This window comes from Oncorhynchus tshawytscha, linkage group LG30 (genome assembly GCF_018296145.1).
Source record: "Oncorhynchus tshawytscha isolate Ot180627B linkage group LG30, Otsh_v2.0, whole genome shotgun sequence".
Lineage (NCBI taxonomy): Eukaryota > Metazoa > Chordata > Actinopteri > Salmoniformes > Salmonidae > Oncorhynchus > Oncorhynchus tshawytscha.
Window position 1 is genome coordinate 31,298,064 of NC_056458.1, and position 144,179 is coordinate 31,442,242.

A 144,179-nucleotide genomic window follows, 5' to 3' on the forward strand; every position below is an offset into this window, starting at 1 on the left:
AATAAGGTCTCACAGTTGACAGTGCATGCCACAGCAAAAACAAAGCCATGATGAGGTCGAAGGAATTGTCCGTGGAGCTCTGAGACAGGATTGTGTCGAGGCACAGATCTGGAAGGGTACCAAAAACTTTAACATCGAAAGTCCACAAACAGTGGCCTCCATCATTCTTAAATGGAATAAGTTTGGAACCACCAAGACTCTTCCTAGAGCTGGCTGCCCAGCCAAACTGAGCAATCGGGGAAGAAGGGCCTTGGTCAGGGATGTGACCAAGAACTCAATGGTCACTGACAGCACTCTAGAGTTCCTCTGCGGTGATGGGAGAACCTTCTAGAAGGACAACAATCTCTGCAGCACAACACCAATCAGGGCTTTCTGGTAGAGTGGCCAGACAGAAGCCACTCAGTAAAAGGCACATTAGGCAAACTCCGAATGGGCTGTCAAAGGCACCTAAAGGACTCTCAGACCATGAGAAATAAGATTATCTGGTTCGGATAAAACCCAGATTGAACTCTTTGGCCTGAATGCCAAGCGTCACGTCTGGAGGAAAATTGGCACCATCCCTACGGTGAAGCATCATGCTGTGTCGATATTTATCAGCGGCAAGGACTGGGGGACTAGTCAGGATCAAAGGAAAGATGAACAAAGCAAAGTACAGAGATCATTGATAACCTGCTCCAGAGAGCTCAGGACCTCAGAGAGGGGCAAAGATACAACTTCCAACGACCCTAAGCGCACAGCCAAGACAAGGCAGAAGTGACTTCGGGACAAGACTCAATGTCCTTGAGTGGCCTAGCCAGAGCCCATACTTGAACCCGATAGAACATCTCTGGAGAGACCTGAAAATAGCTGTGCAGCGACGCTCCCCAACAAGACTCGAGGCTGTAATCGCTGCCAAAAGTGCTTTGACAAAGAACAGAGTAAAGGGTGTGAATACTTATGTAAAATGTGATATCAGTTTAATACATTTGCCAACATGTCTAAATCTGTTTTTGCCATGTCATTATGGGGTATTGTGTGTAGATTGAGAGGGGAAACAATATTCAATTTTAGAATAAGGCTGTAAAGTAAAATGTGGGAAAAAAATAAAGGGATCGGAATGCACAATCGATTGCATCTCAAGTCCGAGTGTCCATTCCTTCACCTGCACTGTTGAACAGGAGGAGAGGTAAAAGCAAATGCCTGGTGGGCATACACCAGATTGTTTTCCCCTATAATAGCCTCTTTCAACACCAGTGCAGATGTAGGAAGAACTGTTTAGAATATTACAATTATCTGCCATTACTCTTCAGCACCTCATAGGGTTCTTTAGACATCACAGTTCCAAACTCTAGGTGCCAGCTTGTGCAGTCAAGGTACAGTAGCATGCCCTTTGATCTTGAACGCATCTAATTGGCCTGATCCCACCGACGAACTTCTTTGACACGTGGCATGAATTGTACAGTACCTTTAAAGTATTCTACCTAGCAAATCTGAGTAGATTAGTTCTGTGACTGTCAACTGAAGTGCTGATGGAGTCAGGAAGCATGGTGACATATTGAAGTAATGCTTTTTCTAGCTGCGGACTAGGGCACTTCACGGAATGAAGGATATAGCCTAGCAAAGGTCTCAAGTGGCAAATAGCCATTAGCTTGTTGATTGCCTATATAGCATGCAGTTATTCAAATACATGAGCGTAGAAACTTCTAGTCCCATCAGAGTACTGACGTACTACTATGGACGCCCAGAACAGGTGATGCCTTGAGCATTAAAAAAACTAAGCAGTCTTTGGTTCTGGAAACGGGTTCAACGAGCTAACTTAGGTTAGGTAAAAAAGCCATTTAGTTAACTAGAATACTATACACCTTAAATAAAAATCTCAACCAGCCTAGTAAGTTTATTTAAAATGAGGCTTTTAGGAAATAACCGCTAGTTAGTGCTTCAATTAACCTATGAACAACAGTATTTGCAGGTAGATAAAGAATGGAAAAACAATGACTTAGCTAGCTAGGCACATTTATGAGAGGAGTGACAGAGCAGACCCTTACCTTCTCGAGCCGGCAGCAGTTGAGTTTTTTTAAAGCAGGCTGATTTACACAAAGATATCGAAATGAGAGCACGACTTGCAACAAGCTAAAACTTCCAATCTCGTATTATTTGCGTTGTATGTTTCTTACTGTTGGCTATATGTATTGACTGAAAATCTCTTCATAGCCACACTAATAACGGTTTATTGATTTTCCATCACCGGCTTGTTCTCACCATAGGGCCCAGAACGCGGCGTGATCTCATTGGATCCAATCGAGTCGTTGTTCCGCTAGGAGAGCGCTGACACATAGAGCCTGCCTTCTACGTTCCAAGTACTGCAGAGTGATAGGTCCACGTGCAGTGATGGCTGGCGAGAAGAAATCTTTGTCGATGTGTGATTGGTCCACGTTCAATTGATGGGGGGTGGGGGGGGGAATTATATAACGACATTGTCTTAAGGTGACCTACTTTATCGGCGACTACTAGTAGTTGTAGTCAAAACACTGTTGTAGTCCATTTAATTGATTCCTGATTGATTGATTGATTGATTGATCTGACTATCCATGACTTATTGGTACATATGTTTCATTTTAATGAGTTCTTATCTTTATTTTATGCAAGTTTTAAAAAACGATGTAATGGGTGGTATGTCAAAACGAACATGACGAACACCAAACAACTTTATTTTCTGACCTTCACACTTACAGCCTGCCGCCTACATTGATATTCATATTATATCGTGTGTTGATTGAATTTTCATTTTATTTGTATAATTTACATTTATCGCTCTCATTCCTCTCTCTCACATGACTTGTGGGTGGGTATCACATGATTTAGTCACTGTGAGGATACAGTGCGAAGAGAATGGCTGCATTCTTACAGTGGAGACGATTTGTATTTTTTGATAGAGACAGTGAAGGACGTTGGAGATAATGGGAAAAACGTAGTTCTCCCCATCGGCATATCGGCTTGTGACTCGGGCCGGAGCCACATCATTCTTGGAGATATTCTTTCAGAGTTTTCCATGATGTGAACAGCCTAGCTAGCAGCCTAGCTCGCTAACTTGATGCACAGACACCCCTCCCTGCAAGCAGTCTGTCTAAGCAAGTGAGCTAATAATGCTTCCTAGCTAGTTCCAAGTAAGGAAATTATGAAAAATAGTTTAGCTAGTTAAATAGCAACATTTGAGTTGGCTAGTATGCTAGCTGACGTTAGCAAACAGCCAGGACATGAGCCTTTTTTAGTTAACTAGGTAAGAAGTTAGCCTAGGTGCCAGTCTGAGAAATTAGCTTGAAGGGAGTGAATCAAAAATATTAGACTGGCTTTCAAAGGCACAATCAACTGAATCAATGGCCCTGTTCAAATAGCCCCTTGAAAAGTACTGATGCACCAAGTCTGGAACCAACAGGACCCTGAATCTTCTACTCCCAAGCCATAAGACTGCTAAATAGTTAATTAAATAGTTTACCATAGCTACCTGGACTGTCTGCTTTGACCCTTTTTGCACAAATTATTTTGACTCATCACATATACTAGGGCTGTTCAACTATATTCTTAAGGGGCCAGATTTGAAAAAGGTTATTTACGGGGGGGGGGCAGACATTATTTAAATATTATATATACTGTATATATATATATATATATAGAACTTTTCTTTGGTGTGTGCTTTGTTATAATTAAAAAAATATTTTTTTTTTTACCCCTTTATCCCCAATTTTGTGGGATCCAATTGGTAGTTACAGTCTTGTCCCATTGCTGCAACTCCCGTACAGACTCGGGAGAGGCGAAGGTCGAGAGCCGTGCGTCCTCCGAAACACAACCCAGCCAAGCCGCACTGCTTCTTGACACAATGCCCACTTAACCCGGAAGCCAGCCACACCAATGTGTCGGAGGAAACACCGTACACCTGGCGACCATGTCAGCGTGCATTGCGCCCGGCCCATCACAGGAGTCGCTAGTGCACGATGGGACAAGGGCTACTGTTCAAACTCATAAAAGACACCCTCACTTACCCTCGCCTTATGCCCTTGTGGGAATCCCCATCGCCATCTTGGAGGGTGGTCCAAATGATTAGCCAAGCAAGGGAAGTTTGCAACATAAGCCCCTCAGCCCTCGTTTTTAGTTGAGTTTGTGAGTGTACAATTATGTTCACTCCGACTCCTGAAACTCCCCAAAATTACATTTGCGATGATTGTACATCTGCTAAGAAAAGTCTGCAAAAACTTAAAAACAACATCAATGGAGAAGTCAACATACAAGTGCAAATAAATTAGAAATTGTGCTCCTAATGCACATGACTGCACAAACATGTCTCGTAAAAAGTAAATATGTTTTTGTTTGCTTATCTTTTGGAAATTGTAGATTTGAAAACATTTTCCTTCATCAGAAGTTCCAGCTAAGCGGGCTAATGTTAGTTAGCTAATTCATTTGCTAGTTATCATACAGTAAGCTTATATTAATAATTATATATTTAATATAAGTAGACATGCACTCATAATTGACTGTAGCGCATATAATGTACCCATATGCTACTGGTGACAGGATGAACGAGTGATGAATTTCCGGCCAAGGGTGGTCCTCCCTTGCCCTGAAAGTGTATACTCGTCAGACTTCATGATACGTCATCAGAAGTGTCCACTTAATTTGAGGGCTGAGGGGATGTCTTTTAAGTATTTGGACCGCAACCAAGAACATCCCTGCCGGCCAAACCCTCCCCTAACCCAGACGATGCTGGGCCAATTGTGCACCGCCCCATGGGTCTCCCGGTCGCGACTGGTCTCGAACCAGGATCTCTAGTGGCACAGACCACTGTGCCACTCAGCAGGCCGGCCAGACATTTTCTACATGGGATTACTCTTCCTAGGACCGGTGTAAAAAACAATATAGAAACAATTATAATTTTATTAAGCATTTATTAAAATGAAATGTTAAAATTCATTTTATGTGCTTAAGATTAGCCTAATTCAGTGCATCAAATTGTTTCAATAATGTAACACATTTGTACTTTTAACCTGCATCACATTAAGGCATTTCTACTTTCCTGTCTGTTTTACATACATAGCTTGACAATTTAGTTTTTATTCACACATAGGAGACCTTTTATGCATGGCATATCTCAGTTGACCAGCATCACATTCAGCTCCATTTTCTATTTTTTTATCATTTCATTATTTTCTCTGTCTTGTTCTGATTTTTTTTACACATAGAAACCTTTTATGCAAGGCGTATCTCAGTTGACTATCTTTTGTGGAGAAGTCTCTCTCTTACGGGTCCCCATAACAAACTGCACCACCACTGTGGGGACTTAATCTCGTTGCGATGTTAACTTTCAGTTTATCTAAAAACTCAGGCATCATGGGAGAGATCTGTACTGATGATGACTGAATATAGTTGTGCAGCGTAGGGAAATTGACTGTTTTGTTTGGGCTCAAATCAGAGGAGAAAATAACACTCATTTTGAAAATATGTTTTTAAATCACGTCAATAATCGTTTTATCCCTCCCCTCAGTGTGCGAATTGCACTATGACATTCGGCGTGGTCTCTTGCGTTTTAGGGGACTGATAATAAAGATGTCATTTAAACTGTAAAAATTAATGACCTTTTAATGTGGCATGAAGACAACCAGACATAATATTTTAATCTAGTTGTCAAACAAATTACTTCAAAAAGTAGGCTGTGCATGTTCTTCCATTCCAAAATAAGCCCCGCATCCAAACTGCATGTATACTCTTGCCATTTGATGAATGGAAATGGGCATCTGTTACAAAACACTAAACCATGTGCCTAATGACATTCAGCCTGAAAAGTCGGGACACTGAAATGGGGCTGAAAGTGTCCTGGGAAAATGGGATGGTCACCCTAACACTCACGGTCAATTTACTAGACTAGGCCACAGTGTGTATTACCATGAACTTCAAATAGGCCTAGCGGTAGCCAGTCATGTAGTACTAAAAAATAGGTAGGTAACTCTGAAAAATGATCTTCAATGCATTTTTATGAAAAAGATGGGTAAAAGGCATTACCTTCCACTAGGCCTACACCATTGCCGGTAGTCAACCCTCTCAGCCGAGGCAATTTTACCCACATGACCACACGCAGAACATGTGGCCTACATTCAATGTAATACATGAGTTGAATCAAAACATGTTTTACACCCTAGTTCATGAGTTCTCCATAATTCATGAGTTAATGCTTGGTGTCTTCACAGATCCTGTGAAATAAAACACTACCTTTCTTTCCTTACATTAATTACATTTATGACAGTGTTAGGCTATTTATCATTGTTAAGCATTTAACAATTGAATTAGAACATTGAACTTAAACCCAGTAAGAATCCTGGATCGTGGAGTTCTCTGAAGATGCACTGTAAGTGCAACTATGCCTATGTAACAGTTCATGATGTTTCACTGTGGAAACAGTTCTCTTGGGCACACAAATCCAAAATAATGTAGGCCTATGCCATTCCAAAATCGAAAGCTTCTAACCGAATGTTAAGCTCTTCTAACTGAAATAGTCACCTTATAGACCTATTGTCATTTAATAATAAAGCAAAATAAATGGTTGACTACTTCTGGGCACAGAGAACACCAGTACCGGCGTGCAACTGAAAAGCAAAGCAATGAGCACCCTAAAACAGCTGACTGACTAAAGCAAAATGTCTGTCCTTGTCTGTCCTATTAATATTCTGTATTATTTCATGTTTTGTGTGGACCCCATGAAGAGTAGCTGCTGCTTTTGCAACAGCTAATGGGATCCTTAATCAAATACCCAATGGATAAGTGTAATGCGTTAGAATAAAGGCATATGCTATTTTTATCAAGGATGCATGGGATACAAATGGAGAAAATTAGGAAGTACAAAGCAACATCTATATGTAAAGGAGCTTAGCTGAGGCCTAAATTCAGCACTACTGAGTGGACAGTGCCGTCACAGAAATAAATGGTTTAAACAAGGGATGTCAAACTCATTCCATGGAGGGCCCAGTGTCTGCAAGTTTTTGATTTTTCCTTTCAATCAAGCCCTAGACAACCAGGTGTGTGAAGTTCCTTACTTATTAGTGACCTTAATTCATCAATCAAGTACAAAGGTGTAGCAAAAGCACGCAGCCACTCGGCCCTCTGTGGAATACGTTTGACACCTGTAGTTTAAACCATGACATAGATGTGGGTGTGTTTGTTTCATTAGGATGCTTTTATTTCCATATTTATCACGGTAAAACATATTTACCACTACATTTTAGACAAATAGGATAATTACTAAATTAGCATTATTTAAAGCTCCCCCGTCAAGTTGGAATGTTTTGGATTTAGGGGAGCTAACGTCTCATTCAGGGGATCTGAGTCCCCCCTGGCTCCCCCCATAATTCGCACCTTGCCTCCCATGTAGTCCCAAATTATTTAAAGTCCATTCAATTGATTGAAGATGTTACTAAATAACAAACATCTGAACTCCACAGCAAGCTTTTTCGCTAGATATGTTTTGTCTTTCTTGTCGCGGCAATTGCAGAGAAAAGCAACTATCTCCTCCCTACCTTTGCTTAGCCATTGAACGTCCTAATGTAAAAGTAGACTAGATTATGATGCTCAGCAGACTACGAAACAAGCGATGTTGCAGGCTAGATGATGATTGGATAAAGTTTATGAAATCCATAACTCCATGGTGTCAATTTACCGCTGAGTTAAGCGCAAAGCACACGGGTGTATCAGGCAGTGTAGTGATCTCATCTTCTTTAAAAGAGCTGATAGGAGGGTAGACATACCCTGTACCCCTTTAAACAACTCGGATTGGCTGTAACTGGGTGATATAGAGGGGATTCGATTAATCTTGCCCGAGCACCCGTATTGCGTGTGTTCCACTGGCTTAAAGTTGATTACATTCGTCGGCTCAAATCAAAAGTGACATAGGTTAGCACGTGGACTATGAGTAGGATTCCGTGTTTTTACATGAGAAAAGTGATTGCTTTTGATAATATGCCTTGGAAACTAGTTTGAAAATGTGAACATATATTTTATGAATACTGGATCATGCTGGCTTGTTGACAACATAACCAAGCGGCGCAGATTGCTGTTCAATTTGAGCAGGCCGCTCCTCCCTCAGCAACTTCGCCCAGTTACGTGACAGGACAGTTCAACCCGGACCAGTTTAATAGAAATCTACCATTGATTGACAGCACTTAATGGGTGTGACTACAGGAAAACCGATTATCCCATTGGAGAATATTGAATGAGGGCTCCTTTTGGCACTAAACGTCAGATTTTAAAAAATAAGTGGAAATTATATATACTGTTTTTTTACTGGCTTATACACAATACCCCATAATGTCAATGTGGAATTATGTTTTTAGAAATTGTTACAAATTAATTAAAAATCTGGAATGTCTTGAGTCAATAAGTACTCAACCCTTTGTTATGGCAAGCCAAAATAAGTTCAGGAGTAAACATTTACTTTGCAAGTCACACAATAAGTTGCATGGACTCACTCTTTGTGCAATAATAGATACATTTATCTGTAAGGTCCCTCAGTTGAACAGTGAATTTCAAACACAGATTCAACCACAGAGACCAGGGAGGTTTTCCAATGCCTCGCAAAGAAGGGCACCTATTGGTAGATGGGTAAAACAAAAAAATATCCGTTTGAGCATGGTGAAGTTATTAACTACACTTTGGATGGTGTATCAATACAACCAGTCACTACAAAGATCCACGTTTCCTTCTTAACTCAGTTGCCGGAGAGGAAGAAAACCACTCCGGGATTTCACCATGAAGCCAATGGTGACTTTAAAACAGTTACAGTTTAATAGCTGTAATGAATTCACCTTTCAGCAAGACAATAACTTAGAACACAAGGGCAAATCTACACTGGAGTTGCTTTCCAAAAAGACAGTGAATGTTCCTGAGGGGCCGAGTTACACTTCTGACTAAATCTGCTTGAAAATGTTTATTTATTTTATTTGATTTATTTCACCTTTATTTAACCAGGTAGGCAAGTTGAGAACAAGTTCTCTTTTACAATTGCGACCTGGCCAAGATAAAGCAAAGCAGTTCGACACATACAACGACAGTGTTACACATGGAGTAAAACAAACATACAGTCAATAATACAACAAAATCTATGGCAAGACTTTAAAATGGTTGTCTAGTAATGACTAACAACCAATTTGACAAAGCTTGAAAAGAATAATGGACAAATATTGTACAATCCAGATGTGCAAAGCTCTTAGAGACTTACCCAGAAAGACGCACAGCTGTAATTGCTGCCAAAGGTGATTCTAATATGTATTGACTCAGGAGTGTGAATACTTATGTAAATTGGATATTTCTGTATTTCATTATCAATACATTTGCAAACATTTCTCAAAACATATTTTCACTTTGTCATTATGGGGTATTGTGTGTAGGTAGATCGTTGAGAAAAAAACATATATTTAGACAATTTTGAATTCAGCCTGTAACAACAAAATGTGGAATAATACTTTCTGAAGGCACTGTATACAGTTGAAGTCAGAAGTTTACATACACCTCAGCCAAATACATTTAAACACAGTCTTCCTGACAGAGCTGGTGTAACGGAGTCAGGTTTGTATGCCTCCTTGCTAGCACACATTTTTTCAGTTCTGTCCACACATTTCTATAGGATTGAGGTCAGGGCTTTGTGATGGCCACTCCAATACTTGACTTTGTTGTCCTTAAGCCATTAAGCCATTTTGCCACAACTTTGGAAGTATTTGGAAGTATGCAAGCCTCCCCCTTTTTCCTCCAAGCATAACCATGGTCATTATGGCCAAACAGTTCTATTTTTGTTTCATCAGAACAGAGGACATTTCTCCCAAATGTACGATTTTTGTCCTCATGTTGGAGCAGTGGCCATTTGTCCCCATTTTGGAGCAGTGGCTTCTTCCTTGCTGAGCGGCCTTTCAAGTTATAGGACTCATTTTACGGTGGATATCGCTACTTTTGTACCTGTTTCCTCCAGCATCTTCAGAAGGTCCTTTGCTGTTGTTCTGGGATTGATTTGCACTTTTCGCACTAAAGTACGTTCATCTCTAGGAGACAGAACGCATCTCCTTTCTGAGTGGTATGACTTCTGCGTTGTCCCATGGTGTTTATACTTGCGTACTATTGTTTGTACAGATGAACGTGGTACCTTCACGCGTTTGGAAATTGCTCCCAGACTTGTGGGGGTCTACAATTTTTTTCTGAGGTCTTGGCTGATTTCTTTAGATTTTTCCATGATGTCAATCAAAGAGGCACTGAGTTTGAAGTTAGGCCTTGAAATACATCCACACGTACACCTCCAATTGACTCAAATGATGTCAATTAGCATATCAGCTTCTAAAGCCATGACATAATTTTCTGGAATTTTCCAAGCTGTTTAAAGGCACAGTCAACGTAATGTATGTAAACTTCTGACCCACTGGAATTGTGATAGTGAATTATAAGTGAAATAATCTGTCTGTAAACAATTGTTAGAAAAATTACTTGTGTCATGCACAAAGTAGATGTCCTAACCTCTTGCCAAAACTATAGTTTGTTAACAAGAAATTTGTGGAGTGGTTGAAAAACGAGTTTTAATGACTCGAACCTAAGTGTATGTAAACATCCGACTTCAACTGTATGTACATAGCTAACTCAATTAACTCGGGCCCCCGCTTATATAGCCAATTTATCGTTACTCATTGTGTATTCATTCCTTGTGTTATTATTTTTAAATTATTTATATATATATTTTCCTCTGCATTGTTGGGAAGGGCCTGTAAGTAAGCATTTCACTATTGGTCTACACCTGTTGTTTACAAAGTATGTGACAAATAACATTTAATTTGATGTACAGTAATGCCGTGGAAGGCTTGCTTACACCAGTCCAGTCATGTCATAATATATTATGTGCTAGCCATAAGACTAAGAAGAGTACGTATTTACATTGCTTGAACATTACTCTTCTTAGTCCTATGGCTAATGATATACATTTTGAGAGTATTCGAACAGGGTATTGCCTTTGTAATTGTCTCCTCTATCCCTAACTCCATGCAAATGGCCATTTGTCTCTCCTGATCTATATTGATGCTTCCTTGACCCAGAATAAATTACATATGGATGGTCAGATATGGTTTTTGACACGCTCACTACAGTTGTCCTCCTTTTAGGCTTACAAGCTGCGAGTGACCCACCTGTACCCGCTCAAGCAGCACAGCATTTTGGTCTCGGTTGGGCAGGACGTGCAAGGAGTTAACCCCCTTGTAAGAACATTTGTAGGATGTATTTAATACAGACTATCAAAAATAGAGTGTGTTAGTTTTCTTGGTTATTTGTGAACTGTTATTAAAACCTAGCTGTTTCCCAGGCGAAGGTATGGAATCTGGACAAGCGAGACAGCAGGAATCCTCTGTGTACCAGAATATTCCCAGCTATTCCTGGGAACAAGCCACCAGAGGTGTCCTGCCTCACTGTACACGAGAACCTCAACTTTATGGCCATTGGTAAGCGGCATTTCTGCGCTACCTGGGGCGGCAGGGTAGCCTAGTGGTTAGAGCATTGGACTAGTAACCGGAAGGTTAGCTCGGAACCCCCGAGGTGACAAGGTACAAATCTGTCGTTCTGCCCCTGAACAGGCAGTTAACCCACTGTTCCTAGGCCGTCATTGAAAATAAGAATTTGTTCTTAACTGACTTGCCTGGTAAAATAAAAAACGTTGGCTATAGTTTGGGTTTGACATTTGTTTTTGCTCCCTGTCATAAATCTATAATCCCCATGTCCTTGCAGGCTTCACAGATGGCAATATGGTGTTAACAAAGGGTGACATCACTCGGGACAGCCACAGTAAAACCCTGCCACTGCATGAGGGCACCTGTGTCACGGGATTCTTCTCTTGAAGGAAAGGTGGACCAAAACGCGGCGTGGTTTGTGTTCATCTTGATATTTAATTAAAGAAAGTACTGAACACTGAATACAAAAAACAAAAAACAAATAACGACCGTGAAGCTAAATGAGAACTGTGATGACATAAGCAATCAACATAGACAATCACCCACAAACAAACAGTGCAACCCAGGCTACCTAAGTATGATTCTCAATCAGAGACAACTAATGTCACCTGCCTCTGATTGAGAACCATACTAGGCCGAAACATACAAATCCCCAAATCATAGAAAAACAAACATAGACTGCCCACCCAACTCACTCCCTGACCATACTAAATAAATACAAAACAAAGGAAATAAAGGTCAGAACGTGACAACCTGTTCAATCACAGGCCTCGCTTTCCATCAGCAGGGCAAGGTCACTCACCTATTTGTTGACACTCTGGAAAAAGTCCATGTAAGTAATTAGTCTTCCAATGCCACTCTAAGTGAAGTCCTTACAATCGCTTTTGAGATCAATTTCAATTCAGGATATTAATGTAAATTACAATAAAGGTGCCACATATTTTTAGTCATGATTTGAATTGATAGATTGGAAATGGCATTGACCCCAAGCCTGCCACAATACTACTATTCCCTTGGAGCATACGCACTAACTTACTTCTGTTTCATTTGGTGTTGTCTTCCCCCCATGACTCGTGCTACACTTTGACGGTGAAAGAGTACCCTAAACTGGAGCTGTACACTCACGGTTGTGCGCTGCATTGCTCCGCGCTCACAGACCCCTACCAGGACTCCCAGTTCATCGTCGCGGGGGACGAGTGTGTGTACCTTTACCAGCCCGACGAACGGGGTTCCTGTTTCGCATTCGATGGGCACAAGCTGTTGGCCTACTGGCACCGGGGATATCTCCTGCTGCTCATCATGAACACCAAGTCTCCCAACAAGTAAGAACAACTCCCTCAGATGCTGGCACAGCAACCATTTCTATTGAGTGGGTCCCCTAAGGTTCAAATCAAATCAAATGTATTTATATAGCCCTTCGTACATCAGCTGATATCTCAAAGTGCTGTACAGAAACCCAGCCTAAAACCCCAAACAGCAAGAAATGCAGGTGTAGAAGCACGGTGGCTAGGAAAAAGACGGTGGCCAAAACCTAGGAAGAAACCTAGAGAGGAACCAGGCTATGTGGGGTGGCCAGTCCTCTTCTGGCTGTGCCGGGTGGAGATTATAACAGAACATGGCCAAGATGTTCAAATGTTCATAAATGACCAGCATGGTCAAATAATAATAATCACAGGCAGAACAGTTGAAACTGGAGCAGCAGCACGGCCAGGTGGACTGGGGACAGCAAGGAGTCATTATGTCAGGTAGTCCTGAGGCATGGTCCTAGGGCTCAGGTCCTCCGAGAGAGAGAAAGAAAGAGAGAAAGAGAGAATTAGAGAGAGCATACTTAAATTCACACAGGACACCAAATAGGACAGGAGAAGTACTCCAGATATTATACACTGACCCTAGCCCCCCGACACATAAACTACTGCAGCATAAATAGTGGAGGCTGAGACAGGAGGGGTCAGGAGACACTGTGGCCCCATCCGATAACACCCCCGGACAGGGCCAAACAGGAAGGATATAACCCCACCCACTTTGCCAAAGCACAGCCCCCACACCACTAGAGGGATATCTTCAACCACCAACTTACCAAGGCCGAGTATAGCCCACAAAGATCTCCGCCACGGCACAACCCAAGGGGGGGTGCCAACCCAGACAGGAAGATCACATCAGTGACTCAACCCACTCAGCGACGCACCCCTCCTAGGGACGGTATGAAAGAGCCCTAGTAAGCCAGTGACTCAGTTCAAGGCCAGGGTCAGTCTTTATTTATTGCAACAATGAAACACAATAATTCATTTTATTCTAAATCAATTTATATGGATGTGGACAAACGCAGAAGGTTGTATTTTCAACCAAACCATATATGCATATTTGCAGGTGATATAACTATATTAACTCCTATGACAATGCATTGAATGTAACTTCTGTACTCAGGTCTGAATTTGGGAGCAGAGATATGTCTCCGTCAGAGAAGCAAACCTTGACTATCTACGACCTGAACAACAAGTTCATCGCCTACAGCGCTTCCTTTGACGACATCATCGAAGTTCTGGCCAAATGGGGCTCCTTCTACATCCTGACTCGGGACAGAAAGATGTTTGTGATGCAGGAGAAAGACACTCAGACCAAGCTAGAGGTGAGGCCAAAGTGCACTGACTGACGTCATGCCTTCTTTTCGCCTCAAACGTATTATGTTAAACTCTGTATCGGATTGAACTGGAAACTGGAGGGCAACAGGTTTTAGATCCCAGGTATCGTTTACTACCGTTGTGCCATTGAGTAAGGCACTTAACTCTTCAATCTGTCTTTAGATGCTATTCAAGAAGAATCTGTTTGTGATGTCCATAAACTTAGCTAATAGTCAGCACTTAGACAGGGACGGGCTGTGTGAGATCTTCAGGTAGTACGGTGACCACCTCTACGTAAAGGGGGACCTTGATGGCACCATCCAACAGTACATCCGGTAATGCTCACCCAGGGGTCGATGTATCTAACTTCAACTTCATAATACATAGTTAATAATGATAAATAAGATTTATATGCAGGATTTAAGTCGCTTCAAGCTCATGTCATATATAGTTAATATAGTTGATATTAAACCTGGGATTTTACAGAAAAGTAATCCCATAGAGTTGGGATTGTATAACATCAATAAGGAAATGTATATTGTACAGATAATTACTAAAAATCCAAATAATTTCACAGATCTTCATTGTAAAGGGTTTAAACACTGTGTGTGAAGGTTTACTTTCCGGGCCTTCAGATAATCATGGTCCAGACTAAAGTCTGGGATTAGTTGAGTAGTTGAAGCAGGTGTGTTAGGGATTGCTTGGAACAAAAGCATACACACCCAGTTGCTTTTAAGGACTAGAATCATTGCCCATAGAAGGATTTTGGGTTAGAAACTGATGATAGTAATAATAATATATGCCATGTACGACATTATGCATGTATGGTCTCCTAGCGCTCGGACATAATTTAATTTCCCCTTCGACCCCCTTCAGAGCAGCGAGAGCGAGGTCCAGTTCGACGTAGAAATTGCCATCAAGGTGCTGCGCCAGGCAGGCTACCACAGTCACGCAGTCTTCCTGGCCGAGAGGCACCAGGACCACGAGTGGTACCTGAAGATCCAGCTGGAGGACCTGAAGGTAATAGAGATTAGAAAATAGTAGAGGATGTAGTACTGTTAAGATCACCCTTCTGGGTTAGATATATAGACATCAGGTCCCCCCTAGCTCACATGGCCTATCTGACAGATCTCTTAAGCTTGTCCCTGATAAAATATGCTAGGTGAGCTTTCAGACCGTTTTGAGACCGTCTCAGGCTGTTGGACAATGTTGAAATGAGCAGCAAAGGGGGCGGCAGGTAGCCTAGTGGTTAGAGCATTGGACTATTAACCGAAAGGTTGTAAGATCGAATCCCCGAGCGGACAAGGTAAACATCTGTCATTCTGTCCCTGAACAAGGCAGTTAACCCACTGTTCCTAGGCCATCATTGAAATAATCATTTGTTCTTAAAACTGACTTGCCTAGTTAAATTAAGGTAATTTGATGGTATATAGATAGGAATAAACAATAAATTATGTTGCAATGAATGAAGGCTTCCCCAGGATGTTGCATTATTGAAATTCAGAGTCAAAATCTACATTAAGCATAGTTTTAACATCCTTGAGCAGCAGGGTGTTGTGGTAGGCGTTGGCCAGAGACTTCCGGTGCAGAGCCTACAGGCTTTAGACACGCTGAGCATCCAGAAAGGGACGTATCTCGTAAGAGGGCTCGAGCTTCCCGATCGTGCTGAGGGAGAGAGGGCAGAGAAGTTGCGTTTTCAATGGACATATGATGGAAGACAACGGCACAGGCTTTTGGTGCTGCCTTTTGTCCACATTCAGTACATATTTTAGGCAGCTCCTCTACTTCCATTGTTGGATCACAAAACCCATTTTCAAATGACAATTTCTGATTATAATTGGACAAAGAGCCTCTTCCCCTACTCTTGGGTAAAGTCAATCCGATTTGAACAACCCTTTACCGAAATTCAAACCCCTTTGTCTTCCTCCTCTATGTTCCATACAGAACTACGAGGAGGCCTTGTGCTACATTGGGAGACTTCCCTTCGAGCAGTCAGAGAGCAACATGAAGCGCTACGGCAAGACCCTGATCCACCACGTCCCCGACGGCACCACGCTGCACCTCAAGGGCCTGTGTACCGACTACCAGCCCAGCTGGGACACCACGGACAGAGACAGCCTGGACAGAGGCTCGGTGGCAGCCAACAAGGTCAGCTGGTTAGCCGTTAGCTGTTAACAGCACTTTGGATTTGAGATCCTTTCCCTAATTAAAATGGCTTTACCAATTTAGTCTAAGACCAGTAATACAGCTTATATTGATAAGGATGGTACTATTTATAATGGTTATAATGATCAAGTTATGGTAAAATGCATATTTCATGGTAATAGTAATAACACTACTCATTGTAGTGGTCAGAACCTGGTGATACCAGGATGCAGGATGGGACATAAACCTAACAATTTCAATGATTAATTTCTCTGAACAGGGGAAATCATCACCAAATTCACTGAGAATACATTACAGAGGATGAAGACACAATACTCCGAGCCGCAGCTCTATACTGCGTGTCTGACACAAAGAACTGATATTGCATACTCGTTGCTGGTGTGAGGGGGTCCGTGGGTGGCTTATGACAATTTATTTAGATTCCTTACTCTTTGTTAGGAAAACGTTTGGTCCAAATCGGATGTTAGATACTATATTTATTGAATATGATATGAACCACACGCATTTCGTTACACTCACAATAACATCTGCTAACCATGTGTATGTGACCAATAAAATTGGATTTGAATCCTTTAAATTAAAATGGCCAATTTGGGTGCAATCAATTAGCTGAATTCTTTTGATCTAATTATATTTCAACAAAATAATGTTGCAGAAATGCTAATCTGATCAATTTCTAACTACAGAAATTATTTCAATCTGAGATGGTGGGTGTCATGGCTTGCTGAAATTACATGGAACTTGTACCTTTATCTCCCAGGCCAATTCAGAGGAGTTCATCCCTGTGTTTGCTAATAACCCGCAGGAGCTAAGGGCCTTCCTGGAGCACATCATCAAGGTGGAGCCCTTCTTCTCTCAGGGGGTGTACGACACGCTGCTAGTGCTACGGCTGCAGGACTGGGCACATGAACAAGACCCTGAGGTGATGGAAACACACACACACGTGTACTGTAAACCGCCATGTGTTCACGCAAACAACCTAAACTTGTATAGATATACAAAATGTGCAAATGTTACAAATGAAATATTAGATGATGTATCTGCAGCCTAAATTACTTTGAATTAAGATTTCAGGATAAACACATTTCCTCAACTTGTAGTGTCACCAGTTCATGTTAAACTATTTATGTGTTTTGTCTTGAGTATCAAACGTTTTATTTTTGTCCAGTCTGTCTGACTGTCTTTCTATTTTCGCTGGCAGAGGAAGAAGGTCCTGCAGGGGGCAGCACTGTCCTTGCTGAGGAGCGACAACACCGTATTTGACAAGGCCCTCGTCCTGTGCCAGATGCACAACTTCAAAGAAGGGGTACTGTACCTCTATGAGAAGGGCAAGCTGTGAGTCTTCCTGTCTCTAAACCTTTGCAGTCAGAAACACTTCAAATTCCAATATTTCTGCTTCTCTCTGAAGTGTGCATGCGTTGACTCCACCTCGTGGATTTAAAACCATGGGATTGGTGTAGCCGGATTGTCTACCATTTAACACCCAGATCCAATGCTTTAAAATCTGTGATGGAGAGTGAACAAGTGCAGACTATGGGGACTTCATTGGTATGTACTGATATAATTATCAATGATGTCATTTGAATGATGTCATTCTCTCTCTAGGTACCAGCAGATCATGCACTACCACATGCAGAATGAGGAGTACGGCAAAGTGGTGGAGGCCTGCTCCCAGCGCTACGGTGACCAGGAAGTGTGCCTGTGGGAGCAGACGCTGGGCTACTTTGCCCGCAAAGAGGAGAACTGCAAGGCCTACATCAGCCAAGTCCTGCAGCACATCGACCAGAACAATCTGCTGCCTCCCTTATTGGGTAAGCTGGTGGCCATTTTTCTCAGTTTTTCTCCTTCTCTGTAGATGATGACTCTGGGGCTTTCTGAAGGGATTTCCCTAGTAGTCACTGTCTGAATTCTTTCAGACCTCACCAACTTAAAAGAAACTCAAATGTTCTTTGCAGTTTTCTGCCCCCACTTCCTTCCTGTTATTGAATGTCTCACTAGCTAGAGTGTTTCTGTTCTGTTTGACTGCGTGGCTAACCTCAAATCAATATATGAAAAACGAGTGCAGATTTATTTCTGTCATATGCGTACATTCATGATAAACGTGCCAGTTGCTGGGTTAAGTAATGTATAGGGCTTTATAAGTTAATAGGAAAAGTAATCGGAGCATTATAACAGAGTTTGAGAATTTTATTGGGCACTGTTGCTAAGTTTTGTGTGTATGTATGTGCTTGTGTGCTTGTCTATGCGCGTGTTGGTCCACAGTGGTGCAGACGCTGGCACACAACTCCACGGCTACGCTGTCCTCATCAACAAGCTGCAGAGGGAGACACAGCAGATCGAGGATGACGAGCGCAAGATCCGCCAGTACCGTGAGGAGACGGCCCACCTCCGCACCGAGATCCAGGAACTCAGAAGCAGGTGAGGGAGTGGAAAATCATAGTCAAAGTCCAGTCCAAAAACAAACCCTATCCCCTAGAGCTGGGTCATGTTCACAACTGGAGTTTCCTCCATAGTCCATCCATCCAGTTCTTTGACATCTATGTGGAGTGAAGGCTAAGGGCAGTTTTAGTCCTCCGCACTAAGATACACAAGCACATTCTAAATTTGTTTGATGGCTGAACTTCAAAGCAAATTTAACTACATTCTGAATGTGTTTTTAGTATTGTATTTTTAAAGCTTGAATTAACCTCCCAAAGACCATTCATTGAAACTATACTGATTTCAAAGTATTTTTTTTGTTTCTCTCACCACCTCTTTTCTCACAAGTGCAAAGATTTTCCAGAAGCCCAAATGCAGCATGTGTAACAGCCCCCTCGAGCTGCCCTCTGTTCACTTCCTGTGCAGTCATTCTTTCAGTCATTCTTTCCACCACTGCTTTGAAAGCTATGCAGAGAGCAGGTAGAGTGTTCTACTTGCACACCGGAAAACCGCAAGGTCATGGAAATGCTGCATGCCCAGGACCAAAAGCGAGACCTACATGACCACTTCACCAGACAGGTGGAACACACACACATTTAAATACTTAAATGTTTAACTATTTAAATCACCAATCAAATTTACATTAAAAAAGATCCAAACATTTCAAAGGTCTCTGTATGCAGGGCACTCAAGGGTACAGAAAGCACCTCCTTCTCCAAACAGCTAGGCTGTCCACGACAGCTGAAACAGTACAGTACCTAGCCAACTGCTTTGCCGTAATCTGGAGGCCACGCACTGCAAGCCTGTGTACGTGGCCGAGACTGTCAAATATCAGCGGCACCAGCTTGCACCTACACCTGAGGTTGTCCAAGCAAGCCATGAGGGGCTGGTATTTAAGAAGCTTGTCGGCAAACGCCTGCTCCATGTTTTTGTATTTGGCACATAGGAAAAAACTTCATCAACAAAATCTAACCAGCGTCCTCTTACACAGGAATGTTTATGGATTTGTGCTGTTGGTGAGACTACCTGTCTCACCTCGCTGGCTATTAGGTTGACAAGGCGGTCATGTCTATCAATGTATGGACAGCAATCATTCACAACATGGGCAGTGGACTCCATTACATTTGACTTCTGTAGAAAACATGGTTTGCAGGGTCCCAGAGTGCTAGATTATACACTATGGTGGAAAATTGCAAGGTGATGTCATAATACCTTTATTGCATCAAATGGTTGTTTTTATGCAACAGATAGAGTATTCTTATAACTATTGTGTGTGTGTTCTACTGAGGATGGGCCTCTGGGAGATAACACTGACAGGAGATTTACGATGTCTTTTGGGTGATAAAACCTAGAGACCACATTCCAGAGTATGAGTTAATGTTTCTGTTCTATATGGTACCAGGGAGAGATGGCCCCAGGGCCAGACCCTGGTCTGTACACAAAGATGACTGTTTTTACAGCAGATACTGTCTGCTGTGAATTATATCAAATCAAAATGTATTTGTCACATGCGCTGAATACAACAGGTGTAGACATTACAGTGAAATGCTTACTTACAGGCTCCAACCAATGGTGCGGGGAAGAAAGGTATATGTGTGTGTGTGTGTGTGTGTGTAGGTAAGTAGGCCAAGGCTGCTGTGGAACGGGTAAGTGGTGTAGCTTCCCTCTGGGCAGGTGCCTATAGAGCGCACACCGAGCAGGAGGAAACAGGAGGAAACAAACACCCTCACGTCCTTGGCCAAGGTAGGCCACCAGTACTTCCCAACCAAACAGCGCACCTCCGGCCCCCCTTCAGCAGTGAGGTAATGGGAGCTGCTACCTGACCAAAACCCCAGATAAACCTCCGGTAGTAATTAACAAACCCTAGGAACCGCTGCACTTCCTTTACCGTGGTGGGAGTCGGCCAATTACGCATGGCTGAAATGCAGTCCCTCTCCATTTCCACCCCTGAAGTGGAAATGCGACACCCTAGGAAGGAGACGGACAGTTGGAAGAATAGGCATTTCTCAGCCTTGACGTACAGGTCATGCTCCAACAGGCGACCAAGCACTCTGCGCACCAGGGACACAAGCTCAGCGCGTGTAGCGGAGTATATCAAGATGTCATCAATATACACCACTACACCCTGCCCGTGCAGGTCCCTGAAAATCTTGTCTACAAAGGCTTGGAAGACAGATGGCGCATTCATCAACCTGTACGGCACGACGAGGTACTCATAATGCCCTGAGGTCGTACTGAACACCATCTTTCACTCGTCTCCCTCCCGGACACGCACCAGGTTGTAAGCACTCCTGAGATCTAGTTTGGTGAAGAAGCGCGCCCCGTGCATTGACTCAATCCCCGTGGCGATAAGAGGCAGCGGGTAACTACCTCACCGTGATCTGTTTTAGACCTTGGTAGTCAATACATGGGCACAGACCTCCCTCCTCCTTCTTCACAAAAAATAAACTTGATGAGGCGGGTGAAGTGGAGGACTGAATGTACCCCTGACGCAGGGATTCGGAGACATATGTTTCCATAGCCGCCATCTCCGCCTGTGAGAGGGGATACACGTGACTCCTGGGAAGTGCAGCGTCTACCAGGAGATTTATCGCACAATCGCCCCGTCGATGGGGTGGTAATTGAGTCTCCTTCTTTTTGGAAAAGGCGAGAGCCAAATTGGCATATTCAGCCCACGGTGGAGACCTGGTCTGGACTTTCCACCGTAGTAGCACTAACAGAAACCCCTAAACACCTCCCCGAGCACTCTCGTGACCACCCCGTGAGAGCCCTCCGTTGCCAAGAAACAATGGGGTCATGACAAGCTAACCAGGGTAGGCCTAGCACCACGGGAAACACAGGAGAGTCAATGGGGAAGAGACTGATTCTCTCCTTGTGACCCCCCTGATTTGGCCATACCCAGAGGAGTGGTGGCCTCCCTAATCATCCCTGACCCTAATGGTTGACTGTCTAAGGCGTGAATGGGGAAGGGCACAGCCACGGTAACAATGGGGATCCCTAAACTAAGGGCGAACGATCTGTCTATAAAATTCCCAGCCGTGCCTGAAACGACGAGCGCCTTATGCTGGGAATGCGGGGGAAACTCAGGAAATGTAACATACAAAAACATGTGTGCAACAGAGGGCTCTGGGTGAGAATGGTGCCGGCTCACCTGGGATGACGCCAGAGTGCGTCTGACTGCTGCCTCGATCCCCAGAGGAACCAACCCGGCACCGACCGGCAGTGTGACCTCTGCAGCCACAGATGGTGCACGAGCCGGAACCTCCTCCAGTCTCAATCCAGCCGAATTGACAGGACCACCAGCTGGTCGAATGTGAGGGTGTTGTCCCTGCAGGCCAACTCCCGACGGACGTCCTTGCGCAAACTGCAGCGATAGTGGTCGATCAGGGCCCTATCGTTTCATCCCGCGCCGGCGGCCAGGGTCCGAAAATCCATGGCGAACTCCTGGGCGCTCCTCTGCCCTGCCTCAGTTGGAAGAGATGTTCAAATCCTCGAAATGGTCCAGCGCTGCATCTCCTCCCCACACGGCTTTGGCCCACTCCACGGCTTTCCCAGAGAGGCACGATACGAGGGCGGAAACCTTCTCACGACCTGAAGGAGCAGGGTGGACGGTTGCCAGGTAGAGGTCGAGCTGCAACAGGAAACCCTGGTTAAAGAAGGAATTGAGACATGGATTGTGTGTGCCAGAGGGTGAATGGGATTTAAGTGCCTTTGAATGGGGTATGGTAGTAGGAAGTACCAAGCGCACCAGTTTGAGTGTGCCAAGAACTGCAACGCTGCTGGGTTTTTCACGCTCATCAGTTTCCCATGTGTATCAAGAATGGTCCACAAAGGACATCCAGCCAACAGCAGGCCAGTGGTCAAAACGGGTCATTGATGAAAGAGGACAAAGGAGGCTGACACACATTGTGCAGAGCAACAGACGGGCTACAGTTAATCAATTGACAGTCCAGTACAGCATTGGTGCCCAAAGACCTATAAAAGAATGCAGAACTCGTCATACCTTAACACAAATGGGGTTGCAGTGGACTATGGAACAAAAACACTGGACACTTGAGAATTGGAAAAACATTGCCTGGTCTGATGGTTCCTGCTATTTAACGCTGATGGGAGGACTAGGGTATGGAGAAAACCACATGAGTACATGTATCCATCAAGCCACATGTCAACATTGCAGGCTGGTGGTGTGGGTTGTGTTTTCATGGCACACATTGGGCCCAATTCTCCATCTAAGCTGCTCGCGTGCGCAGCTGCGCAGAAGAAATGACACGCTGCGCAGAGACGCAATAGATTGAATTGGTCACATACCCATGGTAAGCAGATGTTAATGTGAATGTAGTGAAATGCTTGTGCTTCTAGTTCTGACAGTGCCGTAATATCTAACAAGTAATCTAACAATTCCCCAACAACTACCTAATACACTCACATCTAAAGGGGTGAATATATAAGAATAAGTATATATACATATAAATATATGGATGAGCGATGGCCGAGCGTCATAGGCAAGGTGCAATAGATGGTATAAGGTACAGTATATACATATGAGATGGGTAGTGTAAGATATGTTAACATTATTAAAGTGGCATTGTTTAAAGTGACTAGTTATCCATTTATTAAAGTGGCCAGTGATTTGGGTCTCTATGTAGGCAGCAGCCTCTGAGTTGGTGATTGCTGTTTAGCAGTCTGATGGCCTTGAGATAGAAGCTGTTTTTCAGTCCCAGCTTTGCACCTTGTTGGGTTTGGCATTTTGAACATTGAGATATTAAATAAATGATAGAGAAGAAGCACAGAATCAAAGGATAAAGTTAAGGGTTCTCTGTAGAAAGCCAGAAGGCTTTGGAATATGTTTGATGGAGGAGAGGAGAGTGACATATTGATACAGGAAAGACAGATGGACATCTGTGTATTAGATGAAAGAGGGGTTGAGGTCAGGAGGTGAAACAGATTCTCTTAAAAGAGGAATAAATGTTTGGTATCCTGTTACCCTCTTTATTAGCCTCCTGTAAGAGCCATAAAATGTAGGATTGGAGAGAAGGATGAGTGTCTTAAGTGGGATATAAATATCTGGATGGGACAAATGTTGTGTTGTCTGAATACAGCTGTACAGAACCTTTGGGCAGAATTAAACTTGGTTAAAGCTTCTCTAGTGTCCGTGGGTTATTTAATCTGAAAAATAAGAACCTAACAACCTGTACGGACCTCGCCTTCTGGATGGTCACGGGGTGAACAGGCAGTGGCTCTGGTTGTCTTTGATGATCTTTATGGCCTTCCTGTGACATCGGGTGCTGTAGGTGTCATGGAGGGCAGATAGTTTGCAGAACATCTTTTTATAACAGACATACCCCTCCCCATCTTCACAACAACTTAGTCAATATGACTTGACCATGATAACTGACTATCCACTGTTATACCTAGGAGTTTAGCTTTTTCAACTTGTTCAATGGTCACACCCTTTATGCACAACTCCAGTTTAGGTTTAGGTCTTAGAGAATGTTTTGAACCAAATACAATGCTTTTAGTTTGAGATGTAGTTAAGTCCAGTTTATTATTAGTCACCCATTCTGATACTGACAGTAACTCCTTATTTAGAATTTCAGTGAGCTCACTGGCTCTGGGTGCTGACACGTTCAAAGAACAGCACCATAAACATAAACCATAAACAATATAATTATTTGTCCTTGTTTCAGCATTTCAAAGCCTTAGCGGAGGGTCAGAAGTCGGACACTCCGTCAGCGCCTCGCTCCTCCACTGGGGAGCCAGACACACTGGCTTTGACTGAGGACAGACAACTGACGCCTGTAGGGCCCCAAATATCCAAGTGACCTGACATTACCAAGGCTCCTCCATCCATGAAACTGTTAATGTGTGTCCCAAAAGGCACCATATTATAGGGTGCCATTTGGGATGCAGTGGAGCGTGTGTTCTAACAGACAAAGCTACCTGGAGCCTATGCTTACACTTTCCAGTAGTGTTAGATCAATGATAACTACTTTGTGGAAAAGGAGAAGGAAGGATTCATTTAGATGTATGTAAATGTTTGTAAATATTAAGTTATAAACAACTTTATACAACGTGCTTTTCTAAGATACTCTTAAGCTGAAAAAAATTGCATGGTTTCTATTTCAAGTAGTCTTTGGTGTGTTTAGTACTTCCTATTATAAAATGAATAAATATTTGTACATGATAGGATCTGCATGTATTATCTGTATTTATTATATGTGAATAATGTAGCATGTTTATAGTAGTTTTAACTTCAGGACTCCTTACTGGAATGTTTCTGTTTTTAAATGGGATGTAGAGTAGACTAGTGAGTGATACATGTCCATTGGTGAAAAATGTCAAAATAATCCAAGTGTACAGGACTGTTCAAGACTTTAAAATGTAGAGGTAAAGGTCAACTGAAACGTGTGTCCTGATAAACATGACTAAACTCATTTTCCATACTCAGTATCTCATAGGAGTATATTCATATCTCAGTGAGAGATATATAATACACTATATATACAAAAGTATGTGAACACCACTTCACCCGTTGCTGAAAGGTGTATAAAATCGAGCACACAGCCAACATTGGCAATAGAATGGCCTTACTAAGAGCTCAGTGACAATCAACGAGGCACTGTCATAGGATGCCACCTTTCCAACAAGTCAGTTCATCAACTTTCTGCCCTGCTAGAGCTTCCCCGGCCAACTGTAAGTCACATAAGCCCACAGAACGAGACCGCAGAGTGCTGAAAATGCCTCTGGAAGCAACGTCAGTACAATAACTGTTTGTCAGGATCTTCAGGAAATGGGTTTCCATGGCCAAGCAGCTGCACACAAGCCTAAGATCACCATGCACAATGCCAAGCTTCGGCTGGAATGGTGTAAAGCTCACCACCATTGGACTCTGGAGCAATGGAAACGCGTTCTCTGGCGTGCTGAATCACCATCTGGCAGTCTGACAGACACATCTGGGTTTGGCGAATGCCAGGAGGACGCTACCTACCCGAATGCATAGTTCAAACTGTAAAGTTTGGTGGAGGAGGAATAATGGTCTGGGGCTGATTTTCATGGTTCGGGCTAGGCCCCTTAGTTCCAGTGATGGGAAATATTAACGCTACAGCATACAATGACATTCTAGACAATTCTGTGCTTCCAACTTTGTGGCAACAGTTTGGGGAAGGCCCTTTCCTGTTTCAGCATGACAATGCCCCCATGCACAAACTGAGGGCCGTACAGATTTATCGAGATTGGTGTGGAAGAACTTAACTGGTCTGCATAGAGCCCTAACATCAACCCCATCGAAAAACTTTGGGATGAATTGGAACAGCAACTGCGAGCCAGGCCTAATTGCCCAACATCAGTGCCTTACCCCATTAATGCGCTTGTGGCTGAATGGAAGCATTCCCCGCAGCAATGTTCCAACAGCTAGTGGAAAGCCTTCCCAGAAGAGTGGAGGCTGTTTATAGCAGCAAAGGGGGACCAACTTCATATTAATGCCCATAATTTTGGAATTCATTGTAGGTTTTGGCAGAAAAAGTATTTCTGAAACAATGATATTTCTTTCCCAATATTGCAGGGCAAGAAAAAGTAGTCTGCTGCAAACTATTTATGGGTGACCGGGTGTTAAGAGTCATAAAACCGGCCCAACTTCCACCCTCTCCTCTCTTTTTATTTTTTATTTAACATGTATTTAATTAGGCAAGTCAGTTAAGAACAAATTTCTTATTTACAATGACCTACCAAAAGGCCTCCTACAGGATGGGGTATTAAAAATACAAATAAATTAAATAAAAATATTACACAGTACATAACGAGAGACCTAAGACAACAACATAGCATGGCAGCAACACATGACAACACAGCATGGTAGCAACATGACAACAACATAAAGACTCACAGCTGTAATTGATGCCAAATGTGTTTACGATAGTTAACTAATCAAGATATTATAGTGAATTCAGGGGGTAGTCCTGACCAAGACTCAAGTCATATCCAGTGACTGTCAAGTCAACACCTTAACTGTTACACCAAGGGGTCTGAACGACATGACAAGGTCATCAGAAAGAAAAGAGGACCAAGGTACTCTTAATATAATTAATTAAAATGCTTTTATTTGTATGGCATTGTTCAATGGAAACAAAGTGTTAAACTCTGACACGTTTCGGCTGCCTGGCATTCGTCAGGGAGTACAAAGATATGATAACACAATGTCTGCTTGACAAGGTCGCTACATTACCCCCTTACTTCGGGAGAGCGTGTCCCCACGCTTCTCTATACCAAGTCCCTAACGTGTACATGCCACTCCAATGGCCGCCCTTGCTCCATAACACTTCTGACACCAGTGTAACGAAATGGTCTTAACAATGGAACTCTAGTAGGCTCTTTGGTATCACTTGCACTTTTATTTATTTTTTATTTAACTAGGAAAGTCAGTTAATAACAAATTCTTATTTACAGTGATGGCCTACCCGGGCTAAACCCTAACCCGGATGATGCTGGGCCAAATGTGCGCCGCCCTGTGGGACTCCCAATCAAGGCCGTTTGTGATAAAGGCCAGGAATCGAACCAGGGTCTGTAGTGACGCCTCTAGCACTGCGATGCAGTGCCTTATGGTGTCAAAGAGGTTGCCTGATGTTTTACATGCCCGTATTCAATTGTGCCATTTGTTAATTTTTTTGCATGGTTTGTAACGTGTTTTAATACTTATTTTGTACATAATGTTGCTGCTACCATCCCTTATGACCACATTTTTTTTCTGGACATCAGAACTGGGATTACTCACCACGGACTGGAAGAAGCTTTTTCCTTTAACGAGTCGGACGAGAAAGATATACTACTCTCCCGAGAACAGGCCCAGATCCACGTCATTTGCGTGAAGAAAAGACGGAGGAAAAGAGGACGCAGATCAGGCTGCCTTTTAAGAGTCTGTAGGCGAGCGAATAAACTCCTACTGCCATCCGTTCTACTTGCTAACAAGCAATCATTGGAAAATAAAATGGATGACCTATGATTATCCTACCCCACAGGACATTAAGAACTGTAATATCCTATGGTTCACAGAGTCGTGGATGAACGATGACACGGACAATATAGAGCTGGAGGGATTTTCAATGCATCGGCAGAACAGTGAAGCTACACCTGATAAGACGAGGGGTGAGGAGTGTGTGTATTTTTGTCAATAATAGCTGGTGCGCGATGTCTAATATTAAAGAAGTCTTGAGGTATTGCTCGCCTGAGATAGAGTACCTTATGATAAGCTGTAGACCACACTATATAACAAGAGAGTTCTCATCTCTATTATTCGTAGCCATCTATTTACCACCACAGACTGATGCTGGCACTAAGACCGCACTCAACCAACACTAGAAAGGCCGTAAGCAAACAAGAAAATGCTCACCCAGAAACGGGGCCGGAAACCTAGTGGCCGGGGACTTTATTGCAGGCAAACTTAAATCAGTTTTACCACATTTTTACCAGCATGTCACATGTGCAACCAGAGGGGGAAAAACTCTAGACCACCTTTACTCCACACACAGAGATACATACAAAGCTCTCCCCCGCCCTCCATTTGGCAAATCTGACCATCATTCTATTCTCCTGAATCCTGCTTACAAGCAAAAACTAAAGCAGGAAGTACCAGTGACTCGCTCAATACGGAAGTGGTCACATGGCACGGACATTTTCAACCTCTCCCTGACTGAGTCTGTAATACCTACATGTTTCAAGCAGACCACCATAGTCCCTGTGCCCAAGGAAGCGAAGGTAACCTGCCTAAATTATTACTGCCCCGTAGCACTCACGTCGGTAGCCATGAAGTGCTTTCAAAGGCTGGTCTTGGCTCACATCAACAGCATCCTGCTGGATACCCTAGACCCACTCCAATTCGCATACTGCCCCAACAGATCCACAGATGACGCAATCTCAATCGCACTCCACACTGCCCTTTCTCACCTGGACTTAAGGAACACCTATGTGAGAATGCTGTTCATTGACTACAGCTCAGTGTTCAACACCATAGTGCCCACGAAGCTTATCACTAAGCTAAGGACCCTGGGACTAAACACCTCCCTCTGCAACTGGTCCTGGACTTCCTGACGGGCCACCCCCGGGTGGTAAGGGTAGGCAACAACACGTCTACCACGCTGATCCTCAACTCTGGGGCCCCTGAGGGATGTGTACTTAGTCCCCTCCTGTATTCCCTGTTCACCCATGACTGCGTGGCCAAACACGATTCCAACACCATCATTCAGTTTTCTTAACAGTGGTAGGCCTGATCACCGACAACGATGAGACAGCCTTTTGGGAGGAGGTCAGAGAACTGGCAATGTGGTGCCAGGACAATAACCTCTCTCTCAATGACAGCAAAACAAAGGAGTTGATTGCTGACAACAGGAAAAGGCGGGCCGAACAGACCCCCATTAACATCAATGGGGCTGCAGCGAAGCATGTCGAGAGTTTCAAGTTCCTTGGTGTCCACATCACCAACGATCTATCGTGGTCCTAACACACCAAGACCGTTATGAAGAGGGCACGACAAAACCTTTTCCCACTCTGGAGGCTGAAAAGATTTGGCATGGGTCCCTAGATCCTCAGAAATATACACAGCTACACATTCGAGAGCATCCTGACCGGTTGCATCCCTGCCTGGTATGGCAACTGCTCGTCATCTGACCATAAGGCGCTACAGAGGGTAGTGCGTACGACCCAGTACATCACTGGGGACAAGCTTCCTGCAATCCAGGACTTATATGAAGCCCATAAAATTGTCAGACTCCAGTCACCCATGTCCGCACGGCAAGCGATACCGAAGTGCCAAGTCTGAGACCAAAAGGCTCCTTAACAGCTTCTACCCCCAAGCCATAAGACTGCTGAACAATTAATCAAATGGCCACCGGACTATTACATTGACCCCCCCCATTTGTTTTGTACACTGCTGCTATTCACTGTTTATTATCTATGCATAGTCACTTCACCCCTACCTACATGTACCAATTACCTCTAACCTGTATCCCTGCACACTGACTCGGTACTGGTACCCCCATATAGCCTCCTTATTGTTATGTTATTGTGTTACTTCTTAATTCTTTTTTTTACTTTAGTTTATTTGGTAAATATTTTCTTTACTCGTCTTGAACTGCACTGTTGGTTAAGGGCTTGTAAGTAAGCATTTCACGGTAAGGTCTACACTTGTTCTATTCGGCGCATGTGACAAATAAAGTTTGATTTGATTTAGATCGCTGCGCAACTCGGGAGCCCCAACGTCTCATTATGTAAAAAAACAAAAACAAGCAAGTATAGTGTAGAGAATCATTGTACCATCTAAACCGCTGTGAAATATGTTTTACATAACCAAAAATATTGTATTTCTGCAAAAACCGAAAGGAATAGATGCAAAAACAAAACTGAAGAACGGGAAGCATAGAAATAGTGCACATGTAGGGGGGGGGATTGTTTTTGTGTACTGTTAGTTTGGGTTGCGTTTTTCGCTAGTTCTTGTTTTACAGGTGGTTTTTCCCTGGACTGTGTCTGAGTGGGTTTCATGACTACTGCTGTAGTCAGGTGTCCTGTGATTTTTGAACTGGTTTATTAAACGCCCTTTTCATTCTGAACTTGTTTCTCCTGCCCCTGACTCCACATCTCCTTGACAATCTACGGCTTCTTAGACTTGCTTTCAATGAGAATTAAATATCTATAACACCATTTCTATTTTAATTTGGTCAGGTCACCCAAAAAAATACATATTACAGTTACAGAGTATGACAACCAAGCAGAGCTAACCCAAGGCCACGCCTGCAACAAGCCACACCTCCAGATCCTCCAGTAGGCTGTCCCCGCTAAAATATGTTTGTTTTATTTTTCAATAATTTGTTGTTAGAGTTTTGCTTCCACTTTGAAATTAGAGTATTTTGTCTAGATTGTTGACCAAAAATTACAATGAAATCCATTTTAATCACACACAAAAGTTGAGGGGTGTATATACATTCTGTACACACTGTATCGATGCTTTAAAAAGTGTGATGCGTCTTGCTGTCTTCAGAAGCCAACTCCAATCTCTCTGTGGTTTGTGGGTGGAAGCACATCATGCATCTTTTTTGAGCTAGCTCTCATGTGTATGACAGTTTAACTTTTGATCGGTCTGGCAAGCTATGGCATGATGGTAAACTGGCTGATTTTTAAGAGAAATTCCACAGAAAAACTGTTATTCTCAAGATGTCCCCTCCAACTGGTTATTCTCCTATTGACCTTGAGCACCACAACACATTCAGGTAAGTTACTTTGCTTGAAAAAATTGGGCTGCGTCTAATTTGAAAATACAGAAGGCAGTGATTTTTGTTGATCAAATTGTTTTTTGTAGATTATTATAATGGGTAAATCTCAATCATCAGCATTTGGTCCTGTTTTTTCTGTCTTAAAACATTTGGCAACTCATCCTATCAGTCTGTCCGTTTATTGGGTATTGGTGAACATGTAATTCATTACATTGTATTTGCTTTTCTGTAATCCTTAAGCGTATTGACGATATAAGTAACATAAAATAAAAAATCTGCATCGAAATCCGTGAGTTTAAAGTAGAGGAAGGTGGAAGATGACCGAGCTACAGCAGTGTTTGTCAGACCATGAGAAATTCCGAAAATCAGTCTTCTCATGAAAACGTCTATGGCATCCGAATGGTTTGGCCAAGAAGTAATCGGGGTTAGCAATGTGTCCAAAAAAACCCACACATATTTCCTGAGCTTTCTTATATCTCCTAGATATAGGACAGACACTTCAGAACCTTATTCTTCATGATTCATTGTTTTACTGTCTCCTTTGCCATTTATGTGTTATTAAATACGTTTCTATAGTAGTAAAGGCCAAATTAAATATTTTATCAAATCATTTGAAATATTTTTTTTAAACCTAAAGGGGTTCAAAAATGTATAAATCAATACATCAAATTGCTAAATGGTATGACCATCTTAAAACAATTCCATATATTAGCTTCGTAGAACTTGCCCCACCCCTCAACGGCTTAGAATTTTAGAGGTTCTGCATATAAACTCTGATTCACTAGGTCTAGGATATGAGTTGAGGTTTAAACTAAATGGCACTGCATCGCTTCATACAGCATGGCAAAGTATATTGGCCATTTTTTTCATATATTTCAAGGGTTGTGTATTGTAGAGTTCAAAAGTTACTCATACTCCAAGCCATGAAAAATAAATAAACCAAGGAGGCCGAGATGCAAAAATTATTCATTTAATCCATGCTCGAAATAATGCAACAAGTGAAAGTGCAAAGTACATGGATTCAATTAATGATATTATTTTTGCATCTTGCCCTCCTTGGGTTATTTCTTTTCTATGGTTTTGAGTGTGAGTACCTTTTGAACTCTACAGATATTTTCTTTTCCACGCACCAGTCGCATTTCATTCTAGCCTGAGCGCTAACCCTCATACTGGCTTTCTAAGGATGGTGTAGCTACTACCATATTTTCTGTCTAACAAATAACCCCCCATTCCATTCATTAATTGTAGGACACTGTAAAAGACACAAAAAAAATCTAATTTTATCAGTCACATGCGCCGAATACAACAGGTGTAGACCTTACAGTGAAATACTTACTTACGAGCCTCTAACCAACAATGCAGTTCAAAAAAATACAGATAAGAATAAGAGATAAAAGTAATTAAAGAGCAGCAGTGAAATAACAATAGCGAGACTATATACAAGGGGGTACCGATACAGAGTCAATGTGCGGGGGGCACTGGTTATTTGAGGTAGTATGTACATGTAGGTTGAGTTATTAAAGTGACTATGCATAGATGACAACAGAGTAGCAGTGGTGTAAGGGGGGGGCACTGCATATAGTCTGGGTAGCCATTTGATTAGGTGTTCAGGAGTATTATGGCTTGGGGGAAGAAGCTGTTTGGAAGCCTCATGGACCTAGACTTGGCACTCCGGTACCGCTTGCCATGCGGTAGCAGAGAGAACAGTCTATGACTAGAGTGGCTGGACTCTCTGACCATTTTTAGGGCCTTCCTCTGACACCGCCTGGTATAGAGGTCCTGGATGGAAGAAAGCTTGGCCCCAGTGATGTACTGGGCCGTTCGCACTACCCTCTGTAGTGCCTTGCCGTCGGAGACCGAGCAATTGCCATACCAGGCAGTGATGCAACCAGTCAGGATGCTCTCAATGGTGCAGCTGTAGAGCCTTTTGAGGATCTGAAGACCCATGACAAATCTCTTCAGTCTCCTGAGGGGGAATAGGTTTTGTCGTGCCCTCTTCACGACTGTCTTGGTGTGGATGGACCATGTTAGTTTGTTGACGATGTGGACACCAAGGAACTTGAAGCTCTCAACCTGCTCCACTGCAGCCCTGTCGATGAGAATGGGGGTGTGCTCAGTCCTCTTTTTCCTGTAGTCCATAATCATCTCCTTTGTCTTGATCACATTGAGGTAGAGGTTGTAGTCCTGGCACCACACAGCCAGGTCTCTGACCTCCCAATAGGCTGTCTTGTCATTGTCTGTGATCAGGCCTACCACTGTTGTGTCACCGGCAAATTGAATGATGGTGTTGGAGTCGTGCCTGGCCGTGCAGTCATGAGTGAACAGGAAGTACAGGAGGGGACTGAGCATGCACCCCTGAGGGGCCCCTGTGTTGAGGATCAGCGTGGCGGATGTGTTGTTACCTACCCTTACTACCTGGGGGCGGCCCGTCAGGATCTTCAGGATCCAGTTGCAGAGAGAGGTGTTTAGTCCCAGGGTCTTTAGCTTATTGATGAGCTTTGAGGGCACTTTGGTGTTGAACGCTGAGCTGTAGTCAATGAATAGCTTTCTCACATAGGTGTTCCTTTTGTCCAGGTGGGAAAGGGCAGTGTGGAGTGCAATTGAGATTGTGTCATCTGTGGATCTGTTGGGGAGGAATGCAAATTGCTGTGGGTCTGGGGTTTCTTGGATGATGGTGTTGATGTGAGCCATGACCAGCCTTTCAAGGCACTTCATGGCTACAGACGTGAGTGCTACGGGTCGGTAAAAAAATACTTTTTTCCCTCACTGTATCGGCGGACGTAAGGTATTGCATGTCTTTATATGAGACCAGGTTGCTTGTTGTGCAGTAAGAAGGAAGGAACATTTTACATTGGCAGTTAGAATTAAAACGACAAAGGAGAACATCGTTCTGAGAGAAGCCTTACTTGACATACAGACTAGATCCATGAGAGAGAATCAGGTACTTACAGGTATCCAAGAGAAAGAAGGAGAGGTTCCTGACTCTGTAGTTAGAGAGTTCCTCCTTACAGCGCTTCAGATTCCAACTCGAAACTATCGACAAAATCCAACTCCAACGTGTACACTGCTTCATACAGAGAGGGCAGAGGTATGAACACCCAATCGTTGCAAAATGTGCTTTCCTTAAGATAAAATAATGGTTAAAAGCCTGGGTGAAAGACTTGCTTGCACGAAAATAGGCATGCATGACCAGTTTCCGAAGGAAATTCCAGAACGGTGTAAATTTTGTTTCCAACTGTCAAGGAAAGTAGATTCAATGGAAACGCGTAACTCTCGTCGCGGATAAACTGTATATTGATAACCAGTTGTTCAAAGACACAAAGACTACTCCATGGCTATTTTCAAAATTACAAAGTTCTCATAAAGGAGGCAAATAAGGAAACACACAATTCTAGCCCGGTTATGGATTGTAATAATACAACAAAAAATATAGCTTTTCTATCTATCTTCAAATATAACTAATTGGAACACTAAAGCACTAATTCAACATGGTGGAGATAAAAACTCAGTAAACAGAAGGCACAGTATGTATATATGGATGGTGTGGTGTGTGTTTTTTGGTGTTTGGGAAAGTGTGGCGTTGAGTGGGAAAGGAAATGGTTGCATTTCCCAGAACCAATGTATTGCTGTGAGCAGGGGTTGTGAGGGAGCTTTCAATGTTGTTCAGATGAGGGACATACATTTTATAATGAATTATACATCATATTTATTTATTGTCCTATCATGGTGGAACAGCGTTTTAAAATAAATTATACATATAATTTATTTATTGTCCTATCATGGGGATCCCGGTGGGCTGCCCGCACCCAGGCAGTGGCAGTGCTGGCAACACTAGCTCCAGTAACCCATTGGGGTTACACTCGGACATTCAGAGAGGGGGAATATTATTGTGGCCCTGGTGGCACAAAATCAAAGGTCTGACTGCACGGAGATGCTTGGGAATATGGTCAGTACGGGGGACCATGTTGTGGGTGTTTCATGTGAAGGGGGTATATCTGATCTCCATCATCTGGGACATGACAATGGTAAATCAAATGCCCATTTTTTTTGCACAGATTTACAGGCCTTCTCATACAGCTGCAACTGTATATGCGTTCGTAAATCAAGACCTTTCTTGAGTTGAGCTCTGGGATGGTGCAAATGTTGAGAATCTGAGTCTATGGTTATTGTGTGGGAAAGGGGTTGAGTGTGTGTGGGTGTGTGTGTGTATCCCACAACTGTTGCGAGGGAGTAAAAGATGTTAGGGACAATATAGGATGATTCAAAATAATTGTTTGCTAATATAATAATTGCTTGCCATAATGTAATTTTGGTAATGGCGAGACTGGTCAGAGGTAAAAATCCTTAGCATAAATTGCCAACATTACTACAAATATCAATAGCTAATTTTGGAAGATAAGAAACAGGATTTAAAAAATATATATACAGTTAAAGTCGGAAGTTTACATACACCTTAGCCAAATACATTTAAATTCAGTTTTTCACAATTCCTGACATTTAACCCTAGTAGAAATTCCCTGTCTTAGGTCTGTTAGGATCACCACTTTATTTTAAGAATGTGAAATGTCAGAATAATAGGAGTGTGATTTGTTTAAGCTTTTATTTTTTTCATCACATTCCCAGTGGGTCAGAAGTTTACATACACTAATTTGTATTTGGTAGCATTGCCTTTAAATTGTTGAACTTGGGTCAAACATTCTGGGTAGCCTTCCACAAGCTTCCTACAATAAGTTGGGTGAATTTTGTCCCATTCCTCCTGACAGAGCTGCTGTAACGGAGTCAGGTTTGCATGCCTCCTTGCTCACACTTGCTTTTTCTGTTCTGCCCACACATTTTCTATAGGATTGAGGTCAGGGCTTTGTGATGGCCACTCCAATACCTTGACTTTGTTATCCTTCAGCCATTTTGCCACAACTTTGGAAGTATGCTTGGGGTAATTGTCCATTTGGAAGACCCATTTGCGACCAAGCTTTAACTTCCTGAGTGATGTCTAGATGTTGCTTCAATATATCCACATAATTTTCCTACCTCATGATGCCATCTATTTTGTGAAGTGCACCAGTCCCTCCTGCAGCAAAGCACCCCCACAACATGATTCTGCCACCCCCGTGCTTCATGGTTGGGATGGCGTTCTTCAACTTGCAAGCCTCCCTCTTTTTTACTCTAAACATAACAATAGTCATTATGGCCAAACAGTTCTATTTTTGTTTCATCAGAGCAGAGGACATTTCTCCAAAAAGTACGATCTTTGTCCCCATGTGCAGTTGCAAACCGTAGTCTGGCTTTTTGATGGCGGTTTTGGAGCAGTGGCTTCTTCCTTGCTGAGCGGCCTTTCAGGTTATGTCGATATAGGACTCATTTTACTGAGGATATACAGTGGGGCAAAAAAGTATTTAGTCAGCCACCAATTGTGCAAGAGGCCTGTAATTTTCTTCATAGGTACACTTCAACTATGACAGACAAAATGAGGAAAATTCAAAAGTTTATCTCAATACTTTGTTATATACCCATTGTTGGCAATGACAGAGGTCAAACGTTTTCTGTAAGTCTTCACAAGGACTTTCAACTCCCTCCAAAGATTTTCTATGGGGTTGAGATGTGGAGACCGGCTAGGCCACTCCAGGACCTTGAAATGCTTCTTATGAAGCCACTCCTTCATTGCCCGGGTGGTGTGTTTGGGATCATGGTCATGCTGAAAGACCCAGCCACGTTTTATCTTCAATGCCCTTGCTGATGGAAGGAGGTTTTCACTCAAAATCTCACGATACATGGCCCCATTCATTCTTTCCTTTACACGGATCAGTCGTCCTGGTCCCTTTGCAGAAAAACAGCCCCAAATCATGATGTTTCCACCCTCATGCTTCACAGTAGGTATGGTGTTCTTTGGATGCAACTCAGCATTCTTTGTCCTCCAAACACGACGAGTTGAGTTTTTAAAGGCTGGGAAAACTCCAGGGCTTGATGGCATAGCAGTGGAAGTATACCAAACTTTTGATGTACTCAGAGGACCATTATTATCATGTTTTAGCCACTCCTATATAAATGATAGATTATTGGACACGCAACAAGAAGGTCTGATTTCAGTATTACTGAAACCGGATCCAAGTGGTACATATAAAGATCAAGTCCATTTAAAAAAATTGGAGGCCTCTTACACTTCAGTGTTGTGATGCAAAAATTCTAGCTAAATGCTTGGATCTGTCACGACTTCTGCCGAAATCAGCCCCTCTCCCTGTTCGGGCGGCGTTCGGCGATCGACGTCACCGGCTTTCTAGCCATCGCCGCTCCATTTTTCGTATATACATTTGTCTTGTTTCCATACACACCTGGTTTTCATTTCCCCAATTAAGATACTTGTATTTAACCCTCTGTTTCCCATCATGTTTTGTGTGTAATTGTTTTCATGTTAGGTGGTGTTAGTTTACGCTCTACTTTTATGTTCCGTTTTTTGAGCGCGTTTGTTTCATGTAGTCCTCTCGTTTCTTGGAACTATAATAAAAGTGCGCCTGTTCATTTTAATCTGCTCTCCTGCACTTGACTTCGTCTACAATACACCATCCTGACAGAATTACACACCTTCAATGGAGTCAGCAGGAGCAGGTACCCGGTTAGAGGAGTCGAGGAGTGCGTCCAGGAACATTCGGCCATGTTACAACATCTTGGCAGGAGCATATAATTAAAAAGGTGTTGTTAGATATTATTCAGGCTTTTTACACGGACGATACATTGGAGATAATATAAGACAAGTACTGGAAACAATAGAATACTATGAAATATCAGGGACACCAGGCCATGTTTTCATAGCTGATTTTGAAAAGGCTTTTGATAAAGTACGACTGGAGTTTATTTAATTTTGGAGAATCTCTTATACAATGGGTTCAAGTTATGCATAGGTCACCCTAGGTGTAAAATAGTAAGTAATGGCTACATCTCAGAAAGTTTTAAACTGTCAAGAGGAGTAAAACAAGGTTGTCCACTATTGGCATATCTATTTATTATTGCCATCGAAATGTTAGCTGTTAAAATTAGATCCAACAATAAGATTAAGGGATTCGAAATCCGTGGCTTAAAAACAGAGCTGTCATTTTACACTGATTCATGTTTTCTTTTTAAACCACAATTAGAATCCCTCCACAGCCTCATAGAGGATCTAGATACTTTTGCTAACCTCTCTGGATTAAAACCAAATTATGATACATCTAGTATATTATGTATTGGATCACAAAAAATGCCACTTTTACATTACCGTGTCGTTTGCCAATTAAATGTTCTGACGGGGATGTGGACATACTCTGTATACAAATCCCGAAAGAAAGAAATTATCTTACTCCAATATATTTTTAGAAAAAGTTAGCAAAAATAGATCTTGCTACCATGAAAAGGAAAATACCTGTCTATTTGTGGAAAAATCTCCCTGATCTTTAGTCATGTCACAGTTGACCAATTTGCTTATAGTTTTGCTTAAACCTAGTGACCTGCTTTTTAAACTATATGAACAAAAAATATTCAAATTTTATTTGGAATGGCAAGCCAGACAAAATTAAAAGGGCCTAATTATACACTGCTCAAAAAAATATAGGGAACACTTAAACAACACAATGTAACTCCAAGTCAATCACACTTCTGTGAAATCAAACTGTCCACTTAGGAAGCAACACTGATTGACAATACATTTCACATGCTGTTGTGCAAATGGAATAGACAACAGGTGGAAATTATAGGCAATTAGCAAGACACCCCCAATAAAGGAGTGGTTCTGCAGGTGGTGACCACAGACCACTTCTCAGTTCCTATGTTTCCTGGCTGATGTTTTGGTCACTTTTGAATGCTGGCGGTGCTTTCACTCTAGTGGTAGCATGAGACAGAGTCTACAACCCACACAAGTGGCTCAGGTAGTGCAGCTCATCCACGATGGCACATCAATGCGAGCTGTGGCAAGAAGGTTTGCTGTGTCTGTCGGTGTAGTGTCCAGAGCATGGAGGCGCTACCAGGAGACAGGCCAGTGCATCAGGAGACGTGGAGGAGGCCGTAGGAGGGCAACAACCCAGCAGCAGGACCGCTACCCCCGCCTTTGTGCAAGGAGGAGCAGGAGGAGCACTGCCAGAGCCCTGCAAAATGACCTCCAGCAGGCCACAAATGTGCATGTGTCTGCTCAAACGGTCAGAAATAGACTCCATGAGGGTGGTATGAGGTCCCGACGTCCACAGGTGGGGATTGTGCTTACAGCCCAACACCGTGCAGGATGTTTGGCATTTGCCAGAGAACACCAAGATTGGCAAATTCGCCACTGGTGCCCTGTGCTCTTCACAGATGAAAGCAGGTTCACACTGAGCACATGTGACAGACGTGACAGAGTCTGGAGACGCCGTGGAGAACGTTCTGCTGCCTGCAACATCCTCCAGCATGACCGGTTTGGCGGTGTGTCAGTCATGGTGTGGGGTGGCATTTCTTTGGGGGGCCGCACAGCCCTCCATGTGCTCGCCAGAGGTAGCCTGACTGCCTTTAGGTACCGAGATGAGATCCTCAGACCCTTTGTGAGACCATATTCTGGTGCGGTTGGCCCTGGGTTCCTCCTAATGCAAGACAATGCTAGACCTCATGTGGCTGGAGTGTGTCAGCAGTTCCTGCAAGAGGAAGGCATTGATACTATGGACTGGCCCGCCCGTTCCCCAGACCTGAATCCAATTGAGCACATCTGGGACATCATGTCTCGCTCCATCCACCAACGCCACGTTAAACCACAGATTGTCCAGGAGTTGGCGGATGCTTTAGTCCAGGTCTGGGAGGAGATCCCTCAGGAGACCATCCGCCACGTCATCAGGAGCATGCCCAGGCGTTGTAGGGAGGTCATACAGGCACGTGGAGGCCACACACACTACTGAGCCTCATTTTGACTTGTTTTAAGGACATTACATCAAAGTTGGATCAGCCTGTAGTGTGGTTTTCCACTTTAATTTTGAGTGTGACTCCAAATCCAGACCTCCATGGGTTGATAAATTTGATTCAAGAATGGCCCTTTTCCCTTTATTCAGATTACAACTGCTCACTTTCGGTTGTTTGAAAACAAAATAATCTCCAAAATATCGTTATTTTTTAAACAAGCTTTAGAAAGTTGGTTGCAATTTCAGTTTAATCCACCTGAAGAGACAGAACAAATAATACAACAAATATTGTGGTTAAACTCAAATATACTAATTAATTTAAAAAACAAACATTTTTTGATAACATTATAAGGAATATTTTGTAAATTAATTTAACACACCTGCTCCCCATTCACACCTGAGACCTTAACACTAACGAGTCACATGACACCGGGGAGGGAAAATGGCTAATTGGGCCCAATTTGTACATTTTCACTTAGGGGTGTACTCACTTTTGTGGCCAGTGGTTTAGACATTAATGGCTGTGTGTTGAGTTACTTTGAGGGGACAGCAAATTTACACTGTTATACAAGCTGTACACTCACTATTTTACATTGTAGCAAAGTGTCATTTCTTCAGTATTGTTACATGAAAAGATATACTCAAATATTTACAAAAATGTGAGGGGTGTACTCACTTTTGTGATATACTGTATATTTACCCCCGAAATATATGGGGGATTGGAAATGATGCAGACAATTACATTGATGGAAGCACCAATCTTTCCACAATATTAAAGTTGATCCACCCCTAAAAAACTTTTTTTTTTAAAGACAAAGGTTAGGTGAATTGAGTTAAGTTTAGAACAAGGGTTAGAGTTTGCAAAAATGCTACAGTTGTCCCCGACATGACCAGAACATGCACATTTTGGATTGCTAGACTATAGCGGATTACGCACTCCCATCCTTCCCGACAAACCTCCAAGGTTGTTTCTGTCTCAAGTAACTAGACCATTAGTAGGTATCATACTTCTTGGAGGTGCTCAGAAATATGTAAAGTAGATTTTGTATAGCTCTATAGCTAGGCTGTGCTAACATGGCCATGATGTAAGTCTCTCACTCTTCCTCTCTCTTACAGGCAGGCCTGAAGTCCCAGGAGAAGGTATATGGGCTATATTAAACAAACCCATACAGTTTTCTGGATCCAGTATACCTTTGAAACTAATCAAAACAGTGGAATGGCGTCACAAAAGTGGAAACTCCCAGACATTCTGTCTTCTCCATAAAATGGATGGGAACATCACCAACATATTTCCTGCATGCAATGGCACTGCACACTTCCTTTCCCACAATAAAACCTTTGTTCTATACTCAGTGAGGGCAGAGGATGAAGGTGTCTATGAAGAAAGAGTGATTTATAAGAATAACACTATGGTCTCATTAAATATATCACTGTCAATAATTTGTAAGTACAGCATATTACCCTAACCCATTTTTATCTGTCTGTCTTTCTACACAGTAATGCCAACTGTGCTTCAGATTCAGTGGAAATCCATACATAGATATATGGAAATCACTAATAGATAAATCCAAGATTGTATTCATGGGGAGCACATGTCCATATAATGGAAGTCACAAAAGTTTGCCAAGAGTAAAAAAAGTCAGACACGTTACCTATTGGATTCAAATTCAGATTCACAACTGATGAATGTTTTGGTCTCTTTAGCTCCTCCCTCCACCCTGCACATCAGCGTAAACTTCTCCCATGCGCTGCTAACAACGACCTGTGAGGTCAAGGGGTCAAACCTCTCCTATTGGTGGCTGAAGGATGACCAGCCCTTCCTCACGGATTCCAGATTGTTATTGGGTGAGAGAAACCAAACCTTACAGGTGAACAACCTGACCAAGGCTGACTGTGGGAAATACACCTGCTTGGTGGCCAACAAGGCAGGCCTGTCACGGGGCCACTTCCAACTCACAGGTGAGAGCAACATAAAAATATCCCCTAAACTTAACCTTTGCCTATGTCCATCATAGGAACATACTGACAGTGTTCCAAGCTGACCACGTTGCAGTCGCCTGCCAGATCTTACAATGCCTAGATAGGTGTTACACATGTCAGCCAACCACATTGTATGATATAGCAATCTGATGCCTGACTGCGAAGTCGATGGCAGTGCACGCAGCCATTGGTTGATACGTGCAACCCAACTGCAATATAGTCGGTCTGGAACATAACCTAAACATAACCCTAAACTGAAACCAAACCTCTGTCCAGCAAAGGAACAAAATTACACATACTAATAATTCATATTGTCATTACTAATTGTGGATGATCAGTATCCAAATGCCAGTTTGTTCTAAATGATCTGTTCTATTTGTGGGCAGATAACCAATCCTCTGTGTGTAAGGATGGAATTGTCCGAGCCACACTGCCGATAGGCCAGAGAGAAGTTCTAATCATGGTAATATTGGGCATCTGCATATTCGGCCTGCTCATCATCATTGCCTGCATCAGGAGATATCACCAGGGTAAATAGTGTCATTTACCGCAGTAATTAAAAGTCTGTTTAGTAATGGCTGTTATGGTGGTTTCATGAAATTAAAAACAATATTTCTGTTTTTTGGCAAGGTAGAAATACGGAAGCATCTGGCAGGTATGGTTTTAGCCCCTTTCTCAAGATCATTTGGTCACACTTTACTAAGCCTGCACATATAATCCTTTTATAATATGTAATATGAGCCATTATAATGTCATACAAATAGGCTTATAATGTGATGTCTATGTATCTATCTCAAATGGCTGTTTATTAATCAGGGTCATGCATTTTATGACAATGTATTGTACAATGTATTATACCTGAAAAGTGTTATCCATTGTTTTTATACTTCTATACACACATCTATGGATAAAAGACCATCCATTCTGTTATTTCATTTTCCTGTCATATTGTATTTGGACAGGACTTTGCAACAAGGAGCAGCATCCTGTCAGAAACAGGAGAGGTACAAACAGCATAACTTAAAGAAAGCATCTGTTTTATGAATGATCAAATATCATCACTATATTATACTACTATTGTAATAATGGCAAAATAAAAAATGCAGAATTAATTAAGGGCCTAATGTTAGATTAAAACCGATAAATTGTTTTTAGGAAGGAGAGACAGAGACACCCCTGTGTCCGAAAATCATGTGTATGATGAGATTGGAGATGAAGAGGTAAAAAAAAATACAATAACATTAACAAAGGGTTATTACTTGGTCACTCAATTAAGCAGTGTGGACCATTGATCAAATGCCTTAGCTCAGTGCATTCTTGCGTATGTGTGTCATCTCTAGGAGCAGCTTGAACAAGAGGTGGTGATCCCATTGCCATGCGTCTACACAGACTTCCTTCCAAACAGAAAACAAGCAGAGCCCCTAAAGGACTTTGGGTACTCCACCATTGGGCCAGCTAGCCTAAGCGGAGTCACAGTGATCGAGGCAAGCGAACAAGGTCTTGAATGTAGGTTCCAAGTGGAGACAGCGTAGCATACTAAAAATATCGAATAAAATTGTATTTGTCACATGCGCCGAATACAATAGGTGTAGACTTTACCATGGGATGCTTAGTTACGAGCCCTTTCCCAACAATGCAGAGTTAAAAACGTAAGAAAAATCTGCTAAAAAAAGTAAATAGTAACAAAATAAAGACTATATATTATTTATTTTTATTTCAACTTTATTTAACCAGGTAGGCTAGTTGAGAACAAGTTCTCATTTACAACTGCGACCTGTGACGACCCTCCCACTCTGTCTGCCGTATTCTCTCTTTGTTCTTGTTTCCTTATAAGGATGCTGGTGGGCGGAGTTGGGAGGGTCATCAGCTACATGGGAAACAACTGGGCCCGGTGTCTCCCAGGATAAATACACCACTTCCCCATTCATGGAAGAGACTCTCTCCATGCAGATACTTTGATAGTTTTTGTTGTGTTTCTAGCACCTTTCAACACCCTGCATTATCACATTCATGCATGCAAAACACTCACTTACACTACTGATTACTGATTACACACACGATTGTATATTTTCCTTAGTTGCTTTACTTAATAAATATATATTTTGTTACTCCTTATCTCCACGTTGTCTCCCTTTTGTTACGGGCTTTGAGCCAGTTCGTGACAGACCTGACCAAGATAAAGCATAGCAGTGTGAACAGACAACACCACAGAGTTACACATGGAGTAAACAATAAACAAGTCATTAACAGTAGAAAAAAGAGTCTATATACATTGTGTGCAAAAGGCATGAGGAGGTAGGCAAATAATTACAATTTAGCAGATTAACACTGGAGTGATAAATGATCAGATGGTAATGTGCAGGTAGATACTGGTGTGCAAAAGAGCAGAAAAGTAAATAAATAAAAACAGTATGGGGATGAGGTAGGTAAATTGGGTGGGCTATTTACCGATGGACTATGTACAGCTGCAGAGATCGGTTAGCTGCTCAGATAGCAGATGTTTAAAGTTGGTGAGGGAGATAAAAGTCTCACTTCAGCGATTTTTGCAATTCGTTCCAGTCACAGGCAGCAGAAAACTGGAAGGACAGGCAGCCAAAGAGGTGTTGGCTTTAGGGATGATCAGTGAGATACACCTGCTGGAGCGCGTCCTACGGGAGGTTGTTGCCATCGTGACCAGTGAACTGAGATAAGGCGGAGCTTTACCTAGCATAGACTTGTAGATGACCTGGAGCCAGTGGGTCTGGCGACGAATATGTAGCGAGGGCCAGCCGACTAGAGCATACAGGTCACAGTGGTGGGTGGTATAAGGTGCTTTAGTAACAAAACGGATGGCACTGTGATAAACTGCATCCAGTTTGCTGAGTAGAGTATTGGAAGCTATTTTGTAGATGACATCGCCAAAGTCGAGGATCGGTAGGATAGTCAGTTTTACTAGGGTAAGTTTGGTGGCGTGAGTGAAGGAGGCTTTGTTGCGAAATAGAAAGACGACTCTAGATTTGATTTTAGATTGGAGCTGTTGGACGAGGTTGGAGTAGCCAGGAGAAAGGCATGGCCAGCCATTGAGAAATGCTTGTTGAAGTTTTCGATTATCATGGTTTTATCAGTGGTGACTGTGTTACCTAGCCTCAGTGCAGTGGGCAGTTGGGAGGAGGTGCTCTTGTTCTCCATGGACTTTACAGTGTCCCAGAACTTTTGGGAGTTAGAGCTACAGGATGCAAATTTCTGCTTGAAAAAGCTGGCCTTTGCTTTCCTGACTGACTGCGTGTATTGGTTCCTGACTTCCCTGAACAGTTGCATATCGCGGGGACTATTCGATGCTATTGCAGTCCGCCACAGGATGTTTTTGTGCTGGTCGAGGGCAGTCAGTTCTGGAGTGAACCAAGGGCTATATCTGTTCTTAGTTCTGCATTTTTTTGAACGGAGCATGCTTATCTAAGATGGTGAGGAAGTTACTTTTAAAGAATGACCAGTCATCCTCATCTGATGGGATGAGGTCAATATCCTTCCAGGATACCTGGGCCAGGTCGATTAGTAAGGCCTGCTCGCAGAAGTGTTTTAAGGAGCATTTGACAGAGATGAGGCGTGGTCGTTTGACCGCAGACCCGTAGCGGATACAGGCAATGAGGCAGTGATCGCTGAGATCCTGATTGAAGACAGCGGAGGTGTATTTGGAGGGCAGTTGGTCAGGATAATGTCTGAGGTTGCCCTTGTTTACAGATTTAGGGTTGTACCTGGTGGGATCCTTGATGATTTGTGAGAGATTGAGGGCATCTAGCTTAGATTGTAGGACTGCCGGGGTGTTAAGCATATCCCAGTTTAGGTCACCTAACAGAACAAACTCTGAAGCTAGATGGGGGGCGATCAATTCACAAATGGTGTCCAGGGCACAGCTGGGAACTGAGGGGGGTCGGTAGCAGGCGGCAACAGTGAGAGACTTATTTATGGAGAGATTAATTTTTAAAATTAGTAGTTCGAACTGTTTGGGTATGGACCTGGATAGTATGACATTACTTTGCAGGCTATCTCTGCAGTAGACTGCAACTCCTCCCCCTTTGGCAGTTCTATCTTGACGGAAAATGTTATAGTTGGGGATGGAAATCTCTGAATATTTGGTGGCCTTCCTAAGCCAGGATTCAGACACGGCAAGGACATCAGGGTTGGCAGAGTGTGCTAAAGCAGTGAGTAAAACAAATTTAGGGAGGAGGCTTCTGATGTTGACATGCATGAAACCAAGGCTTTTTCGATCACAGAATCACAGATCACAGATCACAGTCAACAAAGGAGGGTGCCTGGGGACATGCAGGGCCTGGGTTTATCTCCACATCACCCACGGAACAGAGGAGGAGTAGGATGAGGGTGCGGCTAAAGGCTATCAAAACTGGTCGCCTAGAGCATTGGGGACAAAGAATAAAAAGGAGCAGATTTCTGGGCGTGGTAGAATATATTCAGGGCATAATGCGCAGACAGGGGTATGGTGGGGTGCGGGTGCAGCGGAGGTAAGCCCAGGCACTGGGTGATGATAAGAGAGATTGTATCTCTGGACATGCTGGTTGTAATGGGTGAGGTCACCGCATGTGTGGGAGGTGGGACAAAGGAGGTATCAGAGGTATGAAGAGTGGAACTAGGGGCTCCATTGTAAACTAAAACAATGGTAACTAACCTGAACAACAGTGTACAAGGCATATTGACATTTGGGAGAGACATACAGCGAGGCATAAAGTAATCGCAGGTGTTGATTGGGAGAGCTAGCTAAAACAACAGGTGAGACAACAACAGCTAATCAGCTAACACAACAACAGCAGGTAAAATGGCGATGACTAGGCAGAGAGGGTCGGATTAACTACACACAGAGCCTGAGTACGCGGCTGGGGCCGACAGATAAAAAATAAATCAACAGAATGGAGTACCGTGATTAATGGACAGTCCAGCAGGCATCAGCTATGTAGCCAAGTGATCATAGTGTCCAGGGGGCAGCAGTAGATGGAACAGGGGAGCCGCCACTATGCTAGCACGCGGGCGATACGGTGTTTAAAGTTAGTAGCCCGGGGCTAGTAGGAGCGTCTGCTCCAACGGAGGCCGGTTGAAGGCACAGCGGATGGAGTATTCGTCGGTGGTGGGGCGCCGTGTCGACAGAGAATCCAAGCCAGATGGCGAAAGAGGTATTGTAGAATTTAGGTTGCTAGCCGGGAGATGTGCCTGGCTCACGGCTAACTGGTGCTAGCTTCGTGGCAGTGGCGTTAGCCACTATAGCCAATCGGTAGCAGCGGTGATCCGGTGCCAAGGTCCAGAGTTTACAGCAAGGATCCGGTGGAGTATTGGGCTCTAGCCGTGTATGAGTGGGGTTTGGGTGAACAGCTGAGTAGGCCGGGAGGTGGGCCTCAGGGATAGCTTCGGTACTGGGTGCCACGATGAGTGCAAGATAGCACTGCAAGATAGATCAGAAGTAGTGGTCCAGGGATTACGGCAGAAATCCGGCGTTGTTGTGGAGAGACAGTCCGATACTGGTAGACTAGCGAGTATTATCCAGGCTAAAAACAGGGCTGGTATCTGTGCAGAAGGTAAAAGCCGCTAGCAGTGGCTAACAATGACTAAATAGCTTGTAGCTAATTAGCTGGTTAACTTCTGGAGGTTCTTGAATGTGTTCTAAAATTGAAAATAATAGCGATTCCGTATCACATTGGGTGAGGCAGGTTACCGGAAGGTATAATCTAATTAAAAATCGAGAAGAGATTGAAAATAAATTTAAATATATGTACAAAAATTACAAAAAAATACAAAAGTACACGAGAGGACAAACAAACACGTCTTCACTGCTACGCCATCTTGGTTATGAGCCAAGGAGTACCGGTACCGAGTCAATGTGTAAGGGTATGAGGTAGAGGTATTTGAGTTAATATGTACATGTAGGTAGAGGTAAAAGTGACTAGGCAATCAGGATAGATAATACACAGAGTAGTAGCAGCGTATGTGAAGATTGTGAAAGAGTGTCTGCTCAGGAAGCCTTAAGCTGCCTATCGATCATTGTTTTTAAAACCAGTGGACAGCCAAGGCAAGTCAGTTAAGAACAAATTCTTATTTACAATGACGGCCTAGGAACAGTGGGTTAACTTCCTTGTTCAGGAGCAGAACGGCAGATTTTGACCTTGTCAGCGGTTACTGGCCCAATGCTCTAACCACTAGGCTACCTGCCACCCCTAATGGACACATGCTCAAACTCGCACACTTTTGATTGCTCCTTTAAGTCTATCTGTAGTTGCTACATCCATTTTTGGATTATAAATCCATTGATTCTTGAAGAATATAAAACTTATACATGGAAAAGGCAGTGTGGAGTGTAATAGAGATTGCGTCATCTGTGGATCTGTTGGGGTGGTATGCAAATTGGAGTGGCTCCAGGGTGTCTGGGATGATGGTGTTGATGTGAGCTATGACCAGCTTTTCAAAGTATTTCATGGCTACAGATGTGAGTGCTACAAGGCGATAGTCATTTAGACAGGTTACTTTGGCATTCTTGGGCACCAGAACTATGATGATCTGCTATGTAGATATTACAGACTGGTTCAGGGAGGTTGAAAATGTCTGTGAAGACACTTGCCAGCTGGTCATGCTTTGAGTACGCGTCCTGGTAATACGTCTGGCCCTGCAGCCTGTTTTAAAGGTCTGACTCACATCGGCTAAGAAGAGCAGTCGTCCAGAACAGTTGGCTCTCTCATGCATGGTTCAGTGTTGCTAGCTTCAAAGCGAGTATAGAAGGCATTTAGCTCGTCTGGTAGGCTTGTGTCACTGGGCAGCTCACGGCTGGGTTTACAAGCCCTGCCACATCCGACGACAGTCAGCCGGTGTAGTAGGATTCAATCTTTGTCCTGTATTGACGCTTTGCCTGCTGGATGGTCCGTCGGAGGGCATAGTGGGATATTTTATAAGCGTCTGGATTAGTGTCCCGCTCCTTCAAAGTGGCAGCGCAGGCCTTTAGCTCAGTGAGGATGTTGCCTGTAATCCAGGTATTTGGGTTGGGATATGTACGTACGGTCACTGTGGGGATGACGTCATCGATGCTCTTATTAATGAAGCCAGTGACTGATGTGGTAAACTCCTCAATGCCATCGGATGAATCCAGGAACATATTCCAGTCTGTGCTAGTGGATCAGTCCTGTAGTTTAGAATTCATTGGACCACTTCTGTATTGAACACTACTTTGTTTGTATTTTTGCTTTTAATCAGGAGTCAGATTTGCCAGACAGTGCTGTGAAGTATTTGCCACTTTTCTGATTTTCTCTATTTTTGTATATTTTAGACACTGAATGTTATCAGCTCTTCAACCAAAACCTAGTATTAGATAAAGGGAACCAGAGTGAACAAGTAACACAACATATTCATACTTTTTTCAATGTATTTAATAAACAAAGTTTAACAAAGGCCCTTCTTTTTAAGGTATCTGTGACCAACAGATGCATATCTGTTTTCATAGTCATGTGAAATCCAGAATAGGGACGAATAAATGTATTTCAATTGACTGATTTCCTCATATGAACTGTAATTCAGTAAAATCTTTCAAATTGTTGCATTTATATTTTTGTTCAGTATAATAGCCCTTTTACGCTCAATAACTGGTTGTGCCACCTTTAGCTGCAATGACTGCAACAAATCACTTCCTGTAGTTGTGGAGGAGTCATATCCCTGTGGAGTGATTTTGGAACTGGCTTTAACTCAGCGGCATTTGTGGTCTTTCAGGTCCTGAGTTTAGGCCTGAACTGTGACTAGGCCATTCCAGAACTTTACATTTGTTGCCTTTCAGCCATTCGTGTGTGTTTTGGATCTTTGTCTTGCTGAATCTGTGATCTGTGCTTCAGCTCACAGACAGATGACCTGACATTCTCCTTTAGAATGATCTAAAACAGAGAATTATTCATGGTTCCTTCAATGAACCCTGCTAGGTAAAGTCCCCCTTATCTCAGCTCGCTGGTCACCATAGCATCTCCCACCTGTAGCACACACTCCAGCAGGTATATCTCTCTAGTCACCCCCAAAACCAATTCTTTGTTTGGCCGCCTCTCCTTCCAGTTCTCTGCTGCCAATGACTGGAACGAACTACAAAAATCTCTGAAACTGGAAACACTTATCTCCCTCACTAGCTTTAAGCACCAACTGTCAGAGCAGCTCACAGATTACTGCACCTGTACATAGCCCACCTATAATTTAGCCCAAACAACTACCTCTTTCCCAACTGTATTTAATGTATTAATTTATTTTGCTCCTTTGCACCCCATTATTTTTATTTCTACTTTGCACATTCTTCCATTGCAAAACTACCATTCCAGTGTTTTACTTGCTATATTGTATTTACTTTGCCACCATGGCCTTTTTTTGCCTTTGCCTCCCTTATCTCACCTCATTTGCTCACATCGTATATAGACTTGTTTATACTGTATTATTGACTGTATGTTTGTTTTACTCCATGTGTAACTCCGTGTCGTTGTATGTGTCGAACTGCTTTGCTTTATCTTGGCCAGGTCGCAATTGTAAATGAGAACTTGTTCTCAACTTGCCTACCTGGTTAATATAAAGGTGAAATAAAAAATAAAAATGATGGCAAGTGGCCCAAGTCTTGAGGCAGCAAAGCATCCCCAAACCATCACACTACCACCAACATGCTTGACTGTTGGTTTGAGGTACTTACTGTGGAATGCAGAGTTTGGTTTTCATCAGACCTAATAGGACCCATGTCTTCCAAAAAGTTCCCCTTTTCACTCATCTGTCCATAGAACATTCTTCCAAGAGTCTTGATGATCATCCAGGTGCTTTTTGGCAAACTTGAGTCAACTTTTTAGATGAATTGGGTCCCGATATGTCTGGCGAAAACCAAACACCTCATACCAACGGTCAAGCATGGTGATCGCTGAGGTAAAGCAGTTCTACATGAAAGTGGGCCAAAATTCCTCCACAGGGATGTGAGAGACTAACACAAAGGAAGTGTTTGGTTGCAGTCATTGAGTGTAAGGGGGAAATAACTTTTTCACACAGGAGCATTGGGTGTTGTATAACTTTGTTAATTAAATTAAGAATTATCAACATTGTGTTATGTTCCCTTTATCTAATATTAGGTTTTGATCTGAGAACATTCAGAGTCAGAAATATGCAAAAATAGAGAATCAGAAAGGGGGCAAATACTTATGGCACTGAGGTTAGAGATTACGCTATAGCAGGGGTAGGCAACCCTGTTCCTGGAGTGTCACAGCTACTACAGGACTTTGTCTCAACTAGGCACCACACTGAGCTACTTAGCCAATTGATCAGTTCAGTGATTGCTTAAATTCAACACACCTGGTCAAGTGCCTGCTGCACACCAGAACCAGGGTTGCCTGTGCTATAGGGTTCAAAGCTTTTTCAAATAGATGATTTGCGGTCCAATGCTTTTTCAAATAGATGATGCCGTGCTGCAATAGAATGCTTATGGTTACTTTAGGAATTGTTCAACAGAATCCAGTAATCACATGTTGAAGAGACTGCTGATGTACAAAAGGTTTAATACAGGTTACTTTAATAGGTGTTCAAGGAATAATAGTTGCGTCAGCAGACAGTGTTATGACATACGACTCAGTGGAAGGGGCTGAGGGCGATGGCTAAGGGATCCCTCACTAAGCAGGTGCTTCAGTAAGGCAAGGCTGCATTGAACAACTGGGCTGTAACAATCAAGTCCATACATGTCATGATACAGTACTATTGACATAAATAAGATCGAGCACACATTGTACAAACTATCAGAGGAAACATACTTTAGATCTGGCGTCACCTCTTCACAAGAACAAAAAGGGAAGCTGTGATCTACATTCCTGTAAAGGGAGAACATTTATATAGTCTTTTTTATCTGGGTGCATATTCAGTTTTTCTATTTTTGTAACTAAAGGAACAACTATAAAAAGGAAATTGTAATAAATAAACTTGAATACAGAGGATTTGGCAATTGTTCTTTGTAATTGCGTGAGTGTCCCTGGTTTCACCCTTTCCTGAAGTGAGAGCCTAATTGAACTGCAGAGAAGAAACAAAACCATCTGGGGTGACACTGTCCCTCACAATTATAAAAACAAACTCTCTCATATTACTAAAAGACATTTGCAGGTAAGTCAGAATTACTTACAACCAATGATGTACATATAATCTAGATGATTGACACGGGGAACTGTTTTGAAGCCACTGCGCCTCCATCATGGCACTCCCTCACCATTGTAAAAAATATTTTGGAAGCTAATGAAATGCATTTAATGTCTACATTCGTTTGACACGTTCATTCTATTCAGACACATGAATGCATACTTTTAAATTAAATTGTGAGAAACATCCTTAAAGTACAATTCTTTGAAAGTATTATTGTTACTGTTCCCACTACAACAAAAGGCCATGTAATTGTGTCCTTTAAATATTGTAGAATTCCATTAATTCCTATGGAGTACTGCTTTTCTGAGGAGTGCCAATATGGCTGACTGGTGGCTTCAAAACCTCTCATTGGCCAATCCATAACATCAACAATCCAGGGTTTATATACATGGTTGATTACACCTCCACAGAGTTCACAGCACAGCAGCTGACTCGTCATGAGGCCCATAGGTTGAAACAAACTATTCACCTGTGAAAACAGTCCACCATCGCATACATACACAGTAGAGTCAAGACTTGAATTGGAATTATAAAAATACAGGTACAAAATCGATTACATTCAGGAGACAGTACCAGCACAAAGGGGTATCATCTATATTTATTTTGATAACTAATCATATAGGAATTTTATAGAGGCATCTTCTAGATGTGGACCCCAGGGAAGAGTAGGTGCTGCTTTAGCAGTAGCTAATGGGAATCCTAATAAAATACTAAATACTAGTTAGAAAAGGCTGAGGGTGATACATAATGGCTGATTTTGAAGGGGTTTGTTTTCAACTTAGTTAAAGAATACTTCACTGCATAATTTCATAAGATAGACATGAATACCTGTGTAATCGTTTACATTTACCTCATGATATGGAGGAAGGCTAAAGACTCTTAAAAGGAGAATTATGTGAAATGGGGGATAAATTAAAATCTTAAGATCATCATGATATCATTTTGGTTTGGGTCATAAGGTGCAAATATTGTCTATTAAAAAGAGGCATTGAAAGGTATCAGTACAGTGTACATCATTCCCACGTGGGGTTTAAGTCTTAGGAAACCCATGAGATATATAGGATTAGTTGTGCTGATATAATACATTTGTTACCTGAAAATCTATACACCATGAAAATGCAGTGCAACTGCAACGCTAACCTTAGTTTTCAATAGAATTGTCATTAAAAGACAACTTTCCCCTTTCTTTGGCAAATGTCTGAAAACCACTTGTTATAAGCATGTACATCTCTGCTCTTTTTGGGGAAGGCAATGTCTTAATTTCTGTGAAATAACACCACTGATGTCCATCAGTGGAATAACTATGTGTAGTTTACTGCTTGGACGATTTTAGTCAGCCTTGAATTTATTCTCTCAAAACTGAAAAGTCTTACATTTTTTTTCCAAAGTTTGTTGAAGTTTCTTTTGAGCTCAAAAGTCATGTTTTAGGTCTGCTCGTTCACAGTCCGTTTGTCAGCTTTTAGGGAAGAATTAACAAATACAGCGAAGAGAGTCAGCATTGCGCATATCCCTCTACAAGTCAGCCCAATCCTGGAGGGATTTATTCCATATATTTTAAATGTATTCTACTTTGTGGCATTATAATCTCTTAGCCAAGACTAAATACCTCCATTGACAATAAGAGGGTAGAGCCTCTAAAGTTCATGCTGTGCCGACAGAACACATCATTCAGACATAGCCCAGAAATGGCAATGCAGTTGCTTTAAGAATACTAACTCAAAGAGGTAAAAACTACCTTTCTAGAAGTAGCGCACCTCATCTCAGTGCACATTTGTTTAACGGGTACAGTAAGCATAGATGCATCACTTTGTGTATGAGATTTTTCACAACAGTCTTAATCCAGTTAACTAGGCCTCAGGAAAGACCACTGAGGTTGGGAACACAAGATAAAGGAGAAATACAAAATCTAGTTCAACAGCATCATAATGCACACAACTCTTAAGTGAAGGAGAAGGCTCCAATGTAATAAGAGAAACTCGAAAAGAAAAAGACAAGGAGAGAAGTGTGATTTACTGCACAACCTAAGAAAATGAGCATTGGTCAACTTGGAAACAAAAGAGTAATAATAATATGGTAACTTCATGGAGGACATGCAATGTGAGTTCGTCATACACTACTTTCTCCATCTGATTAGCTTACACCCAGAGCATACGTCAAGAGTCCCCCACTACAGCTCACACACTGTAAGCAGAAGAACGGACACAAGGATCTGCTATCTGGATATGGAATGGATGCTAGCCTGTTCTACCTCGGTTAGAACATGCAATAAAACTTTTTTATTTTTTTTAAACAATGCGTTACAAGCAATGACCATTGTCTTGTTATTGAAATATGTTCAAAAGCTGATTGCCTAAGAGTGGACCATTACTTGGCATAAGAAAATATCAAAAGGCCAATAGGAAAAACAAAACGAGGGAAAACACATCACCCTACTAAGAAAAAGTTACATCTTAAAAGCGTCTCCTAAAATTTGTGCAGCGTCTGTTAAAAAACTCTTAGGAAACTAGTAGCACACATTTGGATTAGCCTTGAAGATGCTACGCAGACTGCAATAAGATCAAGTATTGACACAAAATGCATTTTTATCATTCAAGTATATTCAAACAGATGTAAGAATTGTGTGAATGGTTGCGTAGTGGATGGGATGGTCATCAGAAATAAAAAGCAGAGGTTGTGGTACGGTTAGGGTCGCGATGAGAGTGTTAAGGCCATGGAGAACCATTCATTCTGTTAGTAACTTTGCTTGTCATCACATTGAGCCCCACTGTAGAGGGTTGAACACCAGGTAAACAGGCAGATTAAGACTGAAAATATGCTAACCAAAGGCCTCCCATCTAAACTTAAACTCAAGCTTAAGTTTAAATGCAAGAGCCTCAATCTGTTGAGTTCAAACTGACCACCGTAGTAGCAGTTGCTAAGTTGTCGTGAAGGCTAGGGATAGATCAGTATTGAATACATGACGATGGCATCTTAATGGTTGACAGTGGTTACAACGTGCATGGGCGGCATGTAGCCTAGCGGTTAAGAGCTTTGGGCCAGTAACCGAAAGGTTGCTGGTTCAAATCCCCAAGCTGACTAGGTGAAAAATCGATGTGCCCTTGAGCAAGGCACTTAATCCCAATTGCTCTGGATAAGAGTGTCTGCTACATGGCTTAAAAGCTAATGGTCTGGAAGGTTAAGAGGTCTGCTGTATCTATAGACCACACTAAATAGTCAAATTAAAATTAAGGTACACAAGTAAGGTCTGTGTATCTTGGAACCCTTTCAGTCACGAGGACTATCTACTCAGGCTGTGTTAGTTTAAGTTCAAGCATGAAGGTGTGAGGGAAAACAATATCTTACTCATCCTACGTCGAGGTATGCTAGGTGGAATCTTTGCGAAACAGTGTGGTTGAAATGGAAGATGTTATCGTACGTGTGTAAATTTCCTTTCTTTTTTAAAATGCAATTTTTGTTAGCAAAACTTGACCTTTAAAATGGCGTAATATAAGACAAAGGTTACACGTTAACACAACTACCTCTAACGGAGAAGGAAGCCATGCTCTCAGGGACTGGTCTTCCTCTTCCACAGGGTCATCTAGGCAGGAGTGTCTGGGAATGAGGGGCGATATGACCTCCTACTGCCAAGGGAAGGGTTCAGGAGAACACTGAGAAGGTCAGTTCACCCACTCTTTCCCCCTCAGACCAGAGCTCTAGAGCTAGTTTCACCTCATAGGGGTCCATCAACGAGTCACATTCTGTCTCTTTCCTTCCTTCCAGGACAGGATGAGGAGTTGGAGGTTAAAAAGTTTAAACGAGCAAGCGAGCATCTATTTTGTTTTGCCGGAGGCAAGAGGCTCCTCCACTTCATTGGTCAGCGCAGGAGATGAGCAAAGGGGTCTTGGCCATGTCTTTCTTCTGGCTGTCACCAATCACATGCTGGCCTCTGAGATAGGAGGAAGAGAATAAGGTAAAGGTTAAAACTTCTTATGGCTTAGATATCGCTACCGGGATCGATATGACAACAGCCAGTGAAAGTGCAGGGTGCCAAATTCAAACAGAAATCTCTGATTCCTCAAACATACATGTATCAAGCATACAAGTATTTTACACCATTTTAAAGATAAACTTGTTGTTAATCCTACCGCAGTGTCCGATTTCAAAAAGGCTTTACGACGAAAGCACACCAAACGATTATGTTAGGTGAGTGCCTAGTCACAGAAAAACAAAGCCATTTTTCCAGCCAAAGAGAGAAAAGCAGAAATAGAGAAAATTAATCACTAACCTTTGATGATCTTCATCAGATGACACTCATAGGACTTCATGTTACGCAATACATGTATGTTTTGTTCGATAAAGTTCATATATACAGTGCCTTGCGAAAGTATTCGGCCCCCTTGAACTTTGCGACCTTTTGCCACATTTCAGGCTTCAAACATAAAGATATAAAACTGTATTTTTTTGTGAAGAATCAACAACAAGTGGGACACAATCATGAAGTGGAACGACATTTATTGGATATTTCAAACTTTTTTAACAAATCAAAAACTGAAAAATTGGGCGTGCAAAATTATTCAGCCCCTTTACTTTCAGTGCAGCAAACTCTCTCTCTCCAGAAGTTCAGTGAGGATCTCTGAATGATCCAATGTTGACCTAAATGACTAATGATGATAAATACAATCCACCTGTGTGTAATCAAGTCTCCGTATAAATGCACCTGCACTGTGATAGTCTCAGAGGTCCGTTAAAAGCGCAGAGAGCATCATGAAGAACAAGGAACACACCAGGCAGGTCCGAGATACTGTTGTGAAGAAGTTTAAAGCCGGATATGGATACAAAAAGATTTCCCAAGCTTTAAACATCCCAAGGAGCACTGTGCAAGCGATAATATTGAAATGGAAGGAGTATCAGACCACTGCAAATCTACCAAGACCTGGCCGTCCCTCTAACCTTTCAGCTCATACAAGGAGAAGACTGATCAGAGATGCAGCCAAGAGGCCCATGATCACTCTGGATGAACTGCAGAGATCTACAGCTGTGGTGGGAGAATCTGTCCATAGGACAACAATCAGTCGTATATTGCACAAATCTGGCCTATATGGAAGAGTGGCAGGAAGAAAGCCATTTCTTAAAGATATCCATAAAAAGTGTTGTTTAAAGTTTGCCACAAGCCACCTGGGAGACACACCAAACATGTGGAAGAAGGTGCTCTGGTCAGATGAAACCAAAATTGAACTTTTTGGCAACAATGCAAAACGTTATGTTTGGCGTAAAAGCAACACAGCTCATCACCCTGAACACACCATCCCCACTGTCAAACATGGTGGTGGCAGCATCATGGTTTGGGCCTGCTTTTCTTCAGCAGGGACAGGGAAGATGGTTAAAATTGATGGGAAGATGGATGGAGCCAAATACAGGACCATTCTGGAAGAAAACCTGATGGAGACTGCAAAAGACCTGAGACTGGGACGGAGATTTGTCTTCCAACAAGACAATGATCCAAAACACAAAGCAAAATCTACAATGGAATGGTTCAAAAATAAACATATCCAGGTGTTAGAATGGCCAAGTCAAAGTCCAGACCTGAATCTAATCGAGAATCTGTGGAAAGAACTGAAAACTGCTGTTCACAAATGCTCTCCATCCAACCTCACTGAGCTCGAGCTGTTTTGCAAAGAGGAATGGGAAAAAATTTCAGTCTCTCGATGTGCAAAACTGATAGAGACATACCCCAAGCGACTTACAGCTGTAATCGCAGCAAAAGGTGGCGCTACATAGTATTAACTTAAGGGGGCTGAATAATTTTGCACGCCCAATTTTTCAGTTTTTGATTTGTTAAAAAAGTTTGAAATATCCAATAAATGTCGTTCCACTTCATGATTGTGTCCCACTTGTTGTTGATTCTTCACAAAAAAAATGCAGTTTTATATCTTTATGTTTGAAGCCTGAAATGTGGCAAAAGGTCGCAAAGTTCAAGGGGGCCGAATACTTTCGCAAGGCACTGTACATCCGGTGATTTTGCAGAGAGCCACATCAATTTACAGAAATATTCATAATAAACATTAATAAAAGATAAGTGTTAATCATGGAACTATAGGTCCACTTCTCCTTAATGCAACCGCTGTGTCAGATTTAAAAACATGTTTACGGAAAAAGCTAACCATGCAATAATCTGAGTACAGCGCTCAGACACAAAAACAAGCCATACAAATATCCGCCATGTTGTGGAGTCAACAGAAGTCAGAAATAGCATTATAAATATTCACTTACCTTTGATGATCTTCATCAGAATGCACTCCCAGGAATCCCAGTGCCACAATAAATGTTTGTTTTGTTTGATAAAGTCCATAATTTATGTCCAAATACCTTTTTGTTGTTCACGCATTTAGTTCACAGATCCAAATTCATGAGGCGCGATCACTAGGTCCAGACGAAAAGGCAAAAAGTTCCGTTACAGTCCGTAGAAACATGTCAAATGATATATAGAATCAATCTTTGGGATGTTGTTAACATAAATCTTCAATAATGTTCCAACTGGAGAATTCCTTTATCTTCAGAAATGCAATGGAACGCAGGTCGCTCTCACAGGAGCGTGCGTGATCAGCTCATGCCAGACACCTGGTTGAAAGAGCTCTCATTCCCTCTTCCTTCATAGTAGAAGCCCGAAACAAGGTTCTAAAGACTATTGACATCTAGTGGAATTCTTAGGTAGTGCAATATAACCCCATAGACACTGTGTATTTGATAGGGAATGAGTTGAAAAACTACAAACCTCAGATTTCCCACTTCCTGGTGGATTTCTTCTCAGGTTTTTGCCTGCCATATGAGTTCTTTTATACTCACAGACTTCATTCAAACAGTTTTAGAGACTTCAGAGACTTTTCTATCCAAATATACTATAATTTGCGTATCTTAGCTTCTGGTCCTGAGTAGCAGGCAGTTTACTCTGGGCACCTTATTCATCCGAGCTACTCAATACTGCCCCCCAGCCATAAGACGTTTTAACAAATCAAGGTCTGTACTTTTTGTTCTTGGAAAAGACTTGTGGTGTGGCATTTGTGTTGGGCCAATGGTTTGTTGTCTGGTTAGTGAAGACATGTCAAACTCAATTCCTGGAGGCCCGTGTGTCTTCAGGCTTTGGCTCCTCCGTTGTACTTGATTGGTAAATTAAGGTAATTGATTAGTTAGGAACTCTGCACCTGATTATCTTGGTTACAATTGCACACAAATTGAAAGGTAATAATTGTATTTATTTAACCTTTATTTAACTAGGCAAGTCAGTTAAGAACAAATTCTTATTTACAATGATGGCCTACCCCGGCCAAATCCTAACCAGCGTCTGTAGTGGTGCCTCTAGCACTGAGATGCTGCGCTACTTGGCAGCCCTAATAAAACATGGCACATTCAAAGTGTACAGAGAAAATTTTAAACACAGGGGGTTTCAAAAAGTTTAAAAGCATAAGAACCTTGAAGCAAAGGTGCATCCCATGTCATATATTTAAGTCTTCCTACCTGTGAATGTTCTCCATGGCTGCCACCTCTGCAAGGGCAGCCAGGCTGAAGAAGGCAGGCAGGTCTTCAGGTGCACTGCTCCTGTCCGCTTCCTCTTGCTTGGATGCGTTGTAACACCCTGTTTCATTGCATAAAGTATCTTGGGATAATGGCTTGTCATCCTGCTCCGGGGTCAGGTCCCTGGCTTTGTCCTCTGTGTTAAAATGGACCAAAGAAGATAATTCAAAATGGTATGGACAGAACAACGCTCGTTGCTACCTGGTCTCTGTAATTTGTAATGGTTAAAAAAAACATTTGGCATTTTCTAGCTCACATATTTAAATCCAATATATTTGATAATGTGCAGAATAAACTATTAGGAAAGACCATTCACCTTCGGCTGGGGATACCCTGCCGTCGGCCGAGCGCACCAAGTGGGTGATCTTGCTCTTCCTGGCCTTCCTTTTCTGGCTGCCCACTGGCACACTAGGGCTAGTTCCCATGGCTTCTGGGTTCAGCGTGGCGGTGGCACTGGGGGCTGGGCTCGGCTTTGCCTTGGTGGCATAGGCAGCCGAGTCTAACATGGGGGAGTCACTACGCATCGCTATGTCTGAGAAGAGAGGGGAAACATGGGGCACAGTTCTTTTTTTAAAGAGCCATTCCTTTTCAATAAGGATTTCAGAATTCTTCCACTCAAATTCTAACTTGAGATCTGGGCACCAAACATCAAAGTAAATCATGAATTGACTGAAAAAATGGTTTTGTCTGAAACCCTGTTCTGCTAGATGGCATGCATAGGATATTACTTTTTCATTTACGCTAACAACTAAAGAGAGAATGTTTTAAATGTGTCTAAAATCAAAGTGTCTAGATTTACTGTGTCAAGTGATCTTTTAAAAATAATGGCTTTGGTATGAGGTAAGCATATGGTAGCAGGGGTCATAATGCAATATAAGCGTATGGTACTTACATGGTCCATTTTTACATTGAGTAATGTATCCATTGTCTCCAACTATATGTAAATATCATGCCAAGAACATTCACAACTGGATTAAATAGTGCACACACATATTACATTACATGATGCTCTAATTCACCTTTATCCAAAGTATTGGGCTTCTTCTTTTTCTCCTTGTAATTGCTAACAATCTTGTGGAATAAAGTATTTTTCTGAGATGGAGATTGACCTGATATAACAAAAAAGAAACAAAAAGTGACCAGAGAATGGCATGCAATGTTAAATGGTAACAAGGTCTTTTTTTTTGTCACGAGAGAGTGGTCAGGTTTCTGAAAGTGAGGAGCAAAATGAGCAGTATGGGGTATGGATGGGAATAGGGAGTTAAAACATATTGAAACCTTTGGTGAACATTCCGGTGACATTTTCTGCTCACCCTTGGCAGGTTTCGGAGGTTGTTCCTCCGGTGCGGTACTAATGTCAGTTTTCTTCTTGGTGACGACGGTGCTCTTTTTGTCGAATGTCAGAGGGCTGTACTGCGGCAGGCTGTTGAACTTCTTCTCAAACTCCTCCTCTAGTTTCCCCAAACTGCAAAGGTGATACATGTTGTTGATTAGATACAGGAGGAACATGCCCACAGCCATTTTCCCGGCCTTCATCATGCGGAAACACAGTGCCATTTGTTTGTCCCCGTTGATTTTTATATTTCTATAGAAATGCCAAAACAATAATAGCTTTTTTCCAAGTTCCCTCTTGCTGTTTCAAGAATGCTTTGATCAGATAAGTAAGCTCCACTGTTGCTATGTTTCAATTATTGAGTGGTGGGAACTTTTTTTTGTTGTCTACTTTTCTTAAACCGAAGAGGAAACAAAAACCGAAGATTGGTTCATCAGCCTAAGAACTGGCTCATTATCCAAGAAGGGCTTGAATTAAACATTCACTTTTGGGAACCCCTAAAACTATTAATGGGCTGAACAAATCTTAATATTCTTAATGCTTATAGAGGTGCCAAAATGAAAAACATCAAACACTTATGGGGTGCCCATAACTTAAACTGAGCGGCTATTTGCTCTCTCTTCAGGGGTTCCTCACAGGAAGATGTTAACTTGGACACAGAGGACTCCATCACACCACAAAGAAAGTGGAGCTAGTGATGAAATAGACACTTTTTATTTCAGTATTTGTCATCATCCAACAATTCACTAATAGAACAGACTTGCAGCGTAAATTCAATGAGCAACAAGCCACGAGTGCACATAGCCAATCTTCCGTCACTCACTTCAATAACAACAAACGTGAATCCTTGCCTGACGAATATGCCCCTTGAGAAATGGGATTATTGTCTGTTCACTATATTCTGCTCCCACTAGTGATCTTTCAGTGATAAGGGTAAATTAGGGTAAATTGGTCTTGGACAGACAACTCACCCTGGCGCGGTCTCGTCTTTGGATTTGGACTTCTTAAGCTTCTTGAAATTACTGGGTCCCATCTGTGAGAAAGCCCAGGTCTCGTCAATCCAGCCTCCTTCATCAGATGCACTTCGAAAAGAACCTCTTTTGCCTAATTAACACGCACACACATACACACACACACACTTACTTTAGAGTAGCCACCAGTAAAATTAAGTTAAAACCCTGGGTCTTGCTCGGAATGGGCATAAATCAGCAGCATATTAAGATAGTAATTGTGGATACAGGGCAGGGGGGGTTACTAATGCATACCTCTGTCCACGTTGGCCCTCAGTGAGGTCAGCATCCCTTCCGACACCAGGGTCTTGTACAGCGCCCCCTTGCAGCTTCTCTCAGACTTTCTGGAGCCACACCCCTCTGCGTTGGCCTCCAGTTCCCTCTCCCCGACTTTGTGCTTGATGTGCGGGGGGCTGGGAGGGGAGGTGGGCTCCTCCATGCTGCTGCTAATATTGGCCTCCATCTTGGGGCTTGCTGGATTCACCACCGTCTCCACTGTCAATGGAAGCTCTGTGCGTCCGTCGTCCTCTTTGTCCTTCACATTTCTCTCATCTTCCTTAGCCTTCAGGGGCCTCTTGGCTTTGGGCTTGGCCCTCTTTTTGGGTGAGCTGGACTCTACCAGAATGGTAACGGCGGCGGTGCGAGCCTTCTTCTTGGGCATATCCTCCTCGGCATCGCCCCAGGCCCCTTTAGCCACGGCTTCGATAGTGTAGAAGAGGCTCTCCAACTCCGACTCGGATGAAGGTCGCTTCTTGAGGGTCTTTTTGGGTGAGCCGGGACCAGGGCTCTTGTCTTTGTCCACCACTTTGGGCGGCTCTCTGGTGCTGGCGTCTTTCTTCCTTTTGATTATGGCTGCTTGGCCTCTGAGCAGCAGGAGACTAGCATCGGTCGGCATGGAGGAAGATGGGGGAAAGGAGAGAGGAAGATCAGGGGTGTTGTCCCCAGCCTCCTCTACCACAGTCTCAGTTTTGATGTGTGGGGTGCAGGTATCGTCCTGTGTCTCCATCTTCCCTGCCTCGGAGGCCAAGCACATCTACACAAAACAAAACAGTTCACATGCAATCTTTGGACAATAAAATCGACGAGTTGCGTGGAAGATTAAACTACCAACGGGATATTAAAAACGAACATCGTATGCTTCACGGAGTCGTGGCTGAACGACGACAGCATACAGCTGGCTGGTTATATGATGTACCGGCAGGATAGAACAGCGGTGTCTGGTAAGACAAGGGGCGACAGTCTATATATTTTTGTATACAACAGCTGGTGCATAATATCTAAGGAAGTCTTGAGCTATTGCTCGCCTGAGGTAGAGTATCTTATAATAAGCTGTAGACGACACTACGTACCGAGAGTTTTCATCTGTATTCTTTGTAGCTCTTTACATACCACCACAGTCAGAGGCTGGCACTAAGACAGATTTGAATGAGCTGTATTCTGCCATAAGCAAATAAGAAAACGCTCACCCAGGCGGCGCTCCTAGTAGCCAGGGACTTTAATACAGGGAAACTTAAATACGTTTTACCACATTTCTTTCCACACATCTAGCATGTTAAATGTGCAACCAGAGGGAAAATAACAAGATGCTTCTAAACGTCTTCTACCCCTAAACCATAAGACTCCTGAACATCTAGTCAAATGGCTACACAGACTATTTGCAGTGCACTCCCCCTTTACACCACTGCTACTCTGTTGTCATCTATGCATAGTCATTTTAATAACCCTACCTACATGTACATACTACCTCAAATAACCGGTGCCCTCGCACATTGATTCTGTATCAGTACACCCCTGTATATAGTATTGCTAATGTTATTTTACTGATGCTTTTTAATTACTTGTTACTTTAATTCATTATTCTTATCCGTATTTTTTAAAACTCCAGTTGGTTAGGGGCTCATGAAGTAAGCATTTCACTGTAAGGTGAAATTTTGCGCATTGTATTCGGCACATGTGACTAATAAAATTTTATATGAAACTAACATTTCAGTAGTCACATCGATGTGAAAGTGATGGAGCTACCTATGAATCATTTCGACTGTAGGGTATTTCAAGAGTTCAATAGTTTCAAAATGGACTTAAATGGAACCTTAATGAGGGAGGGCCTGCAGTACCTCAGCAAGCTGGAAGAGAGCGGACTGGCCACACTGCTTTCCCTCTGGTGCAGTCGACTGGCTCGAATCAGAGGAGATCTGCTTTGTGTACACAACAGAGGAGAATTAGACAATACATCATAAAAGACAATACAACAGCATTATAGAGTATGTAGTAGTATGGAGTGGCAGACTTGAGACAGTGTAATGACTATACCTCTGCCAGTTGAAAAAGAGGGGACTTGACATTGGCAGTGGGTACGTCAGGCTTTCCCTGCTGTGAGGTTCCAGACCACATCTGAGGAAAAAGGTGAATGAGAAAATGGATAAGATCCTGGGCTTATGCATGTTCATATTTGTGACTTGTATATTTGTACTAAACAGTATAGTATGGTTATTAGAGAGTAAATGCTTTCATTTGTGCCCTCCCTTAAGGCATACCCGCACTGGGAATAGCCAATAGTGTCAGTATTTTAATTTTGTTGTTGTGGATTTCAGTAAGCAGGAAGATATCCCACTCAGTTTAAAAACAAACTACTTAAGAGTGCATTACAATAGCATGTAGAATGATTAAAGTCCATATATATGCAAGTATGCTTAGCAGTTGGCAGATCGCCTATAAAAATGTTACAGGCCAATAACATTGAGCTAAATCATGTGTAGACAAGCCTTTCCCTGAGAATACCCACTTCAGCCTGGTCACCCCAACTCAAGGGCTTCCCTTTGCCCGCTGTGTCCATTAAACTCGGCTGACGCGTGCTGGAAGAGATCTGAAAAGGGACACAATTGAGGGTTGGCTGACCCATTTAAACAGGAATGAGCCTCACTTCCTTGTGCCACCATTTTAGGGAATGGTATAATTTTATGTGATGTTTTAGGTATTGTAAGAGCAAACCAAACCATTTATATGCAAATAGACAATACATCTAATGTAGGCTATTTTCGATACACATGCGCATATAGGCAAATCTATAAACTGTTGTATCAGAGGGTATTTGCCGTAACAGCCCTATGTAATAGTTACAAGAGGTTAAAGAGAAAACATTCCCATTTCAGGTGGTTTTACCTCAGCAAGTTGGAATAGGGAGGATTTATCAGGGTACTTAGTGACATCTGTGGCTCCAGATTGTGATGAGCTGGAGGAAATCTGTGGAGGTTCAATTCACACATTCAGCATAAACATTTGAATAATGTGATCTTCAAATTTGTATCTCACAGTGCTTTTACAACACATGTGAGAATTACTTAAGTGCCTCAGATATATTTCCACTAAAACTATGATTTCTAGATTAAAATTGTGCTATAACAACAAGGATAAACTCACTAGACTGGGCCTTTTCATAAATTGTCTCAAAGACCCTTAGATAACCCTCTGAAGTCCTCCGGTGGTTAATTTTTGCATTACAGTCCAGGATATAGTGGATATGACATGACATACCTCTCTGGCAGTAAGGGCATGCTCCCCAGCCAACAGTAGCATGCTTAGGCCACCCATCTTCGTGGGATCTGGGAAGGCACAAAATAAAATCTAGTTAGGATATATTTTTACAAATTTGACATTCATTTAGTGGCAGCTATGCCGAGACATGACATATTTTATTAGCCTTTTTACCAGAAATGGAAACTTGACGCACCTGCCATGGCGAAATTAAGCTGTGGTGTGCTGTCAGTCTTGGGCAGTTTCTTGGCAGTGGCACAGCCCTTAGGGGAGTTGGAAGGGAAGGACCACACTTTATTGCGGGTGTTGCTGACAGTGTGGCAGGGGCTCTTGACTGGCTTGTTGGTGGCAGGGCACCACTTGTAGCCCGGGTTAGCCTTCATGAAGGCATCCTTGTACTGGAAAACGACAACGCCAGAAAGGTTATCAGCAAAAGCACACAGGAAATAATACATACTATAGCAAAATGCAGCATTTACTGAAAAACACAGTGGAGGCTCAGAGGAGGATGGGGAGGACCTTCCTACACAGTGAATTTGATACAAATTGTGAAACATAGATTAAACTATAATAATAAATATGAAATAATATTATACATCAAACATACATACATGTATACATGTCACCAAATAATCAATGGAAAAAACACTGTTTTGCAATGAAGGTCTACAGTAGCCTTAACAGCACCTTCTAGGGTAGCCGGAGGGGATTTTCCATCCTCATCTGGGTACATTGAATCCAATACAAAACCTAGGAGGCTCATGGTTCTCACCCCCTCCCAAAGACTTACATTCCCCATGAAGCTGGTTGAGAGATTCCAAGAGTGTGCAAAGCTGTCATCAAGGCAAAGGGTGACTACTCTCTGTTCCAGACGTCCTAGACGACCAATTCTCATAGCTTTTAGCTGTACCCTTATCCTACTCGTCCTCTGTTCCTCTGGTGATGTAGAGGTGAATCCAGGCCCTGCAGTGCCTAGCTCCACTCCTATTCCCCAGGCGCTCTCTTTTGATGACTATTAACATTAGAAGCCTCCTCCCTAAGTTTGTTTTATTCACTGCTTTAGCGCACTCTGCCAACTCGAATGTCCTAGCCGTGTCTGAATCATGGCTTAGGAAGACCACCAAAAACTCTGAAAATCTCCATCCCTATCTACAACATTTTCAGACAAGATAGAACGACCAAAGGGGGCGGTGTTGCAATCTACTGCATCCGTAATGGGTCAGCGGTCAAACGACCTCCACTCATCACTGTCAAACGCTCCCTGAAACACTTCAGTGAGCAGGCCTTTCTAATCGACCTGGCCCGGGTATCCTGGAAGGATATTGACCTCATCCCGTCAGTAGAGAATGCCTGGTTATTTTTTTTAATGCCTTCCTCACCATCTTAAATAAATTTAGAAACACGAACAGATATAGCCCTTGGTTCTCTCCAGACCTGACTGCCCTTAACTTCTTCGATATAGGGGGCGCTCTTTTAATTTTTGGATAAAAAAACGTTCCCGTTTTAAACAAGATATTTTGTCACGAAAAGATGCTTGACTATGCATATAATTGACAGCTTTGGAAAGAAAACACTCTGACGTTTCCAAAACTGCAAAGATATTATCTGTGAGTGCCACAGAACTGATGCTACAGGCGAAACCAAGATTAAATTTCAAACAGGAAATGCCCCAGATTTTGAAGGCGCTGTGTTCCAATGTCTCCTTATATGGCTGTGAATGCGCAAGGAATGAGCCTACACTTTCTGTCGTTTCCCCGAGGTGTCTGCAGCATTGTGACGTATTTGTAGGCATATCATTGGAAGATTGACCATTTTACACTACATCTACCAGGTGCTCGCTTGGTGTCCTCCGTCGCAATTATTGCGTAATCTCCAGCTGCGTGTATTTTTCCATTTGCTTCAGAGGAGAAACCCAACTGCCACGAATTATTTATCATTGAATAGATATGTGAAAAACACCTTGAGGATTGATTCTAAACAACGTTTGCCATGTTTCTGTCGATATTATGGAGTTAATTTGGAAAAAAGTTTGGCGTTGTAATGACTGAATTTTCGTTTTTTTTCTTAGCTAAACGTGATGAACAAAACGGAGCGATTTCTCCTACACAAATAATCTTTTTGGAAAAACTGAACATTTTTATTTATTTTTTATTTTTATTTTACCTTTATTTAACCAGGCAAGTCAGTTAAGAACACATTCTTATTTTCAATGACGGCCTGGGAACAGTGGGTTAACTGCCTGTTCAGGGGCAGAATGACAGATTTGTACCTTGTCAGCTCGGGGGTTTGAACTCGCAACCTTCCGGTTACTAGTCCAACGCTCTAACCACTAGGCTACGCAGCTGCTATCTAACTGAGAGTCTCCTCATTGAAAACATCCGAAGTTCTTCAAAGGTAAATGATTTTATTTGAATGCTTTTCTTGTTTTTGCGAAAATGTTGCCTGCTGAATGCTAGGCTTAATGCTATGCTAGCTATCAATACTCTTACACAAATGCTTGTGTAGCTATGGTTGAAAAGCCTATTTTGAAAATCTGAGATGACAGTGTTGTTAACAAAAGGCTAAGCTTGTGAGTGAAAATATTTCTTTCATTTCATTTGCGATTTTCATTAATAGTTAACGTTGCGTTATGGTAATGAGCTTGAGGCTATGATTACGCTCCCGGATACGGGATTGCTCGACGCAAGAAGTTAACTTCTCTAGGGTAAGGGGCAGCATTCGGAATTTTGGATGAAAAGCATGCCCATATTAAACTGCCTTCTACTCGAGCCCAGAAGATATGATATATATAATTGGTAGATTTGGATAGAAAACACTAAAGTTTCCAAAACTGTTAAAATAGTGTCTGTGAGTATAACAGAACTGATTTGGCAACCTGAGAAAAATCCATTCAGGAAGTAGGTTTATTTTTGGTTTTGTATTTTCAATTCAATGCCATTACAGTATCCATTGACTTAGGACTCAAATTGCAGTTCCTATGCCTTCCACTAGATGTCAACAGTCTTTAGAAATTGTTTCAGGCTTGTATTCTGAAAAATGAGGGAGTAAGAGCAGTCGGAATGAGTGGACCCTGCCGTGTAAAAGAGCTTTTTCATGCGCGCGACCGAGACAGTGCCTTTCTTGTTTACCTTTTATATTGACGACGTTATTGTCCGGTTGAAATATTATCGATTATTTAGTCTAAAAACAACCTGAGGATTGAATATAAACATCGTTTGACATGTTTCTATGAACTTCACAGATACAATTAGAATTTTTTTGTCTGCCTGTTTTGACTGCGTTTGAGCCTGTGGATTACTGAAGAAAACACACAAACAAGAAGGAGGTTTTTGGATATAAAGAGACTATCGAACAAAAGGAACATTTATTGAGTAAATTAATGTCTTCTGAGTGCAACCATATGAAGATCATCAAAGGTAAGGAATTAATTTTATCTCTATTTCTGACTTGTGTAACTCTTTTACTTGGCTGGTTACTGTTTGTAATGATTTGTCTGCTGGGTTATGTTCTCAAATAATCGTAAGGTATGCTTTCGCCGTAAAGCATTTTTTAAATCTGACACCGTGGTTGGATTCACAAGAAGTTAATTTTTAAACCTATGTAAAATATGTTTTGTTTTATGAATTTTTACAATGAGTATTTCTGTATTTGAATTTGGCACTCTGCTAGCGTCCCACATACCCTAGAGAGGTTAACCAACACAAAAACATCCTATGGCGTTCTGCATTAGCATCAAACAGCCCCCATGATATGCAACTTTTCAGGGAAGTTAGAAACCAATATACACAGGCAGTTAGAAAAGCCAAGGCTAGCTTTTTCAAGCAGAAATTTGCTTCCTGCAACACAAACTCAAAAAAGTTCTGGGACACTGTAAAGTCCATGGAGAATAAGCACACCTCCTCCCGCTGCCCACTGCACTGAGGATAGGAAACCATCGATAAATCACCACCGATAAATCCACTATAATTGAGAATTTCAATTAGCATTTTTCTACGGCTGGCCATGCTTTCCACTTGGCTACCCCTACCCCGGTCAACAGCACTACACCCCCCACAGCAACTCGTCCAAGCCTTCCCCATTTCTCCTTCTCCCAAATCCTGTCAGCTGATGTTTTGAAAGAGCTGCAAAATCTGGACCCCTACAAATCAGCCGGGCTAGACAATCTGGACCCTTTCTTTCGAAAATTATCTGCAGAAATTGTTGCAACCCCTATTACTAGCCTGTTCAACCACTTTTGTGTCGTCTGAGATTCCAAAAGATTGGAAAGCTGCCGCAGTCATCCCCCTCTTCAAAGGGGGTGACACTCTAGACCCAAACTGCTACAGACCTATATCTATCCTACCCTGTCTTTCTAAAGTCTTCGAAAGCCAAGTTAACAAACAGATTACCCACCATTTTGAATCCCACCGTACCGTCTCCGCTATGCAATCTGGTTTCAGAGCTGGTCATGGGTGCACCTCAGCCACGCTCAAGGTCCTAAACGACATCCTAACCGCCATCGATAAGAGACATTACTGTGCAGCCGTATTCATTGACCTGGCCAAGGCTTTCGACTCTGTCAATCACCACATCCTCATTGGCAGACTCGATAGCCTTGGGTTCTCAAATGATTGCCTCGCCTGGTTCACCAACTACTTCTCTGATAGAGTTCAGTGTGTCAAATCGGAGGGCCTATAGTCTGGGCCTCTGGCAGTCTCTATGGGGGTGCCACAGGGTTCAATTCTTGGGCCGACTCTCTTCTCTGTATACATCAATGATGTCGCTCTTGCTACTGGTGAGTATCTGATCCACCTCTACGCAGATGACACCATTCTGTTTACTTCTGGCCCGTCTTTGGACACTGTGTTTATAACCCTCCAGGCAAGCTTCAATGCCCTTACAACTCTCTTTCCGTGGCCTCCAACTGCTCTTAAATACAACTAAAACTAAATGCATGCTTTGCAAGCGATCACTGCCTGCACCTGCCCGCCCGTCCAGCATCACTACTCTGGACGGTACAGACTTAGAATATGTGGACAACTACAAATACCTAGGTGTCTGGTTAGACTAAACTCTCCTTCCAGACTCACATCAAACATCTCCAATCCAAAGTTAAATCTAGAATTGGCTTCCTATTTCGCAACAAAGCATCCTTCACTCATGCTTCCAAACATACCCTTGTACAACTGACCATCCTACCGATCCTCGACTTCGGCGATGTCATTTACATAATAGCCTCCAATACCCTACTCAGTCATTTGGATGCAGTCTATCACAGTGCCATCCGTTGTCACCAAAGCCCCATATACTACCTACCACTGCGACCTGTACGCTCTCGTTGGCTGGCCCTCACTTCACACTCGTCGCCAAACCCAATGGCTCCAGGTCATCTACAAGACCCTGCTAGGTAATGTCCCCCCTTATCTCAGCTCGCTGGTCACCATAGCAGCACCCACCTGTAGCACACGCTCCAGCAGGTATATCTCTCTGGTCACCCCCAAAACCAATTCCTCCTTTGGCGCCTCTCCTTCCAGTTCTCTGCTGCCAATGACTGGATCGAATTACAAAAATCTCTGAAACTGGAAACACTTATCTCCCTCACTAGCTTTAAGCACCAGCTGTCAGAGCAGCTCACAGATTACTGCACCTGTACATAGCCCATCTATAATTTAGCCCAAACAACTACCTCCTCCCCTACTGTATTTATTTATTTTTCTCCTTTGCACCCCATTATTTCTACTTTGCATTCTTCCACTGCAAATCGACCATTTCAGTGTGTTACTTGCTATATTGCTTCCGGCGCCGACAGAGATGGCCGCCTCGCCTCGCTTCGCGTTCCTAGGAAACTATGCAGTTTTTTGTTTTTTTTACGTGTTATTTCTTACACTAGTACCCCAGGTCATCTTAGGTTTCTTTACATACAGCCGAGAAGAACTACTGAATATAAGATCAGCGTCAACTCACCATTAGTACGACCAAGAATATGTTTTTCGCGATGCGGATCCTGTGTTCTGCCTTACAACCAGTGTAACCGAGTGGATCACATGCAGCGACCAAAAAAAAAAAAAACGACTCAGAAAAAGAGGGAAACGAAGCGGTCTTCTGGTCAGACTCCGGAGACTGGCACATCGTGCACCACTCCCTAGCATTCTTCTTGCCAATGTCCAGTCTCTTGACAACAAGGTTGATGAAATCCGAGCAAGGGTAGCATTCCAGAGGGACATCAGAGACTGTAACGTTCTTTGCTTCACGGAAACATGGCTAACTGGAGAGACGCAATCCGAAGCGGTGCAGCCAGCGGGTTTCTCCACGCATCGCGCCGACAGAAACAAACATCTTTCTGGTAAGAAGACGGGCGGGGGCGTATGTCTTATGGCCAACGTGACATGGTGTGATGAAAGAAACATACAGGAACTCAAATCCTTCTGTTCACCTGATTTAGAATTCCTCACAATCAAATGTAGACCGCATTATCTACCAAGAGAATTCTCTTCGATTATAATCACAGCCGTATATATCCCCCAAGCAGACACATCGATGGCTCTGAACGAACTTTATTTAACTCTCTGCAAACTGGAAACGATTTATCCGGAGGCTGCATTCATTGTAGCTGGGGATTTTAACAAGGCTAATCTGAAAACAAGACTCCCTAAATTTTATCAGCATATCGATTGCGCAACCAGGGGTGGAAAGACCCTGGATCATTGTTACTCTAACTTCCGCGACGCATATAAGGCCCTGCCCCGCCCCCTTTCGGAAAAGCTGACCACGACTCCATTTTGTTGATCCCTGCCTACAGACAGAAACTAAAACAAGAAGCTCCCACGCTGAGGTCTGTCCAACGCTGGTCCGACCAAGCTGACTCCACACTCCAAGACTGCTTCCATCACGTGGACTGGGAGATGTTTCGTATTGCGTCAGACAACAACATTGACGAATACGCTGATACGGTGTGCGAGTTCATTAGACCGTGCGTTGAAGATGTCGTTCCCATAGCAACGATTAAAACATTCCCTAACCAGAAACCGTGGATTGATGGCAGCATTCGTGTGAAACTGAAGGCACGAACCACTGCTTTTAATCAGGGCAAGGTGTCTGGTAACATGACTGAATACAAACAGTGCAGCTATTCCCTCCGCAAGGCTATCAAACAAGCTAAGCGCCAGTACAGAGACAAAGTAGAATCTCAATTCAACGGCTCAGACACAAGAGGTATGTGGCAGGGTCTACAGTCAATCACGGACTACAGGAAGAAACCCAGCCCAGTCACGGACCAGGATGTCTTGCTCCCAGGCAGACTAAATAACTTTTTGCCCGCTTTGAGGACAATACAGTGCCACTGACACGGCCTGCAACGGAAACATGCGGTCTCTCCTTCACTGCAGCCGAAGTGAGTAAGACATTTAAACGTGTTAACCCTCGCAAGGCTGCAGGCCCAGACGGCATCCCCAGCCGCGCCCTCAGAGCATGCGCAGACCAGCTGGCCGGTGTGTTTACGGACATAATCAATCAATCCCTATACCAGTCTGCTGTTCCCACATGCTTCAAGAGGGCCACCATTGTTCCTGTTCCCAAGAAAGCTAAGGTAACTGAGCTAAACGACTACCGCCCGTAGCACTCACATCCGTCATCATGAAGTGCTTTGAGAGACTAGTCAAGGACCATATCACCTCCACCCTACCTGACACCCTTGACCCACTCCAATTTGCTTACCGCCCAAATAGGTCCACAGACGATGCAATCTCAACCACACTGCACACTGCCCTAACCCATCTGGACAAGAGGAATACCTATGTGAGAATGCTGTTCATCGACTACAGCTCGGCATTCAACACCATAGTACCCTCCAAGCTCGTCATCAAGCTCGAGACCCTGGGTCTCGACCCCGCCCTGTGCAACTGGGTACTGGACTTCCTGACGGGCCGCCCCCAGGTGGTGAGGGTAGGCAACAACATCTCCTCCCCGCTGATCCTCAACACTGGGGCCCCACAAGGGTGCGTTCTGAGCCCTCTCCTGTACTCCCTGTTCACCCACGACTGCGTGGCCATGCACGCCTCCAACTCAATCATCAAGTTTGCGGACGACACAACAGTGGTAGGCTTGATTACCAACAACGACGAGACGGCCTACAGGGAGGAGGTGAGGGCCCTCGGAGTGTGGTGTCAGGAAAATAACCTCACACTCAACGTCAACAAAACTAAGGAGATGATTGTGGACTTCAGGAAACAGCAGAGGGAACACCCCCATCCACATCGATGGAACAGTAGTGGAGAGGGTAGCAAGTTTTAAGTTCCTCGGCATACACATCACAGACAAACTGAATTGGTCCACTCACACAGACAGCATCGTGAGGAAGGCGCAGCAGCGCCTCTTCAACCTCAGGAGGCTGAAGAAATTCGGCTTGTCACCAAAAGCACTCACAAACTTCTACAGATGCACAATCGAGAGCATCCTGGCGGGCTGTATCACCGCCTGGTATGGCAACTGCACCGCCCTCAACCGTAAGGCTCTCCAGAGGGTAGTGAGGTCTGCACAACGCATCACCGGGGCAAACTACTTGCCCTCCAGGACACCTACACCACCCGATGCTACAGGAAGGCCATAAAGATCATCAAGGACATCAACCACCCGAGCCACTGCCTGTTCACCCCGCTGCCATCCAGAAGGCGAGGTCAGTACAGGTGCATCAAAGCTGGGACCGAGAGACTGAAAAACAGCTTCTATCTCAAGGCCATCAGACTGTTAAACAGCCACCACTAACATTGAGTGGCTACTGCCAACACACTGTCAATGACACTGACTCTACTCCAGCCACTTTAATCATGGGAATTGATGGGAAATGATGTAAATGTATCGCTAGCCACTTTAAACAATGCTACCTTATATAATGTTACTTACCCTACATTGTTCATCTCATATGCATACGTTGATACTGTACTCTATATCATCGACTGCATCCTTATGTAATACATGTATCACTAGCCACTTTAACTATGCCACTTGGTTTACATACTTATCTCATATGTATATACTGTACTCGATATCATCTACTGTATCTTGCCTATGCTGCTCTGTACCATCACTCATTCATATATCCTTATGTACATATTCTTTATCCCCTTACACTGTGTATGACAGTAGTTTTTTTTGGAATTGTTAGTTAGATTACTTGCTAGTTATTACTGCATTGTCGGAACTAGAAGCACAAGCATTTCGCTACACTCGCATTAACATCTGCTAACCATGTGTATGTGACAAATAAAATTTGATTGATTTGATTTGATTTATATTGTATTTACTTCGCCAACATGGCCTTTTTTTTGCCTTTACCTCCCTTATCTTACCTCACTTGCTCACATTGTAAATAGACTTATTTTTCTATTGTATTATTGACTGCATGTTTGTTTTACTCCATGTGTAACTCTGTGTTGTTGTATGTGTCGAACTGCTTTGCTTTATCTTGGCCAGGTCGCAAATGTAAATGAGAACTTGTTCTCAACCTGGCTACCTGGTTAAATAAAAAGTGAAATAAAAATAAAGAAATAACTTTGAAGAATCGTTTAACACTTTTTTGGTTCCTACATGATTCCATGTGTTATTTCATAGTTTTGATGTCTTCACTATTATTCTGCAATGTAGAAAATAGTAAAAAATAATGAAAAACCCTTGAATGAGTAGGTGTGTCCAAACTTTTGACTGGTACTATATGCACACAGTGGGGCAAAAATCACATTGTAGGATTTTTTATGAATTTACTTGCAAATTATGGTGGAAAATAAGTATTTGGTCAATAACAAAAGTTTATCTCAATACTTTGTTATATACACTTTGTTGGCAATGACAGAGGTCAAATGTTTTCTGTAAGTCTTCACAAGGTTTTCACACACTGTTGCTTGTATTTTGGCCCATTCCTCCATGCAGATCTCCTCTAGAGCAGTGATATTTTGGGGCTGTTGCTGGGCAACACGGACTTTCAACTCCCTCCAAAGATTTTCTATGGGGTTGAGATCTGGAGACTGGCTAGGCCACTCCAGGACCTTGAAATGCTTCTTACGAAGCCACTCCTTTGTTGCCCGGGCGGTGTGTTTGGGATCATTGTCATGCTGAAAGACCCAGCCACGTTTCATCTGCAATGCCCTTGCTGATGGAAGGAGGTTTTCACTCAAGGACAGAGGAGCCTCTTAAAGAAGAAGTTACAGGTCTGTGAGAGCCAGAAATCTTGCTTGTTTGTAGGTGACCAAATACTTATTTTCCACCATAATTTGCAAATAAATTCATTAAAAATCCTATAATGTGATTTTTGGGATTTTTTTCTTCTCTTTTTGTCTGTCGTAGTTGTAGTGTACCTATGATGAAAATTACAGGGCTCTCTCATATTTTTAACTGGGAGAACATGCACAATTGGTGGCTGACTAAATACTTTTTTGCCCCACTGTATGTCTCTTGTCTGAGCTGTTGAATAGCAACTCAATTTTTGCATAGAGACAACCCTGTATTGTCGTTTTGCCTCTTTGATTGCCTTACAGCGGTCATAGCTGGTCTGTACACGTCCATGTTCCCAGTCATATTGCCGTGACTAAACGTGGTGGTTCGGTAGTGGACTCAAAGAGAGAGAAAGACAATAATTGAAAAGTTTTGAATATATCCCTTCCTTCAAAATTTTTTGAAGCAGCTGAGAGAGAGCTAGCTAAATTTCATTGTATTTTTCTTCTTCATATTTTACCTTTAATTTACTGAGTTAAAGCAGCTAATTTAGCCTAATGTTACTCAACAACCTGACTCACACAGAGAGAAATTATATTTATGTTAGCTAGTTGGCTTAGACTGTCCAACACAGCAACTCTTCCAAGTCAAAGTAAGCTTTGGTTTTATGCATTTATTGCCACCAGGCCCGCCGGTGTAACTACTAAATGTACACTCACTGTACTGTGTGATCGTGCACATGGATTGGATGTTTACTAACACGATAGTTAAACTTTGTTGACTATAACGTTATGGTGACAAAAATGTAGGCTGTGTAGCGGTTATGGTATGAAGGTTTGGCTTGGGGAAGTTTTTGTGACTGGTCAGACAGCTGTTGTGTACTGAAGTCCACAAGCAATGGGAAAAGGTAAGAGAAGAGTGTATCATCTCTTTTCGCATCTATGCAATGAGCTAAGTGATGATGCTGTATGTGGCTGCTATGAAAGTGAACTGTGTGTGGAGGTGATCAGGGGTGTATTCATTCTAACGATTCTGTTGAAAAATATGGAAGCAAATGGAATGAAACGTGGAGGGACCTACCTGAATTTGTTTTAGTTCCAAAACGTAACTGGTTGGACTAACGATTACACCCCAGATCAGCCAAGAGTATCAAAGGTGGTATTAAATGTGTCACTGTCTGTCACGTTAATTACTCCCAATTTTTCTCTCGACTTGTGTACCTGTTATAAATGTTCCTTTGTAGGCTAGTTTGTAGCAACCTCATGACGTGTATAGGGCAAATTTGAGTATCATGTAGTAGCCTAAACCTATCGATGCTACATTGAGCTGGGAGAATGGAATATAAATGCCAGTCATCCAATATGCTGTAGTAGAAATAAGATCATGCTCATAAAAAAAAAACAATCGTCCTCCCTAATCTTAAAAGTCACCGACCGCCACTGCTGAAGAAGTGTTACATAACAGAACTTTCATATTTGGCTGGACTTCATTTGCATAGAGACAATCCAAAACAAGCTACGGTAGACTCATTCAGTAGTGTGCATACATTGTCGCTTTAGTTTCATGACCTATAAAAGGTACTAGAAAGATAGATAATGCATGTCTTACATGTCTTAGTATGGCTACGACACTCCAGTTACAAATGAGTTTGATTGTGATCCTGTGTTGTAACTCTTGATCAGCTTCAGGGTTAATTCTATCTGAATTCTAAATCAAATTATATTGTTTGCTTAGAGAAACAGTAAGGGGTGAACCCTAACATGCTGACCACACCGCTCGTGTCATGTGCACAGCAAAATAAATGTACACATATGCTTACACGTACAATCATTGCACCCACACTGCTTGCGCACATCACTGAGTGTCTGCGTAGACAGGCGCTAAAATAGAACTTGGTTCTATTTGTGACACTTCACAAGCTGCAAGTCCCGCCTCTCCCTTCTCCTCATTGGTTTTTAGGAGCATATACCCACGTGGGTGATTGAAAGATGAACTGAGGTCCACACTCCAGTTCAGTTGGTGGTGGTGGTGGTAATGCACCCAAAAGTTGGTTGCAGGGCTTCCCGAGTGGCGCAGTGCTCTAGCTGTGCCACTAGAGATTCTGGGTTCGAGTCCAGGCTCTGTCGCAGCCGGCCGCGACCGGGAGGCCCATGGGGCGGCGCACAATTGGCCCAGCGTCGTCCGGGTTAGGGAGATACACTTGTCTCATCGCGCACTAGCGACTCCTGTGGCGGGCCGTGCGTAGTGCACGCTGACACGGTCGCCAGGTATGACACATTGGTGCGGCTTGATTCTGGGTTGGATGGGAATTGTGTCAAGAAGCAGTGCGGCTTGGTTGGGTTGTGTTTCGGGAGGACGCATAGCTCACGACCTTCGCCTCTCCTGAGTCCGTACGGGAGTTGCAGCGATGAAACAAGACTGTAACTACTACCAATTGGACACCACAAAATTGGGGAGTAAAAAAGGGGTGAAAAATACATTTTATTTTTTATTTATTTTAATTGGTTGCCAACCGCCATATAAAGTCCAAAGAAGTAGAAGCCTGAAGGAGATATATCTAGAAACAAACTCTGTTTACCCTTTTATCTGTGGATTAATTGTCAGAGTGGAGGACCTTGTGCATTTCATGTAAGATAACAACCCAATGTTTAAATCCCAGGAAAAACTAGCTAGCAACAGCAAGCTAGCTAGCTAAATCGCCATAAATGTTTAATGATTTTCGACTTGTCTCCAACATTAATATAGTTGTGTGTCCTGATCGCATCTGGTATGGGTGGCCAACATCAACATATGCGCAATGGTGAGCGAGCGGTCTGGTCAGCATGCATATCTTAAGAAAATGTTCACTTAGTCATCATGCATTGATATCACGGGGAGACTAAGTGACCATTTTACTGAATTGGTTAGAATTCGCCCCTAAGAGAATAAGAGACGTTTGACAATTCCAGAACTGGATTTTGGTGATGCTCACCTCCTTGGCCATGTCAGTGTACTTCTGTTTCTCTCTGGGCTCCAGCACGGCCCACCAATCAGCCAAGATCTTGGTGGCACCGCGGTTGTCCAGTCGAGGGTGTTCCTGCCTCACCAGCGATCGGTGGCGCTTGCAGAAAAGCAGGAAGGCATTCATGGGTCGGCGGGCCCGCTGCTCTGAAGAGTCCTCTTCCCCCTCCGGGGGCCCCCCGCATGGCACCTTCGACCCCCGGGTCTCCCTAACCAACAATGACTCCTGTGGACAGATGCATCAGTGATAGATGTTTTAATCTACATCATCACTACCCCCACCACCATTATTATCATAACAATGGTTAGGCTCTATTTTATAGTGCTGATTCAGTTGATATCAATTTGGAAGTAATTCAGAAATGCATTTTATATTGAACAAAAATATAAAAACAATTTTTATTTTTCTGAGCTACAGTTCATATTAGTAAATCAGTCAATTAGATTAAGGCATATGGATTTCACATGACTGGGCAGGAGTGCAGCCATAGCTGGGCATAGGCCCACCCACTAGGGAGCCAGGCCCAGCTAATCGGAATTAGTTTTTTCCCCCACAAAAGGGCATCATTACAGACAGAAATACTCCTCAGCATCCCCCCAACCCCCCCTCAGACGATCCCACAGGTGAACAAGTCGGATGTGGAGGTCCTGGGCTGGCATGGTTACATGAGGTCTGCGGTGGCTAGGCCGGTTAGGTGTACTGCCAAATACTCTAAAACCACATTGGAGGCAGCTTATGATAGAGAAATTAACATTAAATTCTCTGGCAACAGCTCTGGTGGACATTTCTGCAGTCAGCATGCCAATTGCACGCTACCTCAAAACTTGAGACATCTGTGGCATTGTGTTGTGTGGCATACTCCACATTTTAAAGTGCATTGTCCCCACCACAAGGTGCACCTGTGTAATAAGCATGCGGTTTCAGCTTCTTGATATGCCATACCTGTCAGGGATGTAAACACATTTGTGCACAACATTTGAGAATTTTTTTGTTTGTGTATATGGAGCATTTCTTGGAGGTTTTATTTCAGCTCATGAAACATGGGACCAACACTTTACATGTTGTGTTTATATTTTTGTTCAGTGTATTTTTTTTATAGCATAGAAAATGAAAGTGAATACTTCTAGACTACATACTTAGTTATAAAAATGATGTGTGTTTTAGAAAATCATATTTTCGACATGGTATTTCTGCCCCCACAGCCAGGCAGGGAGAGATACTTCATAGAGGGGGTAAAGTGCCCTTGGCTGGTGGTTCTATACTGGAGTGAGAGGTCACCGCATAATATACAGTGAACTAACAATAGACTGTCGTAAATGTTTCATGGGGCAATAGGCAAGTGGGAATGCAGCAAGAGATGTCCAGAGTTATGTTCAGTAGATCCGAAACTATCCATCTGAACTTGCCCAATAGGAAATGCTCTTTCATTTCAAAACGTACATACTGAACGCAACACCTGCAAAAGAGGACAGTCACCTTCTCTAGTTCTTCTTCGTCCTCCTCTTCCTCCTCCGAAAAGTCCAGGGCCTTCTTGGAGAGTAGCGGGTGCCATTGTAGACACTTGCGCTTGGGCCGCTTGCAGCTCACCTCCACCGGAGGCTCCTTACCCCTTCCTCCACCTTTCATGGCGCTGCCGAGCCTGGAGAGGGGAGAAAGGGAATTCACTCAGAAACATCTAGACGCTGATCTTTTTTGCTTTCCCCCCACTAATAGGATTGGGTAAGCTGATCCTAGATCTTTACCTAGGGGAAACTTCTCAGGTCTTGTTGAGCACTATGATCAATGACTTTGTAAGTAAGCAGCACTATACAAATACATTGGATTGATTACTGACTGAATTCTTTAGTCTCTTGAGCAACTGTTGGTGGTAGGGATAGTGGTAGTGGAGAGTAAAGGTTAAAGGTCATGAAAAGTGATTAGAATACAAGATAGAAGCTAACCTCAAGTACTTCTACAGAAGCAGATGACTCACTGAAGTGTTGCATACCTAGTAGCACTGAAAACTCAGCAGCACTATTTTTAAATGACAAGGTAATTACTAAGAAAATATTGTTTCAGCAATAACCTAAGAATTACTAGTTGTTACACACAAACACACTAGTGATGCACACCCATAACCCACAGTCCATGTGGTTATACAGTGGGGCAAAAAAGTATTTACTCAGCCACCAATTGTGCAAGTTCTCCCAGTTATAAAGATGAGAGGCCTGTAATTTTCATCATAGGTACACTTCAACTATGACAGACAAAATGAGAAAAAAAATCCAGAAAAATCACATTGTAAGATTTTTTATGAATTTATTTGCAAATTATGGTGGAAAATAAGTATTTGGTCACCTACAAACAAGCAAGATTTCTGGCTCTCACAGACCTGTAACTTCTTCTTTAAGAGGCTCCTCTGTCCTCCACTCGTTACCTGTATTAATGGCACCTGTTTGAACTTGTTATCAGTATAAAAGACACCTGTCCACAACCTCAAACAGTCACTCTCCAAACTCCACTATGGCCAAAACCAAAGAACTGTCAAAGGACACCAGAAACAAAATTGTAGACCTTCACCAGGCTGGGAAGACTGAATCTGCAATAGGTAAGCAGCTTGGTTTGAAGAAATCAACTGTGGGAGCAATTATTAGGAAATGGAAGACATACAAGACCACTGATAATCTCCCTCGATCTGGGGCTCCACGCAAGATCTCACCCCGTGGGGTCAAAATGATCACAAGAACGTTGAGCAAAAATCCCAGAACCACACGGGGGGACCTAGTGAATGACCTGCAGAGAGCTGGGACCAAAGTAACAAAGCCTACCATCAGTAACACATTACGCTGCCAGGGACTCAAATCCTGCAGTGCCAAACGTGTCCCCCTGCTTAAGCCAGTACATGTCCAGGCCCGTCTGAAGTTTGCTAGAGAGCATTTGGATGATCCAGAAGAAGATTGGGAGAATGTCATATGGTCAGATGAAAACAAAATATAACTTTTTGGTAAAAACTCAACTTGTTGTGTTTGGAGGACAAAGAATGCTGAGTTGCATCCAAAGAACACCATACCTACTGTGAAGCATGGGGTTGGAAACTTCATGCTTTGGGGCTGTTTTTCTGCAAAGGGACCAGGACGACTGATCCGTGTAAAGGAAAGAATGAATGGGGCCATGTATCGTGAGATTTTGAGTGAAAACCTCCTTTCATCAGCAAGGGCATTGAAGATGAAACGTGGCTGGGTCTTTCAGCATGACAATGATCCCAAACACACCGCCCGGGCAACGAAGGAGTGGCTTCGTAAGAAGCATTTCAATGTCCTGGAGTGGCCTAGCCAGTCTCCAGATCTCAACCCCATAGAAAATCTTTGGAGGGAGTTGAAAGTCCGTGTTGCCCAGCAACAGCCCCAAAACATCACTGCTCTAGAGGAGATCTGCATGGAGGAATGGGCCAAAATAACAGCAACAGTGTGTGAAGACTTACAGAAAACATTGGACCTCTGTCATTGCCAACAAAAGGTATATAACAAAGTATTGAGATAAACTTTTGTTATTGACCAAATACTTATTTTCCACCATAATTTGCAAATAAATTAATTTAAAATCCTACAATGTAATTTTCTTTTCTCATTTCGTCTGTCATAGTTGAAGTGTACCTATGATGAAAATTACAGGCCTCTCTCATCTTTTTAAGTGGCAGAACTTGCACAATTGGTGGCTGACTAAATACTTTTTTGTCTCACTGTATACACACGGGTTGGGAAGGTTAAATAAAGAGGAAAACAATACATTTAAACAAATTCTTGTGCAATTTATATTGCTAGGCTAACATTGAGGTTTTTCTTTCATTATTTTTAGGCTGTCTGGCATTAGTGCGAAAGCTTTCTGTAAAGTCTAAACTTTACGCTGTCTGAGTTTAATTCAATAAGAAAATAGCTGCGAAATGGGAGAGTTGAAAATAAAGAGCCAGAAAAGTAATGTTTGGGAAAGAGTTGGTGGTGGCAAAAGAGGATGTTGGCAGTGCATATGTTATGTGTGATTGTGAGGTGCTATACAAATTCGACAGTCACCAGGCAATGACTTCAAATAAGCCTATGGCATGTCAAGGGTACTGTTGCATACTGTTCAGATGGGTTAAATGGAAACTGAAATCTGGACACTGACTGTAGGTCTATAACCTCTCACAGTCTTAATATTAACTCCTGCAGAATTAAGCATTTCTTGCAGTAAAATTCTACACCAAAATGTACATTTTGACTAGAGGAGTGGAGATTTGAGTTCTCCTTCAGGATCTTGAGATAATGTGAATGTGCAGTTAGATACTCTCTGTAGAGGTGCTATCTTTACCAGCATCATAAAAACTGATAGTAGCCTATTTCCACCACATCATCAATGCATGCAAGCCGAACTGACATCTTATCAGAATGTTGGGTCACAGCTTTCTATTTCTTTACAACCGGTCAAACTGATGTCATTTGGAAAATGTATGAAAAAAGTATGAAAATGTATGCACTCTCTACTGCAAGTCACTCTGGATAAGAGTGTGCTTAATGACTAAAATGCTCTACCAACTTAGCCACACGGGACTTCTTCTAGAGCATCATATGACAGAAGAGAAGCTGCATGTATATAATTATAGGAAATTGATAAACAAATATCCTACCAAAATGTTGGAAATAAGCAGAAACATACAGGACTGGTCGAGAGTTAGGACACCTACTCATTTTTCCATTGTAGAATAATAGTGAAGACATCAAAACTATGAAATAACATATGGGAACATGTAGTCACCAACAAATTGAAATATATTTTATATTTGAGATTCTTCATAGTAGCCACCCTTTGCCTTGATGACAGCTTTGCATTCTCTCAACCAGCTTCATAAGGGAGTCACCTGGAATGCATTTCAATTAACAGGTGGGCCTTGTTAAAAGTTAATTTGTAGAATTTCTTTCCTTAAATGTGTTCAAATAAGCAAAAGAGAAGAGAAACGACAGTCCATCATTACTTTAAGACATGAAGGTCAGTCAATCCGGAACATTTCAAGAACTTTGAGTTTCTTCAAATGTAGTCGCAAAACCCATCAAGCGTTATGACGAAACTGGCTCTCACGAGGACCGCCACAGGAAAGGAAGACCCAGAGTTATCTCTGCTGCAGAGGATAAGTTCATTAGAATTACCAGCCTCAGAAATCGGCAATTAACTGCAGCTCATAATGCTTAACAAAGATAAAGTAACAGATACATCTACATCAACTGTTCAGAGGAGACTGCGTGAATCAGGCCTTCATGGTCAAATTGCTGCAAAGAAACCACTAGGACAACAATAAGAATAAAGACTCACTTGGGCCAAGAAACATGAGCAATGGATATTAGAAGACTGTTGGAAATCTGTCTTTCGGTCTGATGAGTCCAAATTGGAGATTTTTGGTTCCAACCACCGTGTCTTTGTGAAGCAGAGTAGGTGAAAGGATGATCTCCGCATGTGCTGTTCCCACCGTGAAGAATGAAGGAGGTGGTGTGATGGTGCTTTGCTGGTGACACATTTATTTAGAATTCAAGGCACACAACCAGCATGGCTACTACAGCATTCTGCAGCAATGCTCCATCCCATCTGGTTTGCGGTTAGTGGGACTATCAATTGTTTTTCAACAGGACAAAGACCCAAAACATACCTCCAGGCTGTGTAGGGGCTATTTGACCAAGAAGGAGAGCGATGGGGTGCTGCATCAGATTACCTGGCCTCCACAATCACCCAACCTCAACCCAATTGAGGATGGTTTGGGATGAGTTGGACCGCAAAGTGAAGGAAAAGCAGCCAGCAAATGCTCAGAATATGTGGGAAGTCGTTCCAGGCTGCTGGAAAAGCAATCCAGGTGACTACCTCATGAAGCCGGTTGAGAGAATGCCAAGAGTGTGCAAAGCTGTCATCAAGGCGAAGGGTGGCTACGTTGAAGGATCTAAAATATGTTGATTTGGTAAACACTTTTTTGGTTACTACATGATTCCATCTATGACTGTAGCCTACAGTGCATGGTCTATATTGTCAGGTTAGGGTCAAGTGCTGGCCTCCGATTTTCACTTTATCACATATAGTCGGGTGGTTGCGGATGGGTTAATAGCAATTGCGGGCGGGTACCGGGTGAACAAACAGCTGACCGAACCACCACTGACGCACACACGCACTTCATTGCCAAGTGGCACTGTGAGAACTAAGACAGCAGTTTGTGTATCTGCTTGGTCGAAGGAAACCAATTACCTGAAACACCCATTTCAGACAGTATATGAAAACGGTAGCATTCTCATGGGAATCTAATTTTGGTTCACATTCTGTAGAAAAAAACTATACCTAAGCATGGAAATGTATTCACTAGAAGGTGCTATATTTAACAATTCCTCCTGCAGGTCTGTAGTAGTAGATGGATCAAACTTCATAAGTTAAAAAAAGTAGTGTTTTTGAATGATTGGTTTACATGCTCAGAGGTTGGAAACATTAATTATATAATACTACCTAATTAACCTGCAACAAAAAAAACATGGGGGGGGGGTTGATACTTTATCTTACTGTATCTTACTAAACTATTGCAGGTATGTGTAAGTCATAATCTTAAAAAACCAAGAGGAAATCAAAATTGTTACATGTGCAGTGCCTTCAGAAAGTATTCCTACCCCTCGACTTTTCCACATTTTGTTGTGTTACAGCCTGAACTTAAACATGATCAAATAGATATTTGTCGTCACTGGCCTACACACAATACCCCTAATGTCAAAGTGGAATTATGTTTTCAAATTTTGGGGGAATTCATTAAAAATTAAAAGAAGTCGAAATGTCAATAAATATTCAACCCCTTTGTTATTTTTTTTAACCTTTATTTAACTAGGCAAGTCAGTTAAGAACAAATTCTTATTTTCAATGACAGCCTAGGAACAGTGGGTTAACTGCCTGTTCAGGGGCAGAACGACAGATTTGTACCTTGTCAGCTCGGGGGTTTGAACTTGCAACCTTCCGGTTACTAGTCCAACGCTCTAACCACTAGGCTACCCTGCCACCCCGGTGACAAGCCTAAATTAGTTCAGGAGTAAAAAGGTGCTTAACAAGTGAAATAATTGGTTGTATGGTCTCACTCTGTGTGCAATAATAGTGTTTAACATGATTTTTGAATGACTACCTCATTCATCTCTGTACCCCACACATAATTATCTGTAAGATACCGGAGTCAGGCAGTGAATTTCAAACACAGATTCAACCACAAAGAACAGGGAAGTTTACCAATGCTTCGTCAAGAAAGGCACATGGGTAAAAAAAGCAAGCAGACATTGAATATCCTTTTGAGCATGGTAAAGTTATTATTAATGACATTTTATATCAATACACCCATTCACTACAAATATACAGGCGTCCATCCTAACTCAATTGCCGGAGAGGAAGGAAACCGCTCAGGGATTTCACCATGAGGCCAATGGTGACATTAAAACAGTTACAGTTTAATGGCTGTGATGGGAGATAACTGAGGGTGGATCAACAACATTGTAGTTACTCCACAAAACTAACCTTAATGACAGAGTGAAAAGAAGGAAGCCTTTACAGAATAAAAAATATTCCAAAACATGCTTCCTGTTTGCAATAAGGCACTAAGATAAAACTGCAAAAAGCGTACAAAGCATTGTGTGGCAAATAAAACATCACTAAGTATCACTTCATATTTTCAAAGATGGTGGTGGCTGGATCATGCAATGATGGATATGCTTGTCATCGGCAAGGACTGGGGAGTTTTTTAGGATAAAAATAAACTGAAAATCCTAGAGGAAAACCTGGTTCAGTCTGCTTTCCAACAGACAGTGGAAGGCAAACTCACCTTTCAGCAGGACAATAACCTAGAACACAAGGCCAAATATACACTGGAGTTGCTTACCAAGATGACATTGAATGTTCCTCAGTAGCCTAGTTACAGTTTTGACCTAATTAAGCTTGAAAAATCGATGGCAAGATTTGAAAATGTCTGTCTAGCAATGATCAACAACCACCTTGACAGAGCTGGAAGATGTTTTTAAAGAATAAATGAGCAAATATTGTACAATCCAGGTGTGCAAAGCTCTTAGAGATTTACCCAGAAACATAGAAATCAGAATGTTTCAGATTAAAATAACATACTGAACAATATGTGTTATTAAATGTACTAACTTCTGCTGCACTATACTACAATTGTGCAGATTCTAGTTTCCACCTTCATCCTTTGCCTATACTAACAGTATTGCAAACTTGTTTGGTTCCTAATGTTAACAAAAAGCTGTCTGTGTCATGAGATTTTTATGATGCTTTATTATAAATAACTACACAATTGGTGACTTATTTTTTAATATATGGTATTGTTGTCAGTTTTAATTTAGAAATGACCAGTGATCCATATTTCAGATTAAATAATTTACTACCAATTCTTAAACAAGGCTAACCCTCTTCTGCACTATGCATAATTCCTAAATATATGCCTAAATAACATAACCAAAATAAAAATAAATCCTGAACTATGTGGACTGTAGGAATAAATGTGGTACCTACGGAGAACAAGCATCTGTGAAACTGCAAATGTAGTGTCAAGACATTATGTGGGAATTCCTGAGTTCAACAGCAGATAAACCATAGAAGATAATACTCTGAAACAGTCTTTTGCCCATCCCCGGGCAGGCTTGTATAGAACAGGCATTTGTCCTTGTGTTTATTCCCTGTAAACAAAACAACTCAGAGGTTGCACTGCACCAAGAGCCCAGCGTCGAGCCTTCTTGTGAGCAAACTCATTTATAATGTCTTTAAAGTTTAATTTTCTAGCGAACTGATTTTCAATTGAAAGGATGGCAAGGCTGTTCAACCTGTCTTGGCACATTGTACATCTTAGATAGTAAGCTGAAACTTATAAAGAACTGAAGACACGTTCACCTCCATTAACTGTTACAGGCATTGTACAGAAGATTCGCAGTGTAATGCACACTTCTCCAAAAAATGCTCTGTAGCTGCATCTTGTGGATGGTATTTAGGAGCTCTACAGGAGAAAGACCATCTGAAAAAGTGGCACCATATAATGTCTTTAGATGTCACACTTCATTTTCAAATCCATCTGTGAGATATTTGGAGTACTTGTTTCTCAATTCGTGACAAGATACACATTTTCCTAAATGTAAGTATTGGTGAAACTCCTCGCATGTAGCTGCAATCGTGTGGAGCCGCATGTCCAAATTTCTGATTATATTATCCAGAGCCACATAAAACAGTGTGTTACGAAATGCAGTGTCTGACATCTGTTATTTGCTATGTCATCTTCAGTCTCATCAGGGAAACATAATTTTTTCTGGTGGTTCCTCTGTTCACTGTGAAACTGAGTAGATCCACCCATTTCATTTGCCACCATGGAGGCTTCTGCCAGAACAGTGTCCCATTGATTATGCAGAGCCTGTATTTCTTCCTGTAGTGCCTTAATGTGAGCTGCTTCAGTGTCCAGAGAAATATTTCCTGACTGAAGAATTAGGCTTCTATTCTCAATACACTGCAAAACTTTTACCCAGAAAGTGAGCAGGAAGATTGCCTTGAAAGACATGAAGTAGCTTTTCAGACCTTTTGCTTCGTTTGTCAGGCAGCAAGAAGCATGTCTAGGGCCTTGATGATCGACAGTAATGAGTTGCCACTAGTTGGACCACAGCAATATGCGCACTCCATTGCGTGTCTGAAAGGCGGTTAAGACAGCAGACAGTATTTTCCTTGAGAATGGCCCATCACTCTGGTCTGGCACTGAACAGATTGTGAAGATGATTCACAAAAGTTGATACTTCTGAGCACAACTGAGCTGCATGTACACCCACAAAAATAAGAGTATGGGAGGCACAAGGTGAGTATGTGGCCAATGGATTATTTTGCAGTATGTGTGCTTGAACTCCCTTCACTTTCCCTGACATATTTGCACAATTATCATAGCAGATTTCCATGGTCACGGCTGTCAATAACAGGCCCTTCCAATGCACTCAAAATCATTTCAGAAATTTCACTGCCTGTCTTTCTAGCAAAGTCTTCAAATTCAAGAAAACGCTCAATTATTTTCCATTTACCTGTTCCCTGAACTTTATCTTTGTGTACATGTCTCACCAATAATACATTTAGCTCAGTATGGGAAATGTCTGGAGTTGCATCACATATAACCGAGTAATAGTTTGCATCTTTTCTGACTAGATTTCTTTCTGCAGCTGACTGTCTATACCTCTAGCTGTTGTTACGGTATGCTGTGTTAAGACAGCAGACAGTATTTTCCTTGAGAATGGCCCATCACTCTGGTCTGGCACTGAACAGATTGTGAAGATGATTCACAAAAGTTGATACTTCTGGGCACGACTGAGCTGCATGTACACCCACAAGAATAAGAGTATGGGAAGGGCACAGGGCTATGGTGAAGCTCATATAATTAAATATGGACTTTATAATAACTCTGACTAGTGGTCAGAGGTTTGCTGTGGTTTGCTCTGTCATGATTTGGTAATACAGGAAATTTCCACGACAATATAAAGAGACTTTATCGAACAAAAGGAACATTTATTGAATAAATGAATGTCTTCTGAGTGCAACCATATGAAGATCATCAAAGGTCAGTGATGAATTTTCTCTCTATTTCTGACTTGTGTAACTCTTCTTCTTGGCTGGTTACTGTTTGTAATGATTTGTCTGATGGGCTATATTCTCAAATAATCGTAAGGTATGTTTTCACCGTAAAGCATTTTAAAAATCTGACACCGTGGTTGGATTCACAAGAAGTTAATCTTTAAACCTATGTAAAATAGTTGATTATTTTCTGAATTGTTATAATGAGTATTTATGTATTTGACTTTGGCGCTCTGCAATCTCACTGGATGTTGGCCAGGTGAGACGCAATTGTCCCACATACCCTAGAGAGGTTAACACTGATGTGAAAAAACGATGTCAAAGCTGACTTGCATACCTATATAAACGTAGGTACATGATGTAATGACACCACGTAAAATGTTGCACTACACGTGCAAAACAGCATTCCTAACCTAGAGCCCACAATGTCTGCTGTGTGGATTGAGCAGTCAACAAGTTGAGCAGTCATTTGAAAGAGTAAGAACAATTCAGCGTGACAACTCAAAGGCGAAATCCATTAACGCCAGGATAATGGAATTCATTGCCCTTGACAATCAACCGTTCTCTGTCGTGGGTGATGTTGGCTTTCGCGACTGTTCGAGCACTGGTACACACTAACTTTACCAAGTGCGCTATTGTTCAGATGTTGCCCTACCGGAGTTACACAGTAATAGCATCACTGCTATTAGCTCACAACATACTATGGAATGCTGTTCGGGTCTTTGCGTGTCAAAAAAGATACACGTCAAATAACACTTTCACAATAACACTATTTGACACGTTAAATAAACCTTTCATTTAACACATCAAATAACACAGTTCTATTATAGAATGTTGTGTGTTCTGAATTTGCACGTGCAAGCCAAGCGCCACCACTACTATCAGTAGCACTGTCAAAGCTGTACAAAAAACAAGCAAACACCGGCCACAAATGATGTGTTTACAATGCCGCAATGGTAATAAAGCATTCTTTGTTCGACCGCAACTTCTGGGGTAGCTAGCTAGCTTTATCTTGGTACCTAGCTAGCACCAATACAACCAGCCTGAAAACAATGACGTATAGTCAAGTATAAACTTCCCGATTCTTAACAATGATTTAGGAATCCTTGTGAGTAACTACACTGCTCAAAAAAATAAAGGGAACACTTAAACAACACAATGTAACTCCAAGTCAATCACACTTCTGTGAAATCAAACTGTCCACTTAGGAAGCAACACTGATTGACAATAAATTTCACATGCTGTTGTGCAAATGGAATAGACAACAGGTGGAAATTATAGGCAATTAGCGAGACACCCCCAATAAAGGAGTGGTTCTGCAGGTGGGGACCACAGACCACTTCTCAGTTCCTATGCTTCCTGGCTGATGTTTTGGTCACTTTTGAATGCTGGTGGTGCTTTCACTCTAGTGGTAGCATGAGACGGAGTCTACAACCCACACAAGTGGCTCAGGTAGTGCAGTTCATCCAGGATGGGACATCAATGCGAGCTGTGGCAAGAAGGTTTGCTGTGTCTGTCAGCGTAGTGTCCAGAGCATGGAGGCGCTACCAGGAGACAGGCCAGTACACCAGGAGACGTGGAGGAGGCCGTAGGAGGGCAACAACCCAGCAGCAGGACCGCTACCTCCGCCTTTGTGCAAGGAGGAGCACTGCCAGAGCCCTGCAAAATGACCTCCAGCAGGCCACAAATGTGCATGTGTCTGCTCAAACGGTCAGAAACAGACTCCATGAGGGTGGTATGAGGGCCCGACGTCCACAGGTGGGGGTTGTGCATACAGCCCAACACCGTGCAGGACGTTTTTCATTTGCCAGAGAACACCAAGATTGGCAAATTCGCCACTGGCGCCCTGTGCTCTTCACAGATAGCAGGTTCACACTGAGCACATGTGACAGACGTGACAGTCTGGAGACACCGTGGAGAACGTTCTGCTGCCTGCAACATCCTCCACCATGACCGGTTTGGTGGTGGGTCAGTCATGGTGTGTGGTGGCATTTCTTTGTGGGGCCGCACAGCCCTCCATGTGCTCGCCAGAGGTAGCCTGACTGCCATTAGGTACCGAGATGAGATCCTCAGACCCCTTGTGAGACCATATGCTGGTGCGGTTGGCCCTGGGTTCCTCCTAATGCAAGACAATGCTAGACCTCATGTGGCTGGAATGTGTCAGCAGTTCCTGCAAGAGGAAGGCATTGATGCTATGGACTGGCCTGCCCGTTCCCCAGACCTGAATCCAATTGAGCACATCTGGGACATCATGTCTCGCTCCATCCACCAACAGATGCACCACAGACTGTCCAGGAGTTGGCGGATGCTTTAGTCCAGGTCTGGGAGGAGATCCCTCAGGAGACCATCCGCCACCTCATCAGGAGCATGCCCAGGCGTTGTAGGGAAGTCATACAGGCACGTGAAGGCAACACACACTAATGAGCCTCATTTTGACTTGTTTTAAGGACATTACATCAAAGTTGGATCAGCCTGTAGTGTGGTTTTCCACTTTAATTTTGAGTGTGACTCTAAATCCAGACCTCCATGGGTTGATAAATTTGATTTCCATTGATAATTTTTGTGTGATTTTGTTGTCAGCACATTCAACTATGTAAAGAAAAAAGTATTTAATAAGAATATTTCATTCATTTAGATCTAGGATGTGTTATTTTAGTGTTCTCTTTATTTTTTTGAGCAGTGTATTAGCTAGGTAACTACTACTTGTTGTTCGCCTATTGAAATTGAACTTCAGTTCATGAAAATAAATAGCTAGCCAGCTACTTAACCCTGTTGCCCAAAGCTAACGTTATACGAAGCTAGCCACAATAGTGGCATTTGTGGTTAGCCTTCAAAATAAAAGCACCTATTTGAAAGTGATGCAGAAGGTTACAATTGGTGAAATCATGCCATATTTAGACTAGATAATGTTAAACAAGGTTGGAATGTGAAGTGAAATGGGGTATCAGTCTACTCGGTGACACACACAGACAGAACACAACTGTTTAGAGTTTATGCAAATATTAGCATTGTAGCTCTTATCGTGGGACTGTGACGGTGGAAAATCACCTCCACAGTCAGCCTATTGTATGTATTGGCATTCATATTGCTTTGTACAGCTTTACCTAAAGATTGGGGATCAATGAAATGTGGTATCAGTTTACTCAATACCCAAGATATTTTTTCCCAATGTCCTCAGAGTTATCAGACTCGAAAACATCCATGTAGTATTGTTTTTCCTTGGGAATAGTGTTCAATAAACATAGATTGACAATAAATGTAGCTTAATTCAGTTTTTCCAGTTTTGCAATAAGAGCTACGATGCTAATGTTCTCTGGGTGTCACTGAGTAGACTGATACCCCATGTCATTGATCCACAATCCATAGGTAAGGCTGTACAGTGAGATAATTGTGCCCCCAATGCAATTCTAAAGTATAATACATCCGGTGTGATTTCAACAGATTTTTCAAAAATTAATGATCTATTCTATTATGGCATAATTCTACTATTTGTATTCATTTGCATCACTGTCAATGACAAACTTTTATTTTGAAGGCTAACCGCAAAGTCCACTATTGTGACTAATCCTTATTGTGGCTAGTTTCACATAGATGGGTCCAACCACCATTAATCAAATAAGAAAGGTCTTATAAATTAGGGTCATTTTAGATGATGACACCTAGCTATATAGTTAGCTAGCTAACTATAGCTTCTGAAACAGATTGTCATTCTGCTATGTTTTTGGGAAAGAACAACCATAAGCTAGCTTGCTTTTTTTATGACCAGCACTGTAGGTACGGTGAGACAACTTTACCAGCATCATAGCATACGTATCAATTAATCGTTGTGACATATGAAATACGAGTGATAGTGTAATCAATGTCTAATAACTACATTAAAAAAATATGAACATGTTAAATTATGTGACGTGCAGTCATATTCAGGTCCTGATTGGTCAACAAGCTTATTTGACACGTCAAATAGTGTTATTTGATGCGCAAAAACCCAAACAGTGTTCCATAGTATGAGAAATCCTGGTTGAGAATGAAACGAATGAACGACGAAACAGCACAGTAAGTAAGTGAAAGAAATAGGTTTTGATGATGTTTTACTAGTAATGGGGACATGCGTGAATGCTAACAAAATAACTTTTTGGTCAGTGTGGTGTGTAACCTTTATTTAACTAGGCAAGTCAGTTAAGAACTTAAGAACAAATTCTTATTTACAATGACGGCCTACCCTGCACAATGCTGGGCCAATTGTGCGCCGCTCTAAGGGACACCCAATCACGGCCGGATGTGATACAGCCTGGATTCGAACCAGGGACTGTAGTGACGCATCTTGCACTGAGATGCAGTGCCTTAGACCGTTGCGTCCATGCGTGTGTGTTAACTATTTAACTGCACTAGAATGCTTAAAAGGCTGCTAAAATATCGGTTATTTTATTTTTTAACAAGGAAAATATTAGATATCGGCCAAAAATGTTATGTCGGTGCATCACTAGTTGAAACATTACCAGATTTTTTTCTAATTAGTGATTACCATTCTGTTACACATTCGAAACCCAACCCACGCTTAATCCACTAAAATAGGTCACTTTCAATTTAAAAAAGGTCTTAACGGGCCTGGTTAAGAGGAAAAGAGTCTATACATACCTTAAGAAATTAAAGGCTGATATTGTGTTCTTACAAGAAACACAACTTATAGCAAGTAAACATTAGAAATTAAAGAGGAAATGGGTGGGACAACTTTTTGCATCCTCTCAATTTTGATGAATAGACATCCTTTTGTATCAGCAGGTTTGTTTTGGTGCAGGAGCATATATATTTGGAGTCTTGGACCCAATTGAATATTTATGTTCCTAACTTCGATGACCATATGTTTATTCAGAACGTATTCCTTCAGATTGCTCAAGCACCACCAGGCTGGCTACTGGCTGAAGGAGATGTAAATGTTTGTTTAGATACAGTTCTTGATATGTACTCTGATAACCCCTCTCCTACAAAAGCCGCCAAGCTCACCCTGTCATTCATAAAGGATCTCAATTCACTAGACGTCTGGAGACAGATGCACCCACAGGATAGGGACTACTCTTTTCATTAACACCCACACATGCATATAAACTTTTTTTGCAATCAAAAACTTTTTCATAAAGATACCGATTACCTCCCCAGATTGCATAGTAACTATTCTCCTCTGGTATTATCAATCTCCATCCCTACCAAGGTAAATGGAGCATATAGATGGAAACTAAATTATTCTCTCCTGAAACAACCTGAATTTTGTACATTCAAAGAGCAGATCAATATTCTTACTTTGACAAACAAACCCTCTGCTCCTGACAGGTTCGTTCTTTGAGATGCATTGAAAGCCTATCTGAGGGGATAAAGCATTGCCTATACTAAAGGGTTGAAGAGAAAAGGGGCTGAACTAAAATGTCCTTGAATCTTAAAATGCTATACATTTTTTTTCTTCCACACAGGCTCTTGGTAAATAAAAAACTGAAATATAATACCTGGAACACGTATAAAGCTGAGAGGGTCATTACTAAATCAAAACAGCGTTGCTACAAACTTGGAGAAAGCACACAATACACAAGTATTGGCATAGCAACTGAAAGCGGAGGAAAGTAAGAGGACAATTAATGCTATGGAAACTCTTACTAAACTCTAATATCTTTCAACCTTACTGAAATTAATGAAACTTTTAAGAAATACTATGAGGACCTCTATACAGCCCAATCAAGCAATGATCTATCAGAGATGCCTTCCCCCCCAGAGTTCTATAAATTTAAAGGACCTGTTGGTACCCTACCTTATGGAAGTACTTTAAAAAAGCTGGGGAGGACAACTGCTTCCCAGAGTATCTCTCAAAAGCTGTGATTACAGTAATTCACAAGAAAGGGAAAAATGTGCTAAAGTGCACCTCCTATAGACCACTCTCTCTCCTTAATACAGACTGTAAACTGATCACCATGATGCTAACTAAAAGACTGGAGTCATTGCTCCCTCTGCTGGCCAACCCAGATCAGACTGGCTTCATAATTCATCTCAGAAGGTTCTTTGATATAATTCACCTTGCTAACAAAAACAAAATACCTAGTGTCGCCATCTCCCTCAATCCCAAAAATGCCTTTGATAGGGTTGAATGGCCATATCGCTTTCGCGTTTTGGAAAAGTTCGGTATAGGAGCCATGTTTGTAAACTTGATAAAAATCACTCTGCAAAATGTCCTGAAGCTAGGATTGCTACCAACAGGATTACTTCCTCCTCTCTATAGGGGGAACAGACAGGGTTGCCCTGTTAGCCTCCACCTCTTCGACCCTCGCCATCGAACCATTGACTGAAGCCATTAGAACATGCCCTTACACAAGTTCAACCCTGGTATCTCTTCCCTATGTTTTAGATGTGGCTCAGATGAAGTAACCTTCCTCATTTCCATTTGGCAGTGTTCAAACTACACAGTTTCTGGGAAGGGGTATCCGATACCATATCTTCAATTCATGGGGCTGCATTCCCTGTAGACCCCGGAGGTCTGTCTACTGGGTAACTTTACTAATTCCAATCTTAGGCAAAATCAATGCTATAAAGCCTACAGAAATGTTACTAGCGATTGCCAAGAAAATGATTGCCTTGAAATGGAAATCAGATTGCCACATTGCATTTAGCAGGGGGATAGCTGAAGTTAATAGTTGTATCCCGCTGGAGAAAATGACTTACTGCTTTAGGAGACATTTTACAGAATTTGGCAACCCTTTATTGATTATATGGGGAATCTCCCCTCACATCACATTGATTGAATCTCTGTATAATCTTCATGTATAATGTTTCACACTTATCCAATGTCTCATCTTTTTAAATTAATTTTAATTTGTCTGTTGTCTTGTAAGGTTAATATCACTTTGTTATATTGTTGTCTAATGTATATTTTTGGGTTTAGGAAAAAAAAGTGAAAAAGTATATAAAGAAACTGCATGATCAATTACACAGGCACACCTTCTGCTGGGGACAATACAAGTCCACTCAAATGTGCAGTTTTGTCACACAATACAATGCCAAAGATGTCTCAAGTTGAGGGAGCGTGCAATGGTCATGCTGACTGCAGGAATGTCCAGACCACAACCGCAGACCACGTGTAACCAAGCCAGCCCAGGACCTCCAAATCCAGCTTCTTCACCTGCGGGATTGTCTGAGACCAGCCACCTGGACAGCTGATGAAACTGTGGGTTTGCACAACTGAAGAATCTCTGCACAAACTGTCAGACAGTCTCAGGGAAGCTCATCTGCGTGCTCGTCATCCTAACCAGGATCTTGACCAGACTGCAGTTCGGCGTCGTAACTGACTTCAGTGGACAAATGCTCACCTTCGATGGCCTCTGGCACGCTGGAGAAGTGTGCTCATCACAGATGAATCCCGGTTTCAACTGTACTGGGCAGATGGCAAACAGCATGTATGGCTTTGTGTGGGCAAGCGGCTTGCTGATGTCAACGTTGTGAACAGAGCGCACCATGGTGGCGGTGGGGTTATGGTATGGGCAGGCATAAGCTACGGACAATGAACACAATTGCATTTTATCAATGGAAATTTAAATGCACAGAGATACTGTGACGAGATGCTGAGGCCCATTGTCGTGCCATTCATCCGCCACCATCACCTTATGTTTCAGCAAAATAATGCACGCCCCCTTGTCACAAGGATCTGTACATAATTCCTGGAAGCTGAAAATGTCCCAAGTCTTCTGTGGCCTGCATACTCACTAGACAATGTGCATGTTTGGGATGCTCTGGATTGATCTATACAACAGCGTGTTCCAGTTCCCGCAACTTTGCACAGCCATTGAAAAAGAGTGGGTCAGCATTCCACAGGCCACAATCAACAGCCTGATCAACTCTGTGAAGGAGATGTGTTGCACTGCATGATGCAAATTGTGGTCACACCAAATACTGTCTGGTTTTCTGATCCACTCCCCTACATTTTTCCTAAGAAATAAAACACGTTCCTTCTTCAGAAGTTCCAGCTAGGCAGGCTAACATTAGTTAGCTAATTAATTTTCTAGCTATCATACAGTAGGCGTATATTAATAATTATATAGTTAATATAAGTAGACATGCAATCATAATTGACTGTAGTACATATAAAAGCACCCACAAGCTAACGGTGAGTAAAAACACAATCATCGAGGGATAACGAATTTCCAGCCAAGGGCAGTCCGTTTAAAAATCGTTCCTTCCTCCCTCGCCCTGCAAGTGTATACTCGTCAGAAGTCATCAGAAGTGTCCACTTAATTTGAGGGCTGCGGGGAGAGGGTGTGTCTGTTAAGTGTTTGGAATGCAGCCAAAGTCTTCATTATATTCCTTAAACAATGCTTTGGTTCTATATTGCTCACATAATTTCTATTTGGCACAGAATTGAAAAACAATTTAACTGGGAATCAAAATGGCATGCCTTACAAACTGGAGGGTGACTTTTTGCATCCCCCAATTGTCGATATCATGGCCTGTAAGGGTTTGAGAAAATTCCAAAATTTGAAAGATCAAGTGCTTTCGGAAAGTATTCAGTCCCCTTCACTTTTTCCACAGTGTTATATTACAGCCATATTCTAAAATGTATTTAATTTTTTTTTTTAACCCCCCTCAATCTACACACAATACCACCAGAATGATGAAGCAAGAACAGTTTCTTTTTTAAGTTTGCAAATGTATTGAATATAAAACAGATATCACATTGATATCACATAAGTATTCAGATCCTTTGTTCAGTACTTTGTTGAAGCACCTTTTGCAGCGATTACAGCCTTGAGTCTTCTTGGGTATGACGCTACAGGCTTCTCCCATTCTTCTCTGCAGATCCTCTCAAGCTCTGTCAGGTTGGATGCCGAGGGTCGCTGCACAGCTATTTACAGGTCTCTCCAGAGATGTTCAAGTCCGGGCCCTGGCTGGGCCACTCAAGGACATTCAGACTTATTCCGAAGCCACTACTGCATTATCTTGCCCCAGTCCAAGGTCTTGAGCGCTCTGGAGCAGGTTACCATCAAGTATCTCTCAGTACTTTTCTCTGTTCATTTTTCCCTCGATCCCGATTATTCTCCCAGTCCCTGCCACTGAAAAACATCCCCACAGCATGATGCTGCCACCACCATGCTTTACGATAGGGATGGTGACAGGTTTCCTCCAGACATGACGCTTGGCATTCAGGCCTAAGTGTTCAATCTTGGTTTCATCAGACCAGAGAATCTTGTTCCTCATGGTCTGAGAGTCCTTTAGGTGCCTTTTGCAAACTTCAAGCAGACTGTCATGTGCCTTTTACTGAGGAGTGGCTTTCATCTGGCCACGAAGTCCTGATTGATGGAGTGCTGTAGAGATGGTTGTCCTTCTGGAAAGTTATCCTATCTTCACAGAGGAACTCAGGTGCTATGGCAGAGTGACCATCGGGTTTTTGGTCACCTCCATGACCAAGGCCCTTCTCCCCCGATTGCTCAGTTTGGCCAGGCTGCTAGCTCAAGGTTCCACACTTCTTCCATTTAAGAATGATGGAGGCCACTGTGTTCTTGTGGACCTTCAATGCTGCAGACATTTTTTGGTACCCTTCCCCAGATCTGTGCCTCGACACAATCCTCTCTTGGCGCTCTATGGACAATTCCTTCGACCTCATGGCTTGGTTTTTGCTGATATGCATGGTCAACTATGGGACCTTATATAGACAGGTGTGTGACTTTCAATCAATTGAATTTACCACAGGTGGACTCCAATCAAGTTGTAGAAACATCAAGGATGATCAATGGAAACAGAATGCACCTGAGCTCAATTTCATGTCTCATAGCAAAGGGACTGAATACTTTTTTTTCTCTCTTTAATACATTTGCAAACATTTCTAAAAACATTTTTTCGCCTTGCAATTATGGGGTATTGTGTGTAGATTGATGAGAAATGTTTTATTTAATACATTTTAGAATACATCTAACGTAACAAAATGTGGAGAAAGTGAAGTGTTCTGAATAGTTTCCGAATGCACTGTACATGCAACTCCTTTTATACTGTATTTTCTCACCGCCCTTACATATTTTATTAATCACATGTTCTTGTGTTAAACATTGTAATGTTCAAATACCTATCACATTATACATTTAGTAGTGACAGGATGCATTTGAAACTTCACGTGCAGTAAAACGTTCATATGACTGCAACTATTTTACCGATTTGAGTGGAAAAAAATTCACACAAAAAACAACGATACTAGTAATGAAAAAGAAAGCACTTCTAATAACCTAATTCACACCAGTCTGAAATTGCAGGATAACCTTTCTTTCACATTGATTTCGACAAAAAATGTAATGGATTGGTGCATTTCAGCATTGACTCAATGAAGATTTCGTTGTTCGCTGGGATATCCACCTGTGACTTGCACACAGTTACAAGCCTGGCTTGAGTTAGTAGCAGGTACAGGATCAATATTCACCTCCCTAAAATGGATGAAGCCTGAGTTGGAATGTGAAGCGAACTAAAGCTGGCTAGCTTTAGAAAATCCTGCATAGATTTAGCTAGCGTCATTGTATACCCCTCAAGTCTTTGATAGCACCTTGATTAATTTCTCGGACATCATGAACCATGATGTGAGTGGTGTAACATGGTGATAAAATAAACAAATAAATGACATTTGCCATTAAGAAAAATGATTTATTGAGCGCTAGTAAGCCAGACAGACAAAATTGTCTAAATGTGCAATATTATCCCCCATTATACTGTAATTGACATTTGTCTCTATTTGCAGGCGGAAAATGTGACATGTACCATCTTTAACTTTGTCAAGAAAAACTCAGAGCTCTATGGGGGGTGTGCTATGGGGAAGGCATGCATAGCGTGCACACACACCTGACACCGAGTCACAGTTTCCCAGTTGGTGAAACAGCTAGCTAGTGTGCACATGTTATGCAACTAGGAATCACTCAAATAAAGTAATTAATTCATTTTGAAACGTATCCTAATCATTTAAATTAAAAGGGTACATCTCAGTCACTGATACAAATATCTACATAAAACCATAGAAATGGTTATTGTGCTTTTGCTAGATGCTATCAAATCAGGGATGGCAATCAATTCTGTAATGTATGTATCATGAGAGCTATGCTTGTTAATGTAAGGATATAATAACATGGGGCTTCATGGCATGTCAATGAGTGGATACCATGGGCCATTAATAACAAAAATTGGTCAACAAAAGACAATAATCTTTGACTTTGAAAATATGGGATGGATTGCAGGCATACTTACTTAGGCACAGACTATGGAAATGTTGTATCTGAAAGATGAAGATGAATCTGTCAGTCAGGCTGTTTCATGCGATGATGACCTATAAAATACAAGACACTTCTCTCAGTCAAGCGATTCATTTGCAATGCTTGGTTAATGCACCAAACTACAGAGGCTAGCGTTCTAGTTTTAATTCTAGTTTTATTCTTCAGCAGGCATAGTAAACATGCGTATTAATCATCACTGTATTAATCATCACAATAACTTAAAACGTGTATATAGTCAAGTCTTCGATATGTGATAAAGCTTCAAGTCTTCGATATGTGATAAAACTATGGTGGGACATTATTTGTTGTTGATGAAGTAGTGTCGATCCTAAATTCGTGCAACCTATCGGACATAAATGCACTTCCAGCAACGTTGACAACTATGGAGTAATTAACGTTCAGTACACAATAAAATATGCAATATCTGGTAGATATAGATCAGTAGAGATTATATACTACAGTATTGCAGCGTTTGTTTTCAGGTAAAACCGGTGCTGCCTGCAAACCCGATTAAGCTGTCACGGAATCAATAAAAGTGTACCTACGGTAAACATTCTATGAACATCAGTTTATACTAATTATATTTTGTTGATCTAGCCCAACGTTCTTTATATTAAGCTCAAATGTGCATATTCGTGCAAAATGTCGATCTAAGGTCTGACATGACAGACAAGCGAATGAGAGTCCATCTTGCTTTGGTGAGAATGAAAATATCACTCCTGTCAAACTCATATGCATTCATTGAAAAAGGTATTCCACATGTACAAATCGTCACCTTCCATTACTTAAACTAGGGATTTTCCGTCCAGAAAATTGCGCCAAACCGTTTGATGTGCATGGTCTCCCATTTCCTACCAGTTATTAGGAATAAAAGTAGCTTGTTAGCTTGCTAGCTCTCAAACGCGAATGGCTTCAGTCCGTCCGCTGAATGTGTCATTATGCAAAACCTGCAATGGGTCCAAAAGCCCACGAGCCACTAAGTGACAAGCATCCATGGAATTGTAAGCAAACTTCATTCATTTGATGGTTTTCACGCATTCGAACACTGCCATAATTCGTTTAGTAACAATGTAGCCGTGCATTTCATGGGGGAAGTGCTCCAGCTTAGCCATGTCGTACATGTTGTCTCAGGCTTTTGCATAGTCGATTTTTTTTTTTTTTTTACAGAACAGTGACTTAAAATGTACACCAAACGCCTTCGATGAATGGAATTCACGATTAAAACAACAACTTTATAAATGAAATCCCCTATTTGACAAACAACAATTCACGAAAAACAAAAAAAAAGCACCACGCTGACCACTTCCAGAGCAGCGATAACCAGCACAGATCTCACACTGGATGACTGAGTCATTTTGGGGAAAACGACAGGGATATTTATAAGGGATAAAATACCAACACGTTCTCTGTCATAACGGCATATACATATTAAAACATACCTCTGATACCCAGCTCGAATACAAGGGCCCTCTCATCCCCATCAGCGTCCTTCTTAAAACTTATTGACACATAACAGTTCGGCACTGGCTGTACAATAACACACATAGGAACACTTCACCGGATGAACGCTACAGTCAGCGCGAGGCTCAACACAACAAATAAGATAAATTATCATTTACATTAGGTCGCAGTACTTTCGTTTTCCTCGGACAAATGTATACTCGTGTCTAATCTACCCTCCCCCGTTCGCAAAGTATTCTTGCGAAGCCTTGTGCAGTAGGCTATGATGTTCATAGCCAGTACTGACTGGCCTAGCCATTTCATCATAAACTATTCAGATTCTGGCCATACAGCACACATATTTTAAACAAACTTTGTTCTTGCAACATTTTTGAAACAGGTCACTGAAAAGATGTGACTGGAGAGAAACTGATGACTGTTTAAGCAAAAAGCCATGCCTGTGTCTCAGTCGTGTGTGACTACTTAATATTAGCTTCCTGGGTGTTGCGTTACTGTAGGGATCGGAGTGTTTGGAAAATAAAGTGTAACAGTAAAAGTATGCCAGCACTCACCCGCAACAGGCCACCCAGAATGTAAAGCAAGCTAAATAAGTAAATGGTGGTGCTCCAACTGAGCCGTTGTCCACCTCATTCACCCTCTCTTAGTGTGCTTCTTTGATCAGAACAGTTTTTGCAACACACAGTACTGTACATGCAGAGTGAAAATATCCTTACCATGTAAGGCTGGTCGTGATTGGACGATAGTTTGAACGACAGCCCAAAACAACCACACAGAGAGAACATTACAGTTGTGTATTGTTCTGAGACAGCAAGATTAATATAACGTCTTCATAATGTTCAGGACATGTACAGTTACACTGCATAACCAGGTACTGTAGAGCGATAAAAAAAAATGCACAGAAGGCCATACTTTTAAATGCAGATGTAATCAGATTGTAAATTAAATGTACACTGTATAAGCATGAATAACGGCACATACAAATTGACAGTACAGGCAGCTATTGTGTTTCATGGAATAAGCCTTTCAAGTCACATGTTTATTTGCAATCATTAATTTAATGAAAAAAGTCCAAGTTTCCCTTTCAGACATGAATTCTCCATGCAGTGCTTTCAGAAAGAATTCACACCCATTTACTTTTGACACATTTTGTATTACAAGATGGTCTTAACAAGGATTCAATTATATATTTTTTTGTCAACAATCTACACAAAATACTCTGTAATGTCTAAGTGGATGAAAAATTCTATCATTTGTAAAAAAAAAAAATGTAATGAAAAATAAAACACTATATCTTGATGAAATAAGTATTCAACCCCCGAGCCAATACATGTTAGAATGACCTTTGGTAGCGATTACAGCAGTGAGTCTTTCTGGGCAAGTCTCTGAGCTTTACAGACCTGGATTGTACGATATTTTCAAATTATTCTTTTGAAAAGTCTTCAAGCTCTGTCAAGTTGGTTGTTGATCATTGCTAGACAGCCATTTTCAAGTCTTGATTTTCAAGTCAATTTAAGTCAAAACTGTAACTAAGGCCACTCAGAACATTCCATTTTGTCTTGGTAGGCAACTCCAGTGTATATTTGGCCTTGTGTTTTAGATTATTGTCCTGCTACAAGGTGAATTTTTCTCTCAGTGTCTTTTGGAAAGCATATTGAAACAGGTTTTCCTTGAGGATTTTGCCTTTGCTTTGCTCTATTCTGTTTCTTTTTATCCTAAAAAAATCCCTAGTCCATGCCGATGACAAGCATACCCATAACATGATGCAGCCACCACCAATACAAATACAAAACCAGTTATTGAGTGTAAGGGGGCAATAACTTTTTCACACAGGGGCATTCAGTGTTGCATTACATTGTTAATTATATAAATTAAATAAGTATCAATATGTTGTGTTATTTGTTCACTCAGGTTCCCTTTATCTAAAATTAGGTTTGATTGAAGATCTGATAACATTTAGTGTCCAAAATATGCAAAAATAGAGTTAATCATGAAGGGGCAAATACTCACAGCACTGTACTGTATATACCCACTCACTCACACACACTACATTGACACTCACAGAAAACCCACACACATTCACATACACTGCATACACACACACACGCATACCAACACAACACAGACATAGGCGCGCACACTTTCACACTCATCATATGTTACTGCTACTGTTCTGTATTCTTACTCTTATTATCTTTCCTGATGCCTTGTCACTTTATCCTGCCTTTACGTACATATCTACCTCAAATAGCTCATACACATTGATCTGGTACTGGTACTCCCTGTATATAGTTAAATGATTTATTATGTCTATTATATGTATTTTATTCCTCTTGTTACTTATTATTATTTTTTTATACTGTATTGCTTGGAATGGCTCATAAGCAAGCATTTCATGGTAAAGTTTACACCCGTGCAGCATAAATACTGGAGGCTGAGACAGGAGGGGTCAGGAGACACTGTGACCCCATCTGATATGTGGCCCCATCCGATACGGCAGGCAAAAACCAGAGGAAAATCCATCCAGATTTTTTTTTTGAGGTCACAGGCATTGGAATATACAAATAAATCGGGCCCAGATTTAGATTTTTTGAACGTGAGGCAAGCAAGTAAATAAAAAATAAAATAGTTGACCCTTTTGTTTAAATACTGTAGCAACCTTAGTTCAACATCTAGCGACCAAATCAAGAGATGTTAGCCTCTCGGGAGGCTAAAAGAGGCATAGAGGAAGTTGTGTATCTCTTTACTGGAAACCTAAGAACATTATTTTTGCTATAATCGTGACATTTTTCCAGTAAAACTTTTTCAGATAAAATTTTTTGATTACATTTGTATGGCCTAACTAAACCTTGTCCAAGCCAGTATGGCCCAAAGGGCAGGATCTCCTGTTTCTGTAGTATGAGGCAGCTTGTTGTACAATTACACACCCTAGACAGGATGCTAGCTTGTCGCAGGGCATTAGTCTGTGGCAATACAGAGACTCATGAAAACAGATACATATTCATCATTGTCTGTCAAAAGTTGAACTATAGTCAACTTTTTTGGATGAGTTGCATACACAAAGGCCAATGGACAATTATTTCCAAAACCATTGTCTCAATCTCAAATTGTTTTACAAAAAAATCTCTGGCAGTAGCCAAGCAGAGAGGAAGTCATTGGTATTTCTCAACTGGGGATTGAACCCCCAACCTTCCAATCTCAGGGCAGACACTAGCCACACAGTCACTGAGATTCATAGACCCTATCTACCCTTGACAGTTACATGTGCTGAGACATCTGAGCACAGAGTTCGCTTTTAAATGACATAGTAGCTACCAAAATATTGGCTACTAAAAGCATATACAGTGGCTGACATCATCACCATTCTACCCACCTGTGCTTTGGGAGCGAGAGGCGCCTTTCCATGAGTTAAAGACATACGTCCTAATATGAGGAAAGTGTTTGCATGGCCTCAAAAATGCTAGCCAGCTAATATTTGAAGAACAACATTTTTGGGGGTTAAAAGGATGCAGATGGTTCTGCTAATCCATTGCATTTAGCTTTTCTAGCAGCCTTGCTGGCTAGCTACACTAGTTAGCCAACTAGTTACAGTAGTTAGCTACTGCAATAAGTTCTTGAGTCATCGTAATATTAGCTTTGCCACGGTTTCCAGAATGCTCACTGGCACATAAAAAAAGTGTATACACGCTGGTGCATTTGGAATTCCATGATCGGAATACAAGGACTGCATTAACTTTCACACACAGCCAGGGTTGGGTAGGTTACTTTCGAAATGTAATCCACTACAATTACTAGTTACATGTCCAAAATTATAATCAGTAACATAACTTTTGGATTACCCAAACTCAGTAACGTAATCTGATTACATTCCGTTACTTTTAGATTACTTTCTCCTTAAAACCTCTTTCGGCTGAGATCCCGCTAATGGGATCGATATGACAACTGCCAGTGAAAGTGCAGGGTGCCAAATTCAAAACAACAGAAATTCCAAAATTAAAATTGCTCAAACATACAAGTATTTAACACGATTTGAAAGACACACTTCTTGTTAATCCCACCACAGTGTCTGATTTCAAAAAGGCTTTACGACGAAAGCAAATCAAACGATTATGTTAGGTGAGTGCCTCATCACAGAAAAACACAGCCATTTTCCAGCCAAAGAGAGGAGTCACAAAAAGCAGAAATAGAGATAAATTAATCACTAACCTTTGATGATCTTCATCAGATGACACTCATAGGTCTTCATGTTACACAATACATGTATGTTTTGTTCAATAAAGTTCGTATTTATATATAAATCTCAGTATACATTGGCGTGTTATGTTCAGTAGTTCCAAAACATCCGGTGATTTTGCAAAGAGCCACATCAATTTACAGAAATACTCATAATAAACATTGATAAAAGATACAACTATTATGCATGAAATTATAGATCCACTTCTCCTTAATGCAACCGCTGTGTGAGATTTCAAAAAAGTTTTACCCCAAAAGCACCCCATGCAATAATCTGAGTACAGTGCTCAGAGACCAAAACAACCCAAACAGATATCTGCCATGTTGTGTTTAGTCCAGTAATCCAAATTCATGACACGCGATCACTAGGTGCAGACGAAGAGTCAAAAAGTTCCATTACAGTCCGTAGAAACACGTCAAACGATGTATAGAATCTTTAGGATGTTTTTAACATAAATCTTCAATAATTTTCCAACCGGAGAATTCCCATGTCTGTAGAATTGCAATGGAACGCAAGCTAACTATCACGTGAATGTGCGTGGTCAGCTCATGCCTCTCTGGCAGACCTCTGACTCATTCCCCTCTCATTCGCCCCCACCTCACAGTAGAAGCATCAAACAAGGTTCTAAAGACTGTTGACATCTAGTGGAAGCCTTAGTAAGTGCAATATGACCCCATAGACACTGTGTATTCGATAGGGAATGAGTTGAAAAATGACAAACCTCAGATTTCCCACTTCCTGGTTGGATTTCTTAACCGGTTTTTGCCTGCCATATGAGTTATGTTATACTCACATACATCATTCAAACAGTTTTAGAAACTTCAGTGTGTTTTCTATCCAAATCTACTAATAATATGCATATATTAGCAACTGGGCCTGAGTAGCAGACAGTTTACTCTGGGCACCTTATTCATCCAAGCTACTCAATACTGCCCCCAGCCATAACAAGTTTAAGAGGCAATTAGAAGAAGACAAAAATGTATGTTACCAATTGAACGACACCTATTGCAGGATAAATCAATGTTAAAGTTTACATAGCTAGCCATATATGGATGTAAAATTTTACTTTATTGGTTGATTGTGTAGGCTTCTTCTAACCCATTGCTTTTTACTATATATAATATAGTAGGACACAGCAGAGGGAGCATCCCCCTATCTGCATCGATGGGACAGCAGTGGAGAAGGTGGAAAGTTTTAAGTTCCTCTGGGTACACATCACGGACAAACTGAAATGGTCAACCCAAACAGACAGTGTGGTGAAGAAGGCGCAACAGCACCTCTTCAACCTCAGGAGGCTGAAGAAATTTGTCTTGTCACCTAAAACCCTTACAAACTTTTACAGATGCACAATTGAGAGCATGCTGTCGGGCTGTATCACCGCCTGGTATGGCAACTGCACTGCCCACAACCACAAGGCTCTCCAGAGGGTGGTGCCGTCTGCACAATGCATCACCGGGGGCAAACTACCTGACCTCCAGGACCTCTACAGCACCCGTTGTCACAGGAAGGACAAAAAGATAATCAAGGACAAAAAACAACCGAGCCATTGCCTGTTCACCCCGCTACAGTCCAGAAGGCAAGGTCAGTACAGGTGCATCAAAGCTGGGACCGAGAGACTGAAAAACAGCTTCTATCTCAAGGCCATCAAACTGTCAAACAGCCATCACTAACACAAAGAGGCTGCTGACTACATACAGACTCGAAATCATTGGCCACTTTAATAAATGGATCACTAGTCACTTTAATAATGTTTACATATCTTACATACTCATCTCATATGTCTATACTATATTTTATATTATCTATTGCATCTTGCCTATGCCGCTCGGTCATCGCTCAACCATATTATTTATATGTATATATTCTTATTCCATCCCTTTAGATTTGTGTATATTAGGTAGTTGTTGCCGGAATTGTTAGAGTACTTGTTAGATATTACTGCACTGTCGGAACTAGAGGCACAAGCATTTCGCCACGCTCGCATTAACGTCTGCTAACCATCTGTATTTGACCAATACAATATGATTTGATTTTGAATAATATGATTCAATTCTATCTTTACATTATAAACCAAAGTCTATCAGAAATCCAGACATTGCAATAAATGTTATAGCCCTTGGTCTTCAAGAATAGGACTTGGAAATATGGAAGTAGCGATTAGCCTAATTCTTTTACCTGAGCATGACCTCAAAACTAATGACTTATTAGCCACCCCTATACTGTTGTTTATGATTTTGTTGTCATGGAAAACTGACTGGGCTCATTTATTCGTAAAACAAGTTCATATTTGGGTTCTCATGGAGTGTGACAGTTGAACTAGAATCAATATATTTATATATAGATATATATCATTTATAAGTCTAAAAACTGATGTAGCAACTGGAGATTGCACCTTTTAAGTCTATCAAAAGTGTGCAAGTTTGTGTCCATTAGGCCTATGGATTTTATTTTATCAGCATGAATTAGATTGAGCAATTAAAGCCCCACTTTTATTCCATAGTCTGGGATCCGCACTATGCAGCTGTTGCAAGAGCGCATTTTTCACTGTATGTTCACAGGTTTCAAAAACAATGATTGATAGGCAGCTAAAATTTCTTGAATTCAACCAGTATTGGGTTGAAATACACATTTAGATTTGTGAGCAGCCAACCACAACAACTAACAATCCGTAAGGTGCAAATAACTAAATGAGAAAGCAGCAGCGTGATTCACATCAATGCGCTATGTAGATATCAATAATAAGTTATATTCGTATCGCCATAGACTACACCACTGCTGTCATCCTGACCTCAAGCGTTTATTCAAGTTGGATAATCTTTGCAAACATCCTTTCTGAATTTAAATGTAATCCTCAAAGTAATCATCTAGTTTTTCAAAAGTATCTGTCGTCTGAATACAATACTTTAGCTGGTAACGTAATGGATTACAGTTAACGTTTTTGTAATCCCTTACATGTAATGGATACAGCCATATAGGCTACTAGAAATATTTATATATTTCCATGTGTTGTAGCCTGGACTGGTCTACTTCTCTTGAATTAAAGTCTTTGTGTAGCCAATGTGGAAAAGGTAGCTAGTTAGCTGTGCTAGTAGCGTCCATAGGTGACATCTGAATACTTTCTGACTGCACCGTATATTTACCTCTACCACTAGGGGGAGACATTTGCAGCGCAACAACAAAAGGGGTTGTGAACTATCTTCCTCATACAAAGAAGCCATTCAAAAGCAGTTAAGTCTCAGTTGTCTTCATTTATTGTGTTTTCAGGTAGAATTATCATTGGTTATCCGTCTCTGGGTGGTAAAACGAAAGACGAGAAACAGGACATTTAGGTTCATTGTGTCATTTTGCCATACCTGTATACTGTAAGCCTGTACAGTGTACCCTCGCGAGCCAGCCTGATCTCGCGAACTTACATAAATGGTTCACTACCACAAACCATTCATGTTAGCACACAAGATCAGGCTGGCTCGTGAGGCTAATGCAATGGACCTTCATACAGTTTTCAAAGGCAGCAAGCATGTTTACACTCAGGGAGGAGGATATGGTGACCATTAAAATAGTCCGCATTGTTCAGTGTTTGTTATACATTTCTCTGTAGCTGACAATTCCTTATGCACATTGTAATCTTGATTTTTCCATTAAATCTGCTACCAAGACTACTGCTAGCAAGCTAGCTAGGCCATGGCCAAGTGTAATCATTTATAATTAAAACAGCTTGTTCAAAATCCACACTTCCTCCCTACCATGGACCAGCTTGCTCCTTATTGGTAACCACACACCACAGTCAACACCATCAACCAAATCAAAACCACCTAGAAAAAGGCAGGGCTATCCCTTTAAATGCCTCGCACCTGCACTCATGAGCTCTCTTCCCACCAACCCAAACCATTATTAACAGAATCCAACAGATGTGTTTATTGACTGTGAGTATTGTATGAGTGTGGTGTATGGCGGCCAAAAAAATGTAAATACAAAAAAATGTAATAATAAGAGACATTGGATGATATGATCACCTGCAGTAGGCTACATATTATACATTAAGTGTGAAACATTACATGAGGATTATACAGAGATGCAATCAATAAGATGTGAGAGGAGATTCCCCATATAATCAATAAAGTGTTGCCAAATTCTGTAAAAATCAAATCAAATCGAATCAAATCACATTTTATTTGTCACATACACATGGTTAGCAGATGTTAATGTGAGTGTAGCGAAATGCTTGTGCTTCTAGTTCCGACAATGCAGTAATAATCCAACAAGTCATCTAACTAACAATTCCAAAAAAAAACTACTGTCTTATACACAGTGTAAGGGGATAAAGAATATGTACATAAAGATATATGAATGAGTGATGGTACAGAGCAGCATAGGCAAGATACAGTAGATGGTATCGAGTACAGTATATACATATGAGATGAGTATGTAAACAAAGTGGCATAGTTAAAGTGGCTAGTGATACATGTACTACATAGGAATAATGTAGGGTATGTAAACATTATATTAGGTAGCATTGTTTAAAGTGGCTAGTGATATATTTTACATAATTTCCCATCAATTCCCATTATTAAAGTGGCTGGAGTTGAGTCAGTGTGTTGGCAGCAGCCACTCAATGTTAGTGGTGGCTGTTTAACAGTCTGATGGCCTTGAGAGAGAAGCTGTTTTTCATCTCTCGGTCCCAGCTTTGATGCACCTGTACTGACCTCACCTTCTGGATGATAGCGGGGTGAACAGGCAGTGGCTCGGGTGGTTGTTGTCCTTGATGATCTTTATGGCCTTCCTGTAACATCGGGTGGTGTAGGTGTCCTGGAGGGCAGGTAGTTTGCCCCCGGTGATGCGTTGTGCAGACCTCACTACCCTCTGGAGAGCCTTGCGGTTGTGGGCGGAGCAGTTGCCGTACCAGGCAGTGATACAGCCCGCCAGGATGCTCTCGATTGTGCATCTGTAGAAGTTTGTGAGTGCTTTTGGTGACAAGCCGAATTTCTTCAGCCTCCTGAGGTTGAAGAGGCGCTGCTGCGCCTTCTTCACGATGCTGTCTGTGTGAGTGGACCAATTCAGTTTGTCTGTGATGTGTATGCCGAGGAACTTAAAACTTACTACCCTCTCCACTACTGTTCCATCGATGTGGATAGGGGGGTGTTCCCTCTGCTGTTTCCTGAAGTCCACAATCATCTCCTTAGTATTGTTGATGTTGAGTGTGAGGTTATTTTCCTGACACCACACTCCGAGGGCCCTCACCTCCTCCCTGTAGGCCAGGGGTGTCAAACTCAAATACCCAGTGGGCCAAAATGTAAAACCTGAACAAAGTCACGGGCCAACATTGAACAAATTAACCTTTTAATATGGACCCAAACAAGTTTTGCTTTAACATTGAATATGGAACAAGCATCGCTTATTACCATACAATATATAATTTAATAGTGGAGACATGCAAAATCGAATTTCAAATGAAAAAACACATCAATGGCATTCATTTATTAAATAAATAAAATTTAAATAAAAATTGTATGCCTCTTTTCTATTTGCAGCCTTCTGATTTAAATACCAAAATAAACTTTTTCCACTGGCTAATAATTTTACAAATAAAATGATAATAAATCAATCAACCATTCAAGCCCATGCCTTGTAGCAAGAAAAAGTGCATAAAGAAAACGTTAATTATTGCACACTGGTCTAATCTGATGTGCCCAAGCCAGATACCTGGCATCTCTTCTGGATGCTAGTTCATCAATGTCTGGGCTCAAGCTCTGAGCTGAAGAAATCCTCAGTATCGAGCGAAGATGTTCATCAGTCAGACGTCTCCTGTGAGTTGTTTTGGTCATCTTCATCGAGGAGAAAAGTTGCTCGCATAGATAAGTGCTGCCGAACATGGAGAGCATCTGAGCAGCTTGGGTGCGGAGCTGAGGCATTGTGTCAGGGATGAACCGTGGAAACTGTGCGGCGCCCACAGCATCATACTTTGACTTCAGCGTGTCGTTGCACTGGAGTTCAATCAGCTCCATTTGGATGTTGGTTGGTGCATTTTCCACATCAACTGCGAAGGGATTACTAAGCAGTTCAAACTTGCATTTCTGGGCATCGAAGTCAGCAAATCGCCGGCTAAACTCAGCGGCGAGAACACTGAGTTTTTCAGCAAACCTTGCGCATGGGAACCCCGCGGTAGAGATCTGCGCTTTTATGGATTGGCAGCAGGGAAAATGGCAAGAGTTTCCTTGCAGCATCTGATTCTCCCACAGGCACAGTTTAGTTTTGAAGGCCCTCACTGCAGCGTACATGTCTGTGATGATGCGCCCCCGCCCCTGAAGCTGCAGGTTCAGCTCATCGAGATGGCTCGAGATGTCACAGAGAAAGGCCAGCTCACACAGGAACTTTTGCTCCCGGAGCTCTGCTGTATCCTTCCCTTTGGTTTCCAGGAATTGACATATTTCCTCACGCAGCTCGAAACATCTGTTCAGTACTTTTCCTCTGCTTAGCCATCTCACCTCTGTGTGATACGGCACGTCTGCGTATTCCGAACCACACTCCTCCAGAAAAGATTTAAACTGGCGGTGATTTCGACCTTTGGCTCTTATAAAGTTAACTACCTGTGTTACTGTGGTCATAACATGTTCCATCTTTAGGGCTTTGGCACACAGTGCTTCCTGATGTATGATGCAGTGGTAAACAGTTAGCTCACCTGCACGGTTCTCTTCCCGCATCTTCTCCCGAACCATGCCCACCAGTCCACTCTTTTTACCGCACATCGCTGGCGCACCATCTGTCGTTAATCCAACGAGTTTATCCCACGGCAGCTTTATTTCAGTTACACATTTGGAAACCTCCTCAAAGATTTCCTTTCCTGTGGTTGTGCCATGCATTGATTTGAATCCTAATAGCTCCTCCGTAACACACAGATTTGAGTCCACTCCATGGATGAAGACTGACAGCTGAGCAGTATCAGATGCGTCGCAGCTCTCATCCACAGCGAGGGAGAACGCAACAAAATCTTTTCCCTTTTCCATCAGCTGGTCATACAGATTGGTGGCAAGATCACATGTGCGATCAGCTACTGTGTTCCTGCTCAGGCTCACGTTTGAAAATGCTTGTTTTTTCTCTGGGCATACGAGGTCACAAACCTTCATCATGCACTTTTTCATGAACTCTCCCTCATTAAAGGGCCGGGCTGATTTTGCGATCTCTGCTGCCACTATATAACTAGCCTTTACAGCAGCCTCGCTTTGTGATGTGGCTTTTTTAAACATATTCTGTTGTGAAACCAAACTTCTTTTCATCTCCTCTACTTTCTGGCTCCTTTGAATCATGTCCAGGTCCTTGTATTTGTCATGGTGTTTCGTTTCATAGTGTCGTCTAATGTTGTACTCCTTACTTACAGCCACGTTGACTCCACAAACAAGACAAACAGGTTTGTCTTTTACATATGTAAACAGATATTCTGCCTCCCACTTGTCCAGAAAGCTCCTGTTTTCTGCCTTTCTTTTCACCATTTTTGGGAAGGGATTAGCTCGCTGACAGTTGTAGCGTCTATGTTGCTATGACTACTGTCACAGAGGAGAGAGCGTTTCTGGGTCCTGTCCTGATTGGCGCGCGAAAACAGCAGAGCATTATGGGATTCGTAGTATTAGTGGTGAATGCGCTGTATAATACCGGCAGGCCAGCTCTAGTAGTAATTTGGTATTGTCTCGCGGGCCAAATATAATTACCCCGCGGGCCAAATTTGGCCCACGGGCCAGAGTTTGACACCCATGCTGTAGGCCGTCTCGTCGTTGTTGGTGATCAAGCCTACCACTGTTGTGTCGTCCGCAAACTTGATGATTGAGTTGGAGGCGTGCGTGGCCACGCAGTCGTGGGTGAACAGGGAGTACAGGAGAGGGCTCAGAACGCACCCTTGTGGGGCCCCAGTGTTGAGGATCAGCACTGTTGTTGCCTACCCTCACCACCTGGGGGCGGCCCGTCAGGAAGTCCAGTACCCAGTTGCACAGGGCGGGGTCGAGAACCAGGGTCTCGAGCTTGATGACGAGCTTGGAGGGTACTATGGTGTTGAATGCCGAATGTAGTCGATGAACAGCATTCTCACATAGGTATTCCTCTTGTCCAGATGGGTTAGGGCAGTGTGCAGTGTGGTTGAGATTGCATCGTCTGTGGACCTATTTGGGCGGTAAGCAAATTGGAGTGGGTCTAGGGTGTCAGGTAGGGTGGAGGTGATATGGTCCTTGACTAGTCTCTCAAAGCACTTCATGATGATGGAAGTGAGTGCTACGGGGCGGTAGTCGTTTAGCTCAGTTACCTTAGCTTTCTTGGGAACAGGAACAATGGTGGCCCTCTTGAAGCATGTGGGAACAGCAGACTGGTATAGGGATTGATTGAATATGTCCGTGAACACACCGGCCAGCTGGTCTGCGCATGCTCTGAGGGCGTGGCTGGGGATGCCGTCTGGGCCTGCAGCCTTGCCAGGGTTAACACGTTTAAATGTTTTACTCACCTCGGCTGCAGTGAAGGAGAGTCCGCATGTTTTCGTTGCAGGCCGTGTCAGTGGCACTGTATTGTCCTCAAAGCGGGCAAAAAAGTTATTTAGTCTGCCTGGGAGCAAGACATCCTGGTCCGTGACTGGGCTGGTTTTCTTCTTGTAGTCCGTGATTGATTGTAGTCCCTGCCACATACCTCTTGTGTCTGAGCCGTTGAATTGAGACTCTACTTTGTCTCTATACTCTATACTGACGCTTAGCTTGTTTGATTGCCTTGCGGAGGGAATAGCTGCACTGTTTGTATTCGGTCATGTTACCAGTCACCTTGCCCTGATTAAAAGCAGTGGTTTGCGCTTTCAGTTTCATGCGAATGCTGCCATCAATCCACGGTTTCTGGTTAGGGAATGTTTTAATCGTTGCTATGGGAACGACATCTTCAACGCACGTTCTAATGAACTCGCACACCGAATCAGCGTATTCGTCAATGTTGTTATCTGACGCAATACGAAACATATCCCAGTCCACGTGATGGAAGCAGTCTTGGAGTGTGGAATCAGCTTGGTCGGACCAGCGTTGGACAGACCTCAGCGTGGGAGCTTCTTGTTTTAGTTTCTGTCTGTAGGCAGGGATCAGCAAAATGGAGTCGTGGTCAGCTTTTCCGAAAGGAGGGCGGGGCAGGGCCTTATATGCGTCGCGGAAGTTAGAGTAACAATGATCCAAGGTTTTTTCAGCCCTGGTTGCGCAATATGCTGATATGCTGATACAATTTAGGGAGTCTTGTTTTCAGATTAGCCTTGTTAAAATCCCCAGCTACAATGAATGCAGCCTCAGGATGTATGGATTCCAGTTTGCAAAGAGTTAAATAAAGTTCGTTCAGAGCCATCGATGTGTCTGCTAGGGGGGGAATATATACGGCTGTGATTATGATCGAAGAGAATTCTCTTGGTAGATAATGCGGTCGACATTTGATTGTGAGGAATTCTAAATGAGGTGAACAGAAGGATTTGACTTCCTGTATATTTCTGTGATCACACCACGTCTCGTTAGCCATAAGGCATACGCCCCCGCCCCTCTTCTTACCAGAAAGATGTTTGTTTCTGTCGGCGCGATGCGTGGAGAAACCCGCTGGCTGCACCGCCTCCGATAGCGTCTCTTCAGTGAGCCATGTTTCCGTGAAGCAAAGAACGTTACAGTCTCTGATGTCCCTCTGGAATGCTACCCTTGCTCGGATTTCATCAACCTTGTTGTCAAGAGACTGGACATTGGCGAGAAGAATGCTAGGGAGTGGTGCACGATGTGCCCGTCTCCGGAGTCTGACCAGAAGACCGCCTCGTTTCCCTCTTTTACAGAGTCGTTTTTTTGGGTCGCCGGCTGGGATCCATTCCGTAATCCTGGTTGAAAGGCAGAACACAGGATCCACTTCGTGAAAATCATATTCTTGGTCGTACTGATGGTAAGTTGACAGTGATCTTATATTCAGTAGTTCTTCTCGACTGTATGTAATGAAACCTAAGATGACCTGGGGTACTAATGTAAGAAATAACACGTAAAAAAAACAAAAAACTGCATAGTTTCCTAGGAACGCGAAGCGAGGCCATCTCTGTCGGCGCCGGAAGTACAGTGACTTCAGTGTGGCTTTTGACATTGTAGAATGTCTCTCACTTATTCCTCATGCAGTAAGTATTTTTCTCCAGTGGGATACAACTATTAACTTCAGATAGCCACATGGCAATTGGCAGGGGGTATCTGATTTTCATTTCAAGGCAATACATTTCTTTAAAATCGCTAGCTAGCAAAATTTCTGTTAGCTTTATAGTGTCTGTCTTTGCCGAAAATTGGAATTAGTAAAGTTACCCAGTAGACAGACCTCCGGGTCTACAGGGAATGCAGCCCCATGAATTGAGGATATGGTATTGCATACTCCTTGCCAGAAACGGTGTAGTTTTGAACACTGCCAAGTGGAATGTAGGAATGTTCCTTCATCTGAGCCACATCAGATGGCTCATTCATCACAAAACCAACTGATATTTCCAACTACTTTAATGATTTTTTCATTCGCAAGATTAGCAAATTTAGGCATGACATGCCAGCAACAAACGCTGACACTACACATCCAAGTATATTTGACCAAATTATGAAAGACAAGCATTCTAATTTTGAATTCCGTAAAGTGAGTGTGGAAGAAAAAAAATATTGTTGTCTATCAACAATGACAAGCCAACGGGGTCTGATAACTTGGATGGAAAATTACTGAGGATAATTGTGGATGATATTGCCACTCTTATTTGCCATATTTTCAATTTAAGCCTACTAGAATGTGCGTGTCCCCAGGCTTGGAGGGAAGCAAACGTCCCCTTTACTGGCTCAAATAGCCCACCAATCAGACTGTTACCAACCCATAGCACACTTTTGGAAAAAAATTGTGTTTGACCAGATACAAGGCTATTTTACAGTAAACAAATTGACAACAAACTTTCAGCATGCTTATAGGGAAGGACATCAACAAGCACAGCATTTACACAAATGACTGATGATTGGCTGAGAGAAATTTAAGATAAAAAGATTGTGGGGGCTGTTTTGTTAGACTTCAGTGTGGCTTTTGACATTATCGATCATAGTCTGCTGCTGGAAAAAGTAATGTGTTATTGCTTTACACCCCCTGCTATATTATGGATAAAGAGTTACTTGTCTAACAACCTGTCCATCTTTACTAATGACATAACATTGAGTAGAGCCAGAGTGTCTATGTATGTGGATGACTCAACACTATACATTTCAGCTACTACAGCGACTGAAATGACTGCAACACTTAACAAAGAGTTGCAGTTAGTTTTAGAGTGGGTGGCAAGGAATAAGTTAGTCCTAAATATTTCTAAAACTAAAAGCATTGTATTTGGGGCGTCAGGTAGGCTAGAGGTTAGAGTGTTGGACCAGTAACTGAAAGGTTGCAAGATTTAATCCCCGCGCTGACAAGGTAGAAATCTGTCATTCTGCCCCTGAACAAGGCAGTTGACCCATTGTTCCTAGGCCGTCATTGAAAATAAAATGTGTTCTTAACTGACATGCCGAGTTAAATAAAGGTAAAAAATAAATAAGATATTGTGGGTCACTCCATAGTTCCTCATCAAGACTAATACCTAAATATTTTCCCCATCTAACTCAGGCAGTGGTAATCCTGACATAAGAGCATCATAAATATGGGAAATGGTCTTGATTAGTGGTTGGTCTGCATGGCAGAGTTGTTCAATAGGTGACATTTTAGGAAGGTTTCATTGGCCCTTGAGATTCACCCTAATAAAATGTCGTAGTTGAAGGTAACTAAGGAAGTCCTTGTTAGACAAGTGGTATTTATTTTTCAGCTGTTCAACGGACATCAGCATTCCCTCCTCAAATCAATTTTTCCAGAAGAGTGATACCCTTGTCAGACCATGGTCTAAAGTTACCATTCTGTAAAAACATAGGAATCAATCTATTGTTCCATAAAGGGGTTTTAGGGAAAATAAATCCCTCTCATCTGAACAGCTCATGCAGTTTGCACCATGCCAGAACAGAATGTATAGTTAAAGGGTTGTCTGTGATGGTTTTTATAGATTTTCTAGATGTCCCATTTGTATAACAAATCTGCCCCAATTTCCTCATATACCTCAAACTTTTCAATGTTCAACCATGAGGGGGAAGGACCATTGTCAAACCAGGTTTAGGCCCCTTGACCAGTTTGTCCAAACTAACCCTAGGAGTTTTGCCGTGCCAGATAAACCGTCTGGTCAGCTTGTCGAGGGAGGAAAAGAATGCTGCGGGTACAGGGATGGGGAGAGATTGAAACAAATATAGAAATCTGGGCAGGACATTAATTTTAATAACATTAACCCGACCCAGTAGAGTGACAGGCAAGTCCATCCATTTACACAGGTCACCCTCTACCTTTTGCAACAAACCGGACAGATTGAGTTTATAAAGGTTCTTCAGGTTCTTCAGGTCATCTGCAAAAAGTGATAATTTAGGAGTATGGGGGCCCGTCTGAAAGCCATGTATGTCAGGGCACGTTCTAATGGCCTCAGCCAACGGTTTGATGATGAGGGCTAAGAGGTGGGGGCCAATATGGTAATGCGGTCTGTTCCCCCTATAGAGAGGGAAAGAGGAGTAAGTAATCCTGTTGGTAGCAATCCTAGCTTTAGGACATTTGTAGAGTGATTTTTGCAAGTTTACAAATACGGTGTCAAACTTTTCCAAAACGTGAAAGAGATATGGCCATTCGACCCTATCAAAGGCCTTTTCAGCATCAAGGGAGACTGTGATACTAGGTCATTTATTTTTGTTAACAGGGTGAATTATATCACAGAACTGTTTAAGATTATTGGAGGACAATCTATTAGTTATGAAGCTGGTCTGATCTGGGTTGACCAGCAGAGGGAGCAATGACTCCAGTCTTTTAGTTAGCATCATGGTGATCAGTTTACAGTCTGCATTAAGGAGAGAGAGTGGTCTATAGGAGGTGCACTTTAGCACATTTTTCCCTTTCTTGTGAATTACTGTAATCACAGCTTTTGAGAGATACTCTGGAAAGCAGTTGTCCTCCCCAGCTTTTTTAAAGTACTTCCATAAGGTAGGGTACCAACAGGTCCTTTAAATTCTTTATAGAACTCTGCGGGAGAAGGCATCCTTCTGAGGAGATTTATTAGAAGGTAAAGATTTAATGGCCTCCAACAATTCAGGGACTGAGAATTGTTTACTCCGGCGCTCTGTCTTCCTCTGACAGGCATGAGAGGTTGAGAGAGGAGAGAAAAGAGTCGATCTCTGATAGATCATTGCTTGATTGGGAAGTTTAGAGGTCCTCATAGTATTTCTTAAAAGAATCATTAATTTCAGTACAGTCGAAATATATCTCATAAGTAAGAGTTTCTATAGCATTAATTGTCCTCTTATTTTCCTCTGCTTTCAGTTACCATGCCAATACTTTGTGTGCTTTCTCTCCAAGTTTGTAAAAACACTGTTTTGATCTAGTAATGGCCCTCTCAGCTTGATAGAAAGCCTCTGGTAAGTTTTATCTAGCTCAAAGATGTCAGATTCAAGGACATTCAGTTCAGCACCGTGTGGGTGCATCTGTTTCCAGACGTCTAGTAAATTGAGATCCTTCATGAATGACATGGTGACCTTGGCGGCTTTGGTAAGAGGGGAGATTTTATCAGAGAACCTATCAAGAACTGTATCTAAACAGCCAATAGCCATCCTGGTGGTGCCTGAGCAACCTGAAGGAAGATATTATGAATAAACATACTGTATGGACATCGAAGTTAGGAGCATACATTTCAATACGGTCCAAGACTCCGAATACATATGCACCTGCACCAACAAACAAACCTGCCTGAGGGATCAGATATGGTGTTGCTGATAAAAAAGGAGTTGTGTCTATTTATCAAAATTGCAGTTCCTCTTGCATTGGAGTTCAAAGACAACGGAAAAAGTTTTCCCACCCATTCCCGCTTTAATTTCACTGGCTGTAAGATGTGTTTCTGGTACGAACACAATGTCAGCCTTTAATTTCTTAAGGTATGTATAGACTATTTTCCTCTGAACCGGGCTGTTTTAAAAATATATATATATTTCACCTTTATTTAACCAGGTAGGCTAAATGTCTTTAATGTTGAATGTGACATATTTTAGTGGATTAAGCATGGGTTCGGTTTCAAATATATAACCGAATGGTAATTACTCATATGTAAATAGTCAGTTAATGTTTCAACTTTAGTTTGGACACTGAAGTGACCTACTGTACAGTGCATTCTAAAAGTATTCAAATCCCTTAACTTTTTCCAAATTTTGTTACATAACAGCCTTATTCTAAAATTGATTAAACCATGAGAAACAAGATTCTCTGGTCTGATGAAACCAAGATTGAACTCTTTGGCCTGAATGCCAAGCATCACTTCTGGTGGAAACCTGGCACCATCCCTAAGGTGAGCATGGTGGTGGCAGCATCATGCTGTGGGGAGGTTTTCAGGGGCAGGGACTGGGAGACTAATCAGGATCGAGGGAAAGATGAACGGAGAAAGTAGAGAGATCCTTAATGAAAACCTGCTCCAGAGCGCTCAGGACCTCAGACTAGGGCGAAGGTTCACCTCCCAACAGAACAATGACCCTAAGCACACAGCTAAGACAACGCAGGAGTGGCTTTGGGACAAGTCTCTGAATGTCATCGAGTGGCCCAGCCAGAGACCGGACCTGAACTTGATTGAAAATCTCTGAAGAGACCTGAAAATAGCTGTGCAGTGACACTCCGTTAATGTATTTTTTTATCCTGTTTCTGCTTAGTCATTATGAGGTATTGTGTGTAGATTGATGAGGGATATTTGTTAAAATTCAATGTTAGAATAAGGCTGTAACGTTCCAAAATGTGTGTGTGTGGGGGGGGGGGTACTGTCATGCCCTGACCATAGAGAGCCTTTTTATTCTCTATTTTGGTTAGGTTGGGGTGTGACTAGGGTCGGTAATCTAGGGTGTTTATTTCTATGTTGGCCCGGTATGGTTCCCAATCAGAGGCAGCTGTTTATCGTTGTCTCGTTGTCTCTGATTGGGGATCATATTTAGGAAGCCATTCCCCCACTGTGTGTTGTGGGATCTTGTTTAAGTGTAGTTGCCTGTGAGCACTTCATTTTCTTCACATTTCGTTCGTTCTTTATTGTTTTTGTGCGTGTCACTCGAAAAACATGTCACGCTGCGCTTTGGTCCGAATGTTATTACGAAGATCGTGACAAGAAGAAAAAACATGAACCCCACCCACCCTGATTGTCAGACTAAAATCACAATCCCCAACAATCATACATGAAAACACTTGTAGAGACACATTGTTGCTGGCTTTCCATTTTGCTATTACTAGCTAAAGTTTGGAATAAACTAAAACCAAAACCTACAAAAAAAACAACTAAAATCTCTATATTGAAAACAAATGTTGTGAATAGACCTTTATGGCTGAACATTTTACTGTCAACAATAAGGGCTGCTTGAGTCTCTTTTCAGGAGAAGAAGAGAAACATAAATGTGGGGAAAAGCAATGGGCCTAGGCCTACTAATTTTCTTTGCCCAATGGATATTGTCAAAAACAAAACATACTCTCCTGTAAATGTAGTAGAACTCACCACAGGAAAAATAACTGTTAATTGAAAATGTCCAAATTATTTGTAGCGGTAAACAGATCCAAATTCCAAATGTTACCTTAGATTGTAAACTGTCATGGTCAAAACATATAGATTCAATGGTTGTAAAGATGGGGAGAGGTCTGTCTGTAATAACAAGAAGCTCTGATTTGTTGACACCACACTCCAAAAAGCAAATCCTGCAGAATATATTTTTGTCTTATATTGATTATTGTCCAGTCGTGTGGTCAGGTGCTGCAAGGAAAGACCTAGTTTAGCTGCAGCTGGCCCAGAACAGAGCTGCATGTCTTGCTCTTCGTTGTAATCAGAGGGCTGATATAAATAAGTGTTTAGGAGAAACCAACTGCATCACTTCTTATTTTTGTAAGAAACATTAATGTGTTGAAAATCCCAAATTGTTTGCATAGTCAACTTACTCACAGCTCTGACCCACACACTTACCCCACCAGACATGCCACCAAAACCCAGAGGAACCTGGTCAGGACGTCCCGTGGGGGCTTATCTGGTGTGGTTTTCGTGGTTAAGGTTCTGTGGGCATGTTCGATTTCCATTGGCTTTGTAAAGTTGGTTATGCCCAGAACATCAGGGATCCATTGAGTGAAGAAAAGGACGGGATCACCGCCCTCGCTGTCCTCTTTCAATCCGACCACACGCTTATTGCTACATCTGCTCTGGTTCTCCATCTGGTCCAACTTGTTTGTGAGATAGGCATTGTCTTTCTGCAGCTGTTTGATAACCTGGTCATGTCAGGTGATGGTATCTTCAACCGTGCTAAATCACAAGTCAGCCTCAGAGGTTCTCAAAAGGAAGGCATTCAGAGGGGATTTCAGGCCGTCAATGGAAGAATGTTCAACCAATTTCTTGTCAATTTCTTTGTTACCATCTTGAATCTCCCAGAGGAGAGTAGCAAGCATGCCAGAAGACTCGGAAGAGGCTGCTGAGAGGAACAGTGAGGCACTGTCATCTGAGTTATCAGGACTGATGCTAATCTTGCTAGCTGTGGAGTTATTATTATCTTGGGACTCAACTATGTTTTGGTCAACCTTCTTGCCTCTCGGCCGGAGGTCCATGGCTCTTTGAGAAGGTAAGTACTTAACAATTTATCAGCCGATGTTAGAATATTGTTTCAACATTTTTATTAAGGTAATAATAGGATAACTTTGAAGAGTTAATTTTGTTAAAACTTCTTATGGCTGCAGGGGCACTATTGAGTAGCTTGGATGAAAGGTGCCCAGAGGTTCCCAGAGTAAACGTTCTGCTTCTCAGTCTCAGTTGCTAATATATGCATATTATTATTAGTATTCGATAGAAAACACTCTGAAGTTTCTAAAACTGTTTGAATGATGTCTGTGAGTATAACATAACTCATATGGCAGGCAAAAACCTGAGAAGAAATCCAAACAGGAAGTGAGAAATCTGAGGTTGGTATATTTTCAACCCATTCTCTATTGAAATCAAATCAAATGTATTTATTTAGCCCTTCTTACATCAGCTGATATCTCAAAGTGCTGTAAAGAAACCCAGCCTAAAACCCCAAACAGCAAGCAATGCAGGTGTAGAAGCACAGCGGCTAGGAAAAACTCCCTAGAAAGGTCAAAACCTAGGAAGAAACCTAGAGAGGAACCAGGCTATGAGGGGTGGCCAGTCCTCTTCTGGCTGTGCCGGGTGGAGATTATAACAGAACATGGCCAAGATGTTCAAATGTTCATAAATGACCAGCATGGTCAAATAATAATAATCACAGTAGTTGTCAAGGGAGCAGCAAGTCAGCACCTCAGGAGTAAATGTCAGTTGGCATATCCCATTGGGATATGAATGAAGATTCACTTTCTAGGGCTTCCACTAGATGTCAACCGTCTATAGAAATTTGAATGAGGCTTCTACAGTGTTGTGGGACTGAACAAGAGGGGAATGAGTCAGACAACTGGCAGTCAGCCATTTCCCGCTCACGCACATACCACATGATATCTTCCTGCGTTCCGTTCCTCCTCAAGGCACAAAGGAACTCTCCGGTTGGAACTTTATTTAAGATTTATGATAAAAACATCCTAATGATTGATTCTGTACTTAGTTTGAAATGTTTCTTCGACCTGTAATATAACCTTTTGAAGTTTTTGTCCGACGATATGGTCGACCAGCACCAGCGTTTGGATAGGTGTACCAAACGCGCTAACAAAAGTAGCTAATTGGACATAAATAACAGACATTATCGAACAAATCAAGCATTTATTGTGGACCGGGGATTCCTGGGAGTGCATTCTGATGAAGATCATCAAAGGTAAGGGAATATTTATCATGTCATTTTTGGTTTCTGTTGACTCCAACATGGCGGCTAATTTGACTGTTGTTCTGAGCGCCGTCTCAGATTATTGCATGGTTTGCTTTTTTCCGTAAAGTTTTTTTGAAATCTGACACATTAAGGAGAAAGTATATCTATAATTCCATGTGTATAACTTGTATTATCATCTACATTTATGATGAGTATTTCTGTTGAATCGATGTGGCTATGTAAAATCACTGGATGTTTTTGGAACTAGTGAACGTAACGCGCCAATGTAAACTCAGATTTCTTTATATACATATGAACTTTATCAAACAAAACATACATGTATTGTGTAACATGAAGTCCTATGAGTGTCATCTGATGAAGATCATCAAAGGTTAGTGATTCATTTTTATCTCTTTGTGCTTTTTGTGACTCCTATCTTTGGCTGGAAAAATTGCTGTTTTTTTCTGTGGCTTGGTGGTGACCTAACATAATCGTTTGTGGTGCTTTCGCTGAAAAGCATATTTGAAATCGGACACTGTGGTGGGATTGATTGACAAGATTACCTTTAAAACGGTATAAGATACATGTATGTTTGATGTATTTCTGTTGTTTTGAATTTGGCGCCCTGCACTTTCACTGGCTGTTGTCATATCATCCTGTTAACGGGATTGCAGCCCAAAGAGGTTTAACGCCTGCTCAACTCCTTGGCATCTACATCCATGTTAGTGAGCATTTCTCCTGTGCCAAGATAATCCGAATAAACAGCGTTACACCGGTTCTTGTGCTGAGGACAATAAAGGGCCACTCTAAAATGTGCAGTTTTGTTACACAACACAATGCCACAGATGTCTCAAGTTTTGAGGGAGCGTGCAATTGGCATGCTGACTGCAGAGATGTCCATCAGAGAATTGAATGTTAATTTTTCTACCAAGGCCATTTTAGAGAATAGGTCAGTACGACCAATCGGCCTCTGAACCGCAGTCCACGTGTAACCACACCAGCCCAGAACCTCCACATCCGGCTTCTTCACCTGCGGGATCATCTGCGATCAGCCACCCGGAGAGCTGATGAAACTGAGGAGTATTTCAGTCTGCAGCAAAGCTCTTTTTGGGGTAAAAACTCATTCGGATTGCCTGGGCCTGGCTCCTCAGTGGCTGGCCCAGTTGTGAAATCCATAGATTAGGGCCTAATAAATTCATTTCAAATGACTGATTTCCTTATATGAACTGTAACTCAGTAAAGTCATAGAAATTGTTGCATGTTGCATTTATATTTTTGTTCAGTATAGATATACAGTATATAGTTCCCATGTAACTAAGATTGTTTATTCAATTTGTAATTAATAACATTTTAAGCCTGTGTGTATTGCAACCACCTCAGTGTTATTGGACATTCATGTTCTAGTTGGAAGTGGGAAAATTGTAACAATACAGAGGCGGATGCAAGATGCAAGCAACGATGGTTTAATAAATACAGTTTACAGCAGCAACAGGACAGACAGACTGTACTCAGACGGAATCCGACCCAGGGACTAGGGCGCATCTTCCTAAGATAGCGTGCTGAGAAATCCAGGGGAGTGTGTCCGGATGGGTAGTAGCCTCATGCTTACTACCGGGCCTGATCTTTTACCGGGCAGGAGTGGATAAAGTGGCCCGCTCTACCACAGTAGAGACAGAGTCCTTGGGATCTCCGCCTCTCCCTCTCTTCCCGGGAGAGCCGAGCTCTCCCCAGCTGCATGGGTTCGTGAGCGGATGCTGAACTGGCCGTGTTCCCGCCGCTGGCATGCCAGCCCTCCGTGTCGTTATACGGTCTGTTAGGGCATGCTCGGCGGCCAATACGACTCAGACGAGCGTCGACCCTCAAGGCTAGTTCCACTAGTCCATTTAAATTCCTGGGAAGGTCCAGAACATAAATCTCCTTCTGGATCCGGTCCTCCAGCCCATGCAGGAACATGTCCCACTGCGCCTCCTCGTTCCACTGACACTCTGCGGCCAGAGTGCGGAATTGGATGGAGTATTCCGATACTGAACGGTCTCCTTGGCGAAGGTCAGCGAGTAGTCTGGCCGCCTCCCTACCCGCCACGGCCCGATCGAAGACCCTTCTCATCTCCTCGGAGAGTGTCTGGAAAGAGGTGCAGCATGGGTCCTGGTTCGCCCACACCGCCGTTCCCCAAAGAGCCGCTTTGCCTGATAGCAGTGTGAGTACGAAGGCTACCTTAGACTGTTCACGGTTGAAGGTCCGTGGCTGCAACGAGAATTGCATGGAACATCTCGTAAGAAAAGCTCTGCAATAGTCAGGATCACCTGAATAACCCTCTGGTGTCGGTAGCCGTGGCTCTAGCTGGGAATCCAGTTCTGGCGGGGCGGGTTGAACTGCCGGTGTAGGTGGCGCATCGAGTCCCCTCAGATGTTGTAATTGTTGGGTCAGCTGGGATACCTGCGTCGCAAGGGCTTGTACTGCCCGACCTGTGCTGGAGATGTTCTCCTCTTGTTGATCCATTCTCATGATACTGCGGGAAATGAATTCGGTCAGACTCGTTGAACTCGCTGCATCCATGGTCTGGTCAGATCGTTCTGTAACAATACAGAGGCGGATGCAAGATGCAAGCAACGATGGTTTAATAAATACAGTTTACAGCAGCAACAGGACAGACAGACTGTACTCAGACGGAATCCGACCCAGGGACTAGGGCGCATCTTCCTAAGATAGCGTGCTGAGAAATCCAGGGAGTGTGTCCGGATGGGTAGGAGGAAGCACAGCAGATAATCCACACAAGGGCGGTGAGAGATGAGCACAGACACACGACACAACCTCAGAGAAGTAACAACGATCTGACAACAAGAAACACTGGTTACAGAGCATAAAAAGGGAAGATAAGTGATTCCAGCTGGCACAGACAATCAGGCCGAGATTGGGAACCACGCCCACACAAACACAGGAGAGAGAGAGAGAGAGAGAGAGAAAGAGAGAGGCAGTGGATTCATGAACCGTGACAAAAATTCCCAATAAGGAAGTTGCAAGTCCGACATGATTGTGTTCAAGTGCTTTTGAAGTCAGAGCAATTCTTCAACCAATGTGAGATTTTAGCTAGCTAGATAAGCTAGCTATGAATAATTCCCTGCTACCTTTAGATTCCAGCTCAGCACCGGAGTCAGCGGTCACATACAGATACTACTTTACATCTTAATACTCTTCTGGCTACCTTAGCAATAAAGTGTTAACAGTGAATCACCGGCTTGCAGTGTCTTTCTAACAGATGACACAGGGGCTAGATTTGTACTCCCAGCACATAATGCACATGCACTGGGAGTGCAATTCTAGCCCCTGTGTCTTCTCTCACTGGCTTGATGTATGACACAAAAATAGAGGTCCTTGGCCACACACACCAGCAGTGTGGGTTTGGCCTTCAAAGAACAATGCATATGTGTAAAAATAACTTGTCCCTACTGTAAAATATGGTGGTGGATCTTTGATGTTAAAGGCCTATTTTGCTTCCACTGGTCCTGGGCCCCTTGTTAAAGGTCAACAGCATAATAAACCTTACAAAGTACCAGGACATTTAAGCCAAAAACCTGGTTGCCTCTGCCAAGGAGGCTGAAACTTGGCCGCAAGTGACTCTTCCCACGAGACAATAACCCCAAGCACACATCAAAATCCACAAAGAAATGGTTAATTGACCAAAAAATGTACATTTTGCTATGGCCATCTCAGTCTCCCAATTGAAAACAAGTGGTTTGAATTGAAGAGGATATAAAGGATATCAAGGATCTAGAAAGATTCTGCATGAATTGTCTAAGATCCCTCCCATTGTGTTCTTCAATCTCATAAAACATTTTAGAAAAAGGCTGTGTTGTTATCATCGCAAGGGGAGGCTGCTGGAGTATTTAAAACCAGGGATACAATATATCTCTTTCTCTGAGCAATTGCATTAGTATAAATTAAGATGTATGAATTATTTGAGCGTACAATATAGCTTAGTATTTGTTTTAGTTGTTTATTTTTGCTCGTCTTCATCAAGGGAGCCAATAATTAATAATAATAATAATAATTCATTAATTAATAAATAATTAATAATAATGTTTTGTTGACATTGAGTGTGAGATTATTTTCCTGACACCACACTCCGAGGGCCCTCACCTCCTAACTGTAGGCCGGTCGTTGTTGGTAATCAAGCCTACCACTGCAGTGTCGTCTGCAAACTTGATGATTGAGTTGGAGGCGTGCATGGCCACGCAGTCATGGGTGAACGGGAAGTACAGGAGAGGGCTGAGAATGCACCCTTTTGGGTCCCCAGTGTTGAGGATCAGCGGGCTGGAGATGTTGTTTCCTACCCTCACCACCTGGGGGCGTCCCGGCAGGAAGTCCAGGACCCAGTTGCACAGGGCGGGGTCGAGACCCAGGGTCGTCTGTGGACCTATTGGGGTGGTAAGCAAATTGGAGTGGGTCAGGTAGGGTGGAGGTGGTATGGTCCTGGACTAGTCTCTCAAAGCACTTCATGATGACGGAAGTGAGTGCTACGGGGCAATAGTCATTTAGCTCAGTTACCTTAGCTTTCTTGGGAACAGGAACAATGGGGGCCCTCTTGAAGCATGTGGGAACAGCAGACTGGGAAAAGGATTGATTGAATATGTCCGTAAACACACCAGCCAGCTGGTCTGCGCATGCTCTGAGGATGCGGCTAGGGATGTCGTCTGGGCCGGAAGCCTTGTGAGGGTTAACATGTTTAAATGTTTTACTCACGTTGACTGCAGTGAAGGAGAGCCCGCAGGTTTTGGTAGCAGGTCAAGTCGGTGGCACTGTATTGTCTTCAAAGCGAGCAAAGAAGTTGTTTAGTTTGTCTGCGAGCAAGACATTGTGGTCCACGACGGGGCTGGTTTTCTTTTTGTAGTCCGTGATTGACTGTAGACCCTGCCATATACTTCTCGTGTCTGTGCCGTTGAATTGCGACTCAACTTTGTCTCTATACTGACGCTTAGCTTGTTTGATTGCCCTGCGAAGGGAATAGCTATACTGTTTCTGGTCGCCTTGCCCTGATTAAAAGCAGTGGTTCGCGCATTCAGTTTTGCGCAAATGCTGCCATCGATCCACACTCTCTGTTTGGGGAAGGTTTTAATTGTCGCTGTGGGTACAACATCACCAATGCTCTTGCTAATAAACTCGCTCACCGAATCAGCATATTCATCATTGTCCGATGCTATGCGGTGCATATCCCAGTCCACCTGATCAAAGCAATCTTGAAGCGTGGAATCCGATTGGTCGGACCAGCATTGAACAGACCTGAGCACAGACGTTTCCTGTTTTAGTTTCTGTCTATAGGCTGGGAGCAACAAAATGGAGTGGTCAGATTTTCCGAAAGGAGGGCGGGGGAGGGCTTTGTATGCGTCGCGGAAGTTAAAGTAACAATGATCCAGGGTTTTGTCAGCCCGAGTCGCGCATTCGATATGCTGATAAAATTTAGATATCCTTGTTTTCTGTAGCCATCGCTGTTCTGATGGTGATATTTGTCTGCCTTATCAAGAAGAAGTTGTCAGTGCCAAAACCTGAATCTATTGAAAATGGGCATGAAGAACAACACTGTGTTACGCTAGTACTTTTTTTATTGATTCACACAATTGATTTGATGTTGAAGCTACCCATAGTTTCAAGTAATGATTGTAGTTTTAATTACACTTGAAAATCAAATAAAACCAGTATGTGAATTTGATGAGAGTATTTGTCTCCCAGGAGACAGCAGCAAAGATGCAGGAGGATGGCATAATGGTTTCTGGCTCGGTACCTGTGTTGTCTGCGGTGAACTGACGGGAGAAGGCGTCAGGCTTGGTATTCTTAGATCTGGAGCGAGAAAGGTTATACAACCTGCTACTGGGGAGGGGAGCTCCAGGCTGAAGGTCAATAGCACAGTCGTATGAGGGAGGAGGCGGCAGAGATGGGGTGGAGTGCTTACTGAACACAGGAGCTAAACTGTGATACTCTGGAGGAACAGGTCTGGGGGTTCTGGAATGGACTGCGGTACAGACAAGGCAGGTGGAAAGACAGAATGTAGACAATTGGAATGACAGAATGTACTCCAAGTAGTAACCCTGCTGCTGGTCCAGTCAATCTGTGGGTTGTGTAGTTTTAACCATGGATGGCCCAGAACCAGAGGAGAATAGGGGGAACTGTCGATTATGTGGGAACTGATCTTTTCTTGGTGATTACCAGAGAGACGCAGGATGACTGGAACGGTTTTCTCACAGACACGGGAGAGAAGCTTACCGTTGAGAGCGTAGGCATTGAGAGGTGAATTAAGTGGAACAGTGTCCAGGCCCAACTGGTTGACAACACCTCGGTCCAAAAAGCTCTCGTTGGCACCTGAATCTGTAAGAGCAGCTAGAGGAAAAGCCTGACTCTGCCACACATGGTTGGCCTCAAACAGGGATCTGGGGGAAGATGGGCAGGCGATTTGACCCAATAGTATTTTCCCCATATCGCCCGAGCTTCTTACTGGACGCAGGGAACAAGTGGAAACCAGGTGACGAACCTGGCCACAGTATAGACAGCTCCTAGTATCGACACGTCGCTGCCTCTCCTCTGGAGATGAGCTGCATGGGTTGGGATTCAGAACATACCTGGGGTTGGGATACAATCTAAGGAAAATAACAATGCACTGAAGCAGATGTTAAGGAACTTGCAACCTACCCTCTCCCTCCGCCGCTCCCGGAGACGGTTGTCAATGCGGATAGTGAGAGAAATTAGTTCATCAAGATCATCAGGTTCCTTTCTGGACACCAACTCGTCCTTTAGTGTCTCAGTTAGTGCGTTCCGGAATGCTCCCTGAAGAGCCTCCTCATCCCAGCCTCTCTCTGCGACGAGGGAGCGGAACTCACATGCCAGTTCAGCAACACTCTGGGAGCCTTGATAGAGGGACAGGAGTCATTTAGCAGCGGCCTTTCTGCAAACCGGGTGGTCAAAAACCTTCCTCATCTCCACCGTGAATCTACTACAGGAGAAGCAAATGGGTGGCTGTCTCTCCCACACAGCAGTGGCTCAGGAAAGCGCTGCTCCACAGAGGCAACCAATCAAAAACTAAATCTTGGCTCATTCACTAGCATACGAGTAGGGCTGTTGCTCAAATACCAGTGAACATTGTACCAAAAAGGCTCTGCAGTTTCCGAGATTACCATCGTAGCGCTCTGGAGTCGGAACAAATGGCTCCCGGGCAGAGAGGAGGGACTTGGGACAGGTTGTGAGCTTTGGGCAAAGGTTTGACTCTGTAGGACAGACAGGTTCTGTGAAAACTCATTGATAGTCTCCAGAAGGGTTTTAAGAGCTTGGTCATGTTGATTGAGCAGGGAGCCTTGACCAATGAGCATTTGGTGGAAAGTATCCAAGGCTGCTGGGTTCATATATCTTGGCCAGATCGTACTGTCATGTGGAGCAGCACAGGGGAACCCAAGAGCAGACTCAGACAAGGAAACAGAGATGAATGAACGAAGGTATTTATTGTAACACAGGGAGATATATGGAGTGACAGCGACAAAAGGTGGAGACAGCTTGAACATCATTTCAGGGTCAGCTATGAGAAGTGGAAGTCTCTGGTAAAGGAGGCAAAACTGTCACTGACAGGCTGTTGCTCTGAAGACCTACTACAAGACCTCCTAAACAAGTTAAGCCATACCTCTACAGATCTAAACCTTTGCCTATGAAAATTTGCATCAAATCGACATTCATGGCAATGATATACGCCGCAGAGTTGATACTTGCGTCCATTATAAAGACTGTAAGGTGTCATTTAGAAAGCAGGGAAGAAGGTCAAAGTTACCAAATAGAAGCGCTGCACTTGAATGACAGAAATTCCTTGTGCATGTCCAAACTCTCAAATAAGTCAAGTTTCAACTATCAGCACTCAAGTGCTTCCTACCAGTCTCAAAGCAACTTAAAAGTCACCTCCAGATGCTCCAGCGTTTCATCTGTCAAGAGACAAGAGGCTGCGGCGGAAGTTGCTACTAACCAAGCAGCTTTAGAAGTAATGGTTAAGCAAGAATGCCAACTAGAAGAGCTTCAGAGACTCGAAGATGAAGATCAGAAGAGGACAGCGGAGCAAGAAGCTGAGGCTGTGAAACGCAGCTTAGAGAAGCTAGGCTGCAAGTCAAGTTAGAGGTTGAAAATGCTGCCAGACGAAGGACACTAGAAGACAAGCATAGAGATCTAGAGTGCCTAGAAGTGCTCAAGAAACTAAATGTTGCCAAGGCGTGGATGCAAGTGTATGAGCAAGATGAATACCCAGAGGATGAGAAGAGAGAACTACTCTTTAACTGCAAATCTGTGAAAAAGAAAGAAGTAATGCACAAAAAGTTGCTAATTTCACAGTCTCTCACCACAACATGTTGTGACAAGCACACAACAAGAAGATAGCACCAAGACCATGGTCAGGTTACTAGCGGAATCCATCAGTTTAAGCCGCCTCCCCATACCAGAACTAGTAACATTCATCGGAGAAGCACTCTCATTCACTGACTGGAAGGTCTCGTTTCAGACTCTGATAGACAGGAAGAACATACCAGCAACTGAGAAGATATACTACTTAATTTCTTCGGGCTAGGGGTAGTATTCGGAAGTTTGGATGAATGAGGTGCCCAAAGTAAACTGCCTGTTACTCAGGCCCAGAAGCTAGGATATGCATATAATATTATAGTATTGGATAGAAAACACTCTAAAGTTTCCAAAACTGTTAAAATAATGTCTGTGAGTATAACAGAACTGATATGGCAGGCAAACCTCCAAGACAGTCCATCCAGAATAAAAAACATTTAGCTCGCCTCTGATTACAATGGCTGGGAATGGGAATATAAAAGGAAGTCCTCCCAGATTGCAGTTCCTAGGGCTTCCACTAGATGTCAACAGTCTTTAGAAAGAGTTTCAGGCTTGTTTTTTGAAAAATTAGCTAGAACTTGTAGTTTTTCTAAGTGGCTCCCATTTTGGCTGTAGTGTTTGTAGCGCGTTCCGGTGAGTGCTCGTTACTTTGTTATTTTTCTCCGGTAATGGTCTCCTGTATTCTCTGTCTTAAATTGTATTGGTTATTTACATAATAGGGTACCTGAGGATTGATTAGGAACGTTGTTTGACTTGTTTAGAAGAAGTTTATTGGTAATTTACGGGATTAATTTTGTATGCGTTTTGAACAAGGGAAACTGGTGGATTACTGAGTCAAGCGCGCCATTGAAACATACTTTTTTGGGATATAAAGAAGGACTTTATAGAACAAAAGGACACTTTGTTATATAGCTGGGACCCTTGTGATTGCAACCAGATGAAGATGTTCAAAAGGTAAGTGATTTATTTTATCGCTATTTCTGACTTTGTGACGCATCTGCTTGGTTGGAAAATGTATGTAATGCTTTTGTGGGCGGGCCGCTGTCCTCAGATAATCACATGGTGTGCTTTCACCATAAAGTATTTTTGAAATCTGACAAAGCATCTGGATTAACAAGAAGGTAAGCGTTTAAATGATGTATGACACTTGTATTTTCATGAATGTTTAATATTACGATTTCTGTCATTTGAATTTGGCGCTCTGCAATTTCACCGAATGTTGGCCAGGTGGGATGGTAGCATCCCAATGATCCGCAAGAAGTTGAGAAAATATGTTGGTGGCCTCCCAAGAAGGCCATCAAAAGTTACTTTCTGTTAGGAACAGAGTCAGCCTACCATGCTGCATGGACCATTCTTGAAGAAAGGTATGAAAAAATTCCTCATCGCCAAGTCCTTCAGAGATAAGCTCAACGCATGGCCTAAGATAGGATCCGAGGACAGTCTTGAATTTAGAGACCTTGTAGATATTCTTCGCAGCTGTGAGGCTGCAATGTCACAGAAGAAGGGCCTTAAGGTGCTTAATGACTGTAACGAAAACCAAAGATCCTCGCTAAACTTCCAGATTGGCTAACTTTGAAGATGGAATAGAAAAGTCATAGACATCTTAGAAGAAACTGAGACCTTTCCTAGCTTCAGTCAGTTTGTGAAGTTTCTCACGAGAGAAGCCAAGATCGCTTGCAATCCTGTAACATCCCTGCACGCTTTGAAACCAAGTGAAGATGGGAAACCTAAGACGCCAATGATTCAAAAAGCCCTGGAGGAAGGATATTAGCAACTAACTCTCATGAGAAAGGTACTGTTACTAGTTGTGTCTTCTGTGAGAAGTCAAGTCACAGTCTTCACAGTATTCACAAATGTTGGAAGTTCCTGGATAAGCCCAAAGCAGAGCGACAAAATTTTGTCCAAGAAAATAATTTGTGCTTCGGCTGGTTAAGGCTTGGGCATCGTTCGAAAGATTGTGATAACAGGAACCACTATGACACGTGTCAGAGGAGGCATCCATTCTGCCTGCCTGCATGACGATCGTACTAAAGAAAGGTCAAGGGATAGGAAGACAGAGACCCACAAGATAAGGGGACAAGGGCATCAAGTGAGGCCATATCTAACAGAGTTGTAAGGGACATTAACAACACATTAACAACACTCACACTTCCACAGGGCTGGTAAAACCTTATATCATTGCTATTCTAACTTCCGTGACACATATAAAGCCCTCCCCTGCCCTCCTTTCGGAATTTTTTTGTTGTTGCTCCCTGCCTACAGACAGAAACTAAAACAAGAAGCTCCCGCGCTCAGGTCTGTTCAACGCTGGTCAGGTCAATCTGATTCCACGCTTCAAGACTGCTTCGATCACGCGGACTGGGATATGTTCCGCATTGCTTCCAACAACAACATTGACGAATACGCTGATTCGGTGAGCGAGTTAATTAGAAAGTGCATTTATGATGTCGTTCTCATAGCAATGATTAAAACATTCCCAAACCAGAAACCGTGGATTGATGGCAGCATTCGCATGAAACTGAAAGCGCAAACCACTGCTTTTAACCAGGGAAAGGTGACCGGAAACATGACCGAATAAAAACAATGTAGCTATTCCCTCCGAAAGGCAATCAAACAAGCTAAGCGTCAGTATAGAGACAAAGTAGAGTCACAATTCAACGGCTCAGACACAAGAGGTATGTGGCAGGGTCTACAGTCAATCACGGATTACAAAAAGAAAACCAGCCCCGTCACGGACCAGGATGTCTTGCTCCCAGGCAGACTAAATAACTTTTTTGCCCGCTTTGAGGACAATACATTGCCACTGACACGGCCCGCAACCAAAACCTGTGGACTCTCCTTCACTGCAGCCGACTTGAGGAAAACATTTAAACGTGTTAACCCTCGCAAGGCTGCAGGACCAGACGGCATCCCCAGCCGCGTCCTCAGAGCATGCGCAGACCAGCTGGCTGATGTGTTTACGGACATATTCAATCAATCCTTATCCCAGTCTGCTGTTCCCACATGCTTCAAGAGGGCCACCATTGTCCCTGTTCCCAAGAAAGCTAAGGTAACTGAGCTAAACGACTACCGCCCCGTAGCACTCACTTCCGTCATCATGAAGTGCTTTGAGAGACTAGTCAAGGACCATATCATAGGTCCACAGACGATGCAATCTCAATCACACTGCACACTGCCCTAACCCATCTGGACAAGAGGAATACCTATGTGAGAATGCTGTTCATCGACTACAGCTCAGCATTTAATACCATAGTACCCTCCAAACTCGTCATCAAGCTCGAGACCCTGGGTCTCGACCCCACCCTGTGCAACTGGGTACTGGACTTCCTGACGGGCCGCCCCCAGGTGGTGAGGGTAGGTAACAACAACATCTCCACCCCGCTGATCATCAACACTGGGGCCCCACAAGGGTGCGTTCTGAGCCCTGTACTGCCTGTTCACCCATGACTGCGTGGCCATGCACGCCTCCAACTCAATCATCAAGTTTGTGGACGACACTAGAGTGGTAGGCTTGATTACCAACAACGACGAGATGGCCTACAGGGAGGAGGTGAGGGCCCTCGGAGTGTGGTGTCAGGAAAATAACCTCACACTCAACGTCAACAAAACAAAGGAGATGATTGTGGACTTCAGGAAACAGCAGAGGGAGCACCCCCCTATCCACATCGATGGGACAGTAGTGGAGAGGGTAGTACGTTTTAAGTTCCTCTGTGTACACATCACGGACAAACTGAATTGGTCCACCCACACAAACAGCGTTGTGAAGAAGGTGCAGCAGCGCCTCTTCAACCTCAGGAGGCTGAAGAAATTTGGCTTGTCACCAAAAACACTCACAAACTTCTACAGATGCACAATCGAGAGCATCCTGTCGGGCTGTATCACCGCCTGGTACGGCAACTGCTCCTTCCACAACCGTAAGGCTCTCCAGAGGGTAGTGAGGTCTGCACAACGCATCACCGGGGGCAAACTACCTGCCCTCCAGGACACCTACACCACCCGATGTCACAGGAAGGCCATAAAGATCATCAAGGACAACAACCACCCGAGCCACTGCCAGTTCACCCCGCTATCATCCAGAAGGCGAGGTCAGTACAGGTGCATCAAAGCAGGGACCCGAGAGACTGAAAAACAGCTTCTATCTCAAGGCCATCAGACTGTTAAACTGCCACCACTAACATTGAGTGGCTGCTGCCAACACACTGACTCAATTCCAGCCGCTTTAATAATGGGAATTGATGGAAATTGATGGAAAATATATCACTAGCCACTTTAAACAATGCTACTTAATATAATGTTTACATACCCTACATTACTCATGTTAAATGTATATGTATATACTGTACCCTATATCATCTACTGCATCTTTATGTAATACATGTATCACTAGCCACTTTAAACTATGCCACTTTGTTTACATACCCTACATTACTCATCTCATTTGTATATACTGTACTTGATACCATCTACTGCATCTTGCCTATGCCGTTCTGTACCATCACTCATTCATATATCTTTATGTACATATTATTTATCCCTTTACACTTGTGTGTATAAGGTAGTAGTTTTGGAATTGTTAGGTTAGATTACTCGTTGGTTATTACTGCATTGTCGGAACTAGAAGCACAAGCATTTCGCTACACTCGCATTAACATATGCTAACCATGTGTATGTGACAAATAAATTTGATCTGATTTGATTTGACAATCATTCCAGTATGGGTGTCAACCACAAGTGAGCCAGATCATGTTCTCGTGTATGCACTTCTTGACACCCAGAGCAAGACCACCACCTACAATGGCTTCAAGGAATACAATCGTGCCCTGCCAGAAGCTGTCTGGTTTGCAGGTTAGAGGGTTTTACTTGGAGAAGAAAATCTCTCTGCCAATGACCTACTCGGGAGAGTGTATTCCTGCAAACAGAGATCAAATCAAATCAAATCAAATTTTATTTGTCACACATACACATGGTTAGCAGATGTTAATGCGAGTGTAGCGAAATGCTTGTGCTTCTAGTTCCGACAATGCAGTAATAACGGGCAAGTAATCTAACTAACAATTCCCAAAAAAAACTACTGTCATACACAGTCTAAGGGGATAAAGAATATGTACATAAGGATATATGAATGAGTGATGGTACAGAGCAGCATAGGCAAGATACAGTAGATGATATCGAGTACAGTATATACATATGAGATAAGTATGTAAACCAAGTGGCATAGTTAAAGTGGCAAGTGATACATGTATTACATAAGGATGCAGTCGATGATATAGAGTACAGTATCAACGTATGCATATGAGATGAACAATGTAGGGTAAGTAACATTATATAAGGTAGCATTGTTTAAAGTGGCTAGTGATATATTTACATCATTTCCCATCAATTCCCATGATTAAAGTGGCTGGAGTAGAGTCAGTGTCATTGACAGTGTGTTGGCAGTAGCCACTCAATGTTAGTGGTGGCTGTTTAACAGTCTGATGGCCTTGAGATAGAAGCTGTTTTTCAGTCTCTCGGTCCCAGCTTTGATGCACCTGTACTGACCTCGCCTTCTGGATGGCAGCGGGGTGAACAGGCAGTGGCTCGGGTGGTTGATGTCCTTGGTGATCTTTATGGCCTTCCTGTAGCATCGGGTGGTGTAGGTGTCCTGGAGGGCAGGTAGTTTGCCCCGGTGATGCGTTGTGCAGACCTCACTACCCTCTGGAGAGCCTTACGGTTGAGGGCGGTGCAGTTGCCATACCAGGCGGTGATACAGCCCGCCAGGATGCTCTCGATTGTGCATCTGTAGAAGTTTGTGAGTGCTTTTGGTGACAAGCCGAATTTCTTCAGCCTCCTGAGGTTGAAGAGGCGCTGCTGCGCCTTCCTCACGATGCTGTCTGTGTGAGTGGACCAATTCAGTTTGTCTGTGATGTGTATGCCGAGGAACTTAAAACTTGCTACCTTGCTAACTTGCTAACTTGATCCCACTCCAGAGACTGCAAGAGCATGGTCTCATCTTGAACACATTGCAGAGGAGATTTCTCCTCAACAGAGCTGTGATGTCGGCCTCTTAATTGGTTACAACTACTTCCAGGCTCTCCTCCCAAGAGAAATTGTGTCTGGTAAGGGAAGTCAGCCATTTGCTCAGTGAACTGACCTTGGCTGGAGCATAGTTTGCTATGGGAACCCATGTATCGACAATGGCAACGCTATTGGAGTGAGCCATCGGGTTATCATTAGACAGGTGATGCCAAGTTTTCAATCCTCTTCCAACCTCACAAATCAAGTACACTATTTTTGTAGAACACACGTAAGAGAGGTAATCACAGCACTGGACATTATCAAGACGCTTGAATCCGACTTCAACGAGAGAGCCGCAGAAGAGGACCTCATATCTCAAGAGGATATCCGGTTCCTGAAAAAAATGAAAGCAGGCATCAGACGCAAGGACGATGGACATTATGAGATGCAGCTGCCATTTAACCTCTTTCAGCTACGGAACACTTTTTTATTTTTGGAAAAATAATGTTCCCAATGTAAACGGCCGATTTCTCAGGCCCATATGCTAGAATATGCATATAATTGACAGATTCGGATAGAAAACACTCTAAAGTTTCCAAAACTGTCAAAATATTGTCTGTGAGTATAACAGAACTGATATTGCAGGTGAAACCTGAGGAAAATCAAACCAGGAAGTGGCTTATATTTTGAAAGCTCCATGTTCCATAGTCTGCCTTCGCACCATTTAAAGGGATATCAACCAGATTCCTTTTCCTATCGCTTCCTCAGGGTGTCAACAGTCTTTAGACATAGTTTCAGGCTTTTATTTTGAAAAATGAGCGAGAAAGATAGCGAGAAAGATAGCGAGAAAGATAACATTGCGTCGGGTGTTCGCATGAGTTTTACTTCCGTAACACAGTGGGGCAGCCATTGACTCTCGCTCTCCTACTGAAAAAGAGACAGTGGCGGTTGATATATTATCGATTATATATTTAAAAACAACCTGAGGATTGATAATAAAAAAAACGTTTGACATGTTTCTGTGGACATTACGGATACTATTTGGAATTTTCGTCTGCATTGTCGTGACTGCTCGAGCCTGTGGATTTCTGAACATAATGTGCCAAACAAACGGAGGTATTTTGGATATAAAAATAATCTTTATGGAACAAAAGGAACATTTATTGTGAAACTGGGAGTCTCGTGAGTGAAAACATCCGAAGATCATCAAAGGATCATCAAAAGATCATTTATTGCTTTTCTGATTTTCGTGACCAAGCTACTTTGATGCTAGGTGTTCATAATGTTTTGTCTAGTGATCGATAAACTTACACAAACGCTTGGATTGCTTTCACTGTAAAGCATATTTTCAAAATCTGACACGACAGGTGGATTACCTAAATGCTAAGCTGTGTTTTGCTATATTGCACTTGTGATTTCATGAATATAAATATTTTTTGTAATATTATTTGAATGTGTGAATCTATGCAATTCAGCAGTTGTTGATGACAATTATCCCGCAAAAGGGATGGGTAGCGTCAAGAAGTTAAGGAAGAAAGATCCAACCTATTGAACAATAAGAACAATAAGAGATGTGCAGTTCACTGTCTCAAGTGCCTAGAAAGGAGGCTAAGGAGAGATAAGCAGTACTACAAGGACTACACAGCCTTCATGGAAGAGACCATAGCTTGTGGAGATGCTGAAAAGGTCTCAGAGGAGGAAATGAACAAGCATCCAGCATGGTACATCCCATACCATGGGGTTTATCACCCACAAAAGCCTGGGAAGATACGAATTGTCTTTGACTGCTCAGTGAAGTTTTGAGAGACGTCCTTGAATGACCATGTCCTTACCGGTCCAGAGTTGACAAACACATTGCTGGGTGTCCTTTGCCGTTTCCGTAAGGGTCCAGTCGCAATCTTTTGTGACGTAGAGCGCATGTTCCACCAGTTTCAAGTGAAAGCAGAAGACCAAGATTATCTGCAGTTCCTTTCAAAAAATAATAATAATTTTAAAAAATGGTGGGAGAACGGAGATCTAGAGTCTCAACCCTCAGTGTATTGTATGAAGGTCTACTTGTTTGGTGCAGCTTCATCTCCTGGTTGCGCCAACTATGGTCTCAAACATCTTGCTGCCGAACGACGACGAAGCGACGACGAAGCTTCAGCAAGGAGTCTATCCAGTTCATAGAAAGGAACTTTTATGTTGATGATGGGTTGATGAGCGTATCGTCTGAAGCTGAAGCAGCCCAGCTGGTGAAAGAAGCAAGGGAGCTTTGCATTGGCAAACTTCGGTTTATCTCCAACAGCTAGGAAGTTATTGCCACAATTCCCAAGGAAGATTGTGCCGAGGGTGCCAAAGAAGACAAAAAAAATACATCAAGACCAGAAAGACATCAAGACCAAAGATAAAGCAAGCAAGTTGCATAAATTGAGTCAATTTCTGGGTGAGCAAGGTATCCTCAGGGTGGGAGGTCACTTGGCTCATGCAACTCTTCATTCCCATGTGAAGCATCCTACAATCATGCCAAGAAATAGCTACTTGTCAGTGCTGCTCATCAAGCACTATCATGAAAGAGTACGACACCAAGAACGTGGAATGACGACCAATGAGCTGCGATCCAACCGTATATGGATCCTAGGATTCAGCAATGCAGTCTCCTCTCACATCTACAAATGTGTAAAATGCAGGAAATTTAGAAGATGTTTTCACAGGCCGGCTCATAGCCTGTGGCAAAAATGAGGGGACGCAAACAACAGGTATTGGCCAATTAAAAAATATTCTTTATTGTAAACAAAACTATTAACTTTAAACTAAGAAAAAGGAATGAGTTGTGGAAGTATCATAATGTAAGCTGTATGTAAAGTGCATGGATGCGTGAATCTGTGTGTGTGAATGACTGAGTGAAAACTATGCAAAACTACAAAAGAACAGACAAAACAGGTTCATACCTGGAGGAGCGGAGAGAGAGAGAGAGAGAGAGAGAGAGGTGATTAGTGACAGTTTAAATACTTTGAGCCCAGGTGACTCCAATCACTAACGACCCTCCTCTGCCTGCAGGAGGAACCGCCCCTGCACTGATGAGGAGGAGCCGTGACAATGTACAGAAGAGCAAAGGATGGCAGATCTTCCAAAGAAACGCATGGAGACCACGCCTCCCTTCACATACTGCGGGATGGACTGCTTTGGACCTTTCTATGCCAAGGACGGAAGAAGAGAGTTAAAGCGTTATGGGCTCCTACTCACTTGCATGGGCTCTCGAGCAGTTCACATTGAAATGTTTGACTTAGCCACTGATGCCTTTTATCAATGCCCTGCGTTCATTCATTGCCATACGTGGTAATGTTCGTCAAATCAGATGTGATCAAGGCAGAAACTTCATTGGCGGATCAAGTATGACTGAAGGAACTTGGATGCGAGTTTATCATGAACACCCCATCTTGAAGTCACACTTCTACGAAGTGTCTTAACGTCCATTCTTGATCAGTCAGGTGGAAGACTCGACAGAGCTTCTCTGCATACTTTTCTCTATGAAGTCATGGCGATTATAATTTGTAGGCCCCTAACTTCTGAAATATCTGAATGATCCATTAGGTCCAGAACCTCTCACACCAAATCACATCTTGATAATGAAGTCCAGAATTATCCTACCACCACTTGGACAGTTCATCAAGGAAGATCTTTATCTCCGCAAGAGATGGCGCAGAGTACAATTCTTGGCCAACGAATTCTGGACAAGGTGGACCTCCTAAACCTCCAACACAGACAGAAATGGAATAAAGAAAGAAGCAACGCAAGTGTTAATGACATTGTCATTTTGCAAGATGATACTGCACCATGCTGGCAAAGATTACAGAACTGTACCCGGGACAGGATGGCCGGGTGAGAAGATTCAAGTTACTGATCAGCAACTCAACCCTGGATGAGAGAAGTAAACACATCACCAAACCCACCTATCTGGAGACGCCCATCCATAAGACAGTCACCCTCCTGGAAGCCGATCAAGAAAACTGCAGACCTCCTTCATAGAAATCACAGGTGATTGGTGGGAGTGTAACTGACAATTAACCTGTCAGTGGCTAAGAACTGTTGTAACGGGGATTATTATCATAGCAACACACTTTTGGAGGGAAGGCAGTCCCACGCTGTGTTAGCTAGGTTTTTCGTGTCTTCGGGTGTAGTTCGTAATGGTTGAAAGGTGTATGTTAGGATGGTAACGTTATAATAATTAAGGATGAAGCGTGAATTCATGCTAGAAATAAGAAGTGTGAAGTTTTGGATTTCCTCCCTTCTGTAATAAGCAGCCAATGAGGTATTTTTCCTTTATTCATGTGTTTAATCTGATACTGTTTTATCTCCGGCTAAAGTGTTTTATATACAGTTGAAGTCGGAAGTTTACATACACCTTAGCTAAATACATTTCAACTCAGTTTTTACAATTCCTGACATTTAATCTGAATAAAAATTCCCTGTTTAGGCCAGTTAGGATCACCACTTTATTTTAAGAATGTGAAATGTCAGAATAATAGTAGAGAGAATGATTTATTTCAGCTTTTATTTCTTTCATCACATTCCCAGTGGGTCAGAACTTTACATACACTCAATTAGTATTTGGTAGCAGTGCCTTTAATTTGTTTCATTTGGCTCAAACGTTTCGGGTAGCCTTCCACAAGCTTCCCACAATAAGTTGGGTGAATTTTGCCCATTCCACCTGACAGAGCTGGTGTAACTGAGTCAGGTTTGCATGCACACACATTTTCAGTTCTGCCCACAAAAGTTCTATAGGATTGAGGTCAGGGCTTTGTGATGGCCACTCCAATACCTTGACTTTGTGGTCCATAGGCCATTTTGCCACAACTTTGGAAGTATGCTTGGGGTCATTGTCTATTTGGAAGACCCATTTGCGACCAAGCTTTAACTTCCTGACTGATGTCTTGAGATGTTGCTTCAATATATCCAGTCCCTCTTGCAGCAAAGCAACCCCACAACATGATGCTGCCACCCCCGTGCTTCACGGTTGGGATGGTGTTCTTCGGCTTGCAAGCCTCCCCCTTTTTCCTCCAAAAATAACGATGGTCATTATGGCCAAACAGTTCTATTTTTGTTTCTTCAGACCAGTGGACATTTCTCTAAAAAGTACGATCTTTGTCCAGATGTGCAGTTGCAAAGCTTAGTCCGGCTGTTTTATATCGGTTTTGGAGCAGTGGCTTCTTTCTTGCTGAACAGCCTGATACAGTGAATTATAAGTGAAATAATCTGTCTGTAAACAATTGTTGGAAAAATAACTTGTGTCATGCATTAACCGACTTGCCAAAACGTTAGTTTGTCAACAAGACATTTTTGGAGTCATGGAAAATGAGTTTTAATGACTCCAACCTAAGAGTATGTAAACTTCCGACTTCAACTGTATGTAAAAGTTATATCAACCTAATAAGTCACTCATAAGACAAGAAAGTTGTAAGAATGTGCTTAACTGTATTTTCATTAACTTTACTGTATTTTCATTTATTTTCATTTACTGAGCCGTGTAGGCCCTGGTCAAAAGTTGTCCAGTAGGGGAATAGGGTGCCATTTGGGATTTAGCCTAACAGGGTGTGCCCTTTTGTTTAGTTTGCTGGATACATTGTAAGAATAACCTCTATTGCAGACCCAACTCCTATTGTTGAGACCCAGGGTGCCTATGCTCTTCACCAAGAAATCCAAACATGATGGTAGTCGAGGTACAGCTGTTGTGAAGCTTGTTTCCATTGACAGTTGTTCATAGCTTCTAGTGACTGGTTGAGAGAATGCCAAGAGTATACAAAGCTGTCATCAAGGCAAAGGATGGCTACTTTG

At 42.4% G+C, this 144,179-nt stretch overlaps 3 protein-coding genes and 1 pseudogene across 10 annotated transcripts in view; 2 read left to right on the forward strand and 2 right to left on the reverse strand.

Moving 5' to 3' along the window:
* The window catches only part of hyou1 (hypoxia up-regulated 1), a 21,102-nt gene extending 18,700 nt beyond the window's left edge, over window positions 1-2,402 (reverse strand). Inside the window, exon 1 of one of the 2 annotated variants that reach the window (XM_024394984.2) lies at window positions 2,239-2,402. In XM_024394984.2, the coding sequence (XP_024250752.2) occupies window positions 2,239-2,313 (75 nt within the window). In that variant the 5' untranslated portion in view covers window positions 2,314-2,402. Of the gene's footprint in view, window positions 1-2,024 lie in introns of both variants that reach the window. The other variant, XM_042309104.1, reaches the window with a different exon arrangement.
* An 8,691-nt stretch (window positions 2,403-11,093) lies between these two features.
* LOC112229092 lies at window positions 11,094-19,714 on the forward strand (annotated as a pseudogene).
* A 10,773-nt stretch (window positions 19,715-30,487) lies between these two features.
* Window positions 30,488-43,695, forward strand: LOC112228429 (leucine-rich repeats and immunoglobulin-like domains protein 2). Of its 3 annotated transcripts, XM_024393748.2 has the most exons (9): window positions 30,490-30,939; window positions 40,941-41,267; window positions 41,529-41,783; window positions 42,191-42,334; window positions 42,439-42,459; window positions 42,767-42,808; window positions 42,960-43,024; window positions 43,145-43,310; window positions 43,639-43,695. In XM_024393748.2, coding segments are annotated over exons 1-9 (1,137 nt in total). In that variant the 5' UTR covers window positions 30,490-30,824; the 3' UTR covers window positions 43,641-43,695. The 3 variants fall into 3 exon arrangements, with proteins under 3 accessions (XP_042165572.1, XP_024249516.1, XP_024249515.1); XM_042309638.1 differs by lacking the exon at window positions 43,639-43,695 and having other exon boundaries at window positions 30,488-30,939; window positions 40,941-40,964; window positions 43,145-43,598; XM_024393747.2 differs by lacking the exon at window positions 43,639-43,695 and having other exon boundaries at window positions 30,492-30,939; window positions 43,145-43,597.
* Window positions 43,696-51,311: 7,616 nt separating this feature from the next.
* Window positions 51,312-102,587, reverse strand: LOC112228428 (HMG box transcription factor BBX). Of its 5 annotated transcripts, none has more exons than XM_024393745.2 (17): window positions 102,458-102,587; window positions 100,420-100,498; window positions 80,038-80,200; window positions 78,532-78,786; window positions 65,575-65,776; window positions 65,379-65,446; window positions 65,007-65,087; window positions 64,630-64,710; window positions 64,158-64,238; window positions 63,962-64,039; window positions 62,103-62,880; window positions 61,809-61,941; window positions 60,818-60,969; window positions 60,524-60,613; window positions 59,821-60,036; window positions 59,448-59,640; window positions 51,312-55,881 (listed from the first exon to the last, which is right to left on the reverse strand). In XM_024393745.2, exons 3-17 carry the CDS (start codon window positions 80,185-80,187, stop codon window positions 55,803-55,805), a joined length of 2,637 nt encoding a protein of 878 aa, XP_024249513.1. In that variant the 5' UTR covers window positions 80,188-80,200; window positions 100,420-100,498; window positions 102,458-102,587; the 3' UTR covers window positions 51,312-55,802. The 5 variants fall into 5 exon arrangements, with proteins under 5 accessions (XP_024249513.1, XP_024249510.1, XP_024249511.1 ...); XM_024393742.2 differs by having other exon boundaries at window positions 63,962-64,042; XM_024393743.2 differs by lacking the exon at window positions 102,458-102,587 and adding an exon at window positions 101,885-102,141 and having other exon boundaries at window positions 63,962-64,042.
* Window positions 102,588-144,179: the final 41,592 nt, after the last annotated feature.

Bases quoted from the DNA above. Each gene is read 5' to 3' on its own strand.
- LOC112228429 (XM_024393747.2), top strand. From the start codon at position 30,825: ATGATGGTAAACTGGCTGATTTTTAAGAGAAATTCCACAGAAAAACTG. The intron at 30,940-40,940 runs GTAAGTTACTTT...TCTCTCTTACAG, and splicing joins GAGCACCACAACACATTCAG to GCAGGCCTGAAGTCCCAGGA. The intron at 42,335-42,438 runs GTAAATAGTGTC...TTGGCAAGGTAG, and splicing joins CATCAGGAGATATCACCAGG to AAATACGGAAGCATCTGGCA.
- LOC112228428 (XM_024393742.2), bottom strand. From the start codon at position 80,187: ATGAAAGGTGGAGGAAGGGGTAAGGAGCCTCCGGTGGAGGTGAGCTGC. The intron at 60,614-60,817 runs GTGAGCAGAAAA...TTGTTATATCAG, and splicing joins ACCTCCGAAACCTGCCAAGG to GTCAATCTCCATCTCAGAAA. The intron at 60,037-60,523 runs GTGAATTAGAGC...CTCTCTTCTCAG, and splicing joins GCCCAATACTTTGGATAAAG to ACATAGCGATGCGTAGTGAC.